This window comes from Eleutherodactylus coqui, chromosome 4 (genome assembly GCF_035609145.1).
Source record: "Eleutherodactylus coqui strain aEleCoq1 chromosome 4, aEleCoq1.hap1, whole genome shotgun sequence".
Lineage (NCBI taxonomy): Eukaryota > Metazoa > Chordata > Amphibia > Anura > Eleutherodactylidae > Eleutherodactylus > Eleutherodactylus coqui.
The window spans coordinates 46,990,851-47,133,931 of record NC_089840.1 but is presented as its reverse complement, the minus strand read 5'-3'; the positions used below and the strand labels follow the sequence as shown (position 1 = coordinate 47,133,931).

Below are 143,081 nucleotides of genomic sequence, written 5' to 3'. Positions count from 1 at the left end.
TAAATACTGCTCATTCAGTGCTTCACATAGGAATGTATGCAAATAAAAAAGATGGAGCAATACCTCTGCAATGCCACCTATTGGATGGCAGCATTCCTTCAAATCAATGTTACTCACCTAGGAGGTGAATGAGGACACTCATAAGGCCATGCATGGTCCTCTGGGTAATATATGCAAATAAGGAAAATGGAACGATACCTCTACAGCGCCACTCCTAGGTGTCTCCACACACCTTCTAGGTGCTCTTCTTAAGGAAAGACGATACAGCTCCCAACCCACGTCACAGGCCAAGCCAGAAACCCACTGCAGACTGCTGAACAACCCTGAACAACCCTGAAACAGCTGTCTGTGTATGGATTCTGAGTTGGTTTTCTATTTCCAATCATTGCTTTAACCCCTTAAGAAAGTTACTATGTATGTTACCATACAATGTGCTGAAAAACTTGAGTTGAGTGAGATGGGGGTGGGGGTGGGGGGTGGGGGGTGGGGGGGAATTCACCATCTTTGAGGGCATGTTGTTTCTACAGTGTACACACTACGATACCAAACTTACCGTATATACCGGCGTATAAGACGACTTTTGAACCCCGAAAAATCTGCTCTGCAGTCGGGGGTCGTCTTATGCGCCGGTAATACAAAAAAAAAAAAAGTGTAAAAAAAAAAAAATTTTATTACTCACCTCCCACGGCGTTCTGTCGCGCTCCGGCAGGATGTCGCTCGCTCCGGCAGGCTGTCGCTCGCTCCTCGTCCCCGCCGCAGCATAGCTTTCTGAATGCGGGGCTTGAAATCCCCGCTTCCAGAAAGCTAATACACACGCCGGCAGCCATGACAGCATTGAATGGCTGTGATTGGCTAAAGCACACGTGGCTTCAGCCAATCACACTATTCAATGACATCATTGAATGGCTGTGATTGGCTGAAGGCGCACGTGTTAGCAATCACACCCATTCAATGATGTCATTGAATAGTGTGATTGGCTGAAGCCACGTGTGCTTTAGCCAATCACAGCCATTCAATGATGTCATGGCTGCCGGCGTGTGTATTAGCTTTCTGGAAGCGGGGATTTCAAGCCCCACATTCAGAAAGCTATGCTGCGCCGGGGACGAGGAGCGAGCGACAGCCTGCCGGAGCGAGCGACATCCCGCCGGAGCGCGACAGAACGCCGTGGGAGGTGAGTAATAAATTTTTTTTTTTTTTCTCCACTGAATACCGGCGTATAAGGTGACAGTTGGGGGGTCGTCTTATACGCCCCGTCGCCTTATACGCCGGTATATACGGTATGTGTTTTTTTATTTTTTTTCAACGTTATACATTTTTTAAAATTATTTTCTGTTGCCATCTTCTACAATAACTTTTTTATTTTTTCCGTCAACAAAGTTGTGCAATGGCTCTTTTTATGCAGGATGTCCTGCGGTTTCTGTTGGTACCATTTTGGAATACATATGACTTTATCGCTTTTTATTACATTTTTTCTTGGAACAGGGTAACAAAAAAAAAAATTAAAAAAACCCACAATTCTGGCATTCTTTTTTTTTTTTTCTGACGACGTTCATGTGTGGGTTAAATAATGCATTACTTTAATAGATCGGACTTTTACGGACGCAGTAATGTCAAATATGTATTTTGCTTTTATTTAGATTTTATTTTGAATATGGCAAAAGGATTTTTATAAAAATTTTAATATTACTTTAAATTTATTTTTTTTAATAATTAGTATAAAATTTTTAAAACTTATTTTTACCCCTTTTTTGGGGGGGGGGCCCAGAGGGAACAAGTACTTGCAATGCTTTGAATGCTCCTGCAAGCCATGCCACAGGCGTACGGGATCCCCAAACATTGGCCAGGGCATTTAAATGCTGCTGTCACAATTTAAAGGGAACAGCTCCGATGAGCGGCGCAGCTTATCGGAGCCGTTGCGGGCAGGTGCTGGCTCTAAGAAACAGCCGGAACCCACATTGTATGGAGCGGGATCGAGGGGACTTGTTATTTGTATAGCGCCAACTTATTCTGCAGCTCTTTCAGGTAATTTTTATAGTACCTAAAGGAAAATGGTTTATGAGAGATCGCTCCTGTCAAACCAATCTGATCAGCTTCTACGAGGTGGTAAATTCTAGACTGGACAGAGTCATTGGATCTTGTGTATCTGGACTTTTCCAAATATATCAGGGAACAGCACAGAGATTTCTTCCATCATCTATTTATACTCAGGACTGTGACTGTAATAAAGGGGCGCTCTCTACATCCAGAGGAAAGAAGGTTTCTACACAAACACAGAAGGGGGTTCTTTACTGTAAGAGCAGTGAGATTATGGAACTCTCTGCCAAGAGTTCAAGAGGAGCCTGGACGCCTTTCTTGAGCACTACAATATTACATTGTCACTAATTACTTAAGAAGTGTTTTTGATCCAGGAAGGAATTTTTTTTCACTTAAATAGGGGAAGTTTGCTTCTACCTCATTTTTGGTCCTCCTATGGATCAACATTGGGGGGATAATAGGCTGAACTGGACCGGGCAAACCTTTTTTCAGCCTAACATAATATGTTGCTATGAGTGTCTGCAGCCAACAGTGAAGCATGGTGGAGATTCCTTGCAAGTTTAGGACTCAATTTCAGTAAATGGAGTTACGGAATTGATGAGGATTAATGGTGTCCTCAATGCAGAGAAATACAGGCAGATTCTTATCCATCATGTAATACCGTGTTTCCCCGAAAATAAGACAGTGTCTTATATTAAGTTTTGTTCAAAAAGGTTTAACTTTTTTACCTGTATAGCTGCCTGGACACTATTTAAATTGACTTCTTTAATTAACTGTTAGCAGGGCTTAATTTTGGAGTAGGGCTTATATTTCAAGCCTCAAAAAGTCTGAAAAATCCTTTTGCATCTTTAAAAATTCTGGAAAATCATGCTATGTCTTATTTTCAGGGAAACAGGGTACAATTAGAGAGGCGTCTGATTGGCTCCATATTTATTCTGCAGCAGGACAACGACCCCAAACATACAGCCAATGTCATTAAGAACGGTCTTCAGCATAAAGAAGAACAAGGAGTCCTGGAAGTGATGATATGGCCCCCACAGAGTCCTGATTTCATCATCATCCAGTCTGTCTGGGATTACATGATGAGACAGAAGAATTTGAGCAAGCTACATCTACAGAAGATCTGTGGTTAGTTGTCCAAGATGTTTGGAACAACCTCCCTGTCGAGTTCCTTCAAAACTGTGTGCACCTAGAAGAACTGATACTGTTTTGAAGGTAAGGGGTGGTCACACCAAATATTGATAGGATTCAGATTTCCCCCCCCTTTTTTTTTTTAAATTCGTTTTATTTATTGATAATATGCAGTTTGTGAGATACACAGTGAAGTAAACTTTACATTACACATGGTGATATAGACAGTAACGGTTGTATATATTGGATTAACATCAATTTAGTTGCTGTGTCTCTCGAACTGTCTGTTCGCATATTGTAACAGTAAACTTTTAAATTTATATAAAAAAACAATAAAATAACATCGGACTCTGCTCTTCCTTTTTCCTTTTGGAGTTAGGGAATTCGGGGTTGTAGCTCTTCCAGGCGCTTGTCAGTGGGGAGGGGGAGGGGATTAACGTGGGGTAGGTTGAAGTTTTAATCGGTGGTCAGGGTAGAGTGAGAGTCTAGCCAGGCTCCCCATACTTTTTGGAATTTGGTCGGGCATCCTCTTTTTTGATATATGATTTTTTCGTATGAGGTTACTGTGTTTACGCACTGGACCCATTGTGGGACCGAGGGGGGTTCTGTTGCCATCCATTTTATGGCTATTTCTTTACGGGCTAGGAATAGTGTCTTTTCGAGAAAGACGCGGGTGTGGTATGGCCACACTTCCCCTTCCAGCAAGCTGAACAGCGCCACCTTGGGGTCTAGTTCCATGGATAGTGGGGGCCGTAGAAGTGAGTTCAGGAGATTTGTCACCTTTGACCAAAACTCCCTGACAAAGTGACATTCCCAGATCAGGTGCCAAAAGTCCGCTCTTGGTTGGCGGCATCTCTGGCATGAGTCTGAGGTAGTGTTACGGATTTTGTGTAATCGGTTGGGGGTAAGGTAGGCTTGGTGAATAATGTACAGCTGTATTAGCTTATTGTTTACAGCTGGTGACACTGACAGGTGGGATTCAGAGATGTCTTGCCATTCCTCAGGTGTGAGGGACGCGATGGCGAGTTTCCATCTGTCGTATGCAGGGGGAGGATTCGGACTTATTTTGGCTGAGAGGAGATGTGTATATAGGGCTGAAATTAGGCCTTTGGGTCCTTGGGATTTGAGGATGCCTATTGTGGGGAACTTAGATATACGGGCTGAGGGGGGGGGGGGGATTGGGAGTTTAGGTCATGTCTCAGTTGAAAAAACCTGAATAGCTGGAGGTGTGGGGCCTGCAGCTTATCGCGCAGTTGCGTAAATGTGGGGAGTGTTCCATCTATATATATATCATTTAGTGTATGTGCCCCTTGGGCGATCCAGTATTGTGGATCTGGAACTGACTGTAGTGCGGTGAGGCCAGGGTTATTCCAGAGGGGAAGTTCCGGCAGCACCCCCTGGTAGTTCTGCAGTGTCTTTGCTTCTTTCCATACATTAAGAGCCAGTTTGTGAAGTGGGGTTAGTTCAGTGGTTTTGGTGTGCTCCGGGAATTCTAGGAAATTCAGGAGATTGTGACCAGTTACTTGTTTTGCCAGTTGTCTGTCTGCTATAGGCAGTTCTTTTCCTAAAACCCAGGCTCTGATGTTTAGCAATTGTCCTGCTAGGTAATAAAGCCGGAGGTCCGGAAGGGCCATTCCAGCTTGTTCTTTAGGTCTTTGTAGGATCGATAGGCTCAGCTTAGAGCGCGAGGAATTCCAAATAAATGTTGTGATTAAGGAGTTTAAAGCCCTGAAAAGGCGTTTGGGGACACTCACTGGCATATGTTGAAATATATATAGGGATTTGGGCTGGATGACCATTTTAATGAGATTTATGCGCCCGGCTACGGATAGTGGTAGTTTAGCCCATCGTTTCAGTTTGAGTTTTATGTTTTCTAGAAGTGGGTTTATGTTGTCTGTTATTGCATTGTTGTGGTCGTATGACATGATCATTCCCAGATATTTGAATTTTGAGACTGGTTTTAATCCATATTTCTCGACGTGGGGGTCGTGTTTTGGGTTGGCCTCTGTATAGAGGATTGTTGATTTGGCCCAGTTGACATATAATCCGGAAAAATGGGAGAATCTGTCTATATGTGTCATGGCTTGGACGAAGGAGGTTGATGGGTTTGATAAGAATAGGATTGTATCGTCTGCGTATAGTCCTAGTTTGCTTTCATGGTCTGCCCATTTGATGCCTGTCACATTGGGGGAGCTTCTCAATCGGATTGCTAATGCCTCGATGGCTATGGCGAACAAGGCCGGGGATAGAGGGCATCCTTGTCGGGTGCCTCTTGTCAGTTGGAATTTCACCGATGGGATACCATTGACTATGACGTTTGCGCTTGGGGACTTATATATGGTTTTGACCCATTGTTGGAAGTTAGGTCCGAATCCAAAGCGGATCAAGTATGCTTCCAGAAAAGCCCATTCCACCGAGTCAAAGGCTTTTGCCATGTCAAGCGATACCAGGGCCCATGGCATGTTGTGTTGTTTGCCTAGTTGGATGGCTGTCTGGACTCTGCGGATGTTTATGGTTGTGGATTTTCCTGGCATAAAGCCCGTCTGATCGGGGTGTATGATGGAAAGGATCACCTGATTCAGTCTGGTGGCCAAAATTTTAGTTAGGATCTTATAGTCTGCATTTACCAGTGATACAGATTCCCCCTTTTGGTCACTTTGCATTTTGTTACTTGACAAAAATAAACTATTAACACTTCTTACTTTGAAGCATTTTTTCTACATATTTTAACATTCCCAACCGGCCAATGGAGGAACAAGTAATGGACACACCTATTATTTATGCACTAGTGTCTAGTTGTACATTTATCACTTAAAGGGGTTGTCCAAATGGCAGGCAATTTTTTTAACAATTGATCTAGGTATTTTAAACTATTGAAGGCAGTACTTACCCGCCCTGTGCCCAGCCATTTAACACTGCAGTCTCAGGGTCCTCCCAGTCTCTGTTTTGGAACAAATACCAGCTAACTTCTACAGCCAATCAGAAGCCACAGCGGTCAGTTGCCATTCTCCTGGCATCGTGGCTCTGAGCAACTGACTGCTATGGCCTCTGATTGGCTGCAGTGGTCAGGTGGTAGCTGTTCCAAAACAAACACTAAGGGCTCATGTCCACGGGCAAAATATGATTTAAGATCCGCAGCGGATCTCCCGCATGCGGATCCGCATCCCATAGGGATGCATTGACCACCCGCGGGTAGATAAATACCCGCGGATCGTCAATAAAAGGGATTTTTAAAAAAATGGAGCATGGAAAAATCTGGACCATGCTCCATTTTCGTGCGGGTCTCCCGCGGGGACGGCTCCCGCGGGCTTCTATTGAAGCCTATGGAAGCCGTCCGGATCCGCGGGAGACCTAAAATAGGAATTTAAAGTATTTACCATCCGTAGCGGACCGGGAAGGTCTCCTCTTCCTCACGGCCGCATCTTCCTTGCTTCGGCTCGGCGGATGTGCCCGGCGCATGCGCGCGGCACGTCGACGACGTGCCGCCGGCGTGAGGAATTCATCCGCCGGCCGAAAAAAAAGATCCGGCCGTGAGGAACAGCTGACCTTCTCCGCCCGCGCCGGATAGGTAAATGCTTTTAAATTCTTATTTTCGGCGCTCATGTCCGCGGGGCAGGAGGGACCCGCTGCAGATTCTACATGTAGAATCTGCAGCGGATCTTATTTTCCCCGTGGACATGAGGCCTTAGAGGACTGCATGCCTGGAGTGTGTGTGTATATATATATATACACTGTGTGTATATATATATATATATATATATATATATATATATAAATAAACTTTAAAAAGTTTTCCCACCAAAAATTATCGCCTACTTACAGACTAGGTGATAAATGTAAGACCACTGGAACCCCATCGTTCCTCAGAATGGTGCACCCAGAGTCCCCCTTAAGGTGGTCAGTCATACACACTGCCACTAGGGTCACGGCTTGCACCTTTTTTGAGACCCTGTGGACCACAGCGATCATAAGCTTGTCACCCTATCTTGCTGATAGGCGATAAATGATTTTAGTGGGACAACAGCTTTAAAGGGAACCCTTAAGTGGTTGCCCATGTACCACTAGGAACACCTACACAGATAGGAGTTAGTCCTCCTGGCCAGTTCCCCTGAGCTTCACCATATGCAATATACATTCAGTCCTACCCATTGTACTTACTAAGGTTTGGCTTGGTAATATTCCTCTGGCGTCACGGTTTTGATCCCACCAAAGTAATCCAACACCCAGATGTTGGTAATATTAAGTTTGGCGAAGAACCAGTCGTGGTCACGAGGCCAACTAGCCATCTCCGGGTGGCGGCTAAACAGTGCCATCTTTGCTGTGTCCGTTTCCGTAGCGTCCACCTTGGCGGAAAATATTGGTTTATTTTATATATAAATTATATCTCATGTACAGAATAGCGATAGGAGCTTCAAAAATGTTCCTCACCTGCTGGATGCCACCAGAGATGATAATGTGAGCGCAGAGTGGACTCTGAGGGTCGTAGTGCTCCTGTCGGCAATATGGAGTCTGCGCCAAAGACATGGTCAGGGATGCGTTGGCGTTCAGCTGATATGGAAGAAGAGGAAGTTGGGAGATTAATAACAGAATCACAATGTAAAGCAAGAGTCATAATGACACAATTGTAATATGGATAATAAACCAACAATCGAATATCAGATATGTATGTAATATATATACATATATAATAAGTGAGGGTGATCAAGGAGTGGAACAGGTTACCATGGGAGGTGGTGAGTTCTCCTTCAATAGAAGTGTTGAAAGGCTGGACAGACATCAGTCTGGGATGATTTAGTGGTCCTGCACTGAGCAGGGGGTTGGACCTGATGACCCTGGAGGTCCCTTCCAACTCTACCATTCTATGATAATGATGTTATGAATTCTGCATTACATACTGGTCATATACACTGAATGGCCACATTATTAGAGACCCGGCCCTTTTATGGGTATCATATCCATACAGGAAAGCTCCAATCGTGACCCTGGAGGGCAGCAGAAAACCACGTGACAAGTTTTCTGTGGATCAGTTTCCATGTGAATCCACATTCGGTGGGAAATCCTGCAATCTGAGCGACTTCCAACAAGGTCAGGTCATCGGTGCTAGACTAGCCGGGGCTTCACTGCCAACTGTGTGGGGTCTTCTTATGTGACTGTGGATAGAGTATACAGAGAATGGCAAGATCGAGGAGACACATCCAGCGGAAGAGGATCCTGTGGATGTAAACGACGTGTCGGCAGAAGCGGTCAGAGGAGGAAATCAAGGATCGTTCCGACAAATAGGCGGTACACAGGCAAGCCAATTACAACCGAGTACAACTCTGGCGCTCCGACTAACGTGTCAGAATGCACAACGCGCTATTTATTAGGACAAATGGGCTATAGCAGCAACCAGTTCCAGCGCCATTGCTGTCTACGAGATACAGAAAAGCAAGAGCGCAAAAATTGGATGACCGAGCATTGGAAACAAATATCGCCTTGTCAGATGGATCCAGATTTCTGTTGCATCGTGCTGATCAGATGGGTGAGAATTTGGCGCAAGCAGCACGAATCAGTAAACCCATGCGGTCTGGTGTAGACAGTTCAGGCTGGTGGAGTAAAGTTGTAGGGGACGTTTCTGAACACAGTGTGGACCCTCTGATACCGGTGGATGGACGCCATGACAAATTGCTGCAGTTCTGAAAGCCAAAGAAGGTCCAACGTATTACTACTGTGTTTCCCTCAAAATAAGACCCTGGCCTAATTAATTTTTGCCCCAAAAGAGGCACAGGATCTTATTTTCAGGGGGTGTCTTATACTCACCTAGCAGTTGCCGCCCCACTCATGGAGTAGTGAATTTAATATATATTGTACGTTCTTGTATATATATAATTTTTTTATTTTTTTTTAAAGTCGCAGTACCAAGTTTTCAACTTACCCGCAATCCAGAGGATAGAATATAACTTGCTTAACACTGGGGAGTCTCAAAACAGAGACCCTGCCAATCTCAAGAGCAGGGGTCCCGTGTCCCCCGTCATCCTCACTGCAGGGTTACTGCCCCCCCTCCCTTCCCCCGCAGCGAGGTGGAGACAATGACGTGCTGGTTGCCAATCATGCTAACGCTCCATTCACTTCCAATGGGACTGTGGAGATACCGGAGTGGGAAGCAAGTTATTTCCTTCAGCCCCATTTTAAAAGAATACAGCGCCGACCGCACATGCCCGTCCAGCGCGCCATTCATCCTGATGTTACTGAGAGGCACCCTATAAGGGACCTCTGTCCCCGTTCTCACAAGCTGCAGCTGTCTCCGTGTCATGTGGAACTAGATTGCTAAACTCGCTGCTTTCTGCCGAGTCATCCGCTGACTCATCAGATAGCAAAATTACAGAAAACATAAAGATACAAGTGCGGACTCAGCAACTGATATGTACAATGTAACGGGGAGCTCCGAGAACCTCCAGACGGCGGGGTCTGGAAACAAAGGACAATTGTAATAATCTAGAAGCGGTAAACTGGAGGATTCTAGAATATTTATACCTGCAGCATTTATTGGTTTCCAGTGCCAATAACTCCAGGAGGCTGACCGTACAGATGACTACATGACTGACTGAGGAGCCGTCCCCAAGAGCTTACAGTCTACAATAGCTGCGGATAGAAGCTGCCTACAGGGTAGTATATTGGCATCAGGGTTATTGGAGGGGTTACTGAAGAGGAAGAGGGGGGGGGGGTCTCGGGCTACTTTAGAAGGTTTCATAGGTGGGAAGGTTCTGATCATACGGGGCAGCGAGCTCTACAGTATGGCGGGTGGGGGTACAGGAGAAATCATGGAGTCGGTTGTGAGGAGCAAACTAACTAGAGGACAGAAGAGAAGGAGATCTTGCGAGGACCGGGGATTACACCCGAGATGTACGGAGGGGCCAGGTTGTGGACGGCAGCAGATGAGTAACGATGGGAGAGATGGATTAGCCGGGTGGCAGAGTTGAGGATGGACTGTAGGGGTGCAGAAGTTAGAGGAGGAGGTTGCAGTAGTCCAGGCGGGAGATGATGAGGGCACGACCAGCAGTTTTGATGACTTGGGGTTGAGGAAAGCTTGTGTCCGAGGGAGGTTTTGAATTGGAGGTGGCGATGGCTTGTATGTACAGACTGAAGGGCAGGGTAGAAACACAGGTTACCCCCAAAGCAGTGGACTGGAGTCAACAGACTTTCATTGACATTTGTATATTTAAATAAGCACAAGAAATAGATCACTGCATGCTTTTCACCAAACGCCCACGGACTGAGGCCTAAAAGGATGTGCAGTTATTGACTTGGCATTTCATGTTCTTCTGCAACATTTAGGGCTCACTCACCCGCTCCCCTGATCCGTCACCCAGTGAAGTCCGAGCGCCGCATGAAAATCGGATGCTCTTCAAATTGCCGTGTGCGTGCTCTCCTATAGAAGTCTATGGCGGAGCGTGCGCATGGCAGTCTGAAAAGACTCAGATTTTTTATGCAGCCTGGGATTGGGAAAGTATATTTTTAAAAAAAAGCAAAAAACCCCATGCATATCGTCCGTGCCCCCCCCCCCCCCCCCCCCGTCTCCCCCTACCAGTGCCACAGCTGAGTTTTTGGTGCTGCTGGGAGGTGACAGTCTCCCTTTACTTAACCCCTCAGCAGTCTATTTAGTGCCAAGGAATGCAGAAGTGTTTGCGTCATCACATTCTGAAATCCACACCTTATTCATTTTTCTAATGCAGTATTCATGTCGGGAGTGCCCAATCCCATCTTCTAAAAGTGATCCTGAATTGCACTGGCCAATGGGAGTAAAAGTCAGCTTTAATAACGTATACGTGTTTTCTATATGGATGTGGCTCAGTGGTTAGCACTCTTGCCTTGCAGTGCTGAGGCCCTAGGTTCAAATCCCAGCAAGGATAACATCTGCATGGACTTTGAAAAACTGCACCCAGATGTTGCCTCTGGTCAGATTTGAAGCTAGAACACCAGCACTGCAAAGCAACAGTGCTAACCACTGAGCCACCACAATTGTCCATTGTCCTCCAGACAAGAAGAACAGCAATAAACACAAAGGGAACATTAAAAAAAAAAAAAATTAAAATTCATCCAGATGTTGTCCTTGGTCAGATATGAACCTACAACTCCAGCAGTGCTAACCACTGAGCCGCCACACTTGTGCTTTTTGCTCCAGAGGAAGAGAAGAACAGGAGGAATAAAACACAAAGTGAACAGAAAAACACCATCCAAATGTTGTCACCGAGCAGATTTGAACCTAGAACTCCAGTAAGGCCTGCAGCACACGGCAGAGACGGATTTTGCATGTGGAATCCTGCAGCGAAATGCGGCTCTGGCAGCCATGACGCCCGCTCCTACCTGCTCTGTCCCCGTCTTTTCTGTACTGCGGATGAACCCAGCGGCTCACCGTCGCACATGCACAGGGCAGATTCCCCCCCCCCCCCCCCTTCATAAATTTTTTACCTTCTGCCATCGCTATGCGACAACGCGGAATCCGCGACCTGTCCGCAATGTTCATTGCAGATGGGCTGCGGGTCAAACGCCTTCCATTGACTTAAATGAAAGCCGTCCCTGCGGAGCCCGCATGGAAATGGAGCATGCTGCGTGTGTAGGAAGCAGCAGATGTCCATAGGAAGTAACGGGCGGTATTTGCTGCAGGTTCGCGGTGCGGACGCTGACCGCGGATGGTGCATCAAATATCTGCAGGAGGCCTAAAGCAAGAGTATACATGACTGAGCCACCATGCTGGTCCATCCTTTTTATTCTTCTGCCTTCACCAGTGGAGAAAAAGAAGTGAAGGGAGGAGGAGAATAATGAGAAGGAGTCGGAGGAGGAAAAGGATATGGAGAACTTTTCCTTCTACAGAGAGGAAGAAGCAGGGGAGAAAGAAGAGGAAGCTTGGTGGCTCAGTGGCTAGCACTATTGACATGTAGGGTCATGGCTGAAGTATGGGCAACATCTGCATGGAGTTTGCATGTTCTCTTGTTCCTCTCCATCTTCTCCTCTGCGAGTGTGGTGGCTCAGTGATTAGCGCTGCTGCCTTGCAGTGCTGGAGTTATCAGTTCATATCTGACCAAGGGGCGACATCAGGATACAGATTTCCAAACTCCACGCAGAGGTTATCCTTCATGAGATCTGAACCTACATAATACCAAATACGAACGAACGGGTTTTTACATTTATTATGTTCACATTTTATAGGAGGTTTTCAGGGAAAAAAGGGATTTCTCTTTTAATTATCCTTTTCATGATCACATACAGAACAACATTAACCCCTTCAAGGCACCCCCCCATTCTTCTTCTTCTTCTCTCCCGACTTGAGACCCAACAAAAAAATGCATAAGTTTTATGACTTGTGAAAGGACAGAACCTGCAAGAAAACACGTCAAAATGAGACATTACTGCAAAAGCTGCAGGAAAACGCGTCAAAATGAGGCATTACTGCAAAAGCTGCCGGTCACTTGGGTTTGTTTTTGTCAGAATTTCCTCATCAGATACACAACCTAAATTTGGGAAGATTCCCTTTAATCCGACCCCATCCCTGTAACCACGACTTTCCTTGCCACGACAATGTGTTAAAAACCAGCATCACCCCCCCCCAACAACAACAAAACCATCACCATGGTAACCGTCCTCTCACCTGCAGGTCCTGCACGGAGATCTCCATGGTGGTCAGGTAGAAGTAGATCACTCCGCTGCTGCGGCCCCGCGGCCCGTCACTTACTGAGAAGACATTAGCGAAAGGCTGTCCCCGGACCGGGTCATGGCTGGAGATGGTGGCCAGAGCGCCCCAGTCACACATGTGGGCCACGTACCGCGCGACCCGAGCTGTCTCATTGCGTGGGGGGATACCAGCCGCGGAGGGTCTGGCTCCCATTAACGGGACCAGAAGGAAAAGGACGGACACCCCCCAACTCACAATCGTACCTCCCCGGCTCATCTTCACAGACTGAAGTACGGAACTAGCTGCACAAGAACTACACCGCCCCGGGGGAGGAGCTTGGATATCAACTCACCAATAGGAAAGACGAAAAATACAGTACAGCCAATCAGAAACCACAGCAGCCAGAGGGCGGATTGATCAGGATGTAAACAACTATGTAAAGTACCGCCTTGTGGGAGGAGTTTACTAGTTTGCTATACCTCCGAGCAGGTGTGGCAGCATCCAATCAGGTTAAAGCAACCAAAACAAGGATAATCTTTATTGCTAACATACTGCAGAACATCTGGCCTTGTTTTCCGTAGCAACCAATCGCAGTGCGGATTTCATTTCTCCACTGCAGTTTAAGAAATTGAAGCTGACCTCTGATTGGTTGTGACAAGAATAGTTTCCCATTAACCCCTTAAAGACCAGCAATGTTTCAAGTTTTCCTTTTCGTCCTTAATTTTCAAGAGTTCTAACTGTTGGGATGGCCATGTGTGGGCTTGTATTCTGGGGGACGAGCTGCATTTCTTTAATAATACTATTTAATGTGCCAGATAGAGTGTTGAAAAGCTTAAAAAAATGGAAAACAGTCCATAATTGCGCCATTGTTTTCTGGGGTTTGTTGTTCCAGTGTTTGCAGCACAGCAAAACGACATGCTTTCTGGCGCCATATTCATAACTTTTCCTGCCGACAGGGCAGTGCGAGGGCTTGTTTTTGGTGGGGAAGCCTGTAGCTTGTACCATGTGATGTACATAACGACTTCCTGATCACTTATTCCGTTTTTTTAAAAACACGGGGTGCCCAAAAACTGCAACACTGATACTATGTAATTTTTTTCCTATGACGTTCACCATGTAGCAGAAACTATTATGTATTTTATTAGTCCAGAGTTTTATGTATTTTTTTATATGCAATTTTTTTTTAAACCTTTCATTTTATATATTTTTAAAAATGTTATTAAACTTATTTTATCACTTTTAGTTAGTCCCTGTAGGATACGTGTGATGACTTCTGGGTTTTCACGCCGGCCGATATACGGCGTCTCTCTCTGCAGGGGGAGGAGGCTGGAAGAGCTGGGAGCAGTGCTCTGAGCTCCCGCCCCCTCTCTGCCTCCTCTCCACCCCCCTGCACTATTTTCAATGAGGAGAGGCGGGATGGGGCGGAGCCAATTCCCGCCACTTAGCCCCACCCCATCCCGCCTCCTCTCATTGCAAATAGTGCACAGGGGTGGAGAGGAGGCAGAGAGGGGGCGGGAGCTCAGAGCACTGCTCCCTGCTCTTCCAGCCTCCTCCCCCTGCAGAGAGGGACGCCGTATATCGGCTGGGCGTGAATACCCGGCTGATATACAGTCGTCTGAATCCAGCCTAACAGATACATAGATTTACATAAGCTCCATATTACAATTTGCAAAACCCAGACCAAATCTGGAACTAAAGTATCCCCTCCTGATATGGCGGTCATCCCATGCTTTAACTGCGTTACTCTGCGTATTTATAGGATGAGATGAGTAAAGGCTGCGGTATATTTTGGACATCTTTGGTGCCTTGGACTTTTCTCCATATGTTGTTACAAGTTGGGGTTGTGTAGAAAGACCACGTTGAGTAGCACAGAGCACCCGCTAGCGGTGCCCCCCGGTAAGTGGTAGAGCCGCTGCCAGGATTTATTTTTTACCAGCCATATTAATGGTCAGTGAAAAACAATTGTCAGCTGAGAACATGGCGGGCAATAACAGCATCAAGGACTTCACTCTCAGCCACCGGCATCTGCGGGGCGGACAGGACATGTAGGACACAGACGACGGAGCGGGGTAGAGGTCAGGGAACACAGCTTTAACTACAGCAATGGCGGCGGCAGACGAAAGCTTCAAAGTGTATATGAGTACTTGTTGTGGGGTTGCTGTCCGACAGAGGTTCAGGATGGAAAGGGCACAAAGAGGGGGCACTATTACTATTGGGACCACTATTGGTGTTGCTATTACTATTGGGGCCACTGTTATTATTGGGGCCACTACTGGAACATTATTACTACTGGGACTACTACGGGTATTACTATCACTATTACTATTGGGGCCACTATTTCTACTGGGACCAGTATTTCTTTTGGGGACCACTACTGGGACACTATTACTACTTGGACCACAACAGGTGTTACAATGGGGGCCACTATTACTATTGGGACTACTACTGGGGCTACTACTGTGACACTATTACTGTTGGGACCACTACGGGTGTCACTATTACTATTGTGGCCACTATTACTACTAGGGTCACCAGGGGGGCTACAATTACTACTGGGGACACTTTTACTATTGGGGCCACTATTGGGGCCACTACTGGGGCCACTATTAGTATTTGGGCCACTAAGGGGGGTACAATTACTAGTTGCAGCCACTAGAACAACAGGGGTAAAAACATTTGTTGTGATAAGCCACGCCCCAAACCACACCCTCTTTTACCTTGGCAGGTAATCTTTTGTGACAAATACCAACCCTAGGTGGAGCAACTCTGCTCTCTTGTCAATCCATTAAGCCCTGCCACTGGCAATTTGTGTTAGAAAGAATAGTGCAGCCGCTCGCGCTATTCTGTTCAGCCAAAGTGCCAGAAATGAACCCAAACCTGCAGAAACTGAGTCCTATTTATCTTAATTTTAATAGTTTCACTAATGGCCCAGATAGGTTCCATCTAGGTCCTTCCTGTCCAGCGCCGCCGTTTTGGGGATTTTAAACACGTGGTTGATTGCAGAGAAAAATCTCTTTAGGTTATTGTGTAAGTCAGTGCTTATAAGCGAGTCTCCTTAAATTGGGCACTGTGATCATCACTGATTGGAGGTGGAGCGGGCCGGAGATCGCTGCAGCCACTCGCCTCCATCACAGGCATTCATAGATGTATAATTGGCTCTTTACATGGCCGATCATGGTTTGATTTTTATGCCTGATTATTCCAGGTACAACATTACTGCACTGCTGATTCGAGGAAAAATATTTGTGCATTCTATGAAATGTCCATTAGGTGTCAGCAACGCTCTGTGTGCAGATTTCTGCCTGTGACTTAGCATTTTTTTGTTCCGTCCTATCAGGAAAAAAAAAAATACTACAAAAAGGGATCCCATAAAATCCCCATTGATTTCAACGGGACTTATTTTGCTTGCTTTCATTCGGTCTGTATCTGTTGTACTTTTTTTTCTTATGAAAAGAACAGTAAAATGCAGGACTTTCTGTCCAAATAAACAGAAAAATGGATGGAATGGAGCTTTCCGTAATTTTACATTGTACTCAATGGTAGACAGACACAAATGGAAACTATTCCGCTTTTATACATTTGAGCTTCGATTTAATGGATCCGTTAAATCACGCTGCACATGCGAGGTTTTAAAATTAGAGCTAAAAAAGGGGGGAAAAATCCACCCATTAAAAGCCGATCATAATGGATAAGAAACGGATGCAAAGGAAGCCAAGTATCTTTTACAGATCTATTCAACGGATCCGTCATACCAAATCTGTTGGCATCAGTCAGGCTCCATTCACACGGGCAGTTCGGTTTTTTGCCGCATTTTACTACAAACATAATAAAAACACACATGGTTTCACCACCCCATGTGAATGGAGCCTCCGGCCGGCTGCACACGGCCAGGTCATATTCCGGATCCCGCAGTGGAGTCCGACCCTGCGCCCGGTAACCCGCGTACCTGTCTTCTTTTCTTCTTATCTGTACTGCAGATAGTCCGGACAGCTCGTCGTTGGATTTGCGCAGTACAGATTTTTTCCACGCTGTCATTATGCGATGATGCGGAATCTGCGAACTGTTGGGAATGTTAATTGCGGACGGGCTGCGGGTCGGATGACTTCCATTGACTTCAAAGTCACAATACTTTGCAAAAGCTTTCAGACCCTTGAATTACTGGCTAACAAACCTGCAGTGGAAGTCTGAGCTATCCACAGATGTGTGAGGGTCTTCCTGACAGCATGTGGGGTCCCAGTTACTCCCGGGGCCGGGAGTGGTCATATATTTAACGGAAACGTCCCAGTATAGGCTGTCCATTGTGTGACAAGCATCTGGTTGTCTCCCTACAGGCAAGGAGCGATATGGAAGAGCAGAATACAGCCAAGGTTCCGCAGAAATACCTGTCCGGGGGAAAGAGAGATCTTCCCAGCATTACACAAGGGCACGTGTGTCGCTGCTTCTTCCAGCACTAAAATACCCGAAGGGGATCCATTTAAGACAAAGCAGCTTAACAATGGAATCATTCATTGGTGGCAATAAAAAAAATGCCACAAGTGAATGAGTGCAATCGGTTAATTAAAATAATTCAGGGTCCTGCAACAAACGCACGGTAAATCAGCGGTAAATTCATCTAACATCAGGCCAAGATACAAATAACGAAAGAATCTACAGCCACAGTTCCAAAAAAGTTGGGACGCGGTGTGAAATGCGCAGTACAGATTTTGGCAATCTTATGTAACCATTCTTGTTGTTGAACAGTCCCTGGGCGTCTTTGCTGGACTTTTTGTTTCATGATGTGCCAAATGTCTCCGTTGGTGAAAGGTTTGTGATCGCGGACCAAAAGAGGACATGCTGTGATTTGTCTTTACTCGACCGATCGGTGCAGGAAAAAACGCTCATCTGAGTACCCCAATGTAAATCAATGGGGTTTATGCTGTCTGTATTATGTCTATAAGGCTTTATTCACACGAGCATCTAGTCGCGACCATACGATGCATTGGATTCCAATGCATTTGTTCAGATGGGCGATTTTCTGGTGGGTATAATCGGCCGGTCGGACAACATAGTGCGCACAGTGCACATTCCGGCTGGCTGCTTTTACGCTGACTGGGAAAGGTAGGTCTGGGCCTATCTTTTGCCGGAATATGGCAACTGATCCCATAGACTCCTTGCCAGCTGGCGGCAAAGGGAGGGGCAGGACATTAGTACACTAGCTCTGCTAAGCTCCTGCCCTCTCCCCTTGCCAGCAGCCGGCTAGGGGCAGAGAGAGAGAGGGAGTTAAGCAGAGCTAAACTCTCCCCCCCAACCTGACTGTATTCGGAGCTGTAGCGTGTAAACGCCGGACCCAGCCGTCCAAATCGGCATTAGGCTGCATGTCCACAGGCGATTGTTCATTGCGTTACCCTCTGTGATAATCCGGCCGCGGGTAACACAATGAATGCTTTCCATACCGTTGCTATGGAAAGTGCAGCCGCGGCATCAACGAGCAGAGAATCATAGCGATTCTCCGCTCGCGGGATCTAAATCGTGGCATGCCGTGATTTGCCACAATTCTTCGCAGTGAGCCTATCTGTCAGATAGGCTCACCGCAGAGAACTGACAGCGGCCGCCTACTCCTCCCCCACAGCGGAATAACGCTGGCGATGTTCCGCAACAACCGTGGACAGGGGGCCTTAAAACGGAAGATGCCGCCCCGACTTGGTTGCAGCTGCCTCTTGCTGATGCGATTTTCGGCTGCGACGTGGGCCCATGTGAAGGAGCCCTAAAAAAATACTGCAGAAAATCAGCAAATATGCAAAAACAGTGGTGCCTTGGGTTAAGAGTTTCATTCGTTCCGTGACAGAGCTCTTAAACCAAAACACTCGTAAGTCAAATCAATTTTCCCCATTGAAATGAATGTAAAAGCCATTAATCCGGTCCAGAGCTCTCCCATTGATTTCAATGGGGATGCCGCTGTCCCATTGAAAGCAATAGGATGCCAGCAACCCCGCAGTGATTTTTCGAGGCAGGGCTTTAAATATAAGCCCTTCCCTGAAAATCATCCCTAGCTGTAGTATAAAATAAAAAAATATACATACTCACCTGTCCGTGCTGCCGGAGCTCAGGCGCGTCTAGCCGCTGCTTGTTCTCCCTGCACTGCTCTGAAGCTTTTCAGTAGGCGGGGATTTAAAATCGCCACCTGCTGAAAGGACTGCGTCTGATTGGCTGAGCGCTTAGACACTCAAAAACAGTAATTGGTCACAGCGCTCAGCCAATCACAGGTAGTGCTCTGCCATTCATTGAATTCAGCAGTGGTGACCCCATTGAAAGCAATGCTGCAATGCAGAAGCAGGCTCGTAACCCAAGTTTTTGCTCTAAAAATAGGGCAAAAATTCGGGAGAGAGCTTGCTCGTAAGTCAAAAAGCTCGCAAGCTGAGACATTTGCAACCCAAGTTATCACTGTACTGAGGAAGGGGATAGGTAAAATAAAAACTGCTCATTGTGTAATAACTATTCATTCATTCGATCAAGCGCTTGTGGGACGAACTGGAGCGACGGGTACGACACCGCCACCCACGCTGATCCTCACCACAGTCTCTTCTCACTGCCTTGCATGAGGAATGGCGAGCTGTTCCTGCCCAGACTTACGGAGAACTTGTAAAAAGTACGCCTCGACGTGCTGCAGCTACAATACAAGCAAAAGGACGGCCGACACGTTACTAAATAGAATAAGGCTGCCTGTCCATGGCCACGACGGAATATAGCTAATGATATTCCGCCGCAGAGGAGGAGGGGGAAGCACTAAAAGGTCTCCGCGATGAGCCTATATTTCCCGCTCATGTGCACATCTGCACTGGGGATTCCACTTTTCTGTTCCATTCAGGGAGCAGGAAAGGGGAATCCGCATGGCTAAACAGCTCCGTCTCTGGATGGAACCAAACAGCACAGGTGGTCCCCATTGACTATAATGGGGTCCGTCTGCTTTCCGCCAGCTGCCCGGCTTTTGGACAGAAGGAAGCTCTCCTTGCGGCACTTTTTCTTCCCGTATATTGACCCGGAGCTGCAACAGTACTCCGACTGGGGGCCCCTACGCAGATGTGACACCGGCTTTACACCAGCATGGTCAATATCACTGTATACAGGAGGCCTATATACATCTCCCTGTATATAGTGATATGGAGCATGCTGGTATAACCTGTCCTGCGCAGTCCACCTCTTTTTAAATTTTGTTTATATTTCCTGAGCGTCGCCCCACAATGGCGTGCATACGCGGTGCCCATACACAATGTAATTACGAATAGGCAGCGTGAATTATGCGCACATAGAGAACAATGGGCACATAATATTCTACAAAATAGAAGACGCTGCATTCGTGTTGCGCTCACGTATTACGCAATTTCTACTTGCAAATGTGAGCAGAACTGCGTATGGCAATGTGTTTGCCTGTGAATACCACGTATCACACACGCATACAGCGCACACGTAATACACGGCAATCATACGCTTGTGTGAGCCCAGCCCAAGGGGCTACAAACAGATTTTCACTTAGTCCAGGAAATGAGCCATGTTTGGAAAGCTTACGCCAAGGGACTAGATCATGTATGTAAATTTGGTTTGCAGCTGTCTACAGCGTGGTTTGGGTATGGGTACGGGTACAGGTGTGGGATAGGGGCCCAAGCTGAACTTTTGTACCCGGGCTCCTGAGTCTTTAGACCTTTACAGGTCTCTCCAGAGATGTTTGATTGGGTTCAGGTCAGGGCTCTGGCTGGGCCACTCGAGGACATTCACCAAGTTATCCCTAAGCTGCTCTTGTGGTGTCTCGGCTGTGTGAAAGGGTCTTTCCATACCCACTGTATCTAAGCCCCATCATATGATACTGGCTGTAATCCTTTTGGCTGTTAGTATGATGCAGCTTCTCGTGTGTTCGTCGCTGCGGTTACTTCCTCACATCTGGTCATTCTTGGGTGAACGTTGAACACAATTATACAAAAACAGGATGTTACTAATCCCACAGAACAAGAGAATGCGCTAAAGCTGTAATACAGGCTATTATGTGCACAGACGGTAACTGGGGAAGTCAAACAGGAAAAAAAATAGGAAAAAGTAGAATTTACCCAAAGATATAAATATTGTGAAGGTGAGATCTGCAGCCTCCGACATCACTGGTATAAAGGCTGGGCTCACAAGACCGTGTTTGCCTGCGGGCCGCGTGCGTCTCTCTCTTTCACGCGAGCATAAATCTAGTACGCAATGACGTGAGCACTTGCTGCGTGCGGCTAATCCTCATACGCTATCTTGGCGGATATGCATGCGCAATACACATCAAGATAAAACGTGCTTTGATTTGCTTGTTGTGCACAAAGACTTTGGACGTGAGACGGCGCACGGTATAGTCAAGATCCACACTGATGGTGCGTCTTTTGTGAAAATGCTGCAGAGTTTGCCACAGTATTTCTGCTAAGTGTAACCATATTCTTCTGCACACGACCGGGTCGGATCCGGCATTCCCAGACTCCAATCTGGCAATCAGAATAATCCCGGGATCACCGACCCTTCTGAAGTAATTAGTGACTATAACATGTAATATTGTTACACTCAAGGAAGACATTCAGGCTACTCTTTTATCCTCTGGCAGAGGGTATCCTGGAATGGGGACCCCATCTATTAGTTCAACATTTCTGAAATAGGACATTTTTCATATGACTACCCTTATATTATGTCTCCATTTACAATCAGAGCTGCAGTCTAACCTATATACTTTATAACCTGACATAACTTGAAGCTCCTGGGCCCCTGTCAAGCAGTGGGTGTGGACACACTGTGGCATTAACCGATTTGACTTTGCGCTACTCCTGAGGGAAGCACCTAGGGCACGGGTGTCAAACACAAGGCCCGCGGGCTGAATCCGGCCCGTTGCCTCATATTATGTGGCCCATGGCGTGCCGACAGCCGCTTACCACTGAAGCGATTACCAGCTAGGGTGCCGCAGCTCCCTGCTGGCAATCGCATTGATCCCGACGCACACTCTGACGTCAGTGTGCAGCCAGAATCCTCCTACTCAGAGTCCCCTGCTCCTTAGTTCCGCAGGAGAGGACTCAAGGAGGAAGCGTTCCAGGCGCACACGCTGATGTCAGAGTGCATCCGGGCTCAGCGTGAGCAGAGGGGGAGCAGCGTTGACAGGAAGGAGGAGGTAAGTATATGGGTTGGGGGAGAACTATTATTACTGAGGGGGGGGTTAATATTACTGAGGGAGAGGGGTTATTACTGAAGGGGGGTTAATATTACTGAGGGGGGAGGGGTTAATATTACTGACTGGGATAATATTATTACTGAGGGGGGTTAATATTACTATGGGGAGAGTTAATATTGCTGGAGGGCTAATATTACTGTGGGGTTATTACTACTGGGGCCACTGTGGGGGTCGCTGTTACTACTGGGGCCACTGTGGGCGTCGCTATTACTACTGGGGCCACTGTGGGGGTCGCTATTACTACTGGGGCCACTGCGGGAGTCGCTATTACTACTGGGGCCACTGTGGGCGTCGCTATTACTACTGGGGCCACTGCGGGAGTCGCTATTACTACTGGGGCCACTGTGGGCGTCGCTATCACTAATTAGACCACTGTGGGGGTTGCTATTACTAATTTGACCACTGTGGGGGTCGCCAATACTAGTTTGACCACTGTCGGGTCACTATTACTAATCTGGCCACTGTGGGGGTCGCTATTACTAATTTGGCCACTATGGGGTGGCTATTACTAATTGGGCCACTGTGGGGGTCGCTATTACTAATTGGCTCGCTATGGGGGTCAATATTATTACTGGGGCCACTATGAGGGTCCCTATTTTTACTGGGGCCACTATGAGAGTCCCTATTTTTACTGGGGCCCCTATGAGAGTCACTATTACTACTGGGACCCTATGAGAGTCACTATTACTACTGGGGCCACTATTACTACTGCGACCACTATAGGGGTCACTATTACTACTGCGACCACTATAGGGGACACTATTACTACTGTGACTACTATAGGGGTCACTATTAGGGCTTGTTCACACGGGCGTAATTGTATTTCGGTCGCACAAATACGCTGCGTATCGAAAAATCGCTTATGCCTGCATATTTGGGCACGCAAAAAAGAACGCAGATGGGCCCACTGAAATGGTACGCAAATATGCAGTGAATACATAGGTTTACTGCGCATTTACCACGTATTCGCGCGGCCCATTCACTTCAATAGCCTATTGGGGTGCGTAGTACGCAACAAAATAGGTCATGCTGTGTGACAATATACATCATGTGAATGAAGTCATTGACATCAATGGCTTCTATTCACTGCATATTATGTACGCAAATACGCTTGTGTGAACGAGCCCTTACTATACTGTCTTACAATCGGCCCTTTGGAGGTCACCATAAGCCTGATGTGGCCCTCGGTGAAAATGAGTTTGACACCCCTGACCTAGCGAATCCCTGGTTTTCACCCTTTAATCCCTTTAATTGGAATCTGGTCTTATCTGCTGGGTCCTCAGGCCATTATCTGAAGAGCAGTCTCTGGACAGTGGCAGCTGATACAGATAGATCTGAAGCAATGTAGCTCAGTATTAGAGAGTCAAGCAGAGACATAGTCGATATTCAGGCTGAGGTCAGGACAGACAAAGTTCTTACGTAACGGTGAGACAGACAAAGGGTCTGGGCAGGCAGCAAACCGTGGACAAAATACAAACCGAGGTCAGGACAGGAGAAGATAGGAAAGCTAGGTAAGAGTCAAACCAGAAGTCAATCACAATGCAATAGCACCTTAGTAAAACGGAACCTATTGCTCAGGAAGCTTCCAGTGAGGGAGGGTGTGTAAAATAACCTAAGGACTATCTGGATTGGCCTAGGGAAAGGAAAGCTGAGTGCACTTAAGAGGCAAGCTGACTGCGCACACACACAAATCCTATGGGCAGCACTGAGAGAATGAGAAACGGTGGAGAAGCAATGGCTACAACTGAAGGAAGGTGGAGAAAGCAGTTGGCCACAACCAGCAGCCATGACAGCCCCAATGCAAAACCTGTAACAGGACCTTCTACAACCATGTGCCATTCATGATACTGGCATCTTCTTAAGTGTCAGTGGGGTCTTTTAACCCCTTTAGGCACTAAGACCCATGTGCCATTGCTACCTCTGTACCCTGTGTAGCTACACCCATGTATTGATCAATCCAAAAAAAAAATTCTTATTACAGATGTTCCCTTTTTTAGAAGAAATTGCTGCAAACCATCTGCAGCTAATCTGGTTTCACTTCCTGGGTACACGGTATGGTGAGTACGCCACAACCTTCACATCAGAAGACACGCCTGATAACATCACACTTCAAAAACGAGAGTTTGCCTTTGTGTAGCTAAATCTGCTGGTTAATTTGTCATACATCACATATACCATCTCGTAGATCACCCAATCATCACACATATCATTAAACACATCATGTAATCATCTCACATATATAATCTAATCATCACAAATACCATACTTATCATCTCACATATAATATGTTATTTCACATATCTACGTTATCACACTTCCTCTTTATTGCACATCATCTATGGCATTTTACATATCCGCATTTTCTCACATATCATCTGTGTCATTACATATATGATTTTATCATTATACATATGAGGCCCCATTCACATCTGCGTTCCGCAGTCCCGGTCTATTTGCATTGTTTAACTCTTTCCCTAGAACAATGAAAATACCGTAACCGCCGGATCCAGCACATGCTGAACCTGAACGGCACCAAGAGGACCCCATTGACTCTAATGGTCTGCCTGGCTTCTGGTATTCTGACCAGCATTTGTCTGGGCGTAATAGCATATCATGCGGCACTATTTCATCCAGGATTTTGTGCCGGATCTATGGCGGAGGCCCTCAACAGAGCCTCTAAAGCAGATGTGAATCGGCCTTCTCCATATTATCACACATGTGGCTGATGAGGGGCAAAAGCCCTGAAACAGCTGTCTGTGTATGGATTGTGGCTTGGTTTTCAATTCCCAGTCAATGTTATAAGGCTTATCTAAAGAGTCTGACATTGAGTTGCAGAAATGCTGTAGGTGGCGCTGCAGAGGTGTTGCTCCATCTTCCTTATTTACATATTTCCCAGAGGAGCATGGATTGACTTGTAAGTTTCCTCACACCTTCTAGGTGTCTCCACACATACCTTGTAGGTGCTCTCCTTAAGGAGAAATGATGCCCTTCCGTCCCACATCATCAGCTATCACTCGTATCATCCATATCATCACACATATCTTCTGTATCATGCAATCTCATATATCATATTGATTTTCACATATAAATCACATCATCCATGTTATAACACGTCATTCATATGCTCACATCTCACGTAAAATATTTCACATACCATCCACATGTTATACACATAACCATGTTGTCTACTCAACATGTATATCATCCTTATCATTACATGTATCGTTCACATACCATCCATATCATCTAATCATCACAAATATCATTCATACTAGCGCTTGGCAATTCGGGTATTATTGTATTATGTCGCCACCGGACGTTAGGGGTGACGACATAATGCAGCACTGTCAAAAAAAAGGTCACGCCCCCAGCTTGTGATTGGCTGGCGGCATGTTTCATCGGCCAGGAGTGTCTGCGGCGGCACCAACTGTCAGTGGCGTACTGGGCGCCAGGGAGCAGAGAGGCGGCAGCGGACGCAACAGAGCAAACATCCAGTGGCTGCCACGCACCACTGAGGCGGCCGACGGGTGAGCGGGGTATCAGCCGACAGGGAGCAGAGAGCAGGCCGCCGCAAGGGAGCAGACAGCCACCAACCAGCATGCACCACTGAGGCGGCGGACGGGAGCTCAGGGGACAGTGAGAGGTGCAGCGTCTGCAGACATTTTTGCTGGCCCTGGAGGCTTAGGGTGAGGGTTAGTTTTCTTTTTAGGCTTAGATTATTAGGTGTAAATGGTGACATGTTACAACGGAAACATGCCAGCATTTACAGCTCATAATGTTAGCCTAGATGCCAAAGTAACCCTCATCCTAAGCCTGCAGGGCTGGCAAAAATCCATCCACACGCTGCTACCACCTTCAAGCCTTGACCCAGTCGGGAGCTGGGGGTGTGAGAAGGGCGTTCCTCCTGTCAAACCCCTAGCTTCCGGTGGCGTCAAGATACAATAATACCAGCAATTCGGACATTAAATTAAAGAAAGGGCTTATTCACACAGGTCTTTGCAATTTTGGTCCATGAAAAACACAGTGTTATCGCCGCGTGTCGCATGCATTGTGATGTTTGTGCACTTTTTTTATGTTTGTATTGCCTTTGTATTCACTGCGTTTTTCACAAGAAGGCCCAATTGACGTCACTCTTTTCCCTACAGTCTCCTGGCAATGAAAAACGCTGTGAATACGCGCGTAACTTCGTATTTGCTGCATTTTTACGCCGTTACATGGACTTTAATGGGAGATTTAGGTCCGTAAATCTAGAACCAAATTGGACATTTTTTAATGCGTGTAAATAAACACAATTGAATACACCAATCAGTAGCGCTCTGTGCTGTCCGTACTACCGGTACGTCCCTAAAAAAAACGGACGTAATACGGACAGAAAATATGCCCGTGTGAACGAGCCCTAGTAAATACACCACGAGTCCAACTACTCTTCTGCAAGAGGTGTAAAGTGGCATCACAATAACCTGTCCACGGATATAGGGCTGTGAACCAACACTTAAGGCTTTCACATGGGCATTTTTACACACACCTACCCAGCGCATTTGTACCGTGAACGAGGCGGTTTTGCGCGCGTATCTGCACATTTTACTGTACTTTTTGCACTGTTTATGCTAATGAGATCCAGGGGTGTTCTTTTACCCGCGGTTTTGCGCAGTTTTTCATGCATCCAGTTGCATATTGCATGCACATTTGCGTACCCCCATAGACTTCTATGGGGCTCTTTGATGCACAAATGTGCACAAAATTGATCATGTACTATTTTTTTGAGCACGTGAGAAAATACAGACAATGAGAAAGAACCCAATAAAATCAATGAGTTCTATCCTCTGCATATTGCGCATAACATTTTTGAATGTGCAAATACGCCCGTGTGAATTGCAATTTTAGGGAGGCTTCACACGCGAAAGCGCAATGTTTTTGCACAGTGAACGTCATGCTATTGCACGCGTATCTGCGCATTATACTCGACATTTTGCAGGGACCGTTCACATCCACACGGGACGCACCTGTGCCGTGATTTAAAAGGCTGTGCAGACCAATTAGTACTAGATGTGTTCGATTACCTAAGAAATTGCGCAACGTATTGTGCAATTACACGGGTATCAGGTACCTTCTATGGTTAGACTTCTATGGGGCCTTTGGTACGCAAATACGCATTAAACAGAGCATGCAACATCTTTTTTTTTTGCGAATTCACACGGACGTATTGGCGCATGCAATATGCCCGTCTGAATAAGCCCTTAGTCTGTAAAAATTACGGGCAGCATGCAGACAGAAAAAAAAACGTGTCAGTGGACCCTGTGGCATTCTTCACATGACCGTATGCACAAAAACGCTTACAGCAGCACCACGTATTTGAAGGAGGTCGGATGAGGTGCATTTGCGAGTGTTACTACACATAAAATTGTACATTTTTGCGCACGTGACTCACCCTTTTCGTGGGTTAAAAGGCTATTTAGCCTAATGAGGGCCAGATGTGTTCTTTTTCCCTATCTAGAGCGGTGTCCCCAGCGGCTGTCCGGAGGTGTCAGTCCGATGACCTGAGCGAATACAACAGACAGTAATCTGCGCAGGATTGAATCTACTTGGGTGACATACTGCATCCCTCAGCTTGAGGCTTCATTCACACGAGCGTATATATGGCGCTTTTTACGGCCGACCAATATATGCGACCATCTGAGACATTGGTTTCCGATGCATTCGTTCACACGGGCGAATATATGCAGTGTAAAAAACGTTGCACAGTAAAAAATGGAACATACGCGACCGAAATACGGCGGCAGTGAATATACGGTGGGTAAAAAGATAGTTCAGGAACTCTCTTGTGCCCGATACACGGTGGCGGTATATATCGGTCAGCGCCCAACGTAGGGTAAAGCTTACAGGTGCCTTTATGTAGGCATCCGGAGGATTTATGCCAAGCGAGGGCTTTCCGAGGTGCGTCGAATTTTTCGCTAAAGACGTTGTACCCGGTTGTGTGAATGGACAAGAGAACGCTAATTAAACACGGGACTTGATCATAGAAAATCGTCTTTATGCAAATTTACGGAGCGGACGAGACAACGCAAAAACACATATGCTTGTGTGAAAGAGTCCTCAAGCAGTAGTTCTCTCTCAACAACCGCTATATATATGCCCAATTACCGGTAATGAAGGGTTCACCACTGGAGCAGCCCGGCAAGCAGCAGGGAATGCGGCGCCAGCAGAGCAGCAGCAGGACAGCGAGGATTCGGATGAGACGGGGAGCGACGCGGAGGTCCCGGTTCCTGGATGCCCGGCTGGTGGAGATACAGCGTCCATGCAGCCCGGTGAGCATAGCTCCATGTATTGTATGTCTGCTGATATGCTTGAGGGTCAGTTGGGTGTTCAGAGTTTGAATGTTGGACAGAGGGCAGTTTTACATGGGGAATTTGGGGGTGAGTTAAGGGAGTTATTGGTAAATGTGAGGGATTTGTTGCAGCGGTGCGATAGAGGGGAAAGGTTTCCATTAGAGTCTCCGGTGGCGGCGTGGGTGACGCAGGGAGTTAGGAGTGATGTGGCGATAGGTGCCGGAACTTCGGGTAATGTACGAGTAGGGGACGTTCAGCGTGCTGGTGTGACAGTGGCTGTGCAAACTGAAAAAGACGGGGAGTCAGTTCGATTAGACGATAGGGCAAAGGGGGAGGTGTACGTCTGTTTCGAGGGCCCCTTGGGGGCCCATTTGAAAAAAGAGGTACGGGAAAAAATATGGAGGGATGAGTACATTGAAATATTTTCATTGTTACCACTAGAAAAGTTCAACCTGGAAAAGGGGAAGCGGACGGAAACTAAGAAAGAGGAGGAGGAAAAGAAGCGTTGGCGGCTCATTCCGTAGATGTTTGCTAATTGGATGCAAGCAGTTGCTATTTTGGCAGGGGTGATAGGCGAAAAGGCGCCGGAGAATTGCTCGGCCCTTTTTTGTTATTTAGATTCGATTGGAGAGGCTTATAGGACGTACGTCGGACAGGCGTGTTTGCGGTATGATGAACAATTTCGTCAACGCAAGGCTGTGCGCCCTAATATTCAGTAGGACCACAAGGATATCGGCTTGTGGTTAAAAGTGATGGCACCGACACGGTATGGGCAGTCCTTTAAAGGGAGCGCTGGGTCTTCCGGCGCAAATGTTGGAGGAAGCTCAGCCGCAGGTAGCGGGACAACATCTATTAGGAAGGCAGGGTTTTGCTGGCAGTTCAATGAAGGCCAGTGTAAGTTCGGAGCAAGTTGTCGATTCAAACACAATTGCTCCGTTTGCAGCACAACGGGTCATGGGGTGTCCAGGTGTTTTAAACGAGGAAAGGGGAAGGCCCCTGATGGAAAAAGGGAGGACACCGGTGAGGGTCAGCGAGATGGTCCCTTATCTAAATAAGTACCCGTTTTTAGAGAAGGGTCACTTATTGTTTTCGGGGTTTTCAGAGGGTTTTAGGATCCTGGCACCGCAGCATCAGGTTCCATTTTTTGTTAAGAATTTACGTTCGGCTTTGCAGTTTCCGGGAGTAGTGAAAGAAAAGTTGGAGAGGGAAGTGTCGCTGGGGCGGATGGCCGTTTTCAGCCCTACCAATCCCTAATTTAGTAATTTTCCCATTGGGCGTAGTTCCGAAGAAATAGCCTGGCAAGTTTCGTTTAATTCACCATTTGTCCTTTCCAAAGGGTGAATCAGTTAATGATGGTATAGCTCCCGAACTGTGTTCAGTTGTCTATAGTCATTTGACGCAGCAGTTAAATAAGTGCAACGGTGTGGAAAAGGGGCACTGTTGGCAAAAACGGATATAGAATCGGCGTTTCGTTTGTTGTCTGTTCACCCTGATAGTATACATTTGTTGAGGTGCGTTTAGGAGGGCCAGTTTTTTGTTGACTGGTGTTTGCCTATGGGGTGTTCCATTTCCTGTACCTATTTTGAACCATTCAGTTCCTTTTTGGTGTGGGTTGTTCAAGATGTGTCCGGTTTGCAGTCGATTCTGCATTACCTGGATGATTTTTTGTGCATCGGGCCTGCAGATACTAACGTTTGTAGTTCGCTCTTGGGTACGGTGCACTGGGTGGCCAAAAAATTTGGCATCCCTTTGGCGCCAGAAAAAACAGAGGGACCGGTTACTTGTTTGAGTTTTCTCGGTAACTTGATTGATACTGTGAGGATGGAGTGCAGGCTGCCCGTGGACAAGCTTGACATATCCACAACACGAGGGTCAGCAGCAAATAAGGCATCCAAAATAGGTTGAACAGGTCATCTGCAGCGCCCACTGTGGTCTAGATCCAAATTAGACCACCAGAGATACAGTGTGAAGAAAGTTGATGTAGGCAGCAGTTGCGGTGCAAATACAAAACGGTTTTTATTCCTCCCAAAATGTGATGTTTCGACTCAGTGAGTCATATTTGACAAAGACTGATTGAGTCGAAACGTCACATTTTGGGAGGAATAAAAACCGTTTTGTATTTGCAACTCAACTGCTGCCGTGGACGAGCTTGAGGCATTGCAGCAGGATTTGGCGAGAGCGTCTTGCTCCCGAAAAATGACCCTGTGGGATCTGCAGTCGTTGTTAGGCAAATTAAATTTTGCTTGTCGGATTATGCCAATGGGGCGGGTTTTTTGTAGAAAAATGGCAGGGGCAACGGCGAGGGTGAAGGCAGGGCATCATTTTATTCGGATCTCGGCTGAGATTCGTGCGGATTTGGCAGTCTGGGCCTCGTTTTTGAACAAATACAGTGGTCACTCCTTGTTTATAGATAAGGCAGTGAATAATTTTGATTGTGAGTTGTTCACTGATGCTTCTGGGTCGGTTAGTTTTGGAGCCTTTTTTAGGGGACAGTGGTGCGCAGGGTATTGGCCGGAGGAATGGAAGATTAGTGGGGCAGTTAAGAACTTAGTTTTATTGGAATTGTTCCCAATCGTGGTGGCAGTGTCAATTTGGGGGGATTGATTCAGGAATAAGAAGGTGCGCTTACACTGCGATAGTATGGGAGTTGTTCAAGCAATCAATGGGGTGACAGCCCGGTCGCCACCAGTGGTGGATTTGCTGCAGCACTTGGTTTTGCGCTGTTTGTCCTTGAATGCGTGGGTAGTGGCAGTTCATGTACTGGAGGTTGACAATAGTGTAGCTGATGCACTTTCTCGTTTGCAGTGGGAGCGTTTTTGGGCATTGATGCCGGAAGCGGAACGAGAGGGTCTGCCTTGCCCACAGGAGTTATGGAACGTGGTCGACGTGTGGCGGAACACTTGATCGTAAATTCGCTGGCCCGGGGGACCTGGAATGTTTACAAGGCAGCTTGGGATCATTGGCAGCAGTAAGAGAGTGCTTTGGGGATTCAATTGTCTGAGAACGAGAAAGAGCTGGCATTGTTGGCGTGGTTAGGTGACATAGCAGCGCAGGGTTGGTCTTTAGCCAGGGTGAATCGCTACATGGCCGGGTTGGCCTTTTGTTTTAAGTCACAGGGGCAACATGATTTGACTAAGACGTTTCGGGTGCGGCAAGCGTTGCCGGGGTTTCGAAAAGGTCAGGTGTTTAGGGATAGGAGACGCCCAATAACATATGGCTTATTGGTAAAGATGGCAGGCGTGCTCGGTGAGATTTGCAGAGATGTTTTTGAGGAGTGTTTGTTTAGGTGCGCCTTTGCGTTTGGGGCATTTAGGTTGGGGGAGTTGGTGGCCCCCAGTAAAAGGGTACAAGGTGGTTTAGCGTCAGAGGATGTTATACTGCTGGATGGCATGGTGGAAAATTGGCTGCGTCGGTCGAAAACGGACCAGGAAGGCAGAGGAAGAAGAGTCTGTTTGGGGCAAGTTCCGGGGGGCGGTTATGTGCCCGGTACGTTGTCTTATGGAGTCCAGGAAGCGCCAAAGGTATGAGGTGGGTCCGTTGTTCAGACATGAGGACGGGTCTTTTTTGTCCCAGTTCCAATTTAAAGCTGTGTTGAAAAAAGTGGTAGCAGCTTAAGGGTTGGTGGGTACGGGATATTCGTCACACTCTTTTAGAATTGGTGCCGCGACAGAGGCGTCAAACCAGGGGTTGCCGGCTGAGGTAGTGCAGGGAATTGGGGGATGGGCTTCAAGGAGGTACTTGAAGATGGTTATTGATTTGTGGTTTTTTCTTTAATTTTCTTGCAGGTCGAGACTATCCAGCTTTGGTTTGGCTATTGGGCCATTCATATGTGTATTGGGGGACGGAGAGGGCTAAATTGCGGCCTACTGGGCGTCAACTAGGATTTAGTAAGGATGTAGCGGTGGTTAGGCATCAGGGGCATGAGGTGGTGCCAGGTACTGCGAGCAGTGGAGGGTTATGTGCGGATGGATCGGAGCCCAGATATTTTGGTGATCCATGTGGGTGGTAATGATTTGGGTAGTCACCCAGTGCGTGAGCTGCGCAGGGATATCCAATAAGATTTTCTTCGAATCCACACTCTTTTCCCAAATCTTATGGTTGTGTGGTCAGAAATCACTTCGAGAAAGAGTTGCCGATATGCACGGTCCATGGAAGGTATAAATAGGGCTAGGGTGAAGCTGAACCGTCACGTGACGGCTTTGTGACCAGAAATGGAGGAGTGAGCGTTAGGCATCTAGAACTGGAGAAAGGTGTGGGGAGCTATTGGGCTGAGGACGGGGTTCACCTGAACGATGTCGGGATTGATCTGTGGGCATTAGGGATTCAGGAGGGCACAGAGAGGGCCTTATCGTTGTTGGGGGCTGCGCAGGCTTAGGGGTAAGCCGTGCTAGCTGTGGCGGGTGGGGGGTCCTTGGAGTCAGTGGAAATTGTGTGGTGGGGAATCCCTCCGTGGTGTTAAATTTTATGTGATCTGGTGCAGGTGACTTGGCTGGTGAGGGGGCGGGAGTAGACTCCCTCCAGCTGTAAGTCTCAATAGTTGTAGCCACCCTTTGGGCGGCTTGTGTTGCCCCTGATCCTGCTTGTCCGGTGGGGGGTAGGTTTCTGTTTATGTTATGTTGCACCAGATTTTTGTGGCTCCAAGGACTCCACCTCGTATGTTGTGCTTTATTTTATGTATCGTTCTTGTCAAATAAATTGGCTGCTGTGGCCATTTTTTCCAAAAGAAGAAGTTGTGTCTTTATTGGAAAGGGGAATTTTGGCTACGGCAGAGGTTATTTTGGCCTCCTCGGGTCAAGTGGTAGTCTCACACTACCAATGCCCTGCGTGGTTTAGGCAGATGAATGTTACATCGGCTATATTGAATGGTCAAAAATGGAGCCTGGAACTGGTCAATCGCAAGGACGGCAAAGAAGAACCGCAGGTATTGACGTGTGGAATTTCTGACATTTCCACATACAGTAGATCCATGTGGAGAAGCAACACTTTTTATCGTGGATCTGTGCAGAAACGCTTTGGAATTCGCCGTTGAATTCACACGTCGCTGATTTGCTGCGGATTGTGTCGTAGATTTTGGTGCCGATCGGCGATTTCTGCTGCAGGTTTAGGCTACCTACACATGAGCAAGTGCAAAAAATTCGATATCGCGATCGCCAACGTGTGTTTTCTGTCAAAAACAAAACTTCTCCCATTACTTCAGTAAAGGGGGAATGCAATTTGGTTACGCCCGGCATGCAATATCTTTTCGTGTCCCATTGAAAACAATGAGCGATGCGTTCCGAGGGACGTGAAAAGTTAGGAAGTGCAACGATTTTTCTCCCTGCATCACTTATCACTCCATTCAAAAGAATGATGTTCCTATTCGAGCGTCTCAAAACAGACAAATCTCAGGCAATTAGAGGCAGAATCTGAAAATTCCGTTGTCAGATTCCGTCACGTGAACCTACCGTAAAAGTACCCCAGCACCACACTGATATGAAAGCTCTCTAAAAGGATATCTGTCTTTGTTGACCATAGCAACCAATCACAGCACAGCTTTCAATTCTTATACTACCGAGGTCATATGAAAGCTGTGCTGTGATTGGTTGCTATTGGGAGTAAGGACAGGGTGGTGCTGGGAAAACACCGTGGTGGTCCAGCAGCGTTTTACCAGTCTGTGTGATGCTGGCAGAGAGCCGGCTGGTGTTCATGGGCAGTGAGTGTACTGCGCTTGATCGTATATCTTACGCTCGCTGTCATTCACAGTTTGACTTTGACTTTTTTTTTTTTTTTTAATCCCCGCTCTGTCTGGAGTGGCTTATGTATCGCTGCCCGTATACAATGTACTAGTAATTATAGTACCAATGTTTCTGGTGGCGCAATGCAGTGCATCCATTATAATCCCCACACATCACACACACAGCTCTCTACTACATGCATTCTGACCCCATACATTACACACACAGCTCTTCTACATGCATGCTGACCTAACACATCACACACAGAGCACATTACACACACAGCTCTACTACATGCCAATATGGATGTACTACAGCTGTGTTTGATTCCCACACATTACACACACAGTTCTACTACATGGTACATGCATTATGATCCCTACACCTCACACACACAGTTCCGCTACATGGTTCATTCATTATGATCCCTACACATCACACACACAGCTCTACTACATCCATCCTGACCCCACACATTACACACACAGCTCCACTACATGCATGCTGGCCCAACATGTCACACACAGAGCACATTACACACAGCTCTACTACATGCCACACACAGCTGTAGTACATCAATCTTGATTCTCACAAATTACACACACAACTCTACTATATGCATGATGACCCAACACATCACATACACTGCACATTACACACACAGCTCTGCTACACTGTACATCCATTTACATCCATCCTGACCCCACACACAGAGCACATTACACACAGCTCTACTACATGCCCCACATAGCTGTAGTACATCAATCTTGATTCCCACACATTACACACACAGCACTACTATATGCATGATGACTAGAGATGAGCGAACACCAAAATGTTCGGGTGTTCGTTATTCGTAACGAACTTCCCGTGATGCTCGAGGGTTCGTTTCGAACAACGAACCCCATTGAAGTCAATGGGCGACCAGAACATTTTTGTATTTTGCCGATGCTCGCTAAGGTTTTCATGTGTGAAAATCTGGGCAATTCAGGAAAGTGATGGGAATGACACAGTGACGGATAGGGCAGGCGAGGGGCTACATGTTGGGCTGCATCCTAAGTTCACAGGTCCCACTATTAAGCCACAATAGCGGCAAGAGTGGGCCCCCCCCCCCTCCCAACAACTTTTACTTCTGAAAAGCGCTCATTAGCATGGCATACCTTTGCTAAGCACCACACTACCTCCAACAAAGCACAATCACTGCCTGCATGACACTCCACTGCCACTTCTCCTGAGTTACATGCTGCCCAACCGCACCCCCTCCCCCCCACAGCGCACACCAAAGTGTCCCTGCGCAGCCTTCAGCTGCCCTCATGCCACACCACGCTCATGTCTATTTAGAATTGCGTCTGCCATGACGAGGGACCGCAGGCATACACTGCAGAGGTTGGCACGGCTAGGCAGCGACCCTCTTTAAAAGTGGCGGAGCGATAGCCCACAATGCTGTACAGAAGCAATGAGAAATAGAATCCTGTGCCACCGCCATCTGGAGCTGCACACGTGGGCATAGCAATGGGGAACCTATGTGCCACACACTATTCATTCTGTCAAGGTGTCTGCATGCCCCAGTCAGACCGGGCTTTTTAATTCATAGACACAGGCAGGTACAACTCCCTATTGTGAAGTCCCTGTCGACCCACAGCATGGGTGGCTCCCTGGAACCCACCGGCGGTACACAAAAATATCCCATTGCATTGCCCAACACAGCTGAGGTAGTAATGTCGTGCGTAATACAGGTGGGCTTCGGCCCACACTGCATGCCCCAGTCAGACTGGGATTCTTTACAAGTGGACACATGTAGGTTTAACTCCCTGTGGACCCACTGCCTGGGTGGGTGCCAGGAAGCCACCGGCGGTACATAGAAATATCCCATTGCATTGCCCAACACAGCTGAGGTAGTAATGTCGTGCGTAATACAGGTGTGCTTCGGCCCACACTGCATGCCCCAGTCAGACTGGGATTCTTTACAAGTGGACACATGTAGGTTTAACTCCCTGTGGACCCACTGCCTGGGTGGGTGCCAGGAAGCCACCGGCGGTACATAGAAATATCCCATTGCATTGCCCAACACAGCTGAGGTAGTAATGTCGTGCGTAATACAGGTGGGCTTCGGCCCACACTGCATGCCCCGGTCAGACGGGTTCTTTAGAAGTGTACAGATGTATTAAAAACTCAGTGTGCACCTACAGCATGGGTGGCTCCCTGGAACCCACCGGCGGTACACAAAAATATCCCATTGCATTGCCCAACACAGCTGAGGTAACGTCAGCTGTAATGCAGGTGGGCTAAAAATTAATTTGATTACACTGTAGGCGAGGGCCCACACAAATTGCTGTATCAACAGTACTAATGTACATCCCAAAAATTGGCCATGGCCAGCCAAGAGGGCAGGTGAAACCCATTAATCGCTTTGGTTAATGTGGCTTAAGTGGTAACTAGGCCTGGAGGCAGCCCAGTGTAACGAAAAATTGGTTCAAGTTAAAGTTCCAATGCTTTTAAGCGCATTGAAACTTATAAAAATTGTTCTGAAAAATTATTTGAGTGAGCCTTGTGGCCCTAAGAAAAATTGCCCGTTCAGCGTGATTACGTGAGGTTTCAGGAGGTGGAGCAGGAGGAGGAGGAGGAGGAATATTAGACACAGATTGATGAAGCAGAAATGTCCCCGTTTTGGATGGTGAGAGAGAACGTAGCTTCCATCCGCGGGTGCAGCCTACGTATTGCTTACGTATCGCTGCTGTCCGCTGGTGGAGAACAGAAGTCTGGGGAAATCCAGCCTTTGTTCATCTTGATGAGTGTTAGCCTGTCGGCACTGTCGGTTGACAAGCGGCTACGCTTATCTGTGATGATTCCCCCAGCCGCACTAAACACCCTCTCCGACAACACGCTAGCCGCAGGACAAGCAAGCACCTCAAGGGCATACAGGGCTAGTTCAGGCCACGTGTCCAGCTTCGACACCCAGTAGTTGTAGGGGGCAGAGGCGTCACCAAGGATGGTCGTGCGATCCGCTACGTACTCCCTCACCATCCTTTTGCAGTGCTCCCGCCGACTCAGCCGTGACTGGGGAGCGGTGACACAGTCTTGGTGGGGAGCCATAAAGCTGGCCAGGCCCTTAAAGACTGTTGCACTGCCTGGGATGTACATGCTGCTCGATCTACGCACATCCCCTGCAACATGGCCCTCGGAACTGCGCCTTCTGCCACTAGCGCTGTCGGCTGGGAATTTTACCATCAGCTTGTCCGCAAGGGTCCTGTGGTATAGCAACACTCTCGAACCCCTTTCCTCTTCGGGAATCAGAGTGGGCAGGTTCTCCTTATACCGTGGATCGAGCAGTGTGTACACCCAGTAATCCGTCGTGGCCAGAATGCGTGCAACGCGAGGGTCACGAGAAAGGCATCCTAACATGAAGTCAGCCATGTGTGCCAGGGTACCTGTACGCAACACATGGCTGTCTTCACTAGGAAGATCACTTTCAGGATCCTCCTCCTCCTCCTCCTCCTCCTCAGGCCATACACGCTGAAAGGATGACAGGCAATCAGCCGGTGTACCGTCAGCAGCGGGCCAAGCTGTCTCTTCCCCCTCCTCCTCATCCTCCTCATGCTCCTCCTCCTCCTCCTGTACGCGCTGAGAAATAGACAGGAGGGTGCCCTGACTATCCAGCGGCATACTGTCTTCCCCCGCCCCCGTTTCCGAGCGCAAAGCAGCTGCCTTTATGGTTTGCAGGGAATTTCTCAAGATGCATAGCAGAGGAATGGTGACGCTAATGATTGTAGCATCGCCGCTCACCACCTGGGTAGACTCCTCAAAATTACCAAGGACATGGCAGATGTCTGCCAACCAGGCCCACTCTTCTGAAAGGAATTGAGGAGGCTGACTCCCACTGCGCCGCCCATGTTGGAGTTGGTATTCGACTATAGCTCTCCGTTGTTCATAGAGCCTGGCCAACATGTGGAGCGTAGAGTTCCACCGTGTGGGCACGTCGCACAGCAGTCGGTGCACTGGCAGCTTAAAGTGATGTTGCAGGGTGCGCAGGGTGGCAGCGTCCGTGTGGGACTTGCGGAAATGTGCGCAGAGCCGGCGCGCCTTTACGAGCAGGTCTGACAAGCGTGGGTAGCTTTTCAGAAACCGCTGAACCACCAAATTAAAGACGTGGGCCAGGCATGGCACGTGCGTGAGGCTGCCAAGCTGCAGAGCCGCCACCAGGTTACGGCCGTTGTCACACACGACCATGCCCGGTTGGAGGCTCAGCGGCGCAAGCCAGCGGTCGGTCTGCTGTGTCAGACCCTGCAGCAGTTCGTGGGCCGTGTGCCTCTTATCGCCTAAGCTGAGTAGTTTCAGCACGGCCTGCTGACGCTTGCCCACCGCTGTGCTGCCACACCGCGCGACACCGACTGCTGGCGACATGCTGCTGCTAACACATCTTGATTGTGAGACAGAGGAGGAGGAGGAGGAGGAGGGTGCTTTAGTGGAGGAAGCATACACCTCCGCAGATACCAGCACCGAGCTGGGGCCCGCAATTCTGGGGGTGGGTAGGACGTGAGCGGTCCCAGGCTCTGACTCTGTCCCAGCCTCCACTAAATTCACCCAATGTGCCGTCAGGGAGATGTAGTGGCCCTGCCCGCCTGTGCTTGTCCACGTGTCCGTAGTTAAGTGGACCGTGGCAGTAACCGCGTTGGTGAGGGCGCGCACAATGTTGCGGGAGACGTGGTCGTGCAGGGCTGGGACGGCACATCGGGAAAAGTAGTGGCGACTGGGAACTGAGTAGCGCGGGGCCGCCGCCTCCATGATACTTTTGAAGGACTCCGTTTCCACAACCCTATACGGCAGCATCTCAAGGCTGATGAATTTTGCGATGCGGACGGTTAACGTTTGAGCGTGCGGGTGCGTGGCGGCGTACTTGCGCTTGCGCTCGAACACTTGCGCAAGCGACGGCTGAACGGTGCGCTGAACTACACTGCTGGATGGGGCCGAGGACAGCGGAGATGAGGGTGTGGGTGCAGGCCATGAGGCGGTAGTGCCTGTGTCCTGAGAGGGGGGTTGCATCTCAGTGGCAGGTTGGGGCACAGGGGGAGAGGCAGGGGTGCAAACCGGAGACGGTGAACGGCCTTTGTCCCACCTTGCGGGGTGCTTGGCCATCATATGTCTGCGCATGGTGGTGGTGGTGAGGCTGTTGGTGTTGGCTCCCCGGCTGAGCTTTGCGCGACAAAGGTTGCACACCACTGTTCGTCGGTCGTCAGGCGTCTCTGTGAAAAACTGCCAGACCTTAGAGCACCTCGGCCTACGCAGGGTGGCATGGCGCGAGGGGGCGCTTTGGGAAACACTTGGTGGATTATTCGGTCTGGCCCTGCCTCTACCCCTGGCCACCGCACTGCCTCTTGCAACCTGCCCTGCTGATGCCCTTGACTCCCCCTCTGAAGACCTGTCCTCCTGAGTAAGCGTTGCACACCAGGTGGGGTCAGTCACCTCATCGTCCTGCTGCTCTTCCTCCGAATCCTCTGTGCGCTGCTCCCTGGGACTTACTGCCCTTACTACTACCTCACTGCAAGACAACTGTGTCTGATCGTCATCGTCCTCCTCACCCACAGAAAGTTGTTGAGACAGTTGGCGGAAGTCCCCAGCCTCTTCCCCCGGACCCCGGGAACTTTCGAATGGTTGGGCATCAGTGACGATAAACTCCTCTGGTGGGAGAGGAACCGCTGCTGCCCAATCTAAGCAGGGGCCCGAGAACAGTTCCTGGGAGTGTTCCCGCTCCTGAGCAGGTGTCATTGTAGTGGACTGAGGAGGCTGGGAGGAAGGAGGAGCAGCAGACAGAGGATTCGGATTGGCAGCAGTGGACGGCGCAGAACTGCGGGTAGACGATAGGTTGCTCGAAGCACTTTCTGCCATCCAGGACAGGACCTGCTCACACTGCTCATTTTCTAATAACCGTCTCCCGCGTGGACCCATTAATTGGGCGATGAATGTGGGGACGCCAGAAACGTGCCTCTCTCCTAATCGCGCAGCAGACAGCTGCGACACACCTGGATCAGGAGCTTGGCCTGTGCCCACACCCTCACTTGGCCCTCCGCGTCCTCGGCCACGTCCACGTCCACGTCCTCTAGGCTTACCCCTACCCCTCAGCATGCTGTATTACCAGTGATTAGATTTCCCAGGCAGGAAATAAATTGGCGCAAGACTGCAGGCCAAATATAATTTTTGCCCTTTTTGGAAAACGAAAGGCCCCACTGCCTCTAGTGAATGAATTATCTAAGTTTAATAACTGTGCTGTGTCCCTGCTTATGTGTCACAGAACGTGAGGGTAGCAGAGTTATTATAACTCTTGGAGAGCAGGTATTTTTTTTCCCAATTAAGGAAAGCAAATGGCGAACCCAGCAGTAAAGCGTAGCTGGGTGCGTATGATTTAGCAATGTTTTTCACGCAGCTCACACGTCTACACAGGCGTAAGGACGGACACAGGCTGGACAAATAGATTTGTTTTCAGTTTTTTCCCACCAACAGGCAGCACTGCGTATATTCAATGAACCTGCGAAGTTTAATAACTGCGCTGTGTCCCTGCTTATGTGTCACAGAACGTGAGGGTAGCAGAGTTATTATAACTCTTGGAGAGCAGGTATTTTTTTTCCCAATTAAGGAAAGCAAATGGCGAACCCAGCAGTAAAGCGTAGCTGGGTGCGTATGATTTAGCAATGTTTTTCACGCAGCTCACACGTCTACACAGGCGTAAGGACGGACACAGGCTGGACAAATAGATTTGTTTTCAGTTTTTTCCCACCAACAGGCAGCACTGCGTATATTCAATGAACCTGCGAAGTTTAATAACTGCGCTGTGTCCCTGCTTATGTGTCACAGAACGTGAGGGTAGCAGAGTTATTATAACTCTTGGAGAGCAGGTATTTTTTTTTCCCAATTAAGGAAAGCAAATGGCGAACCCAGCAGTAAAGCGTAGCTGGCTGCGTATGATTTAGCAATGTTTTTCACGCAGCTCACACGTCTACACAGGCGTAAGGACGGACACAGGCTGGACAAATAGATTTGTTTTCAGTTTTTTCCCACCAACAGGCAGCACTGCGTATATTCAATGAACCTGCGAAGTTTAATAACTGCGCTGTGTCCCTGCTTATGTGTCACAGAACGTGAGGGTAGCAGAGTTATTATAACTCTTGGAGAGCAGGTATTTTTTTTTCCCAATTAAGGAAAGCAAATGGCGAACCCAGCAGTAAAGCGTAGCTGGCTGCGTATGATTTAGCAATGTTTTTCACGCAGCTCACACGTCTACACAGGCGTAAGGACGGACACAGGCTGGACAAATAGATTTGTTTTCAGTTTTTTCCCACCAAAAGGCAGCACTGCGTATATTCTATGAATAATAACTGTGTTGTGGCCCTGCCTATACAATTCTTTCCCTGCAGTATCAATGGAGGGTGCAATGCTCTGCAGAGGCGATTTTGAGAAGCCCAAAAAAAATGCAGCACAGCCAACAGCAGCCTGGACAGTACTGCACACGGATAAATATGGCCCTAGAAAGGACCGTTGAGGTTCTTGAAGGCTACACTCACTCCTAACACTCTCCCTGCCTATGCAGCACTTCTGTCCCTAATGCCAGGTGCAACGGTCTGCAGAGGCGATTTTGAGAAAAAAAAAAAATCCCACTGCTAACAGCAGCCAACACACAGCTATCAGTGGCCCTAATAAGGACCTTTGGGGGGTCTTGAAGCCTACACTAACTACCAATTCTTTCCCTACAGCAGCTCCGGTATAAACAGCACTGTCCCTCATCTAACTCACACCGCATCTGAGGCGAGCCGCGGGAGGGGCCGACTTTTATATTAGGCGAACACCTGATCTCGCCAGCCACTCACAGCAGGGGGGTGGTATAGGGCTTAAACGTTGCAGGGGGAAGTTGTAATGCCTTCCCTGTCTTTCAATTGGCCAGAAAAGCGCGCTAACGTCTCAGGGAAGGAAGTGAAAGTAACCAGAACACCGCATGGTGTTCGTCACGAATAACGAACATCCCGAACACCCTAATATTCGCACGAATATCAAGCTCGGACGAACGCGTTCGCTCATCTCTAATGATGACCCAACACATCACATACACAGCACATTACACACACAGCTCTGCTACACTGTACATCCATCCTAACCCCACACAGCACATGACACACACACAGCTATGCTACATCCTGATTCACACACATCACACACACAGTTCTGCTATTCCACACATCACCAGACTCTTGGATACAGTGATAACCCCATGTCATGTGATTCCTGACTCTGCCCATTCATGACTCCACATCATCACAGGTCCTGGGATTAGCTGCTGTTGGTTTATCCAGTATACAGTAATTTCTACCAAACTGCACAGTGGCTCCTCCCACAGCAGTGACATCACCGCAGGTCTTTCACCCACCGTCTCTCTGTGGTGGTTGTAGGTCAGTGTGTTCTGTCAGGAGTTCTGTCTGACATAATAGCAGTTTAGTTGTATTCTCATTTTGTTATTTTTTTTCTCCCTTTGCAAGAGCCGTAACTGTGTTGTTCTTCTGTCGGTCTCAGACTCTGTGTTTTATATATGTTGTAGGACCTTTGATGACGTCACCAGGGGGTGGAGCATGAGAAACACTCACATACTAACTGACAAGTGGTCATTAGTAGTTTGATTGCGTGAGGACAGGATTGCATATGCTGTCCACAGAGCAGAATGGGTCTCTCACTGCGCGATATGCCACGTGATCTATTTCTCGCATGAACCTACACGCAGTGTTTACGCGCTCATGTGAATAGATCAATGAAAATCCATTTACTTTCATTGACTGCATTCACCACGTATCACGCAGCTGTACACCGCGTGCGTAATACGAGATGAAAACACGGTCGTGTTAACGAGCCCTTATGGACCGTATGCACAATTGCACACACTTCAGCGCAATTTATTTGCGCAGTGAACAACGTTCATTTGCGTATGCATCGGAGCATAGTATTGTACTTTTTGCGTACGCAGGGCCTGTTCACATGCGTGCTCAAAACACCCCACCCTGATTTAAAAGCCTTTTTAGCCCAATAAGGTCCAGATGTGTTCACTTTTTCACGGAATTGCGCATGTACCATGCGCATTCGCGCACCTGGTGCGCAAATACGCAAAAAACTAGAACAGGTCCAATTTTTCTTTTTCTGCACGCATGAAATGCATGTGCTAAATATGGCTATAAGGACGAAAAAAATTTAATCAATGCGTTCGATTCTCTGCGTATTGTGCGGGCAAATTTTGCATGCACAAATATGACCGTTTGAAGGCGCCCTTACACAGCGCACCCCACATCTCCTAGCGTCTTGTGCACGCATTTGCGCACCCTCCAGTAATTTCTATGGGGACCTTTGATGTGCAAAAATAGAGCATGCTGCGGGGGTTTTTTTTGGCGCGACCGTAAAGCACAGGGATAATACGCGCATGTGAGCGAATCCATTGAAATCAATGGGTCCTATTCTCTGCGCATTGTGCGCCTAAACTTTGCGTGTGCAAATATGCCCGTAAATACATCCGTGTGAATCTGGCATGTTGCAGATACACAGACTGGTAATGTATTATATAACAGTACGGTGTGTATAATATCCCAGCATGCTGATGGCAGTTCTAGTGGCGTCGTCACCCCATCCTGCGGTCTATCTATTTACGACTTCACCATTATTTTTTGCGCATCTTGTACAGGTGGAGGATTGGGAGGACAGAAAAAAGCCTAAGACCCAATGTCCACGGGCAGATCGGAGCCCGCAGCGTAATCTGACGCTGCCCGCGGCCGGGGGCGGACATGCGCAGTGGAGTTTTTCTTAATTTTTTTTTTAACTCCTGCTTTCCCGCAGAATTTGCAGCCCATCCGCAATTCAATTGTGGAAGGGCTGTGTGGATAGTACTTCAATGGAAGCCGTCGGTGCGGGATCCGCAGTAAAATGGAGCATGCTGCGTTTTTTGGTGGTTTTTTTCCGGACTAAAAGGTCTGCAAATCAAATCCGCATGCGTTATTTCACGCCCGTGTATCCCTATGTGCGGCTTGATTTGCGGATCACCCGCGCGGATTCCGTAAATCAAATCCGCCCATGGACATTAAGCCGACACAAGTAGTAGTGTTGTCCATGACAACCAGTGACATTGTGGGGGTCCAGATGGATGCGGCACTGGCTACGGGGGGCGCCAGCGCTCCTGCTTCGCAGTGGCCCCCGTGGTGTCCCCATGTATGGGCAGGTCAGCTTCGCTCTCGCCCCTCTCTGCTCCGCTTTGCACTCAGTATCTGTTTGGATTTGTGTCTAAATTTAACCGCTGATTGCTTCCCCTCCCTCCTTCCTCTCCACAGCGGTGCAGGACAGCTCTGGGCAGGGTCCGCTCTGCTATCTGACAGCCTTGGGACACGGCAGTGAAGTGACAGGAGGCGAGAACGGAAATTGCAAGAACTCAACTTCAAAACGCAGCCACTTAGTGACAGCGCAGAAGTGTCTTGGAAGTTTCTCGGCGCAGCAGAGTCCGGGTCCCCTCCTGCGGTAGAGGGAATGGAGGTAAGTTCTTGCACGTTTAGGTAGTTTGCACTTCGTGTCGCGCTGTCACTGGATTTGGCGGAATGCGTGGGGTTGGCTGCGAGCGCCATGCAGCTTTACATTAATGGTTGAGGGCAGGAAAACTCATGTTGGGGTTAAACTGTTCACATTTCACTACGCAGGTTATCCTCCTCTGCAGATGTAGCAGAGCTGAGTGTGTTTGTAATCTCTGTATTACTTGTAAACCGACCTGCAGTTCTTTGTAATATCACAGGTAACACCGTAAAACTGTGAAGGTTGCTTTACTGCATCTACAAACTCGGCTCTTCGACAAGTGTGTAATGCGCCCGTGTATATTACCCCAAGGCAACAGTCAAGTTCATATAGAATATTGCCGGACATTATATCAGTCGCTGCACTGCAAGTGGGACAGATTTTTGGGGGTCCCAGAAGAATGTTACACTGGATATTGCAAACCTAGAACTGATAGGCACGACAATGATACACTGATACTTTGGGTACAAGACAATCACATACCAATGCCTGGGGTACAGGGCAATGACATGCTGCCATTTGGGGTACAGAATGACACTGATGCTTGGGGTACAGAGCATTGGCACACTGACAGTAGGGGTACAGAACAGTAACGTATTGACAAATGGGGTTCAGAACAATAGCACACTAACGCTTAAGATACAACTATAATGACACACTGACACTTGGGATACAGGACAATCACACACCAATGCTTGGGGTACAGAATAATGACACAATGACATCTGGGGTGCAGGATTATGACACACTGACATCTGGGGTACAGGATAATGACACACTGATGCTTGGGGTACAGACTAGTGACATATTGACAAATGGGGTACAGGACAATGACACAATGACATTTGGGGTACAGAATGACACACTGACATTTGGGGTAGAGGGCAGTGGCACTGACACTTGGGGTACAGGATAATGACACAATGACATTTGGGGTACAGAATGACACTGATGCTTGGGGTACAGGGCACTGGCACACTGACAGTAGGGGTACAGAACAATAACACACTAACGCTTAAGGTACAACTATAATGACACACTGACACTTGGGATACAGGACAATCACACACCAATGCTTGGGGTACAGAATAATGACACACTGACATTTGGAGTACAAAATGACACACTGATGCTTGGGGTACAGAATAGTGACATATTGACAAATGGGGTACAGGACAATAGCACACTGACACTTAAGGTAAAGAATAATGACACACTGACACTTGGGGAGCAGAATAATGACACACTGACAGATGGGGTACAAGACAATAATACACTGACACTTAAGGTACTGGATAATGACACTGGGGGTACAGAATGACACACTGATGCTTGGGGTGCAGGATAATGACACACTCACAGATGGGGTACAAGACAATAACACACTGACACTTGGGGTACAAGACAATGACACACTGACACTTGGGGTACAAGACAATGACACACTGACACTTGGGGTACAAGTCAATAACACACTGACACTGGGGGTACAGGATAATGACACACTGACAGATGGGGTACAAGACAATGGCACACTGACACTTGGGGTACAAGACAATGACACACTTACACTTGGGGTACCAGTCAATAACACACTGACACTGGGGGTACAGGATAATGACACACTGACACTGGGGGTACAGGATAATGACACACTGACACTGGGGGTACAGGATAATGACACACTGACACTTGGGGTACAGGATAATGACACACTGACAGATGGGGTACAAGACAATGGCACACTGACACTAGGGGTACAGGATAATGACACACTGACACTGGGGGTACAGGATAATGACACACTGACACTTGGGGTACAAGTCAATAACACTGACACTGGGGGTACAGGATAATGACACACTGACACTGGGGGTACAGGATAATGACACACTGACACTTGGGGTACAAGACAATGGCACACTGACAGATGGGGTACAAGACAATGGCACACTGACAGATGGGGTACAGGATAATGACACACTGACATCTGGGGTACAGGACAATGGCACACTGACAGATGGGGTACAAGACAATGGCACACTGACACTTGGGGTACAGAACAGACACACTGACATCTGGGGTACAGGACAATGACAAATACTGAGCTCACAATGAGGGGTTCAGTCGTGCTGTGACTTATAGTTCTACAACATCTGATGCAATGATGGCCACTTACCTCTGTTGCCCCTCAGCCCTCAGTGTCCGGCCCAGGGACTCATCCACAGATATGGTAAATGATTCAGCTCTCATTTCCTTTCCTTTTTCTTGATGGCCTCATCTCACTCTCAGCGCTACATTTCCCAGCGATACGTGGAGTCTGATAGTCTGTGGAAATCCCCATCCCCATGCGTTTTGCTGAATAATTTTACCCTGTGTCAATGGATGGGAGGGTCACATGACTTTTGTAGTGAGGGTCACATGACTTTAATCTATAGAACCAGGCAGGTAGATCTCAAGCATGTGATTGCCACCTGACTCATTTCTTTGCGCCCAGCGAGGCATGTGACAAATACTGAGCTCTCATGATGAAACTAGGCCGTCGTCAAATATGTATCTTACCGTAAGTTTGGCAATTTCAAGTAAAATTCCAAAAATAAGTAAGTATTGCAATGTTTTCCACTAAGGATGGAGCCAGTGCTGTACATTGCAGAGATCAAACTGGGCCCCTGTTACGGCACCACATTTTTGCAGCCTAGACAGAAGGCGCCTGGGGTTTGTTTCACCTCCACAATTTTTTCCCCTTGTTTGAGTTCTTTTCACTCAATCATGGCTGGATGCCATCTCCTTATTGTCCCCAGGAAAGTCCCATGATCTGCCTCTAGGGTATTTACACCCTAAATAGGATTCATATTGCCTCTGTAGAGTCAATAATCATGTCCTATAGCCACCCCTGTAGGAAATAATGGAACCTTGCATAATGGAGCAGTGAGCTTATAAGGTTACCTCCTTCACAGAAATGCTGTAGAATCGCTATGGAAAGTTTGCAGCATTTACTGTACAAGCTATGTGGAGGGGATTTAAAAAATCTTCACATGATGCGGAAAATTTCTGCAATGAATCTGCAGCGTTTTGTCTATTTATACTGTGGACTTCCCCCCCTTGAAATACCAACCCCATTGAAACCCCATTTTCAGGCACCCTAGCAGGGAATTCGGAGAGTTAATAGAGGGGGTAACGAATTCAAGAGCCGCGTCTCTTGACCAGAGTGGAGAACAGTTATAAAGACTCTTTCTCTCTCTGGAGGACTTGTCCTTCCTTGCATCTCACAGATATCCTATTGATATGAATGAATCCTGCGTAATACTGTATTTCTCCTCTGGGTGCACTGTAGGGAAATTGAGCATTTACTGCCAGGTCTGTCCACAGATTACAGCTGGAAGTCCGGGTAGGAGGACACTTTGTGATCAGCTTATAGTCAAGACCCTTCTAGCAAGTAGGGTTAGTCCAAAGCGGAAAAATCCTTTAACACTAGAACCACCATGGGAGTCATTTTATAACTCCTTCAGCAGTTCAAAAGGCAATGCAGCAAACAAATCTAAATGGTTCTAGTGTTAATATACTCTTTGTAAAATAAAAATCCAGAACCTAGAAGGAGTTTCTGTTTTGCTGTAAAACTCGGCCTACAGTTACATCTCAGGCAGATATACAAATGATTAGAGTTGTGGTGATTAGATGAACAGTGTTCTCACCTGAGGCCCTAAGAGTGGTTCCCCCCATGGCCTATAAAAAGGTTCTCGGAAGCTCCTTGTGTGTAGTGACCTCTTCTTCCGCTTGTGTAGAGCTTTTTGACCACTAGACGCCTCTACAACCTAATCCAAGAGCTTTCATCCAGTTAACAGAGTTTGTGGGGGGAGTATCATTGGAATGCGCAAAGCTGGATGGGTGCATCAATGAATTACCTGCCATCTGGGTCATTGTGAACAGACTGTTAGGGGGTGTTGGGACCAGTGGATGTGTGGGGGCACACAAGGGGACTGGGCTCAGGACGTCCCCTACAAACCACCAGTAGAGAGGCTCGTCCAACAAGCATGAGCAGCTCCAGCTGTTTCATTGTCCTCCATCCAGAGACAGGGGGCGCCAGCTTTAGAGGCCCCTGAGTCTGTCGGAACCACCGCTTGGCTGAAGGACATTTGGTCTTACGGCCGGAACCCATTACGAGTACTCTCTTTGCAGTGGTGTCGTGAGCAAAGAAGTTGTACTGCTATGGAGTGGAACCGGGTTGTCTTCAGTGATAAATCTAGGTTTAGTTTGGGTGCTGACGACGGTTGTGTTCATGTCAGGAGACCTTGTCAGGTGAGCGCCTCAATCCTGCCTTTGCTGTGGAGCGGCACACTTCCCCCTCCTGGTGTGATGGTCTGGGGGGCCATTGTATACGACAGTCGGTCCCCCCTAGTAGTGGTACGAGGGACGATGACAGCTCAGCGATATGTTCAGGACATCCTGCAGCCACATGTGTTCCTCTCATGGCAGCTTCCAGGAGGCTTCCAGCAGGATAATGCTCGGCCGCACACACAATGAGGCTGCACGCACAAGGGGGTCAGAGTAAGCCCCTACAACATTGTCACACTTCCGTGGCTACCCGGTCACCAGACTTATCACCAACACAGCATGTATAGGACCATATGGGACGCCAATAGAGATGAGCGAACGTACTCGTCCGAGCTTGATACTCATTCGAGTATTAGCGTGTTCGAGATGCTCATTACTAGAGGCGAGCACCACGCGATGTTCGAGTTACTTTCACTTTCATCTCTGAGACGTTAGCGAGCTTTTCTGGCCAATAGAAAGACAGGGAAGGCATTACAACTTCCCCCTGCGACGTTCAAGCCCTATACCACCCCCCTGCAGTGAGTGGCTGGCGAGATCAGGTGTCACCCGAGTATATAAATCGGCCCCTCCCGCGACTTGCCACAGATACATTCTGACAGAGATCAGGGAAAGTGCTGCTGATGCCGGAGCTGCTATAGGGAGAGCGTTAGGAGTGATTTTAGGCTTCAAGAACCCCAACGGTCCTTCTTAGGGCCACATCTGACCATGTGCAGTACTGTTGAGGCTGCTTTTTGCAGTGTTGCACATTTTTTTTTGTATATCGGCCGCGCAGAGCATTGCGTCCAGAGCATTGCGTCCTGCAGTAATTTTACATAGTCCACGGCCAGTAGTGGTGGTGAGGCAGGGACAGTGAAAGACATATCCAGTCTATATATGCAGTGGGCTTTTCCAAAAAAATTTGGGAAAAAAAATCTATTTGGGCTGCCTGTGACCATCCTGACTGTACTGCGTCTCTGCTGGGGGTAGTTTTCCTAATTCATACGCAGCCAGCTAAGTGTTACAGCAGGCTTGCGCAAAATTCTTTCCTGCCTCTGCTGTGCGTTCTGTAAGCGAAGTCAGCCTCCAACCACAGGCCAATAAGCGGCACATTTTATTACAGCGTTCTGTTTCTGCACTACTGGTAATACACCATGCTGAGGGGTAGGGGTAGGCCTAGAGGACGTGGACGCGGGCGAGGACGCGGAGGCCCAAGTGAGGGTGTGGGCACAGGCTGAGCTCCTGATCCAGGTGTATCGCAGCCGACTGCTGAGAGGCACGTTTCTGGCGTCCCCACATTCATCTCACAATTAATGGGTCCACGCGGTAGATCTTTATTAGAAAATGAGCAGTGTGAGCAGGTCCTGTCGTGGATGGCAGAAAGTGCATCCAGCAATCTATCGACCACCCAGAATTCTGCGCTGTCCGCTGCTGCAACTCTGAATCCTCTGGCTGCTGCTCCTTCTTCCTCCCAGCCTCCTCACTCCATTACAATGACACATTCTGAGGAGCAGGCAGACTCCCAGGAACTGTTCTTGGGCCCCTGCCCAGAATGGGCAGCAATGGTTCCGAATCCTCTCCCACCGGAGGAGTTTGTCGTGACCGATGCCCAACCTTTGGAAAGTTCCCGGGGTCCGGGGGATGAGGCTGGGGACTTCCGGCAACTGTCTCAATAGCTTTCAGTGGGTGAGGAGGACGATGACGATGAGACACAGTTGTCTATCACTCAGGTAGTAGTAATTGGAGTAAGTCCGAGGGAGGAGCGCACAGAGGATTCGGAGGAAGAGCAGCAGGACGATAAGGTGACTGACCCCACCTGGTTTGCTATGCCTACTGAGGACAGGTCTTCAGAGGGGGAGGCAAGTGCAGCAGCAGGGCAGGTTGGAAGAGGCAGTGCGGTGGCCAGGGGTAGAGGCAGGGCCATACCGAATAATCCACCAACTGTTTCCCAAAGCGCCCCCTCGCGCCATGCCACCCTGCAGAGGCCGAGGTGCTCAAAGGTCTGGCAGTTTTTCACTGAGAGTGCAGACGACCGACGAACAGTGGTGTGCAACCTTTGTCGCGCCAAGATCAGCCGGGGAGCCACCACCACCAGCCTCACCACCACCAGCATGCGCAGACATATGATGGCCAAGCACCCCACAAGGTGGGACGAAGGCCATTCACCGCCTCCGGTTTGCACCGCTGCCTCTCCCCCTGTGCCCCAACCTGCCACTGAGATCCAACTCCCCTCTCAGGACACAGGCACTACCGTCTCCTGGCCTGCACCCACACCCTCAACTCCCCTGACCTCGGCCCCATCCACCAATGTCTCTCAGCGCACCGTCCAGCCGTCGCTAGCGCAAGTGTTGGAGCGCAAGTACGCCGCCACGCACCTGCACGCTCAAGCATTAAACGTGCACATAGCCAAATTTATCAGCCTGGAGATGCTGCCGTATAGGGTTGTGGAAACGGAGGCTTTCAAAGGTATGATGGCGGCGGCGGCCCCGCGCTACTCAGTTCCCAGTCGCCACTACTTTTCCCGATGTGCCGTCCCAGCCCTGCACAACCACGTCTCCCGCAACATTGTACGCGCCCTCACCAACGCGGTTACTGCCAAGGTCCACTTAACAATGGACACGTGGACAAGCACAGGCGGGCAGGGCCACTATATCTCCCTGACGGCACATTGGGTGAATTTAGTGGAGGCTGGGACAGAGTCAGAGCCTGGGACCGCTCACGTCCTACCCACCCCCAGAATTGCGGGCCCCAGCTCGGTGGTGGTATCTGCGGCGGTGTATGCTTCCTCCACTAAACCACCCTCCTCCTCCTCCTATGCAACCTCTGTCTCGCAATCAAGATGTGTCAGCAGCAGCACGTCGCCAGCAGTCGGTGTCGCGCGGCGCGGCAGCACAGCGGTGGGCAAGCGTCAGCAGGCCGTGCTGAAACTACTCAGCTTAGGAGAGAAGAGGCACATAGCCCACGAACTGCTGCAGGGTCTGACAGAGCAGTCCGACCGCTGGCTTGCGCCGCTGAGCCTCCAACCGGGCATGGTCGTGTGTGACAACGGCCGTAACCTGGTGGCGGCTCTGCAGCTCGGCAGCCTCACGCACGTGCCATGCCTGGCCCACGTCTTTAATTTGGTGGTTCAGCGCTTTCTGAAAAGCTACCCACGCTTGTCAGACCTGCTCGGAAAGGTGCGCCGGCTCTGCGCACATTTCCGCAAGTCCCACACGGACGCTGCCACCCTGCGCACCCTGCAACATCGGTTTCATCTGCCAGTGCACCGACTGCTGTGCGACGTGCCCACACGGTGGAATTCTACGCTCCACATGTTGGCCAGGCTCTATGAGCAGCGTAGAGCTATAGTGGAATACCAACTCCAACATGGGCGGCGCAGTGGGAGTCAGCCTCCTCAATTCTTTACAGAAGAGTGGGCCTGGTTGGCAGACATCTGCCAGGTCCTTGGGAACTTTGAGGAGTCTACGCAGATGGTGAGCGGCGATGCTGCAATCATTAGCGTCACCATTCCTCTGCTATGCCTCTTGAGAAGTTCCCTGCAAAGCATAAAGGCAGACGCTTTGCGCTCGGAAACAGAGGTGGGGGAAGACAGTATGTCGCTGGATAGTCAGAGCACCCTCCTGTCTATATCTCAGCGCGTTGAGGAGGAGGAGGAGGAGGAGGAGGGGGAGGAGGATGAGGAGGAGGGGGAAGAGACAGCTTGGCCCACTGCTGAGGGTACCCATGCTGCTTGCCTGTCATCCTTTCAGCGTGTATGGCCTGAGGAGGAGGAGGAGGAGGATCCTGAAAGTGATCTTCCTAGTGAGGACAGCCATGTGTTGCGTACAGGTACCTTGGCACACATGGCTGACTTCATGTTAGGATGCCTTTCTCGTGACCCTCGCGTTACACGCATTCTGGCCACTACGGATTACTGGGTGTACACACTGCTCGACCCACGGTATAAGGAGAACCTTTCCACTCTCATACCCGAAGAGGAAAGGGGTTCGAGAGTGATGCTATACCACAGGACCCTGGCGGACAAACTGATGGTAAAATTCCCATCCGACAGCGCTAGTGGCCGAAGGCGCAGTTCCGAGGGCCAGGTAGCAGGGGAGGCGCGGAGATCAGGCAGCATGTACAGCACAGGCAGGGGAACACTCTCTAAGTCCCTTGACAGCTTTCTGGCTCCCCAGCAAGACTGTGTCACGGCTCCCCAGTCAAGGCTGAGTCGGGGGGAGCACTGTAAAAGGATGGTGAGGGAGTACGTAGCCGATCGCACGACCGTCCTCCGTGATGCCTCTGCCCCCTACAACTACTGGGTTCGAAGCTGGACACGTGGCCTGAACTCGCGCTGTATGCCCTGGAGGTGCTTGCTTGTCCTGCGGCTAGCGTCTTGTCAGAGAGGGTGTTTAGTGCGGCTGGGGGAATCATCACAGATAAACGTACCCGCCTGTCAACCGACAGCGCCGACAGGCTTACACTCATCAAGATGAACAAAGCCTGGATTTCCCCCAGACTTCTCTTCTCCACCAGCGGACAGCAGCAATACCAAAACAATACGTAGGCTGCACCCGCGGATGGAAGCATTGTTCTCTATCACCATCAAAAACGTGGACCTTTTAGCTTCATCAATCTGTGTAAAATATTCATCCTCCTCCTCCTGCTCCTCCTCCTGAAACCTGACGTAATCACGCCGAACGGGCAATTTTTCTTAGGGCCACAAGGCTCAGTCATATAATTTTTGTAAACAATTTTTATACGTTTCAATGCTCATTAAAGCGTTGAAACTTGCACCTGAACCAATTTTTATTTTAACTGGGCTGCCTCCAGGCCTAGTTACAAATTAATCCACATTAACCAAAGCGATTAATGGGTTTCACCTGCCCTCTTGGTTGGGCATGGGCAATTTTTCTGACGTACATTAGTACTGTTGGTACACCAATTTTTTGGGGCCCTCGCCTACAGTGTAATCCAATTAATTTTTTGCCCACCTGCATTAAAGCTGACGTTACATCAGCTGTGCTGGGCACTGCAATGGGATATATTTATGTACCGCCGGTGGGTTCCAGGGAGCCACCTATGCTGTCCGTCCACACGGAGTTGTAACTGCATGTGTCCACTTCTAAAGAACCCCAGTCTGACTGCGGCATGCAGTGTGGGCCGAAGCCCACCTGCGTTAAACATGACATTACCTCAGCTGTGATGGGCAATGCAATGGGATATATTTATGTATCGCCGGTGGCTTCCTGGCACCCACCCATGCTGTCGGTCCACACGGAGTTGTAACTGCATGTGTCCATTTCTAAAGAACCCCAGTCTGACTGGGGCATGCAGTGTGGGCCGAAGCCCACCTGCGTTAAACATGACATTACCTCAGCTGTGCTGGGCACTGCAATGGGATATATTTATGTACCGTCGGTGGGTTCCAGGGAGCCACCCATGCTGTCGGTCCACATGGAGTTGTAACTGCATGTGTCCACTTCTAAAGAACCCCAGTCTGACTGGGGCATGCAGTGTGGGCCGAAGCCCACCTGCATTAAACATGACATTACCTCAGCTGTGATGGGCAGTGCAATGGGATATATTTATGTACCGCCGGTGGGTTCCAGGGAGCCACCCATGCTGTGGGTCCACACGGACTTCACAATAGGTAGTTGTACCTGCCTGTGTCTATGAATTAAAAACCCCGGTCAGGTTGGGGCATGCAGTGTGGGCCGAAGCCCACCTGCATTTAATCTGACGTTAGCTCTGCTGTCCAGGGCACTGCAATGGAATACATTTATGTACAGCCGGTGGGTTCCAGGGAGCCACCCATGCTGTGGGTGGACACGGAATTCCCATTGCGGAGTTGTACCTGCCTGTGACTATTTATAAAAAACCGCGGTCTGACTGGGGCATGCAGACACCTTGACAGAATGAATAGTGTGTGGCACATAGGTTCCCCATTGCTATGCCCACGTGTGCAGCTCCTGATGGCGGTGGCACAGGATTATATTTCTCATTGCTTCTGTACAGCATTGTGGGCTATCGCCCCGCCCCTTTTAAAGAGGGTCGCTGCCTAGCCGTGCTAACCCTCTGCAGTGTGTGCCTGCGGTTCCTCCTCATGGCAGACGCACTTGTAAATAGACATGAGGGTGGTGTGGCATGAGGGCAGCTGAAGGCTGCGCAGGGACACTTTGGTGTGCGCTGTGGACACTGGGTCATGCGGGGGGGGGGTTGGGCAGCATGTAACCCAGGAGAAGTGGCAACGGAGTGTCATGCAGGCAGTGATTGTGCTTTGTTGGAGGTAGTGTGGTGCTTAGCTAAGGTATGCCTTGCTAATGAGGGCTTTTCAGAAGTAAAAATTGTTGGGAGGGGGGGCACTCTTGCCGCTATTGTGGCTTAATAGTGGGACCTGGGAACTTGAGATGCAGCCCAACATGTAGCCCCTCGCCTGCCCTATCCGTTGCTGTGTCGTTCCCATCACTTTCTTGAATTGCCCCGATTTTCAGAAATGGAAACCTTAGCGAGCATCGGCGATATACAAAAATGCTCGGGTCGCCCATTGACTTCAATGGGGTTCGTTACTCGAAACGCACCCTCGAGCATCGCGAAAATTTCATCCCGAGTAACGAGCACCCGAGCATTTTGGTGCTCGCTCATCTCTAGACGCCAACTTTCATCAGCTTAAGAGTCTGCACGATCCAAAGGCTCAGTTACAGCCAATATGGAATGATATGCCGCAGGATATTATACAGAACCTCTATACCTCCATGCCTGCCCATATCATATCTTGTATCCAAGCTAGAAGCGTTACAACAGGGTACTAGAGCCTCCATGCCCGTCCGTATCACATCTTCTATCCAAGCTAGAGGTGGTACAACAGGGTACTAGAGCCTCCATGCCTGTCCATATCACATCCTGCATCCAAGCAAAAGGTGGCCTAAAAGGGTACTAGAGCCTCCATGCCTGTCTGTATCACATTTTGTATCCAAGCTAGAGGCGGTACAACAGGGTACTAGAGCCTCCATGCCTGCCTGTATCACATCTTGTATCCAAGCTAGAGGCGGTACAACAGGGTACTAGAGCCTCCATGCCCACCTGTATCACATTTTGTATCCAAGCTAAAGGTGGTACAACAGGATACTAGAGCCTCCATGCCCGCTTGTATCATATCTTGTATCCAAGCTAGAGGCAGTACAACAGGGTACTAGAGCCTCCCTTCTCGCAAAATGCACCACGCTCGCAGGTCTGCAAGTACAATATCAGTGCAAGTTTCTCATGTAATTGCACCTTATACAGTGCAAACTCAATTTTCTGATACAGAGCCAAATCCTTTGTATAGACTTAAGAGTCACATGATAAAATTCTGTCTTCCTGTAGCTCCCACAGAAGTATGAAGGTCTTTTTTTACATGGGCCAGTTTTTAGGCCTAAAAGCTCCTCCAAATGCTCAGTTGCCCGGCATTCAGGCCATGTAAAAGAACCAACAATCAGCCGATAAAAAAGAGAATGCTCATTCATCGACTGATTGTTCAGTTTCAGCAAAAAATACTCGCTGATCATTCATTCCCATAAGCCCCATATGACAGAAAATGAATCGAGCGCCGATCAACAAGCTTGTCAATTGGCGCTCATTACATTGGACCAAGAACTCGGCTCATGTAAAAGGAACCTTATGGCCCGATAATCGGGTCCGAACTGTCATTCGCCTGACAATTGGGCCGTGGAAACGAACCAACAAACGCCCAAGGAACAAGTGAACTAAGCGTATAAAAATGCTAACTGATCAGCTGTGTATCGCCCCATGTGAATCCGGACAAGTACAGCCAGCCTATGTGGAAGAATGATTGGAATTGCGATCATTCGTCCCCCTTGGTCCGTGTGAGGGAAAATGACAGAGCATCAATTGACATGTATTTCACTTGGCGCTCGTTAGATTGGGCCAGGAACTCTGCCAGTCTAAAATGACCTTTCAACACTGGCTTACAGGGTTTAAAGCCTCTTGTGTAGATAAGATTGTTCCTCTTCATTGACATCAAGCAGAGATCTTGAAAATGATCGGATAAGAAAAGACAATCTATGATACAATGATTAAAGGGGGTTTATCAACTCTGGCTGCTGAATAAGGTGACAAAATAATAAAATAGTCACATGTCCTACATACTGGCATCACTGCGGCGTAAACAGAGTGGTTGGTGACTATGGGCATATTGGCGCTGGTGTGGAAGCATGGTATCTAGATACAAGGCCAAAGAGCTTTAAAGGGGTTGTGGCAAGTTATAAAGTTATCCCCTATCCACAGGATGGGCAGTAACCCCTCAGGATCAGTGGGGGTCTCAGCAGTTGGACCCTCACTGATCATAAAGTTGTCCCCTCAATGTCCCATCATTGTTTTCCCCACTATTCAAGGGGTTATACCAGAATTTCAAGTTATTCCTTATCCACATCCACATAGGGAATAACTTGCTGGTGGGGTTTCACTCAGCGATCTCAGCAATGGTGTCCCGTATCCCCCGTCTTCCTCAATGTGGGGTTACTGCACCGCCCGCAGAAAGGAAAAGACTGAATCTTGTGCTGGTTGCACTAATGCTCCATTTGCTTTTAGTTGGACTGCCAAGATACCCAAACGGCACCCACTGGGGTATTTCTATCAGCTCTATTGAAATGAATGGAGAGATGTCCGCACATGCTGAGCCAGCCCTCCATTCATAGTGACGTCACTATGAGAAGTGGCCCCCACTTGAGATCGAGACAACCCCCGATCAGCAAGTTACCCCCTATAATGTGGATAGAGGATAACTTGCAATTCTGGTACAACCCCTCTAACTATGCCCTTATAATTTTATATCACAGAATATCATTCTGTCACTTTGATGGCACTTTTTGTTACACAGATCACTATTTTGTGACACATAAGTTTGTAACATTTGGGTTTCTTTGGACTCCATTCAGCAATTTTGTGTTTACAGCAACCATTTTTGTACCATAAACCTGCATCCTTCATGTTGTATTTGCACTGCCGATATTCTCGCGTGAGTTTTGTGTGTTGCAAGACCCTCAAAATCCGCATAAAAGTAGACCATATTGCTTCAATGGGTCTATGTACAGTGATGCTGTGAGACGGAAAAATCAAGGTATGTCCTATTTTCTTGTGAGTCTTGCACAAGAATAGAACATGCAGATGTGCCGTCATCTCCCACACATCGCAGATGTCCGTGTTCTGTGCGGGCTCAACTCGCTATCGGCCATGTAAATACGGCCTTACTGACCGCCCTGCAGGATACAACCGACTGGGGCTAAAGCATCAATAGAGATGAAGCAGCTGAAGCTCTTTGTACTGACGACTGATATGTAATATCAGGACCCTGTAGTCATTTTACAGGAGACTCCGGTCTTAGCACTTCGCCCAGAATAGCAGAACAACGGAACAGTTCAGCTTTAACCTTGGAACCATTCCTAGAATCTCGTCCAGACTGGCATAAATGCCCGTGGACACAAGTCGTGGCATCAGCCAACTATGCCCGTACCTGTCCGTACACGTGAAATACATGGACTATATGGAGCTGTCATTGTATGCATCCATCCACTCATATGTGCGACTGCATACAGTCTATAGGAGTCTGGTTGGAATGGTGCAGTAGTTTGTGGTCCATATGTATATTAGGGCTCGTTCACATCAGCGTTTCTGCTTTCCATTGATTTCAGTTTTGCGCAGTTCGGTTCTGTATCATCTTTGTAATGGAAAAAATAGTAACGACTGCAGTTTTTATTTTCTGCAAGAAAAAAGGAAAGCAAACAGGACAATTAATGTGTTTTTTTTAACATTCTAGTTAATGGATGAAATGAAACCAAAGTGATGGAAATGATCTACGTTTTTTTACGGCTCTGTCTACCGGATCCATAAAAAAAATGGAAACTACAGTTTCCATTTTAATTCTGTTGTGCTATCGATATAAGTTAAAAAAAACGGATCCTTCAAAACAGATAAAAGGAAGCTGATGTGAACAAGCGCTTACTTTTGGAAGCGTAAGAGTGTGGTTAGACAACGGAATTCTCCATGGAATTTCCTGCGTCGAATTCCGCCTCTAAAAACCACATCAGAATTCTGCCATAATGTTTGGCGTGGATCTGCATGCGGATGTTGCTCTGTCAATGCGCAAAATCAGCATGCGGAATTCTGATGTGGAAACGAGCGTTTCTGCTTCCAGAAGTGACATGTCACTTCTAAGTGCTGTCCACGGTTGAATAGTTTTGTATTCCGAACCTTTAGCACCTCGTTCACGTTGGCTAGATTTTAAAGGATTCTATAAATGCGGTTTACTGCGACGCGCACTATACGAACGCATTATTCACACTACAGTATTTCTGTCTAACCATCTAAGCAGAACTTTTCATATGAACACTATAATGAATTGCAATAGTGCTTACGTGGTGGGGAACAGGGGGGAGCTCTCTCTACCCCCCCCATCCCCTCTGCAACCCCCCGGTCACCCTCGGCGCCCCCTGAATCTTTTCGTCCGAGTAGTCAGTTACTCGGAAAAAGCGGTGCTCGAGTGCAAAAACACCCGAACCGAGTACGTTCGCTCATCTCTACTCTTAACCCTTTCCAATCCACTGTCTAAAGACATTCTGATTGAAGGCTGCACAGTTTCCGATGTCGGAAGACGTCCGGCAGGGTATTCTTACTGTATAGTCGCTCTGTTGTCGGGGGCCTTTCCAGCATGTCCAATACTGCAGTACTGGCTCTAGCTAGTAGGTGGCGCCATTGTATAATGGCAGAAAGAGAAAACCGCCTAGGAAACCCTGAATCCAAAATTGGATTGCAAAGGGTTAAAGGTCCCTCTGTCACATAAGAAGACCCCAGTATTACAAAGAGCACACTGTAGGTGGGGGCCCTGGTACAGATTTAGCATTGGGGTGCAGGAGATACAAGTACCCCTCTGCTCCTGGACAGGTGCTGTTAGTGGACGCAGGTCTTTCATACAGAACTTTAAATTTAAGGTGGGGCCTTGAATTCGCAGTCCAGCGGGTCTCATTGCTGGGTGTGATTACACATGCTGACATCATGTCTTCCATCCTCATCACGGGCCGGAGAGAATGGCTCTAGTGTAGCGATGAGATCATCCTCCCGGGTTATGTAATCATCTGGGTGGAGGATGTATTCTGTCCCATAGAGACCAGGACTCTGTGAACATGGATACATGGCACTGGCCGAGAACACAAACCACTTATAAAACACACTGAAACTTTTTTCCTATGGAACAACTGAAGTCTTTAAACTCTTGAGTCGTCCATTTCTGGAAAGTTGTTAAAACTTCTATTCAGCTGTTACTTATTTATATCAGGTTCTGGGAAAGCTGGTCCAATATGGCCTTCATTACCTGCCTGTTGCCAAATTGGTCTATGTCCCTGAAAAGGCAGATTTACCTAATTTTGCATCCTCTGCTCACGTCTTGCTGCCGATCTGCCATTCTGAAGCCTAGGAAAGCTGGGTGACAACGCCTGTGGTAATATAGTTGTGTTCATATTACAATTGGAAACAAGAAGCTCCGGGGCACCAATGCAAAATCTGTAACAGGGCGCCAAATGTAGTACTGGTCGCATCATATGGGGCCGAGGGAAGTCATGGGATTTTCCTGTGTGAGTTATGCCCAATTCCAACTTGCACGGGAAAAAGAACATTAGGCTGTATTGGTGAGTGCTGTTTTGGTCAGTAAAATACTGATTTCTGTGAGGATTTTAGTGCAGTTTTTTATGTGTTTGCGATGCGTTTTTCGCAATAATTTCTATGGGTGCGTAAAGAAATGTATCGCAATCACATGCCATGCTTTTTGCATGCGAGCTTGATGATCACAGGATCAGGAGAGCAGATGAGTATAACAAAATACATCACCTTGCTCCTCTAACTGCACCATAACTTTGTTTTTGGTGCTCCTGGGTGGTGACAGGTTCCCTTTGAATGGAACATTAAAAAAAATACAGCTCTTCTTGCAATGGGGTTAATGGTAGAACTACTACTCCCAGCATGCCCGGAGGTCTGCAACTACTGGGGGTATACTGGAAAGTATAGTTCTATTAAAACGGAGGATAAATGCATTTGCATGACAGAAATGTAATTCCCAGCATGCCTTGACTGTTGCAGTCCCAGGGGATTCTGGGAGTTGTAATGATATAACTGTCATGTATGTTAAAGAATCTGCTTGTTAACATTTAAAAAAAATCAGTTCCTTTTTAACATGCAGACTCCAACAGATCAGTCCCAGTTCCCAAGCAGCCAGAGAGTTCTGCTGCGATGGAGCAATTGGGCTGGCTGCTTCAGACAGTGGAGGAGGCATGAGAGAGTCAGAACCCGTCAGGAGGGTGGCATAGGAAGACTGCAGGGGGATGGAGCAGCAGGACCAGTCAGGAGGGTCACATAGGAGGACTCACGCTGCAGGGGGGTGGAGCAGCAGGACCGGTCAGGAGGGGCACATAGGGGGACTGCAGGGGGATAGAGCAGCAGGACCGGTCAGGAGGGTCACATAAGTGGATTAACGCTGCAGGGGGATGGAGCAGCAGGACCGGTCAGGAGGGTCACATAGGAGGACTCACGCTGCAGGGGGGTGGAGCAGCAGGACCGGTCAGGAGGGGCACATAGGGGAACTGCAGGGGGATAGAGCAGCAGGACCGGTCAGGAGGGTCACATAGGTGGATTCACGCTGCAGGGGGATGGAGCAGCAGGACCGGTCAGGAGGGTCAAATAGGAGGACTCACACTGCAGGGGGGTGGAGCAGCAGGACTGGTCGGGAGGGTCACATAGGAGGACTCACACTGCAGGCGGGTGGAGCAGCAGGACCAGTCAGGAGGGGCACATAGGAGGACTCACACTGCAGGGGGATGGAGCAGCAGGACCGCTCAGGAGGGGCACATAGGAGGACTCACACTGCGGGGGGATGGAGCAGCAGGACCAGTCAGGAGGGTCACATAGGAGGACTCACACTGCAGGGGGGTGGAGCAGCAGGACTGGTCGGGAGGGTCACATAGGAGGACTCACACTGTGGGGGTATCGAGCAGCAGGTCCAGTCAGGAGGGTCACATAGGAGGACTCACACTGCAGGAGGATGGAGCAGCAGGACCAGTCTGGAGAGTCACATAGGAGGGCTCGCACTGCAGGGGGGTGGAGCAGCAGGACAAGTCAGGAGGGTTACATGGGAGGACTCGCACTGCAGGGGGGTGGAGCAGCAGGACAAGTCAGGAGGGTTACATGGGAGGACTCACACTGCAGGGGGATGGAGCAGCAGGACCAGTCAGGAGGGTCACATGGGAGGAATCACACTGCAGGGGGGTGGAGCAGCAGGACTAGTCAAAAGGGTCACATAGGAGGACTCACACTGCAGGGGGGTGGAGCAGCAGGACCAGTCAGGAGGGTCAAATAGGAGGACTCACACTGCAGGGGAATGGAGCAGCAGGACCAGTCAGGAGGGTCACATAGGAGGACTCACAGTGCAGAGGGGTGGAGCAGCAGGACCAGTCAGGAGGGTCAAATAGGAGGACTCACACTGCAGGGGGGTGGAGCAGCAGGACCGGTCAGGAGGGTCAAATAGGAGGATTCACACTGTGGGGGGATGGAGCAGCAGGACCAGTCAGGAGGGTCACATAGGAGGACTCACACTAATTTAGGTTACCACCACCAGCCGAGTGACAGTCCTCACTGTGATGTGCGCAGCCCCGCTTACACTCAGCAGCAGGAGGACTCACACAGTCAGACAGAACCTGCTAGAGCCGAGATCATAGCCCTGTCCTCCACGATAGAGTGGCTTATTTCCCCACAGTACATTGTGGGCAGAGACCGGGGGAGGAGCTCCTCCCCTGGTCTCTGCCCACGCTGTACCATGGGGAGATGAGCAGTTCTATAGTGGAAAGCAGAGCAATGTTCTTTGATGCAGCCGGTACTGTCTGACTAAGTCCTCCTATGGGGAGGGGGACTGTAAGGGGAGGTCACTATTACTGTGGGGGACACTATTATTACTAGGGCCACTATGGGGATCACTATTTATGAGAGTCACTATTACTACCTGGGCCACTGTGGGTATCACGAATACTAGGGCCATTGTGGTGGCCAAAAAAGCCTCATATAATATTCAAATAATATCACCATGCAATACCTACATAATACCGGTAGTGCCATATGGTGAACACATAACAGTTCTATACAGAGTTCAAATAACTACTTAAAAGGGGTTGTATGGGACTTTTTTGTTTTTCTATTGATGATCAGAGGGGGTGCAGCGCTGGGTTTTCCTGCCAATCAGCTAATTACCAGCACTGCTGTCACTATGGAAAGTGCAGGAAGAAGATTGCACTGGCTATAGTTCAAATAACAGTACTTAAAGGGGTTGTAAATGACTTTTTACATTTTTTTCTATAGATGACCTGCCCTCAGCACAGGTTATCAATAGATGATTGGAGGGGGTCTGCTGTTGGAGATACCTGCCGATGAGCTGATTACCACTGATTGGAAAGTGCAGGAAGCAGATCGAGCGGCCTATAGCGCAGTGGCCTGGGTTGGTATTGCAGTCTCAGCTTCGACTAAATGCAATACAATACCATCCCAGGCCACTGCGCTATGATCAGCACAATCTGCTTCCTGTGCAGTTCGTCGTGATAGCGACGCTGGGAATTAGTTGATCCACGGGGATCCTGAGCAGTGGACAGGTCATTAAAATTAAAAAAGTCCTGGACAACCACTTTAAATGATATCGTCAGGCAATGGCTACAAAATAGTGCAGTATTATACAGTGTCATCAAGTAGCCAAATAATACTACTCTATAGTAACTATATAATAGTGCCATATAGGGAACACATTATAGTAGTATATAGTGCTAAATAATGCCATATAGTCCCCAAATAATACTTTTACACAGTGGCTAATTAACCCTTTGCAATCCAATTTTGGATTCGGGGTTTCCTGGGGGTCTTTCTCTTTCTGCCATTATACAGTGGTGCCACCTGCTTCCTAGAGCCAGTACTGCGGTATGGCACATGCTGGAGAGGCGCCCGATAACAGAGCTGCCAGTAATATACAGTACGAATACCCTGCCGGACGTCTTCTGACATCGGAGGTGTACAACCTTCAATCAGAATGTCTTTAGACGTCAGACAGTGGATTGGAAAGGGTTAAAGCCAGAGAAGGAAGTTCAGTGCAAGAAGCACGGGTAGTCATGGTGTTGTTTCTCCTTAGTGCCATGTTGTTATATTTCCCCAGGGAGGGGTGTCGACTAGAGATGAGCGAACGTACTCGTTTCGAGTAATTACTCGATCGAGCACCGCGATTTTGGAGTACTTCAGTACTCGGGTGAAAAGATTCGGGGGGCGCCGGGGGGCGGGAGGAGGCGTGGCGGCGCGGGGGTAGCAGCGGGGAACAGGGGGGAGCCCTCTCTCTCTACATCTCCCCCCCCCACTCCCCGCTGCAACCCCCCACTCACCCACGGCGCCCCCCGAATCTTTTCGCCCGAGTATGGAAGTACTCGAAAATCGCGGTACTCTGGTGAAAAAGGGGCGTGGCCGAGTACGCTCGCTCATCTCTAGTGTCGACCTAACCTCACGGACAGTACACCCCGCCTTCTGCATATACAGGGGCAGAATAAAGATGTGTATATTTATATATAATGTATCCGATGTGACTTTGCAGACTTCGTTGCATTCCACCACTACACAAAGGCAAATCCATGACTTGGCACTATGTGGCCATATGACAGCCAACCACCAGCTATTAATATACTGTGGAGATATGATCCCTGCTTATCTGCTGTAATATCTGCTGTGCTTTATATAACCTATAAAACATCTTCATAAAACCAGCCTTTTTACTGCAGCTAATACCAACTTATTTTCTAAGCATTAAGAACGGATCTCTGTTAATTCCCGGGAGGTGTTTATAGCCCCGTAAATTAGGTCAATTATTATTATTATTATACCCCGTGAGCATCGATGGGGGGACTGTGGGAAAATAAGAAACAGATAGCAGATTCTTACTGACTATGACCGTATACGGCGAGCCATACAGGATAACGGGGTCATCCAGCTCTGTCATTCTCATTTCCTGCATTTTGGTAACCCCATAACATTGTCATCTACATTCCAGAACACTGAAACTGCAACGCCAAGAAGGAAAAGTCATAGGAGTGCGGAAATCACAGGATCGATAGACATGTTAATGATACGCAAATGGGAAAAAAAATATTGAAAACATTTCAACCTAATGAGTATCAAGAATGAGCACCAGGCATAGATAGAAACACATATACACGCCTTAGCATGCTATCTGTCTGAAGAATGTTCTGCCCTGCTGAATGCATTTGGCCATGCAAATCATTATGATGTGCTGCTGGCAGCTCCTTTTGGAATTACCGACCAATGACGTCTCAGATGGGCTCGATAGGTGACAAATCTGGAGACGCTGCAGGCCACGGTAGCATATTTAGGCCACGCAGGCAGCTCACCGTCACACAAGCAAAGTATGGCCTAATGTTGTCATGTTGAAAAACAACTTCTGGGACACTTCGGAGTAATGGCCATACCACTGGTTCCAAGACCAACTCAACATAACGATGGGTGTTGGTGTACCTGGAATGAAGACTAGAGGGGTCTGGCTACTGTACACCAACACATGCCATAATCCCTGTTGTAGGACCATTCCTTTGTGAAGGCCTCTTCATAGAGTTGTCTATGTGATCTTCAACCAATCTTCTGTTATTATTGTGTTTGAGACAAAAGCGGGGTCATTGCTGAAGAGGATAGATCTCCATTCCAGCCTCCATTGCTGTCTTGTTCTGCACCCTGATAGCCTTTAGTGTGAGGTCAGTGGAACACTTGTCATTGGGCGTTTGGCTCGTAGCCCAAGGTCATGCAAGCACCTTCTGATGGTTTGTGTAGACAGTGTTCGACGCCCTAGGCTTGGCATGTGACGTCCAATTTCACTCACGGTACAGAATGGATCGCTATGCGCCATTCTTCTGTCTTTGCAGAGGTTCATCTCTGTGCACCTCTTGCTATAATTTGAGTTTGTCATTGTTCTCCAAACCTCTGGGACACGCTACGTTAAACAGTGCTGACATTTCGGCCTAGCGTTTTGCTGGAATCATAACCCAGCTTTCATTTCGAGGATTGTGTCTCTCTCAGTTTGCAACAAGTGGTGATAACTGGCACATCAATGATCGGGAGACATCACACAATCCTACCACAAGACTTTACGCAATTTTTGAAGTTTCATGAGGCTAAAAAGACTTGCTTTTAAAGCGCCTCCCACATGCCCTGATTTGGAGTGAAGTGCTTGAAAATGTGATCATTTACATATCTTAGGGACACCTTTTACTTCCTTGATTTGCATAACCTTACAGCTTGTCCTTCTTGGCGTTGCAAGTTCAATGTTGAAGAGTTTATAACCAGAGCCTGTTTGCGAGGTGTAAGTCGTGGCAGTGCAATTTTGAGGAGTGTCCACCTGTGATATTTATGGCCCCACATAGAAGTGCACTGACTAACTTTTGCAGCAAGCCAATAGGTTACAAAGCGTGGTGTTATCCTGGTGTCGTCCCGTTCAGTTGCTTCCAAATAATTCCAGTCCCACCTTGACTTACCAATGTCACATGGTGTCTTCTTATATGGCAGAGGCGTTTTTGTGGCCCCATCAAGCACCGGGGCCTGGGTGTGACTGCTGCCTCTATAGCTATGTCCTTGGAGAATTAACACCATTAATATCCTGTTTATGTATCTTTTACGCTAACACTTTATAAGTGGATTGGAGAGGACAGAGCTTCATAGCGCACATTTTGTGAGAACTAGAAACCTGGACAAGCATATGGAGGGAGGGGACACTTTTTTGAGCCAACTTTTTTAGACTCTCATAATGTAACATCTGGAAGCTTCCATTCTTTTCACAAGATGTGCTTTCAGGTTTTAGAGAGAACTGCAGGGATGTATTTCTGCCCTAAAAGACAACTCCAGAGATCAGTCTCAGACATTGGGGGCATTTTCTACTTCTCACAATCCAAATCATCCCTAAAAAAATCATTGTTGAGGTCCCATGGAATGGTTGCTCCGTGGTTCTGAAGACACAGCATTGCATCTGCTTGGGATCTTTATTAGTGATGAGCGAGCATACTCGCTAAGGGCAATTGCTTGAGCGAGCATTGCCCTTAGCGAGTACCTGCCCGCTCGAGAGAAAAGGTTCAGGTGCCAGCGGCGGGCAGGGAGCTCCGGGGGAGAGCAGGGAGGAACAGAGGGGAGATCTCTCTCTCCCCCCCGCTCCCTCCTGCTGACTGCCGCAACTCACCGCTCCCCTGCGCCGGCACCCGCACCTTTTCTCTCGAGCGGGCAAGTACTCGCTAAGGGCAATGCTCGCTCAAGCAATTGCCCTTAGCGAGTATGCTCGCTCATCTCTAGTCTTTATCTTGCGTGGAATACATTTTTCTCAATCAAACATCCAATAAAACATCCAAGATACCACAAACAAATCACCAAAACTAGATGTTCTGTATCTCCAAATCTTCATCAGTCTTCCACAAGACTGAACTAATGGTGAACCTGCTTTCTGACTCCAAGAGTTATATTGCTTCAGTGGTCTACACACTGGTTTTGTTACTTCCAAAGGCAACAGATTTTGGGCACACTGAGGCTGGATTCACACGGGCGACTTTTCCAAGCGTGTTTTGGGCGTAACGAGCTGCGAAATAGAATCTATTGTTTTCAATGATGCTGTGAGATGCGAAAAAACGCAGCATATCCTATTTTTCTGTGAGATTGCAGAAGACTTGGCCATTATTTGCTAAAGCGTAGTTAAAAAAAAAATCACATTGCACTTTCATATAAGTGCGAGTTTCATCTGATTGTGATGCAATTCACACATATGGAAATCGCGTGTTTAGCATCGTGATGCGATGTTGTCATAAATCGCATCACATTCGCATAGAAAATCACATTTAGAAAAGTGCAACATCGGTCCGTGTATTATAGTAGTTATATTCTTGTACATAGGAGCCGCTTCTTCAACTCTATCTCATCAGACCTGATAAAACTTGGGCTAAGAAACCTTGACTTTCGTGAACCATCCTTTGTCTCCTGAAGTCTAAGGAGGGTGGTAGGGAGGGCTACCAGATATATAGCGCTTTGAAAAGGCTTCAATACTACAAAGAGTGGTAGATTGGTGTAGAAATGACTCCATAAAACAGTGGGTTGCTATTGAACACACCTTTACCCCAACTCCCCTACACCTTTTTACTTGGGTGTCTACTCCTCTTCAGTCCACATTACGAACACACCCAATGATAGGACCTACTCTCTCCCTATGCAGGAGACTGTTCCCCAAAGAAACTTTATCACCCTCTCCCTCACCTGCCTTTCCAATATTGGGGAACCCGCAATTTCTTATTGGGCTGTCTTCTGGATCTTTGCACATATGGTGCCTCGTTGGAAAATACCATGTGGTACATTTCTTATTGGGCTCTGAATGGATGTTCAAGGCAGATCTGATGGACCCTGTCCCCTGGACTTTAGGAGAACCATACAAGTAGCACATTTTTTGGGATACCTTCCTTCAGCAAGAGGCTTTTGTAGACCACTTTCAATATTTGGTACTTGACAAGGGCGCCTGTGTGCACAGAAGAGCGTTGTATGAATCTCTTCTTTATGGAATAAAATCTTTACTTCCAATATCATCTTGTCTGGGACCGTGTCTAGAAGCAGAAGTTGTCAGCAACACTCACTTAAACCCAACATGGGTAGGGCTAACGAGATGCAAAGCCAGAAGACAATTGTGTAATAAATCAACACTTGTGGCAGCATGTAGAGGTGCAAATAAATTCCAAATCTTTATTCTTCCATAGTCTAAAATGCCACGTTTCGACCTCTGTTCAGTTCTTCATCAAGCATAAAGCTACACCCATAGTGCCCACAGTATGTATAACAAATATAGAAACAACTTCCCCAAATCACATTAAAATGACATCAGCTGAAGTCAATGCAGACCTTTATGCGTACATACCAGACTAACATACCCCGTAATAGCATGGTGTGTTTTCCCCGTCCACACGTCCCGGCGCCATGATCTCACTACGCCAACAGACAGCATCCTGTATAATCTATTGCGCATACGCCACTATCCATGTAAGCTCCCTATATTTCATATTAGAATCACATACACATCATAGGCTTAAATTGTGTGGGACCCTGTGACCTCTGCTGAGCTTCCAAGACGTTAGGGTTTATTTCTCGGTTTAACCTCTTCCTCCCAATGTCAGTCCCTCACTTTCCTCTATAAGGATCCTCTTGGAACGCGGTTGATATATTTTTCTCCTCACTACATTCGCTCTCAATATTTGAGAGAACATGTCTAGGACAGGGTCCCATTCAGCACTCACTATCACTGATATATGACCTGCTGATTTCTTAGCTTCAGGACTACAAACTCTTCTATTTGATCAAATGGGAACGAGAGCTTGCTCGCACCTCTCCACAGCCCAGGTTTGAGTTGACACATAAATCTTCCATCGCAAGTAGATATCATGAAGCAAGCTTTAGGCTACTATCAAGATGGTAAATGGTATCCTACAAGTTACACAAAATCCATCCTTCCTCGTCCCAGTTGTGCTAGTGCTACGGCTCAGAGGTAGGTACATTTTTTGGGAATGTCCATTAATAGGCAATTACTGGAAGATGGTACACGCCATTATCAGGAAGATACTACACCGTGCACACATCAGAATGTCCGACATTATACTTATTCCATCTCTCTGACCTACCTCTAGGCACACACCACAAATCCATACACGTTATTAATGTGGCACGTATCCCTGCACTCTGGAAGTTGTCTTCTCCTCCTTCACTGGCTTAATGGATACATAAGGTGGAGGAGATCCAATGGATGGAGGAACTCACAGCCTTCCTACAGGATAGGCATGACTTAAGGTACTAAACTTAGTCCTTCTGGGTTAGCTTCCAGAGTGCACCAGTTCCGATTAGGATCTCTGATAGGGAAAGGAGGAGTCGATGCTGAGAGATGAGGACCGGGGTGGGCCATGTGGACGCTCCTCATATGGAAGAGGTGATCAGACACGACCTTGGTCTACCCCCTTCCTTTTTTTGGGTTTGTTTATTTGTATTCTTTTCCTTTTCTCTTTTTCAAATTCAGTCTCTTATAGGACTGTCTTTCACCTTTCTTTCTTCTTTCTACCCTTTTCTAAGTGTTCACTATGTATGGTTTGTTCATATCACACAGGTTAGCCCTTAAGGCATACCTAGAGTAAACGACAAACCTGACGCTTTAACCACGGACGATAATCAGGGGCTACGCAGAGTACTAGACCTCTGCTCTCGTCTAGGTCAAAGTTTGTCAGGTCTTGAATCAAAGTATGTGTTTTAATGTTGTCTCCCCATGCGGGATTTTTTTTTGTTACGTACTTGAAAAAAGTTTAAATAAAGAATTAAAACAAACAAAAAGAAGAACGGTTCCTGTATCATTGAGATTATCATCAGCTGTGTCTGGAATTGCTCTTTTATGGCCCTTATAATGTATACACATGTTCTTTAGTTGTTTTTACTAGTTTGCCTATGATACATGATGTTTAGGGGGAGATATAGTTTTTTTCCGGTTTGCACATTTCCTTATCCGTATTGCAGTAAATGGGTGAGCTCTGAAAGCAGCTGGTTGGCGTGCGGTCAGGAACTTGTGAAATCAAGCGTTCTTCTTGCATCATTACATATAGTCACTTGTGGTAGTCAGAACACCTGGTTGACAGAAGAGGACCATAGGCCACAAACTTGTACAGACATACTTTATACCATCAACTGCTATAGCATACCTTATTTTAATACAAAGTGAATGGCTGAGAATACAGATGTAGACGTTGCAAAATGAAGGTGATTGTTGCGCAAAATCAGTTTTGTGAGCTACATCATCAATTGTGATACATAATACATTTTAAAGGGAAGCTGTCATGTCCCCGCAGCAGCGTAGACTAAGTTATGGTGCTGTGGGGATGTGACCGATTCCCTTTAAGCAGGACAAACAAGTTTCCTGTGGTTGAGTTGAATGGGAGGTTCACAGAGCTTGGCAATGGTGATATTGCAGCATATACTTGGAACTAAAACCTCTTGTTGCTGACAAAATCAATATTGTGGCTGAAAATGTCATATTTAAGCACACAAAATATATTTTACGCAAGTGAAATGCTTAATTTATCATTTGTAGTAGAAAAAAAACTAAAGGACTGGAGTAACACATTGACTGCTGGATAAAACTAAACACAGAGTTTGTTTGCGTTCTGTGTCTATAGAGACCCATATTGGCTGAACAGAGTTTGAAGAACCAATCACATTGTGGAGGCAGGATTTATGAATTGGCTGAGCTGCGACACTGATTGGCCAATTCATAAATCCCGCCTCCACAGCGTGATTGGGTCTTCAAACTCTGCTCAGCCAATCAAAGCAGAGGTGGATGAAACAATCACAGCTCTCACATTACCTCATCAAGCACTGCATTGATTGGCTGAGTAGCACTGGATGAACTAATTAGAGCCATCGCTTCCTGGAGGCAGGATTTTTGAATCCCGCATCCAGGAAGTGATCTTCTGTGGGTGAACAAGGACTACAGGATGCCTGGCGGAGTTCCGGATAGCAGCAGGAGGACCCGAACCAGCCTGCTAGGTAAGTATTCCATGTTTTTTTCAGGGAATGCAGCCAGGGCTTATTTTAGGGGTATGGCTTAACCTTCTCATGTTAAAATTGTGCAAATTTTTCACTGGCAAGCAATTGTGATTTTTCACAAGACATTTTTTTGGCAAACTGTTTTTGTGGGGTGGTTTGCCATTGCCTTTCCCAGTCATCTTTTACCCCCCAGCAAGCTGGGTACTTCGAAGGATGGAGGTCTGAGTCAACCTTGAGCTGGCTTCGGGTCATGAGCGAGAGCATAAGACTGCATTTGTGCTGCCCTAACACTCTGCGCCACACGGTGTTCGCAACTACTATAATACTGTCCCCTATGTATAAGAATATAACCACTATAATACTGCCCCTATGTACAAGAATATAACTACTATAATACTGCCTCCTATGTACAAGTATATAGCTACAATAATACTGCCCCCTATGTACAAGAATATACCTACTATAATACTACCCCCTATGTGCAAGAATATAACTACTATAATACTGTCCTCTGTGTACAAGAATATAACTACTATAATACTGCCTCCTATATACAAGTATATAACTACTATAATACTGTCCCCTATATACAAGAATATAACTACTATAATACTACCCCCTATGTACAAGAATATAACTACTATAATACTGCCCCCTATTCACAAGAATATAACTACTATAATACTGCCTCCTATGTACAAGAATATAACTACTATAATACTGCCCCCGATTCACAAGAATATAACTACTATAATACTGTCCCCTATGTACAAGAATATAACTACTATAATACTGCCCTCTATGTACAAGAATACAACTACTATAATACTGCCCTTTATGTACAAGAATATAACTACTATAATACTGCCCCCTATGTACAAGAATACAACTACTATAATACTGCCCTTATGTACAAGAATATAACTACTATAATACTGCCCCCTATGTACAAGAATATAATTACTATAATACTGCCTCCTATGTACAAGAATATAACTACTATAATACTGCCCCCTATGTACCATAATATAACTACTATAATACTGCCTCCTATGTACAAGAATATAACTACTATAATACTGTCCTCTGTGTACAAGAATATAACTACTATAATACTGCCCCCTATGTACAAGTATATAACTACTATAATACTGTCCCCTATATACAAGAATATAACTACTATAATACTACCCCCTATGTACAAAAATATAACTACTATAATACTGCCCCCTATGTACAAGAATATAACTACTATTATACTGCCCCTATTCACAAGAATATAACTACTATAATACTGCTCCCTATGTACAAGAATATAACTACTATAATACTGCCTCCTATGTATAAGAATATAACTACTATAATACTGCCCTCTATGTACAAGAATATAACTACTATAATACTGCCCCCTATGTACAAGAATATAACTACTATAAGACTGTCCCCTATGTACAAGAATATAACTACTATAATACTTCCTCCTATGTACAAGAATATAACTACTATAATACTGCCACCTATGTACAAGAATACAACTACTATAATACTGCCCTTATGTACAAGAATATAACTACTATAATACTGCCCCCTATGTACAAGAATATAATTACTATAATACTGCCCTTATGTACAAGAATATAACTACTATAATACTGCCCCCTATGTACAAGAATATAATTACTATAATACTGCCTCCTATGTACAAGAATATAACTACTATAATACTGCCCCCTATGTACAAGAATATAATTACTATAATACTGCCTCCTATGTACAAGAATATAACTACTAAAATACTGTGCCCTATGTACAAGAATATAACTACTATAATACTGCCTCCTATGTGCAAGAATATAACTACTAGAATACTGCCCCCTATGTCCAAGAATATAACTACTATTATACTGCTCTCTATGTACAAGAATATAACTACTATAATACTGCCCCCCTATGTACAAGAATATAACTACTATAATACTGCCCCCTATGTACAAGAATATAACTGCTATAATACTGTCTCCTATGTACAACAATATAACTACTATAATACTGCCCGCTATGTACAAGAATATAACTACTATAATACTGCTCCCTATGTGCAAGAATATAACTACTATAATACTGCCTCCTATGTACAAGAATATAACTACTATAATACTGCTCCCTATGTACAAGAATATAACTACTATAATACTGCTCCTATGTACAAGAATATAACTACTATAATACTACCTCCTATGTACAAGAATATAACTACTATAATACTGCCCCCTATTTACAAGAATATAACTACTATAATACTGCCCCCTATGTACAAGAATATAACTACTATAACACTGCTCCCTATGTACAAGAATATAACTACTGTAATAGTGCCCCCATGTACAAGAATATAACTACTATAATACTGCCCCCTATGTACAAGAATATAATTACTATAATACTGCCTCCTATGTACAAGAATATAACTACTATAATACTGCCCCCTATGTACAAGAATATAAATACTATAATACTGCCCCCTATGTACAAGAATATAACTTCAATAATACTGCCCCCTATGTACAAGAATATAACTACTGTAATAGTGCCCCCATGTACAAGAATATAACTACTATAATACTGCCCCCTATGTACAAGAATATAACTACTGTAATACTGCTCCCTATGTACAAGAATATAACTACTATAATACTGCCCCCTATGTACAAAAATATAACTGCTATAATGCTGCCTCCTATGTACAAGAATATAACTACTATAATACTGCCCCTATGTACAAGAATATAACTACTATAATACTGCCCCCTATGTACAAAAATATAACTGCTATAATGCTGCCTCCTATGTACAAGAATATAACTACTATAATACTGTCTCCTATGTACAAGAATATAACTACTATAATACTGCCTCCTATGTACAAGAATATAACTACTATAATACTGCCCCCTATGTACAAGAATATAACTACCATAATACTGCTCCCTATGTACAAGAATATAGCTACTATAATACTGCCTCCTATGTACAAGAATATAACTACTATAATACTGATCCTATGTAAGAAGTCAGGGATTGATCTGAATGTCTGATATATATATAGTGAATACCATGACTGTATATGGGGGTTGTCACTTAGTGTAAGTTACTGGCAGTTGTGCTCAGTGTTATGAAGCAATGGTTTATTGTGTGGAGATGTCTGTTCTATGACATCTCCCAGCTGCAGACATAAAGCAGACAGGGCCATGAGCATCTTATCCGCTTTCTAACAGACACATTCTTGCTCTGTTTACTTGCAGGATGTGGACTGTTCTATTCTGTGTCATGCAGCGTTCACTTCAGGCCCGACACTACAAGCATAAGGCAAATATCGCCTGCAATTTCATGTAATAGTATGTCAGGAGCCCGGGGTATTATGTAATGGGGATCACATGTAACAGTCTTAACATTACCATGACTGAGCAATTAGCATGAATCCTACTGTATATACAGCAGCAATACTGCTGCAGCTGTCTGAGATTGCCCCATCCTGGCAGTTAGGGCCGCCTGCACACGGGTGGATTTGCATTATGGAATTCGGAGCAGGCGTCCGCCTCCATACTCTCCAGCAAATACTACCCATAACACGCTATTAAAAATCGCTTATTCCTCTACACAAGCGGAAATCAATTGTGATTTTCCGCTCACGGAGGAAAAATCGCAGCATGTTCTACTATTGCGTAGATTCCAGGCGGACGACTTCCATTGAAGTCAATGGAAGCCGTGCGATCCGCGAAACTTCCACAATGACATTGCGGAAAGACTGCGGATTACGCGTCATCGCTAGATGATGACGCATGCGGAATCCGACCCGCCCGTGCGCAGCTGGCCTAAGTGTCCCCTTTAACTACCGATAGTAACACAGGTTGCGCACGTTCAGCATCTGAGACCCTTTCCTGACCGAATACATCTCACAGCTGAGGGTTTGTTGCAATTGTATTCATTCTAGCACAACTAAACTGCCTGGAAAACAAAACTGATACATTTTATGTGTTTTGATACATTTTATCAAGCCTCTATTTGTTTGCTAATATGTTTTTACAGAAGGGAATTCTATGCATTTTAGAACTGCGTTCAACATCATTGCAGTGGATGATGCGGTGTGTTAAAAAGCGCTGCATCGCACTGAAATAGAACAAACAGCATTTGTTTAGCGCGGCATTAGAAAAGTTGCACTAAAAGTCTCTTCGGAGAAACCCCATTGAAATCAATGGAGGCTCAGGCCAGACTCACGCGAATGGGTCGGATTCCGCATGCTGATTTCCACAGTGAAAGACCTGCGGTCCTTTGCAGAAAGTAATTGCAAATGATCGCGGAAGCTGACGGATGCGAGCGTTTTTGCACGCAGATGTACCCTATGCGCAGTGTATTGTCCGCACGGAAAAATGATCTCCCTCTCACCTTCAGCCGGGATTTCTGGCTTTTCCTTTGACGTTGCAAGCGTTTCCGCCGTCTCTACACAATGTTAATTGCGTATGAGCAACGGAACACTCGCATCCATTGACTTCAATGGTGGCTATCTGTGCGGAATATGTGTAAAATAGAGCATGCCGCGATTTTTCTTCCCTTCGTGGAATATGCGAATCGTACCCTCGAGTGTAAATGAAAAATCAAAAATATATGCCTTTCAATGCCTACATTTTACAGTAGATATTCTGCACAGACTGCAATTGCGGATTCCGCAATTAAAATCCGTTCATGTGAGACCCCCCTGAGAGTAGCCTAAGGGTATATTCACACGGATATTTACTTTTAGTCCTGAAAAATCACATCGATTTTTTTTCATACAATTTTTATATGATTTTTATGCGTTTTTGCAATTTTTCTGTGCAATTTTCATTTGTTTTGCCTCTGATTTTTACATATATATATATATATATATAAACAATGCATTCTCCACACTTCCCTTTACCCTTTCCAATCCAATTTGTATCCAGGTTTTCCTAGGGGGCTTGCTCTTTTTCTGCCGTTATACAATGGCGCTATATGCTGGCTACTAAAGCCAGTACTGCATGAGGTGACACGTTGGATAGGCTCCGACAGCAGAGAAGCTGGCAATATACAGTAAAAGAACCCCGACGGACGTCTTCCAACATTGGAGCTGTACAGCCTTAAATCATAATGTCTTCAGAGGTCAGACAGTGGATTGGAAAGGGTTAAGGTTACAGATAAAAAAATAGATCGCAATTGCATCAAATGAGTGTAATCCAATTTTTTATACGCACCTATAGACTTAGGGCTTATTCAGATGACCGTATATAGGCCGCGTATTCACACTGGCCGATATACGGCGTCATTCTCTGCAGAGGGAGGAGGCTGGAAGAGCTGGGAACAGTGCTCTGAGCTCCCGCCCCCTCTCCGCCTCCTCTCCGCCCCTTGGCACTATTTGCAATAGGAGAGAGCGGGATGGGGGTGGGGCCAACTCCCGAGACTTAGCTCTGCCCCCGCCCATTGCAAATAGTGCCGAGGGGCAGAGAGGAGGCAGCGAGGGGGCGGGAGCTCAGTGCACTGCTCCCGGCTCTTCCAGCCTCCTCCCCCTGCAGAGAGGGATGCCGTAAATATGTTCGTCTGAATAAGCCCTTAAACAGGTGATTTTAGTACTTGTCAACCCGCAATTTTTAATGCAATTTTCACATGCGTGAAACCGATGCACGAAAAATCGCATGTTGTTTCTATAGTAAATAAGGAAAATCACATCACAGTTGCATTAAACCCGCGTTTACACGTGAGTGCAATGCAATATTTGTTTTGGCTCCCATAGGGAATATTGGTCAATTCTTGAACAGAGTCGGCCAAGAATAGGACATGTCTAGAGATGAGCGAGCGTACTCGGAAAAGCACTACTCGCTCGAGTAATTTGCTTTATCCGAGTATCGCTGTGCTCGTCCCTGAAGATTCGGGTGCCGCTGCGGCTGACAGGTGAGTCGCAGCGGGGAGCAGGGGAGAGCGGGCGGGAGAGAGGGAGAGAAAGATCTCCCCTCCGTTCCTCCCCGCTCTCCCCTGCAGCTCCCTGCTCCGTGCCGGCACCCGAATCTTCAGGGACGAGCACAGCGATACTCGGATAAAGCAAATTACTCGAGCGAGTAGTGCTTTTCCGAGTACGCTCGCTCATCTCTAGACATGTTGCATCTCTTGCATCTTGCGGCATCACTGTGAGAGATAAATCACCCATGTACATTAACCCATTAAATATAATTCTTTTCATGTGCAATTCCTGTAAATCTCGCATTGCATAGATATCGTGCATGGAAATTGCCCATGTGAATGCACCTTACAGCCTGAGTGACATGCCTGGTACACAAGCAGTGGCAGAAGCACTATTACATTACTTCCCCCATCCTCTCTATGTGTCAGGCACGCAGATTTAACATTCAATGTCACTGAAGTTGATGTAGAAGGAAGATCTAACTACAGGATGCCACCTGTTAAATTCTAAATCCAGCTTCAACTGGGCCAAACACGCATGGCCCAAAGTCATATGTTGGACAGATTGTCCCCCCTAGGAGTCATTCCAGCAGCAGGAACCAGAGTCCGATGCTAAAGTTCTATAAAGTTGATTCTAGTGTTTCGTAAGACCTTGGATCACATGTGGTTTATCTAATTTCCATGTTGAACGAGAATGTTTACCACTGCAGATGAGGGGAAACCCAATAATGAACAATTCCTGTTGAAGAAAATTTTTAAGGCGTGTCAACCTTAAAGGGGTAGTCACATTTTAAACTATCGCTGGCCTTTCCTTAGGATAGGCCATCAATAGTAGATCGGTGGAGGTGTGCTATCAGGACCTCTGCAGATAAGTTGTTCACCAGGCGTTGTGCTCATGCACTTAGCTTATTTCTGCAGGAAACAGACAGCTCTGTTCTCACTGCAGTGGCCAAGCTTGGTATTACAGCAAAGGGGAAATTTATTAAAGGGGTTGTCCCGAGGCAGCAAGTGGGTCTATACACTTCTGTATGGCCATAATAATGCACTTTGTAATATACATTGTGCATTAATTATGAGCCATACAGAAGTTATAAAAAGTTTTTTACTTACCTGCTCCGTTGCTAGCGTCCTCGTCTCCATGGTGCCGACTAATTTTTGGCCTCCGATGGCCAAATTAGCCGCGCTTGCGCAGTCCGGGTCTTCAGCAGTCTTCTATGGAGCCGCTCGTGCCAGAGAGCGGCTCCGTGTAGCTCCGCCCCGTCACGTGCCGATTCCAGCCAATCAGGAGGCTGGAATCGGCAGTGGACCGCACAGAAGAGCTGCGGTCCACGAAGACAGAGGATCCCGGCGGCCATCTTCAGCGGTAAGTATTGAAGTCACCGGAGCGCGGGGATTAAGGTAAGCGCTCCGGTAAACTTTCTTTACTTCCCTGCATCGGGGTTGTCTCGCGCCGAACGGGGGGGGGGGTTGAAAAAAAAAAAAACCCGTTTCGGCGCGGGACAACCCCTTTAAGTCTGACATATCTGAAACCGGACTTAGTACAATTAACCCTGGCATGCTGTGCATTTAATACATAAGGAGGCGCATCCTTGGCTCCTCCGTGCACCTTCAGAGAAATGTACGCCAGGTCCGACATTTCTAATACAATTTGCGCCAGCTTTTGATGTAAATTATACATAAATCTGTCAGTCCGTATGGCAACGCCTCTTCCTGACCAGCTCCGCTTATTCTTAAAAAACTAAATTTGTGGGCCTGGCACACAAAGGAGAAAAGACGCAAATTTTTGTGCAAATATCTGCTTGCGCAAAAAATGTGTAACTTTTTAAAACCAGAAACTGATGTAAAACATTTTATGAATATCACCCAAGCGCTGTGGAATAATTTGGTGCTATACAAATAAAGATTATTATTAAATTCCCACTTACTGCAGTGGGAACTTTGCCAGTAATACCAAGCCTGGCCACTGCAGTGAGAACAGAGCTGTCTGCCTCCTGCAGAAACCAGCTCAATTTGCAAAGACACTGGTCTGGCGAAGACCTAATCGTTGGGGTTCCCAGGTGGCAGACACCAGCTGATCTGCCATTGATGACCTATCCTGTTGATAGGCTATTAATAGTTTACAACTGGACAACCCCTTTAAAGAATGACACGCTCAGGCACCATACGAGTAAGGAGGTATAATGGGGCCAATAGTGAATGTGGATGCATTGTGGGTCCCGTGTCCTCCGTCCTCCTCACTATGGGGTTACTGCACCCCCTGCTGTGAGGCAGCGACTGAATGGAGCGCTGGTCACACCAATGCACTAGGGTTCTATTAACTGGCTCTGCTCGGCCAGAGCTCCCTTCAGGATGACGTCACTGCGGGGGAAGAAGCGACCCCCGTAGTGGCAAGCAAAACAGGACTTGGGGGGTTCCATTCTCGAGATCTGCGGGAGTTTCAGCGGTGAGACCCTTACTGATCAGCAAGTTATCCCCTATACTGTGGATAGGTGATAACCTGCAAATTTGGTACAGGCCCTTTAAGTACAAAAAGTGATTGACTGTGACCTTTTCAGAGGTTTTTCCACCCTGGCGGCGGCACCTGCTCAGTACAGACTGTTCACAATACGGAAGATCTGAGCCTCCTTCTATTTTAAGATCACCTTTGAACAAAAGTAACCCATAAACTCATCCCTGAGCATCGATGCTTCAGCCATGCCTTGTATGTGATAATGGGTTCACTTCCCGCCCCTGCTCCAGATGTTTCCTGTTACGGTCCGGGCTATGAAGGGGGCTGGCACAACTAATCCTGATGAGGGTGCAATATGTATGTCGCTGAGGCTCATTAACCATGATTGGGATGTCGTATACTGGGTGTCAGGTATGAAGGATTAACACTGGAACTAGAACCCACGACTCATATCTCCAGTGCAGGCTACAACATGAAAGCTGAACTCTGATTGGCTGCTATTAGTTGATACGTGGCGCTCGCTGAGCTAAGCTCATTGGCTACCAGGTGTCCTTATTTACAGGCAGTCAAAATGCAAGACTGGTTGTTACTGTCTATGGTTGGACTTGGAGATGAGAGCGAGAGCAAATATTTCAAGTACCTTTACTTTCAGAAGTGCTGTGCCCCCATAACAGTGCAAGATACAGTGCCTCCATAACACTACAAGCCGTAGAACCTCCATAGCAACGACAATTGCAGTGCCCCTATAACAATGCCAGCTTTAGTGCCCCATAACAGTTCAAGCTACAGCGACCTCATAACAATGCCAGCTACAGTTCCCCCATAACAGTGCAACCCACAGTGCCCTCTAATAGTGCAAGGCACAGTGCCACCATAACCGTACAAGCTCTATACCAATGACAACCACAATGCCCCCATAACAATGTCAGCTTTAATGCCCCCATAACAGTTGAAGCTCCAGTGCTCCTATAGTGATACAAGACACAATCTCAAGCTCCAGTGCCCCCATAACAATGCAAACACAGTTCCTCCATAAAAGTGCCAGTCACAGTGCCCTAAAACAGTTCCAACTACAGATCTCTCATACCAGCCATAGTACATCCATAACATTGCCAACATAACCCCCATAATTGTGATAACAGCAGGTCCTGTATATCAGTGCGATCCGCAGTGTCCCCATGGCAATGCCAGCCTTGGTGTCCCTTTAGCAGTGCAGTTCCTTTTGGAGGAGTTCTTGCTCTACCCATGATCAGCACAGAAATAAATGTCCCCATAACAGTAGGCCCCCATTATTGACCCCCCCCCCCATAACACAGCCAGCCACTCCGTCTTCCTCACAAGGTCAGAATCAGTGCCCAATAATGTCAGCCATAGATCTTCCATAACAGTACAAGACACATTGCCCCATAATAGTACCAGCCACGTAGCCCCCATAACAGTGATAACAACAGGATCCCCTTAACAGTGCAATCCCCAATGACAATGGTAGCCTCAGTGCCCCCACAGCAGTGCACTCACTCTTGGAGGAAGCTCTTTATATGTGAGTGATCTGCCAGGAAATAACAAATATTTGAGCGTGTCTCCATAAGGCTTTCCTCACACAGACGTTTTTTTACCGCAATTAGCGCGGTGCTAATTTACCGCAATCACGGTATAACGCTCCCATTGTTTTCAATGGAGCCTCTCAGACAGCGGCTCGATCACAGCGCTTTCCGGCGCTGCAATTTCCGAGTGGCATCTGTTCTATATTTGACGTTTAGCGACCCTCATCCATACTGAGGTATGCTAAACTCCGCCGTCGGCCGCAGCTGCCGCAGCGCTTTCTGGAACGCCTGTGTGAGAGAGGCCTAAGAGTAGGCCCACATCAGTGACACTCCCCATTATACAACCAGCCACTTTGCACTTTGTCCTCATAATGTCAGACTTGGTGTCACCATAACAATGTCAGCCACAGTTCATCCATAACATTGCCAACCACATTGCCCCGTAAGGGTCCCTGCGCACTCGCAAACTTTCTAAAAACCCCTGGATGCAAGACATTTTCATCCCATTGCTTTCAATGGGTCAGCGCCGGCCCCATTTAAAACATAGGGAGAACATCGCGATCTCCTGATGCTGCTGTGACAGCTGCGGCAGGCAATTCCTTCATCCCCACGGGGAGTCCCCTCATCATTGAACACTGTGACAGCAGCGGCAGAGTGTTTAGTGATGAGGGGACTCCCCAAGGGGATGAAGGAATCCCCTGCTGTTGCTGTCACAGCAGCGGCAGGAGATCGCGATATTCTCCCTATGTTTTCAATGGGGCCAGCGCTGCTGCTGCCACCAGCCCCATTGCGAACAAGGTGAAACCCCTGGATGAAGGATTGGTGATATTCTCCCATTGAAGACAATGAGCAATACTGCAGAAAGATAAGACCTGCTGCGGTTATTTTTTCACGCAGCATCGCAGGCGTGAAAACATTGCAAATGAGAATGAAACCTTTAAAATTATTATTTTCATAATCATGCGTTTTCATTCACTTTCACTGCACTCACTGATTTTCTACCCTAAGGCCTTTTTCACACGGGCTAAAAAATCATGCGATGGGAAACAGGCCTAAAAGTGCTAGCCAACATAACCCCCATAACAGTGATAAGAACTGGACCCCTATAACTGTACAATCCATAGTATCCCCATGACAATGCCAGGCTCAGCTTCCTAGAGGGGCTTAAACACGACTGTGATCTCTTCAGGTGGCACGGTTAACCCTTTCCAATCCACTGTCTGACGTCTAAAGACATTCTGATTGAATGCTGTACAGCTTCCGATGTTGGAAGACGTCCAGCAGGGTATTCTTACTGTATCTTACTGGCCGCTTTGTTGTCGGGGGCCTCTCCAGCATATCCAATACCGCAGTACTGGCTCAAGCCTGCAGGTGGCGCCATTGTATAATGGCGGAAAGAGAAAACTCCCTAGGAAACCCTGAATCCAAAATTGGATTGCAAAGGGTTAAATCACTGATTTTTAATAGTTTGGTTTTGACTAGCGTGACTCTCATATTACTACGCGCAAGAAAATATAGGCCTTGACCTATCCTTCTTGCACGTAGTTTTACTGTGTGCAAGAAAAGATCGGGCAGGACATATATCCCTATTTTTTTATCACGTGTGCAAAAAAAAAAAGAATCTTGTTCAGGCGCAAATATGCTCCATAGCGGCAAGCGTATTTGCGCCTTCGCTCATCTGTTTAAGCCCTTAGGGACATTGATTTCAGTGGTTTTGTTTCCATTAGTGGAATTCTCGCCCGTTAATGGTACATACGAGAAAAATAAGGCAGGACCCGTCTTCCCCCTTTTTTTTAAACTTATGCGGAGTTTAAAAGGTAAAAAAAAAAAGATTTTTACCCCATTCATGGTCAACTACCCTCCGAAATCAGTGGTTTAATTTTTCCCGTATTTTCTCCCATAGGGGTGGAGAAAAACACGTTTGTGTATTTTTGGCCTGTGGCAGGTTTCAGACGGCTGTATGCGCACCTACACGCGCTGCTATGGAGCGTAGTCAGGCATGAATAGATTTTTTTCCCCCTTCTCGAGCCATTTAAAGTCCACACCATAGCACAGGGGTGTGAAAAAAACGTGGGAAGATAGTAATATTTTTTCTCACCGGTAACATTAATGGGCAAGAATCCGCTAGTGAAAACGAAACCATTGAAATCAATTAAAATCAGTGGTTTTGGCCCGAGATCACACCTGCCAGCTTCTGTTTTTCACGCCAATGCAAGGAAGATGAAGGGAATGCCGTGGCCGTGGCAGAGGATCGCAAGGTTCTCCCATTGTTTTCAATGAAGCCAGCGCTGCTGCCACCAGCCCCGTTGAGAACAATGGCGCTGTACTGCGAGATCTCGCAGCTCGATAGGACATGCTGCGATTTGTTTCCTGCATCGCATCGTATCACGGTGCTATGCAGGAAAACATCACTCACCATTCAAATCAATGGGGTTCATATTTGGGCGAGATTTGTGTGCCTCGCAACGCACAAATCTCGCGCGATTTTCTCGCCAGTGTGAAGGCAGCCTTAGTCCATTCAAAAGACTGGAGTTTATATTTGTACGTCTCACAACGCACAAAACGCGCACAAGATTCTCGCCTGTGTGAATGTAGCTTTTGACCGGCTTCATACGGGCGTATTTACACATGTATTTATACACACAGAATGTGAACGTGCGATACGCAGAAAACAGAACCCAATGATTTCAATGGGTTCATTCGCATGCGCATATTTATTCCTGTGCATTTCAGCCATAAAAAATCCAGCACATTCTATTTTTCTGCAGATTTGTGCACCAAAAGTCCCCATAGAATTTAATGGGGGATGCGCAAATGCTCACAAACTTTGCTAGGAAATGCGTGAAAATTGTGTAATAGCACAGGAAAAAGAACACATGGAATTCATTAGACTAATTAGCCTTTTCAATCAGTATTTTTTTGCTTTGCGCAAATGCACATGCCTTGCGTGCTGAAAAAGTACAGTAAAATACGCCAATGCGTGCGCAAAAAAAGCAACACTCCAAAGAGGTCTAATGCAAAATCTGTACCAGGGCTCCCAACTATTAGGGGTCATTTATAGTGCTGATCTCGTTATATGGTGCAAATGGACCTTCTGCACCACCTTATAGTTACACCCCTGTAGATAAGAACCTGACATATGGAAATGGCTAGTTAAGCGACCATTAAAGTGTCTCCAGACCACAGCTTCCACCTGCCATAGGAATTCTAATAATTGGCAGCACCACATACTACTGGGGCGCTGTCACCCGCATTCATGGCATTCCCTCTCTAGCACGCTCCCTCCGCCCCATCTGAATACAGTTACTGTCTCTTTAAAAGCGCCAAGCATTGCTAACAGCAGGGGGGATTCAGCGAAGCACTCTGGGAATGTCATTCCCTATAAGACACCATGTGACATCTTATTAGACAGATCCTCTGTGCTGCTACCACTCACAGCGGTTACCAGGGTCTCATTCATTCCTCTAAGAAGGGGCTCAGCTTGCAAGGATCAATGTCTTGCATTGGCCAGTCTGTGACCACGACTAGCCACGCTCCAGCTACCCTTGTACAGGAGCTGGGGGCGCTGTGCCATGCTCCGTGGGACTGTGACACCTAGCCGGGATCCCCCTCCTTGGGTATTCGCTCTCCCATGATAGAGATTCTGACAGATGACCCGTATTGACCAGCTGTTGGTCACATGACGTTCTTCGCAGTAATCTTCAGGGGACCTGCAGATATTTGTCCCTCGCCTCATACCCAATCGGACTCCTGGGGGAATCTCGTGAGTTGCTGGGATATGGGAAAGCTGGGTCTGTGGATGATGGGTAGATCTGTGATCGGATGTGTAGGTGATGGATCAGGACGGTTGTTGTTGTGAATAGCGCAGATGTAGCAGAGCTGAATTTGTCATTGAACTGTTCATTATTTAATATGCATTGGGAAAACCGAAGCTATGGACACAAATGACATACTCAGCTCTGCTACATCGCTGTCTTTTATTATTGCTTATGAGAGAGATGATGTGAACATGATTAGGCTATTCTCTGCACAGGGGCGTAGACTAGATAATGCAGAGGTAGCAGTTGCATTTGGGCTCTCGTGCTGGTGGGGGCCACTGGACCACATAAGGTGAGTGCAGATGTGGGGTCCTGTTATAGATTTTGCACTGGGACCCAGGGGCTTCACGATAAATTTCTGTCTCTACATAGTATGCCAGCAGCCAGGTAGGAGACGAGCGCACGACGCTGGTACTTTTCCTTTTTTTTACTGTATTGGGTTTTTCACATCTTTTACGGATGGATGAGAATTGATTGCAAATTATATTATATCCGTATATTTAGGGTTTTTGTAACAGATACATTATACTTATATACCTAAAGCTGGACATGGACTTTAGAAATCTGCTGCTGGATATATGATGTTGTTCAATACCCTTAGGGCTCATTCACAGGAGCATATGCGTTTTTACGTTCTTGCGGCCGCGCCATAAATTTGCATTAATGGATGATTTTCCGTGATCATGGCCAGAGATAATTAGCGTAAATGAAATTTTTAGCGAAAAAATACGTCGCACCCCGGAAAACCCTCACTGCATAAATCCTTCAAATGCCTAAATTGAGGCACCTGTAAGCTGTTCGCAGTGTTGGACGCTGCTAAACTGCCTCCCCTCCCTTTTTTTCCTCAGCTCAGATAGGAGTCTATGGGAGCTGCCACCGTATATCAGTCAAAAGATAGTTCCAGAACTATATTTTTACCCACCGTATATTCGCCGCCGCCATATTTCAGTTGCGTATGTTTCATTTTTTACAGCGTGACATTTTTACACAATGTATATTCGCCCGTGTGAACGAATGCATTGGAAACCAAAGCCTCAGGTGGTCGCGTATATCGGTCGGCCGTAAAACGCGCCATATATACGCTCGTGTGAATGAAGCCTTAGGTTGGGGCATTCTTGCATTTTTCCACTGCAATGGGAATAGCGCAAAAACATCACGTCTGATTATACCCCTGTACATGGAAATATCACCTGATACCTGAAATATAACTGTAGGTACCCTTTAAGTGATTCTTTAAGGCCTCTCTCACACAGGTGTTGTGGTTAGCGACGCAATTTAAATCATGGTGCTTTGCCGCGACTTTACTTTTGCTGCCGCTCATTGATGAGGTGCGCTAAACATTCAAAATAGAACGGGCTCCACTCGAAAATCACGGCGCTGTCTGAGAGGCTCCATTGAAAGCCAGTGCCGCTCTGGTTTCAGGATAACATTCTGTCCCATGACAGAGGGGGTGTGGAGTATATTACTTGTACATCTTTGCCATCCTCCTGATTTGCTGGTTTCAGGTCCCATTTTCGGCTATCCAAGATGGCCAACGCAATCTTCAGACTACCTAATCCCCATAGTGCAAGGGTAGTACTTTTTACCAATGCACAATACCTCCTCTCTGATTGGCCAGTGCCGCTCATATGATCAGCATTGGCCACTCAGAAAGCAGTGCACAGTGTGCATTAGCTAGATAGGAAATTGGAATGGTCATCTTGGGGGGGGCAAAAACTGGGTCCAAACTTGCCAGATCAGATGGATGGATGGCAGAGAAGAACAAGTGCAGGTAATACACCACCAACTCCTCTGGTCCCAGAACATAATTGTGTCCTGAAACTAGAGAATCACTTTAACTGCTGGTTCCTCGGTTGTAGGGAGTCAGACTAATGTCATCTAAGCATCATGTAGTAGATACAGTTGCACCCACTACTTCCACTTAAGTATCATACAAATACCCAAACTTCTCTGTTTAGCAAAAGTAGGTGGCGTTACATGCTTATGGGTGGAGTAAACACAGATCTGGGACATGGTCTGTGTTTTTCTAGTCTCTTTTTGGTAGCTCTTAAAAGGGCACTAACTTCACAGACAACTTATGCTCATCTAATGGCCTGTTTATGTTTCATCAAACTTTTAATAGACTTTCCGTAATTGTTATTGTTTTACCACTGTAAATCAAGGCTGAAGTGCAGACTCTCTGCAATCCACTGCCTGTTGTTAGGTATTGAGCTTCTGTAGTTACTGGGACATTGTTTTTTAGCTGTGGCAGAGGGGCTATCTTCACAGGCTGCTCCTTGCACTCACAGGCTGACAGATCTACAGACACTGTGTAAACAATCTCTACATTATCTGCCTCTTCTGCTCTTACAGGATGTGTGTGTGTTTTACTTTGAGTTTACTAATCATTTGGCCAGAATATTTCTGAATATCAAATTCCTACAAATTCCTCAGTATTGTGTCATCTTTGCAACATCCCACGATGCATTGCAACACAGTCAATTCACAATATTTCATAACAACGTAACTGCCATTCATCCTGTGGTATCCAACAGTTGCTCTGAGTATCTCATTCAGTAAAGGAGGAATGGTCAGCATGTACATGGCATCTGCTCCTAAATGCCCCTCCCTTCCCGCTGGTAGATGGTCAGTTATAGACCTACACCAAAATAGAAAGGCCCTATTTTGATATGAGACTCCCAAAAATACGTTTGTTAAAAGTCCAATTACTCAAGGGAGGTCAAACAAATGGCACCTCCCATAATCACTATATATGGAAGCTATTTGCGGAGGCTCTCCGCTCTGTTTGGCAGAGGGGTCTTGAACAGGAAAGGCAGAGTATGAAAGGACTGTCATTGCCAGGAAACATTCACAGAGCCCCTCATTAAAGTAAGAGTAAAAATTTTTTCACTTCTGGTGGGTAACTGGGACCCCTCTGAGGACAACAAAAACACTGCATGTCAAGAGCCTCTTCTGAGACCTCCATAATATATCAGTATTGCTCTAGCCATAGACCATAATGGAGGAACACTGACAGGGCCCAAGTGGTGTTGCACTGGAGACAGATTCCTGTGTTGCATTTCAGAAGCATTTATCTTATGTACAATACCATGGGACTCAGTGAAGACGGCCATCAAGAAGTGGATTAGATTTAGCACAACAGTGAGATTAACAGGAACTGGACTCCCTCAAATATTGATGAAAAGACCAGAAGAAAATTGGTGCCGGAGGCTGCAAAGAGGCCGACAGCAACAGTAAAGGAGCTGCAGGAGTTTCTGGCAAGTACCAAATATCAGTCCATTTTGGCACAAAACCTTAAGGCCTCTGCTAAAAAGCTGAAGATGAAGAGGAATTTCACCTTTCAGCACACCGACCCAAAGCAGACCTCCAAATCCCCAAAAGAATGGTTTGCCAGAAGAATATCGAAGTTTTGGATTGGCCCGGCCAGAGCCCAAGCCTGAATCCCATTGAAAATCTGTGGGTGACCTGCAAGGGAGCTACACACGAGATGCCCTCGCAATCTGACAGATTTGAAGCACTTTTGCAAGGAAGAGTGGGCAAAGATAGCCAAGTCAAGATGTGCCATGCTGATATACAGTTTCATTGGATATGGGCGGCGGGTATATACGTGTCATCGCCAAGCGATGGCGTGGGAAATATAAACAGAAAAAAACAAACAGGTGTACCGTGCATACTGCGGTCACGCGCAGTACAATTTTGCTGCCATATGCGGTAGTACGCAGGGTCACGGCCGCATTCACAGCTGTGAAAACGCTGTAAAATGCTGTGGGACCTCCCGCAGCGCTTCATGCTTACGGCCATCTGCCCCAGACCTAAAGGGTAACATTGAAGGTGAAAAAACATCTGAAATGATTCATTTTTGTTGTATTTTTAAGGGCTTATTCCCACGAGCCTATATGAGCCGGTGTTTTCACGGTCGGCCAATCTACGCTTCCATCTAAGCAGTCCCCCCCTTCCCTCCCACTCACAGGTTCTCTGCTTCTCTCCTCCCCTCCGAGTAGTTTGCAATGGGTGTGGGCAGGACGGGGGCCGAGCTAAGCTCCCACCGCCTCCCCGCCCTTTGTCCATAGCCAGCAATGGAAGTGTGCGGGACAGAGCAGAGCTTAGCTCCTCCCATTGCAAACGCCGGACCGGTGGAGAGAGGCAGAAAGCTGGTGGGGGGGGGGGGGGGGGGGACTGCTTAGATGGAAGTGTATATCGGCCGGGCATGAAAACCTGACCGATATACGCTCATGTAAATAAGCCCTTAGCATGTGAGAAATATGGCATTATAACAGGTGTGTGTAGACTTTTTATATCCATTGTACCTATTTTTTCTCACTCAGGGGACACTGCTCTTTGTTCCAGGGGTTAATCCTGGTTCATTCGTGCCATCTTGACAAATTGGCAGTCAAAACTGTTTTGCAGACACCTTCATGGCTCTTTCACATCGACATTATTTTAACACAAAGTGAGACGCACTAACAAATCGCGACTAACTCTGCCAAAAATCACATAAACAAAGAATCATCCATTCACATGGCTGGCTGCGGTGAAATAATGCCGGAGCCCCAAAATCCCTCGATTGGCAGAAGTACTTTAATCACTTTTAAATGCCTCAACTAGAGGTACCTGTCAGTGTTTAGCAGCACTTGCCGCGACTAAACACCCTCCCTCTCCCTGTTTCGGACGGCTCCCATAGTAGACTATAGAGTCTCCTGTGTTGGTTCGTCAAAAGATCGGACAAGACGTATCTTTTAGTGGGACAAGAAATTTTGATGCTTATGTTCTAGCTTTTGTGGTACGATTTTTTTTTTTTAGGCTCGTCAAAAAATCGTTTGTCTGAGGGAATCTATAGGAAACCATTGGTTCTAATGAACACGATTTTTTGACGCGCCTACTTCTCGTCAAAATAACGCCCATGTGAAAAAGAAGCCTTAAGGTGCTATTAAATGAGCACTAGCGGTCTCCTCCACCGATAGCTGACGGCTGAAGTTAGAAGTCCAGATGCAGCTTGGAATTAAAGGGGCAATTAAAAGTTAGAATTAACTTTTTAAAATCAGGCAAAAAGGCTTGCTCGAGTAACTGCTTTATCCGAGCGTGCTCGCTCATCTCTAGTACTTACCCAACCTCCGCCCCAGCGATCCAGGACTGCAGCTCTTCGATCCTTCAGTCTCTGTTGACAAAGGAAGCCAGGTGACTGCTGAATGCCAATCAGAGGCTGCAGCGTCACCGCTCGTTTTCCTGGCATCAGCGCTTATATCTTGCCCGCCAGAAGTTCGGCACAGTAACACTGCGGCCCCTGATTCGCAGGCAGCGGCTACTTGATTTCCACTGTTGACACACCATAGGAATCGTGGGGCTGTAGCACCTGATCGCTGGGGCTGAGGACGGGTAATTGCTCTTCATTTTATTGCTTGAACCCTTTTGACTCCGAGTTTAAAAAGTTAGTTCTTACCAGACAACCCCTTTAATGGTAAACTGTGCTAGTGGCAACTGCTGTAATAGCGCTCATATTATATATTCGCAAGGGATATATTTTCTGTAGTGGAAAATCCAGAGCAAATCCTCAGAGTCCGCAGCTTCAAAAACTGCAGCTCATGGTGTGGATTTACAACGGACTTCGCTCTTTGCTGTGGATTTCACCCTCTGCAAACAATTGACATGCTGCAGATTTGGAATCCGAACTATATAACAACCCAACACGGACGTTTTCTGCACAATGTGGACAAAGTCTGTTAAATGTCATCCACGTGGCTTCTACTGTAAATGCGGTGGATTTTCCTTGCGGGGAAATCCACAGCATTTACACCCCATGTGACCATATCCTTATCAGAGAGTGATCTGAGCCCTTGATGGTCATAGAAACTTTCTGACGTTTGCCACTGGGTGGTCAATCTGAACTTCAGACTATCCCTGGCTCGCTTCATGGATGGTGCAGCCCTAAGCCCCATCTGTTTCATGACACACATGACATGGAGTCTCTTTTTTTTCTGCAATTTGCTGGTGGGAGGATTAAAAAAAAAAAATACAAGGTTCAGCAGAACTAGCGGAAACGTGAACATTTCCTGCCTGAAGACATTGTATCACACGTGCACCTTCCCGCGCTGACCGTACATTGTCTCTGATCACTGACAGATTTGTATCTCCGCTGCATTGTGGGACTATTTTGGCACTATGGAGACCTCTGGCACATAGACGTCTGATCCGCGCAACTTCCTGATTATTTTGTTTTACAAGTCTTGCAAGGAAACATTTGGCAGCCTACAAGACTCTCTCAACTGAAGCAATGACCGCACAAGGCGATTATGCAACATCCTACAACCACAAGACCCATCACCCATCCCCAGAAACCCAGTGCTCATGATAGTTACCAGTTAATTTTAGGAAATTACCAAACTAACTCCCCGTATGGGTAGCTTACGGGGCGTCTCATTAAAACAACCCCTCTTTAGAGTGAAGCTGACCCAGTAAGAACAGAAGCTCCAGCGATCATAGTAACATAGTTCGTAAGGCCGAATGAAGACAATGTCCATCTAGTCCAGCCTGTCTATCCTGCTGTGTTGTTGATCCAGAGCAAGGCAAGAAACCCCAAGAGCAAAAGCCAATTAGCCCTTTTGGGGGAAAAATTCCTTCCCGACTCCCTAATGGCAATCAGACTGTTCCCTGGATCAACCCCTAATAGTTCCTACCTGCCTGTAAACCCAGATTAACAAATAACCTTAGATTTATAGCCTATAATATCCTTCCTCTCCAGAAAGACATCAAGTCCCCTTTTAAACTCCTCTATTTGCCATCACCACTTCCTCAGGCAGAGAGTTCCACAGTCTAACTGCTCTTACAGTAAAGAACCCCTTTAGGGAAGATGTGGCTAGCCATAGAGTTGCTGCATGGGAAATTTGGTATTACATACAGTCCTTCTGGTGTGGATATACCATATGAGCAATCTGTACAGAGAGGATTTGTCTTCATGAGACAACCCAGGGGTGTAGCTGGGGAAGGAGGATCAGGTGGGGCATGTGCCCTGGACGCAATTAGGATGGGGGCAGAGGAGGTGTCAGCCTAACCAAGATAGAAGTTAGCTGATTGCTATATAGACCATGCCATACACACAGAGCCTCTATAAGTAGCAACCACCTAGCAGATGTGTTCTGGAGGCCACTGGTGGAGCACTATTACTATTGGAGTCCACAAGGGGATTGCTATTACTACTGTGGGCCACAAGAGAAGAACTGTTACTATTGGCGGCCACATGGAGCACTATTATTACTACTGGGGACTACAAAGGGAACAATATTATTACTGGGGGCCACAAAGGGGAGAAGGCACCAAACTGAATCTTTGCCCGGGATGCAGGAACACCTAGCTACATCTCTGAGACAACCCGTTTAATAAACAGAGATCTAAACAAGCTACTATAGCATAGAAAGGTAATCTGCTGTCTATATAGCCACATGTAGTCAAGTGGTAGTCACTTGAACAGGAAATCAAGTGCAGAATAAATTAGAGGGGGAGAAGGAAGATGTGAAACAAAGATTGATTCTTCATTAGGATGTGATACTGACTGCAGGTTAGACTTTAATATGAAAACCTCAGGCTCACTTGTCATTTCCTCTTTACATACATTCGTGGTGACAGTTCTTTTGTCTTTCATCTACTGATCTGGAAATCTTAAAGACCAGCATCCACAATAACATAGTTCAAAGTCTAATTTAATCTGATGGTTCAGAATTCAGAAATGGTCAAGGTCCAAACACAGGAGAAGACATCATAGAAGGATCATGGACAATTACCCTGCTAAGAATTTCCAGGGGAGGGAATCTGCATCCCAAGATGTAACTAGGTCACTATTATGTGTGGCCTGTGTATAAGAAGGGCAAGAGAGAGACACATGATGTCTTCACTATATTGCCGCAGTTCTTGCACTTTGCACAGAATTGTCTACCCCCTCCGATCATTTATTGAAGACTTGTCAGGCATCAATAGAAAAAGTTACCAAAGTTTTGGAATACCCTTTTTAAAGCAAATGATGTGACTGTGGTTTGTAGACATCAATGACTTTTCTGAGCAACTATCTGAATGATAGTTGCTCTGTGTAAGGCCGGGCTCACAAGAACGGGTTGGATTTCGTGAGCGGATATCCGCAGCAGAAGACCTGCTTCTGATCCTGGAAGCGAATTGCGTATGGTCACATGCGGTTTTCCACGCAGATGTACATTTAAGGACAGCATATCGTCCGTGCAGAAGACCGAACGTAAGCAGGGAATGAAGTCAGAAAGTTGCGAAAACCCCTGTATGGAAACATCCTTCTATCGCTCATGTGACCGCCTAGGCGACATTCTCTTGTACTATCGTGGTGAGAGCTGGTCTGAGAGCCTTCAGAACAGGATACTGATCTCTGGGCTCGGCTGGTTTTATACTACTTTTTTTGGAAGTAGTATAAACCACTTTAAAAAAAAACTTTCTTATAGAAGAGGAGCCTAGAAAAATCAGCGGAGGTTGCAGACAGCAGTCTGGATGGTGTGTTGCTCCCCAGACTCTGTCCTGCATTGTCTGCCCACAAATCTACAATTCCTACCTGCAAGTGTGAGCAAAGCAACAGAAGTCAATGCATTTCAATGCACGTGTATTACTGCGTATCATACGCATAGACAGCGATTGCGAAATCTGCTATTCAAATTTGTTCGTGTGAGACCAGGCCTAAAGGTACCTTTACTTGTGTCTTCACCTTTTCCAGGGCAATCCCTATGTTGCCATAATCACTGACTTTTACTGATCTAATGAGAATACTCTGTTAGGCCGTGTTCGCATCGCCATTCCAAAGGTCTATGGCAGTTGTCGCTCTTGACGGCAAGAATAATGCAGCATATAGCAATATGTTTGCTGTCAAAATGACAAAATTTTAACATTCTGTGTCAATGGGGTGTTGCTTGCAGTATTGTGGCTTCTATTGTGATTGGAAGCTATTACACAAATCTGAGCAGAACCTTACATTTGTACAATCAGTAATAGCCAACTAAGGTAACTGTAAGGCAACTGGCTGCAGCAGGAGCCCTCCCCCCCCCCCCCCCCCCCCCCAACGTCCCCCATTGCTCTATCTATAATATGTCACCAGGCACATTAATCCCTGCCCCTAAGAAAAGTCCCACCCACTCAGACCGCCAAAAACTAAAGGAATCCGTGAAGACCTGTATAATTTGTTAAACAGCATAAAAATGATACAGAGTGACTGGCAGTGGGGGCATATTTTCTTTCTACTTTTGTCGTCTCTTGTAGGTGAACTGTCCCTTTAATAGGAGTCTCTTCCTTCTAGGCGGTATAAACCAAGTCTCATCATGGAGGGACAAGATAGAAATGGGGACATGTAATGAAATCAGTTCCTAAACAGATTATTCACACACTGCTGTCTTCAGTGAGCCTGAGTCCCTAGCTGCTCTTAGACGATTACTGAGTGATCAGCCACTGGAGGGCTTAATGAGTAAACCCTTAAATCTCCGATCACCGTCATTATAGACTTATACATGATAGGACATTGCCAGACTTGCTTAAAAACCTAAGTGAAGAAATCTCTGAGAAAGCCTTATTAATACAATTACTTAAAGGGGCTGTGATCTAATAACAACCCTTTATCATGTACTCTAATAGACAGAAGGAGTCCTCATATGGGCAGAGCAAGAGACCTGCAAATAAAGAGTGGCCGTCATGCTGGTAGAACAGGGCCACGGGCGCCATATATTACGTGGTCCGCCATTCATTTCAATGTATAATGTGTAAAACAAACATTGTGAAACATTTCTTCAGGACTGAATAAAACTTCTCCCAACAATATAGGCTGTTACTTTTGGGTTTCAGAACCCGGACCAGAATGCTGCCATCCAATAGGTGGCGCTGTAGAGGTATTGTTCTGTCGTCCTTATTTGCATAAATTACCCAGAGGAGCATGCATGGCCTTATAAGTCTTCTCATTCGGCTCTCAGGTGTCATCTCACGCCCCTTTTGGCTGCTCTCCTTGGAAAGAGACGATGCCATCCCTAACGCACTCACCCCCTAGGTGTCTCCACACACTTTTTAGGTGCTCTCCTTAAGGAGAGACGACACCCCTCTTGATCAATATCATCAGACCAACACCATTTAAAAACAGATGATGACTTGATGAGACAACCCCTTTAAAGGGTAACTCCGGTCATAAAATAATTAGCTTTTTTTCCTTGGTTTATTACTTTTGACATTACTGTCTATCCCTTGCAAACAGGAAGATGTTACAATACCTCGACAACACCACCTATGAGAAAGCAGCATTCCTGCAAGTCAATGTCAGACATTTTAACAAACCTTGTAACAATGACTGAGAATATAAGCCAAAGTCTTCTCCAAAAGGAAATGATATCCTTGCACAGACTGACTGTTTCAGGGTTTTGCCCCTCATCAGTGTACAGCAGGTTTCTGGCTTGGCAAATGAGAGGCCTATGATGTGGGTCAGAACGGGTAAAGTTGCTCCAGAGGGAGAGCACCTAGTAGGTGTGAGGAGACTTTATAAGGTCATGCATGCTCCTCTGGGAAGTTTATGCAAATAGGAAGATGGAACAATGCCTCTACAGTGCCACCTATTAGAAGGCAGCATTCCTGCAAGTCAATCCCTTGTAACTTTTCGATATTGCTGTTGTAGATTGATACCTTTTAATGGCTAATAAAGAGAAATGATGTTAAACAGCAAGCTTTCGAGACGACTTAGGTCTCTTCATCAGACATTGTAAATTTTCATGATTCATCCATGAGATCTATCATTGCCACATATGAACTGTACTGGAACATCTATTATGAGTGACAACCACATAACATTGAGATAGTCATAGCCCATCACAGTTACTAGCATCATGTAACGTCCTGATATAAAAGTATATTTCAAGGGGTTTTCCAGCAGTAAACTAAGCCATCAAGAGTTGATCAGCAGAGGTTCCCCGTTCGAGACCCCCCCCCCCCCAATCAGCTGATTGAAGTGATAACGGTGCTCGAGTCAGCACTGCTGTCACTTCAGTCCATACATTGTATAATGGCTATGTGTGGTATATCATCTCAGTCCAAATTTTTTGGGAAATGTGACTAATTAACGTCACTGGTCTGAGAAGAGGCCGCAAAGCTTACTTGAGTGCCCCTTGCCTCTTCAATCAGCTGATCAGCAGGGTTCTCGAGCAGCAGACACCCACCAATCAACAATTAATGACCTACCCTAAGGATAGGTCCTCAATGGTTTAGTGCTGGAAAACCCATTTAAAGAGAAATTTCCCAAAATGTTCTGATTGATTATGGCTTCTTTTACAAATCGGTACAGATTTTGCTATATGTTTAGGTTTATCCAAAACCAATTTCCTATTACCTGAACAGTGTGGAACTAGTGCACCTTGGGGCCTCCAGAGGAGATTACTCTGAGGGCTTACACAGACGGACGTGTTTAAGCACACTTTTACGCACGTGAAACTCTCATGAGCGTGTTTCTAACATGCAGGAGAAAGCTGCCATAGAAGTCTATGGCAGGTTAAAAAAATTAAGGGCAAGGGGGGACCCCGTGAATAACCCTTGTTCATCCGCAAATATACTCAGTTGCGGCAAGTTTATTTAAGCATACGTTCATCTGTTAAAGCCCTGAGGGCCACCCTGTATTCATGCAGAGTATATGGCAGTCATCAGTGTATGGACACATCATGGAGTCTAATAAGTTATTTTTGAGCCAACCCAAAAGAAAAAGATGCAAGTGATTGCCTGAAAATCAGCTATAAACGGGGTCACTTTCTAGTGGACTTTATAGGGCTTAAAGAGACGAACGTGTTTGCGCACGTAAAAAATCACACCCGCAAAGCGCACCCATTGATTTCAATGGGTTCGTTCACATACGATGTTATTTCGGCTTCTAACGTGTCCACAGAGGTATAAATCCTCCACAGTGCCACCTAATGAAAGGCAGCATTCCTTCGAGTCAAAGTGGGACTTTTTATACAAGTCTTGTTACAATGACTGGGAATCAAAAGCAAAGCCAGACTCCATGTACATACAGCTGTTTCCGGGTTATTGCCCATCATCAGTGTACAGTAGGAGTCTGGCTTTTGCTAGTGAGAGGCCTGGGACAGGGGTCAGAAACGCTCTTTTCTCCTTAGGGAGAGCAACTATATACTATAAACTAAGTGAGGAGACTCAAATGGCCATTTGAGTCTCCTCACTTAGTTTATAGTATATAGTATATAGTTACCCAGAGGAGCGTGCGTGGCCATTTGAGTCTCCTCACTTAGTTTATAGTATATAGTTGCTCTCCCTAAGGAGAAAAGAGCGTTTCTGACCCCTGTCCCAGGCCTCTCACTAGCAAAAGCCAGACTCCTACTGTACACTGATGATGGGCAATAACCCAGAAACAGCTGTATGTACATGGAGTCTGGCTTTGCTTTTGATTCCCAGTCATTGTAACAAGACTTGTATAAAAAGTCCCACTTTGACTCGAAGGAATGCTGCCTTTCATTAGGTGGCACTGTGGAGGATTTATTCCCTCTCCCTTATTTGCATATTACCCAGAGGAGCGTGCGTGGCCATTTGAGTCTCCTCACTTAGTTTATAGTATATAGTTGCTCTCCCTAAGGAGAAAAGAGCGTTTCTGACCACAGAGGTATATGAACCTGCAGAGCGTATGAAGCAAATGCGCGCTGGGAATGCAGACATGGTCTTATGGTATGAGAACCCAGGCTCATCAAGGGTACCCTGCAGCCACCATTAGCTGAGCTTAGGCTGCTTTCACACCTGCGTTAGGGTCAGTTCAGGGTTTCTGTATCTCTGCTCCGTTCTTGGAGGAGGGAAACTGAAATAAAAACAAAAAAAAGAATCATTGTTTTCCCGATTGATTTCAAGAAAATGGAAAAAAATAGAAGCCCGATGGAATGGAAGTAAATGGAAGCCTTTCCGTTTGCTTTCCGTTTTTTTGAAACCCCATTGAAATCACTTGAGAAAGAAACTGATCAGTTTTTTTTCAGTGATATTTCAGTTTCTCCCCTCCAAAAACAAAACAAAGAGATGGAAACCCTGAACTGACCCTAACGCAGGTGTGAGAGCAGCCTTACTGCAGGCTCACTACTATATTCCACATTACAGCTTGAAGCTGTGTCAGAGGAGGAGTATAGGCTGACGAGTGGGTGCAGATGGCTCCCCTAAATAATGTTACTTAGGTCATTTTGCAGAAGCTTGAAGATTATAGTATCTGCCCAGTAACAAAGGCTCTTTAAGGCATCTGTGTGCAGAGCAGTAAGCACTGAGTGTACAGATAAATACACCAGGACTATGTAATTCCCGTTACGTAATGACTTTTGTCAGATCATCAAAGTCCGAGTGTTCCATAACCCAGAGATTATTCCCATATCTGACGCAACATGATAAGTTTCAAAGCAGAGGGAGGAAAGCGAGTCTGGCACCAGCTCAGCCGGAGGGATAGTTGGGAGCCAAATGAGGTCTTGTGTCATACAATGTGTGAGTTCTGCCCAAGCCAAGCTGTGTGCTAATACTGCAGTTCACAGCCCATAATATATCATGTGTCTATTAAATATTCTGTCATATTTTATAACTGCATCAATACTATTATACTAGTTATATCCTTGTACATCGGGGGCAGTATTATAGTAGTTATATTCTTGTACATAGGGGGCAGTATTATAGTAGTTATATTCTTGTACATAGGAGGCAGTATTATAGTAGTTATATTCTTGTACATAGGGGGCAGTATTATAGTAGTTATATTCTTGTACATAGGGGTAGTATTATAGTAGTTATATTCTTGTACATAGGAGGCAGTATTATAGTAGTTATATTCTTGTACATAGGGGGCAGTATTATAGTAGTTATATTCTTGTACATAGGGGTAGTATTATAGTAGTTATATTCTTGTACATAGGGGGCAGTATTATAGTAGTTATATTCTTGTACATAGGAGCAGAATTATAGTAGTTATATTCTTGTACGTAGGGGCAGTATTATAGTAGTTATATTCTTGTACATAGGGGGCAGTATTATAGTAGTTATATTCTTGTACGTAGCGGCAGTATTATAGTAGTTATATTCTTGTACATAGGGGGCAGTATTATGGTAGTTATATTCTTGTACAAAGGAGCAGTATTATAGTAGTTATATTCTTGTACATAGGAGGCAGTATTATAGTAGTTATATTCTTGTACATAGGGGGCAGTATTATAATAGTTATATTCTTGTATATAGGGGCAGTATTACAGTAGTTATATTCGTGTACGTAGGGGCAGTATTATAGGAGTTATATTCTTGTACATAGGGGCAGTATTACAGTAGTTATATTCTTGTACATAGGGGGCAGTATTATAGTAGTTATATTCCTTTACATAGGGGGGCAATATTATAGTAGTTCTATTCTTGTACATAGGGGCAGCATTATAGTAGTTCTATTCTTGTACATAGGGGCAGTATTATAGTAGTTATATTCTTGTACATAGGGGGCAGTATTATAGTAGTTATATTCTGGTACATAGGGGCAGTGTTATACTAGTCATATTCTTGTACATAGGAGGCAGTATTATAGTAGTTCTGTTCTTGTACATAGGGGACAGTATTATAGCAGTTATATTCTTGTACATATGAGGTAGTATTAGAGTAGTTATATTCTTGTATATAGGGGGCAGTAATAAAGTGGTTATATTCTTGCGTATGGAGGGCAGTATTATAGTAGTTATATTCTTGTACATAGGGGGCAGTATTATAGTAGTTATATTCTCATACATACGGGGCAGTATTATAGTAGTTAAATTCTTGTACATAGGGGGGCAGTATTATAGTAGTTATATTCTTGTACATAGGAGGCTGTATTACAGTAGTTATATTCTTGTACATAGTAGGCAGTATTATAGTAGTTATATTCTTGTACATAGGAGGCTGTATTATAGTAGTTATATTCTTGTACATAAGAGGCAGTATTATAGTAGTTATATTCTTGTACATAGGGGGCAGTATTACAGTAGTTATATTCCTGTACATAGGGGGCAGTATTATAGTAGTTATATTCTTGTACATAGGAGGCTGTATTATAGTAGTTATATTCTTGTACATAAGAGGCAGTATTATAGTCGTTATATTCTTGTACATAGGGGCAGTATTATAGTAGTTATATTCTTGTACATAGGAGGCAGTATTATAGTGGTTATATTCTTGTACATAGGGGGCAGTATTATAGTAGTTATATTCTTGTACATAGGAGGCAGTATTATAGTAGTTATATTCTTGTACATAAGAGGCGGTATTATAGTAGTTAAATTCTTGTATATAGAACGCAATATTATAGTGGTTATATTCTTGTACATAGGGGTAGCATTATAGTAATTATATTCTTGTACATAGGGGGCAGTATTATAGTAGTTATATTCTTGTACATAGAAGGCAGTATTATAGTAGTTATATTCTTGTACATTAGGAGCAGTAGTATATTAGTTATATTCTTGTACATAGGAGACAGTATTATAGCAGTTATATTCTTGTACATATGTGGCAGTATTATAGTAGTTATATTCTTGTACATAGGGGCAGTATTATAGTAGTTATATTCTTGTACATAGGGGCAGTATTATAGTAGTTATATTCTTGTGCATATGAGGTTTTATTAGAGTAGTTATACTGTACATAGGGGGCAGTATTATAGTAGTTATATTCCTGTACATAGGAGGCAGTATTATAGTAGTTATATTCTTGTACATAGGGGTCAGCATTATAGTAGTTATATTCTTGTATATAGGGGGCAGTATTATAGTAGTTATATTCTTGCACATAGAAGGCAGTATTATAGTAGTTATATTCTTGTGCATATGAGGTTTTATTAGAGTAGTTATACTGTACATAGGGGGCAGTATTATAGTAGTTATATTCCTGTACATAGGAGGCAGTATTATAGTAGTTATATACTTGTACATAGGGGTCAGCATTATAGTAGTTATATTCTTGTATATAGGGGGCAGTATTATAGTAGTTATATTCTTGTACGTAGGGGCAGTATTATAGTAGTTATATTCTTGTACATAGGAGGCAGTATTATAGCAGTTATATTCTTGTACATAGGGGGCAGTATTATAGTAGTTATATTCTTGTACATAGGAGGCAGTATTATAGTAGTTATATTCTTGTACATAGGGGCAGTATTATAGTAGTTATATTCGTGTACATAGGGGGCAGTATTAGAGTAGTTATACTGTACATAGGAGGCAGTATTATAGTCGTTATATTCCTTTACATAGGGGGGCAATATTATAGTAGTTCTATTCTTGTACATAGGGGCAGCATTATAGTAGTTATATTCTTGTACATAGGGGGCAGTATTACAGTAGTTATATTCTTATACATAGGGGGCAGTATTATAGTAGTGATATTCTTGTACATAGAGGGCAATATTATAGTAGTTATATTCAGGTACATAGGGGCAGTGTTGTACTAGTTATATTCTTGTACATAGGAGGCAGTACTATAGTAGTTATATACCTTTACATAGGGGGGCAATATTATAGTAGTTCTATTCTTGTCCATAGGGGCAGCATTATAGTAGTTCTATTCTTGTACATAGGGGCAGTATTATAGTAGTTATATTCTTGTACATAGAGGGCAGTATTATAGTAGTTATATTCTGGTACATAGGGGCAGTGTTATACTAGTCATATTCTTGTACATAGGAGGCAGTATTATAGTCGGTCTGTTCTTGTACATAGGGGACAGTATTATAGCAGTTATATTATTGTACATATGAGGTAGTATTAGAGTAGTTATATTCTTGCATATAGGGGGAAGTAATAAAGTGGTTATATTCTTGCATATGGAGGGCAGTATTATAGTAGTTATATTCTCATACATAGGGGGCAGTATTATAGTAGTTATATTCTTGTACATAGGAGGCAGTATTATAGTAGTTATATTCCTGTACATAGGAGGCAGTATTATAGTAGTTATATTCTTGAACATAGGAGGTAGTATTATAGTTGTTATATTCTTGTACATAGGGGGCAGTATTATAGTAGTTATATTCTTGTACATAGGGGGCAGTATTACAGTAGTTATACTCTTATACATAGGAGGCAGTATTATAATAGTTATATTCTTGTACATAGGAGGCAGTATTATAGGAGTTATATTCTTGTACATTAGAAGCAGTATTATACCGTTTTACCTCCAAAATAAGACACTGTCTTATATTATTTTTTGCCCCAAAAGAGGCACAGTGTCTTATTTTCAGGGGAGGGGCCTTATACTCACCTGGTCCGCGGCATCCTAATGGTCCCCAGCGGTGCTGCAGCAAACTTCAGAGTCCTCCCCGTCTGCCATTTCAGCTATACTGTTAAAGGGGCTTTGTATACCCCGGCTCCAGTAAAGCGAGCACTGTGATAGGCTAATGGAGCGCCAGCAGCCAATCACAGCCACTCAGTGAATGACATCATGTTGATAATGATTATAATGATCGTTCAAAATTTGTTCAAACTGTTGAAAATGAGCAATAATCTTTACATGTAAATGCGGCATTGTACACGTTTCATTTGATTTTAAGGTTAATTTAAAATCCATCATTCAGCCACTGAAAAATAAAGCAAACACATTTATCTTTTCAAAAGACCACATGCTGTTCTCTTCAGGGCATGTTTATACTAGCTTGGAGAGAACAATGCAATCTGCCAGCAGCTTCTAGGAGAACAATGGAATGTTTTGGCAGCTATTTGCACAGCTGGGAGTGTGTTTAAACACAGGCTAGGCTATGCAAACAACTTGTACAGGCCCTTTTACATGCAAATGAGATGATAAAGTGTTAATGGCCTTAAACACTTTACGCAAATACGGTAGATCATTAAATCTTTCAATCTTTCGGTGGTTTGAAAGATTATCTTCCCGTGTAAAAGGGCCTGTATGCAGCTACCTACTCCACATAGCCCTTGTTCTACCCCTGCAATCAATTTTTTTAAATATCCCAAGGCATTTAGTTTTAGTATTCCATTGAAGTCACTATTTTCTGTGACCAGAGTTGCTTTTTACATTTCAGACCTCCAGGCAGTCTCATGGCTCCTTCACATGATGATGTTTTATGTCTGAGAACGTCTTGTGTTGTAAAATTCACTGCACTACATTTTAAGTTGCTGTTGTCACAAATAAGAACCACTTGGAGTATTTCCCACGAGAAGCTATTCTTACCCCCATTAAATAAAAAATAGCAGGAGATAAGTCTTTCAGCGTCTGTTTCCTTGTTGGGATAAAGTCAAAACGGAATCTCCTGTAAGCGGAAATAACAGACTCTTGAACGCCTCTTAAACACTCCTGCCGCACATAGAAGACAGACAAAAACAGTGAAGGGTTAAAAGACTTATCAGATGTACACTAAAAACTGTCTGGTAGATATAATACAGGGTCCCGGCTCTGGAGGAATATTCCTTACCAAAGGAGTGTCCGGAATTAGAATAAAGAGTCTGCTCTTTTTTTCAAGAAACAGCACCCCTGCTGTCAATGGGCTGTGTCCGGTATTGCAGCTCGTACCCATTCAAGTGACTTGGACTGAGTTACAGATGCAGTCCATCGACAGGAGTGGCCCTGTTTCTGTAAAAAGGAGCATATCCTTTAATTTAATTCTTGACCACCCCTTTTAGAATCAGCAAATGTTAAAGGGGTTGTCCCGCGCCGAAACGGGTTTTTTTTTTTTTTCAACCCCCCCCCCCCCCGTTCGGCGCGAGACAACCCCGATGCAGGGACCTAAAGAAAGCTTACCGGAGCGCTTACCTTAATCCCCGCGCTCCGGTGACTTCTATACTTACCGGTGAAGATGGCCGCCGGGATCCTCTTCCTCCGTGGACCGCAGCTCTTCTGTGCGGTCCATTGCCGATTCCAGCCTCCTGATTGGCTGGAATCGGCACGTGACGGGGCGGAGCTACACGGAGCCCCATAGAGAACAGGAGAAGACCTGGACTGCGCAAGCGCGTCTAATTTGGCCATTAGGCCATTTTAGACGGCGAAAATTAGACGGCAACCATGGAGACGAGGATGCCAGCAACGGAGCAGGTAAGTATAAAACTTTTTATAACTTCTGTATGGCTCATAATTAATGCACAATGTACATTACAAAGTGCATTAATATGGCCATACAGAAGTGTATAGACCCACTTGCTGCCGCGGGACAACCCCTTTAAATACATGAAGCATGGAGTACAAGGTTGGCACTTAGTGGCATCACATCCAAACTTGACCTGTGCTCTTTATTATGCCATGAGTTAGCCTTAAGTTGTCAAAAGTTGAACTTGGTCGCTCCAATATTTTAATGTGAGTAACATCATATGACTGAGGCACAACTTTCCTGTGCAACAGATGCAGGACATATTAGATGAAAGTCACCCGAAATTGCAAAACTCACAGCAGTCTAAACACATTCCAGTGTGAGTGTATAAAATCCTCACAGAGCATTGCCTAGACTGGAAGTAATTGTAACAAATCCTCAGCTAGAGAAACCAAGTAATCTTGTAGATATGATACCTCTTAATGGCTAACAAAAATACATGATGTTAAAGCGAGCTTTCGAACCTCTCATCATGCCTGAGGGCTCAGTCACACGGGCGCATCCGGGCGCCGACGCACTCGTGTAACTGCACAAAGAAGACAGCCGCACTACAGGTGCAGACGACTCTCCGCACCGCCAGAAGAAAGAACATATGACCGGCAATGGAGCCGGTCATGTGTTCTTTCTTCCAGCGGTGCGGAGAGTCGTCGGCACCTGCAGTGCGGCCGTCCTTTCCTGCAGTAAAACAGGCACATCGGCGCCCGGATGCGCCTCTATGAATGAGCCATGAGGAAGGACTCTGAGAAGTTGGAAAGCTCGCTATAACATCATGTATTTTTGTTAGTTATTAAAAGGTATTATATCCACAAGATTACTTGGTTTCTCTTGCAGCGAACATTCACATTCAACTCTACTGGCTAACACCGTACTAAACCTTTTTCATTAAATCCTCAGCTGTGAGATGTATTTGGTCTGTACAGGTTTTCAAGCTCTGTTTTAAACAATAATGTTCCCATTCACTGACAGCAAGCAGAGATTCTAAAAATGGTGAGAAACTAGGACAGAAAGTGTATTCTAATGGTCATTAATATTGTTTCTCTTCTTTTTTTTAAAGGGGAAATCAGCAGAAAGTGCCACCGCCGAAGAGTCAGCGCCACCATCTGTTGCCAAGCTCGCCGGCTTATTCGGTGACACCTTGAACAGTCCAAGAAAAGAGGTGAATACAAGGCGTGGGATACGTTCCCTGTGAGATGACTATTGTGATATGAAGCTGGCCATAGATACATTCTGTGTAGACTGAACCCAAGTTTGGTGGGAACCACAAAGGTTATATTCGCACGGCCAAGAACGAGTTGCGCCTGAGACGGACACCATGTCTATGTGATGAGCGGGACATGGCAGCTTACATGCCCCATTCTCTTGTAAGACTTGCATGAAAATAGAACATGCAGAGATTTTTCAAACTCAGACCACTGGCAATTGTGAGGGGTCTCAGTATATGTATCTCCACTGATCAGACTGCTTATAACATGTCTAATAGGTTTAGTATCATCTGTATTGGACCTCATTAGTGACTGTTGTGTCTCTTCTTTCTAAGGTTCCAGCATATAAACCGACCAGAAGGAAACCGCCATGCTCACTGCCATTGCCTAAGCTCGAGGTCAATAATAATGGGGATGAGGTGAGTTCATCTCAGTGAAAGAGAAGATAGTCTTGTTTGGAACCCATGAAATCATCAGTCAACAGTCATAAGCCAACATTACTAGTCATCTTAACCCTTTCCAATTCACTGTCTGACGTCTTAAGACATTATGATTTAAGGCTGTACAGCTCGGATGTTGGAAGAAGTCCGTCGGGGTTCTCTTACTGTATATTGCCAGTCTCTCTGCTGTCGGAGCCTATCCAACGTGTCACCTCATGCAGTACTAGCTTTAGCCAGCAGATAGCGCCGTTGCATAATGGCAGAAAAAGAGTAAGACCCCCTAGGAAAACCAGGATAGTAATTAGATTGGAAAGGGTTAAAGGAGTTTTTTCAGGGACTACACTATTGATCAAGTATCCTCAGGACAGGTCATCAATAGTTGATCGGCAGGGGTCTGTAGCCCAAGTGTCATCATTTAAATGTACTGTACCCGAGGTGTTATTGTGTTATTAACCCGTACCCCAAAGGTCAGCGTGTCTTTCTTCTGTACTCGAAGTGTTGCCGTGTGATTGGTCTGTACCCAATCATGATTTCTGCTAATAATGGACACCACAATGCTGTGATCTGTCACAAAGCAGTCACCCCTGAAACCTAACAGACCCCATTGAACTTTTTGGTATAATACATGTTAACATTCACTTTTGTCCTGTTGATTAGTATTAAAGGGAACATGTTCTCTTGAATCTGCTGTCCAAACTGCAGGCATGATGTTATAGAGCCGGAGGAGCTGAGCAGACTGATGTATAGTTCTATGGGGAAAGATTCAGTATAACTTGTATTTTATTCATTTATATCTCTGCTCATTCTCCGATGAACAGTCCAATGGGAGGTCCTGTCAGTGATGGACAGCTACCTCGGTGATTGACAGTCATACACAGATAGCTGTCAGTCACTAATAGCTCCGCCCATTGGACCGTTCTGCTCAGAATGCGCAGAGGAATAAATTACAATTTATACTGAATCTTTCCCCATAACTCCACATATCAGTCCGCTCAGCGCCTCCTGCTCTATAACATCATGCCTGTGGTTTGGACAGCAGCTTCAAGATGACAGACTCCCCATAAGACAGAGATTGGTTCTAAAAAACTTCTTCCTACTCTTGTCTTCTTATAGAAACTATCTCCCCCACAGTCACAGGTGCCTAAAATCAAGGTGAAGAGTTCCCCTCTTATTGAGAAACTTCAGGTAAATGACATTTCAGCACAGTGATTACGGTAATTCTGTATAGTAAAGAACCATACTGGTATATCCTGACTATCTCCTGTATATAATTATATATGTACAGCTGGTATAAATTATACATGTCCTGTATATACGGTAGTGATACCGTGCTGGTATAACCTGGGCATCTTCTGTATATAATTATATATGTATAGTAGGGTGGCTCATGGAGATGAGCTATACAGCCAGACACCTTCCCAATTTGTTACATCTGCTAATATTAAAGTTCGAGTAAAGTCTTATCTTTAAATTGCAACTGCAAGATGGAGCTCAAAGCTGACGTATATTATGAGAAGCGGCGCTAAGATTTCCGATTACATGGGCTACGGCATTAGTATTAACATTTTGCTTTTGCAAAAGAACCGCTATACTTTAAAACATTAAGTATTGACAATCTGACAATCCACACATTTGTGCTGTTCCTACAAAAATACCTCGAAGTATAAGAAAACAGTCAACATTCCGACACAAATCCTTGTCAGCCGGCGCTTAAGGACCGGACAGGAGGCTTCTTGGTAACCTGTGATGGAACAGCCTTCTGATTTGCTTCCACGACTTGAAGCAACCGTTGTTTTTCTTCTTCGTCATTAGTAAAGAGTCTGAAAATTCATAGTCTTTGACCGCAACCTTGTCGCAGATGTAAGAACCTGAAACTGCCCCCAAAAAAGGAAAACAAAATATAGGGTATCTTGCTTTGCAGTTGAAAGTTGAGCTTTTTAGGCCACCCTAATGTACAGCTGGTATAAGTTATACATCTCCTGTGTATAGTGATATGGAACATGCCAGTATAACCTAGGTATCTCCTGTATATAATTATATATGTACAGCTGGTATAAGTTATACATCTCCTGTATAAAGTGATATAGAGGATGCTGGTATAACCTGGGTATCTCCTGTATATAATTATATATGTACAGCTGGTATAAGTTATACATCTCCTGTATAAAGTGATATAGAGGATGCTGGTATAACCTGGGTATCTCCTGTATATAATTATATATGCACAGCCTATATAAGTTACATGTCTGAACTTGCTGGGGGTAATAAATAAATTACCTGAAAGCGCTGCGGAATAAGTTAGTGCTATACAAATAATAATAAATCCCTTTTCCATCTCCTGTATATAGTGATATAGATCATGCTAGTATAACATGGGTATCTCCTGTATATAATCATATATGTGCAGCTGGTAAACATTATACATCTCCTGTGTATAGTGATATGGAACATGCCGGTATACCCTGGGTATCTTCTGTATATAATTATATAGATATAGCTGGAATAAGTTATACATCTCCTATATATGGTGATACGGGCCATGCAGGTATAACCTGGGCATATTTGGTATATAATTATATATGTACACCGAGTATACATTATACGTTGTCTTTTGATACAGTGATATGCACCTCATTAGGACATGTCAATATCCTGCTTGCTGTGTGGTTTGCTTCAGATATCTCTGTACTCTGCAGCATAAGCTCACTAGGAATTTCATTTGGTTCCAGGCTAATTTGGCCTTTGCTCCTGCATCACTTCTCCCAGGACCATCCCCAAAGAGCCCTGGATTAAAAACCATGGCCTCACCATGGAGCACTCCTCCATCAACACCCAGCAGCCCCATTGTCCAACAACCACATTCCAGCAACATAGAAGAATCACCAGTGAGTTTTGAACAACCACCAGATGGCGCTCATCTCCAAGGCCACAAGGTAAACTTTTGTACATTGATTGTAAGGGACATTTCACAGCGTTGCAGAATATTCCGTCCCGTTTGAAAGAAGAAATCTGACATTATCATCCACATAAAGTCTGGGCTACATAAGTATCTATATTATTGCTACAACATGATGGGAAAGAACCAAAGCCATGGTGGTCCAAAGGTCTCCTGTCTAGCCATCCAAGCCAATACTTCTGATACACTGTAACAAAGCCAACAGCCGTGTGAGCAGGATAAGGTCTAGACGTGTTTCTATCAGATTTTCAGTTAGTGTCAAGCAAGCAGAGATAGTGAGGAATTAAAACACCAATATTATCTTCTGCACTGAGGTATTCATTTACTTTAAATAGGTTTTCCCCCCTGGGTATATTTATAAGAGCAGCTATAGCGCAAGAATATGCCACAAGTATATGGATGGCGGTCTGATGGCTGCACCCCCTCTTTATGCTAAAAGGAAGGGGCCTTAGTACATGATGTTGTCCTCTGCTCTACTCAAAGAACATCAACCTATTACAGACTATGTGTTGCAGGTGTGTTAACGAAAGTTGGGGTGGTTTATAGTGTTCAACATCTCCACCCCATTCACTCCTGAGTCTTTGCTTACATCGCTTTCAGTGTGCCTACTGGCAGCTCCTATTGATATTGGAAAGCAATGTGCAGTGAGCTCCCCCTAGTGGTAGGGGTAAGTAGCCACAAATATATCAGCACGCCGTTCTGGACTTCTATAAAGTGAAATACCAGTAAGTTCACAACCGCATCCATGGCCCCGCTTGATTTGCATTATTCGTCTCCATTCTCAAAACTGAACAGTGCATATACCGAAAACTCTTAATCCAGCAAGTGCCAGATCCAAGTTGCATGGACAGACCCCAATGACTATATGGGGTCTGTCCAGTTTCCGGCATGCTAGCCAAAGTTTTCCTGAATGAAATAGCTCAGCTTGCTGCTTAATTTCGTCTGGGATTTTCAGCCAGATCTGTGCCAGAAGCACCAAATGGAGCAATAAATGCAGATGTCAATGCAGCCTAAGGCCTCATGTCCACTAGGAAATTCCCCATGCAGAATCCCGCAGCGGGACCCTCCTTTCCCGCAGACATGAGGCCTGAAAAAAGATTTAACTCACCTGTCCAGACGCTGCGGGTTCCCATCCGTCACGTCCAGATCTTCTTTCCCTCTGCCCAGCGGATGCGCTCGGCACGCCGGCAGCGTGCCGCGCGCATGCGCCGTGCTTTTCTTTCTTTTTGAACTCCCACGCTCCTGTGCCGGAGAGCAGAAATTCAGCTGTGGGTGTACCGCGGGACCAGACGGCTTCCATAGGCTTCTATGGAAGCCTGCGGGAGTCGTCCGCACGAGAGACCCGCTGAAAATGGAGCATGCTGCGTTTTTTCTCCCGCACGTGAGAAAACGCAAATCCAATAAAATGCCATCCGCGGGTGCAAATTTCAATTTAATTGACTGTGTATGGCCAATGATTCCCTATGGGCAAAATTGAATGCAGAATCCGCAATTCAATTTTGCTAGTGGACATGAGGCCTAAGGGCCCTTTTACACAGGACGATATCATTCAGATTCCCGCTCGATCATGAGGAGTATCGCTGGGATGACTGTTGTAAAAAAGCATCAAAAAATAATATAATAACCCTTCATATATTTACTGCATGCAAGGTGTACGGGCAACAACTCGCTTGTTACAATGGAAGAGCCCTAAAAAAGTTTCCCCCAACAATTAACAATTGTGCGCCCACCAAAATGAATATGCTTATTCAAAAATTAGATTGCCTCCAACAAATATGTGCCCCCCTGACAAGTATGCCGTTGTGTCCCTGAAAAGTATGTCATTGTCTGCCCTGACAAGTATGTGGCTGCCCGCATGATAAATATGTGCTCTTCTTAAAATCATGTGCCCACCCTGAAAATTCCAGTTCCACAAACAAAAGCAAGAAATATTACTTCCGGATTCTGAAAAAATCTTTACAAAAAATATTGTACACAAGGAAATATTTCAACGGTGACTAATTTATAAATAATTGTATAAAAACTAGTGCATGCAAAGAGACAATAAAAAGCCTAAGGCCTCCTGCACATGGGCGGAAATTCAGCGGCGGGATTTCCCGCAGAATTTCTGCGCATGCCCGCTGCCATAGGATTGCATTAGATTATGCAGTCCTATGCAGACAGCTGTGATTTGACCACGTGAAAACTCGCGCGGTAAACAAATTGTGCCATGCCCTAATTCTCTGTGAGCCTCACAGAGGCCCGCACAGTAACGTCATGGCTGACGTGCCAGCTCTGCTCTGCGCATGTGCCAGCTGGACGGCAGCCGGCACATAGCAGACCGGAGGAGGGGAGCTCTGGGTCACTGTAGGGGCACGGCTCGCATCCCGCTGTGGGAATACCGACCCAGCCGCAGCTGACCATGAAAATGAACCAAGGGGCTACCAGACGTGTGTCTAAAGCAACAGTTCAGTGAACCCTACAGCATACGGGGCTCCAAAGCAGGCGGATGGTCACCGCACCGATGCTAACAAAGGTGCATCAGAAGATAAGGCTTCAATTTGCACAACGGTATCAGAATTGGACCACCGCCGATTGGCAAAGGGTCGCCTTCACCAACAGATGGACGTTGGCATCAGAGAACAAACACCGTACAACCATTGCTGAAAGAACACAAGCTGGTGGCGGCAGCGTTATGGTCAGAGGACGTCTTTCATGGCATTCTATGAGCCGCTCATCTAAGTGAAAAGCAGTCTGAACCAATTTGGTTATAAATCCATCCTTGCGGGTCACGTACATCCATACATGCTGCTTGTCTTCCCTGGGGCAGATGGGATCTTCCACTAAGACAATGGGACATGTCACACGGCTATAAGGGCCTGACAGTGGTTGGAAGAGCACGACCAAGACTTCCAAGTACTCCTCTGGCCCCTAATCCGCCAGACTAGAACCCAATAGACCATCGATTGTCTTGTTCACTCTCTGGATCTTCCACTAAGACAATGGAACATGTCTCACAGCTATAAGTGTCCAGCAATGGTTGGAAGAGCACGACCAGGACTTCCAAGTACTCCTCTGGACCCTAATCCCCCAGACTAGAACCCAATAGACCATCGATTGTCTTGTTCACTCTCTGGATCTTGCACTAAGACAATGGAACATGTCTCACAGCTATAAGTGTCCAACAGTGGTTGCAAGAGCACGACCAGGACTTCCAAGTACTCCTCTGGCCCCTAATCCGCCAGACTTGAACCCAATAGACCATCAATTGTCATGTTAGCTCTCTGGATCCTCCCCACGTACCCTCCAGCAAGTGTGGGATGCCCTGCAGTCAGCATGACTCCACATACCTGAGACCACCTACCTGCCCCTTACCGAGTCACCCCCAGCCCGGCTAGCTGCTGTCCATGCAGCACACGGCGGTTACTCTGGATATTAGCTGGTGGTCATAACAATGGGACTTGACTCTGTATATAATGCATATAAATCTAATAAGATAAATAAGACTGCTTATAAGAATTCTACACATAATAACCCTACCTTCTTCTCTCTAGATCCGCACAAGAGGTTCCATAAAGAGGAGACCTCCCAGTCGAAAGTTTAGAAAATCCCAGTCCGACATGGACTTTGACATTGAAACAATGAACACAATAGCTAAAGAGAATGGAGATAAGTCAGACGAGGGCGACGCTGCTCTGAGGGACAAGCAAGACGGAGATGCAACATCGGAGGCAAAAAATTCACCATCTGAAGACAAGACATCGGAGAACCAAAAAAGTAACCAGGAAGACCCTGCCAAACAGGAGGAAGCAGGAGGGGAGGCCAACGCCGAGCATAAAGAGTGCAAACAGGGGGAGAAACCCAACAAAGAAGAGGGGAAATCGGGTACGAGTGAGACGGAGACGCCGGCGACAGAACAAGAGCCGCTGAACGCAGAAAAGAAGAGTGAAGATCCAGGAGAAGAGCAAGATAAGGAAGACAGCAATGAACAAAATAAGTCTGATGGGGATGTAAGTGAACAATAGATGCAGCGTGCCGGTTAGCGGACGGTAAAATGGGGAAAAGCTTTTCTAATATCTTCCTTCTGTGCTGAGATAAGACCGCTAACAATTACAGGCCGAAAGCCTGAGGCTGCACTACTGATAAGAACATGTCCTCCTTTCTGTCCGGCGTAGTGTTGTCTTGGAGACCATGGGTAGATCCTGATTACCAAATGCATCAATATCTACATCTTTCTTAAGGCCGAATTCACAAGACAGTATGCGTATTTGCGGCACATTCTTACGCTTTGGAGGTTGCATTTTTGAACGCGCTACTGCGGCTTTTGCGTATGCGAATCATGCACATTTGCACATTCAATAGAAAACCCACAGCCAAGGTCCTGTACATTGAAATGGCTAATTAGCCTAATTAGTTACATACACTCCATTTTCCTGCGCCAATGTGCAGGAAAATAGAACATGCTGCATATTGTTTTGCGCAACAGAACTGCACACGCAAATACGTGCATGTGAACGAACCCAATGAAATCAATGGGTTATATTATCTGCGTATTGTGTGCAAATACATCTGTGTGAATAAGCCCTAACAGTTTTGTGTCACTATCTGTGTACATTGATACGACTGGTGATTTGGATCCACATATGATAACACTGCGCCCGACACCAATCAGAAGGGGATATGTTGTCATTAGAATCGCTCAGTAGTGGAGCCTAGAAGTCTGTAATAAAGTTCAAAATCACAAAACAATACACTCATAAGATGTTTATTTTCAAAATGCTCCATTCTCCAGATCTTGCAGATATTGATTCTTCTGTCCTCTGGTTGTTTACTGTTTGTTGCCAGGGAAACAGACCACCTCTTCTATGGAAAATATAGCGGAGGAGGACTGCGCTTATGCACTTCTTTCATCTAAATCTGGTGGCCGACATCTCAGCAGTGCGTGCGCACGAGCTTTTGGCCCAGACACCAGCAACCATTATGCTCTGCTATTTCTTTCCGTAGAAGAGGCATTCTGTTTCCCTGGCAACAAGCAGTAAACAACCAGAGGGCAGAGGAATCAATATCTACAGTGTCTGGAGAATGGAGCATTTTGGTACTAAACATTTTGAGGGTGAGTACATTGTTTTGTAATTTCAAAGTCATTGATATAGAATTCTCGAGATGGGAATACCCCTTTAACATCAAAGGGCATTCTACCATCCTTCATTTTCCTGTGGAGTCTCTGCATTGAAAGTTAGCACTTTCTAGAGGACAGCAGTTGGCCACTATTTTCCCAATAGCTGAACTTTCCTTTTAAGTGCCCTTTTACATGGAATGATTATCATTAGAGATGAGCGAGCATGCTCGGATAAGCCAGTTACTCGAGCAAGCCTCGCTCTTCTCGAGTAACTGCATTCTTGTCCAAGCGTGCTCGGGAGGGGGGGCGGCGGGCGGCAGGGTGTAGCTCTTGGACAAGAATTAGAGATGAGCGAGCGTACTCGCTAGGCAAATTACTCGAGCAAGTATTGCCTTTTTCGAGTACATGCCCGCTTGTCTCAAAAGATTCGGGTGCCGGCGGGGGTGAGCGGTGAGTTGCGGGAGTGAGCAGGGGGGAGCGGGGGGGAGAGAGAGAGGTCTCCCCCCGTTCCTCCCCGCCGCTCTCCGCCCCCCGCCAGCACCCTAATCTTTTGAGACGAGCGGGCATGTACTCGAAAAAGGAACTACTTGCTCGAGTAGTTTGCGTTAGCGAGTACGCTCGCTCATCTCTAACAAGAATGCAATTACTCGAGAAGAGTGAGGCTCGCTCAAGTAACTGGCTTATCCGAGCATGCTCACTCATCTCTAATTATCATTCAAAAAAATCATTGGATCATGCAAATTTGAGTGACAATCGTTCAGTGTCAACATGGCCAATGATTGAACAACGAACAAGAATTTGTTTACTTCTTGTTCGTCGTTCCCTTTATGCAAGCAGAAAGATAATTGTTTGCTCATTTGCATGTCACTGCGTATAAACAGCGATCATTTAGTCGTTCTCATTCACTGGTACAGCCTGCGTGAATGCGGATGATTTATCGCTCCGTGTAAAAGCAGCCTAAGCAATCCTTTCACCCTGGATCCTCCCTCCAACAGCTTATCCCCAGGGATCTTGCAAATGGGATCTTCTATACTTCGTGATCTGCTGATATGGCAGGGTAAATGCTAATTTTCCTGCTCTGTTCGGGTGCCTTTACATGACCCAACAGTCACCCAAGTAATAATTGGGCCATGCAACCTGGGACCTGATAGGGCAAGTAAGTCACAATTGCTCAATTGTCATAGTTGCTTGGTTTCAGCTCACCTAAAGAACAAGTGACTGTTGGCCCATTTAAAGAGGCAGTCATTAACGTGTGAACAATTGCATGTGTGCTGGGAATAGAGGTGGGTGGCCAGAAGATATATCTGGCCCACTCCTCCATTCAGTGAGTGATGATCACTGGGATGACAGTCGCCCCATGTAAAAGTACCCTTACTTGCCATGTTTTACACTGCAGATTTGCTTCTTCTGATGGACTTATGATTATCCAAAGTAGTCAATCAAAAGTTCAACAGAAAACTGGCACTCTCGGAAAGAGGTACAGAGAGGCTAGAAGTGGACTGGTAAAGCTAACGCTCTAAACCTTGGAGACCACTGTGCCACCTGGTGCAGGAGATAGAAGGTCTAGAGCAGTGATGGCGAACCTTTTAGAGCCCGAGTGCCCAAATTGCAACTCAAAACCCACCTATTCACTACAAAGTGCCAAAACGTCAGGGGGCGGGGCTTACCACGAAGTATGATTTTACCCCCGTCATTCTAAAAAAGGACAGGGCCGCTTCAAAATAGACAGCGTGCAGATTTGGACTGCTTTTTAGATGCGGAAATACTGCAGAATGTACTCAGCGGAAAATTTCTGTGGAAAATTCTGCAGCATTCTGTATCCAAAAAGCAGTCAAAATCTGCACCCGGTCTATTTTGAAACAGCCCTGCCCATTTCTGCCACATGTAAACATACCCCAGTGGTAATAGTGACACCCCACAGTGGCCCCCAGCATACTAGTGACACCCCACAGCAACCCCCCGCGTACTAGTGACACCCCACAGCGCCCCCCCCCCCTCCCGTGTACCAGTGACACCCCACAGCGGCCCCCCGCGTACCAGTGACACCCCCCCCAGCGGCCCCCCGCGTACCAGTGACACTCCCCCAGCGGCCCCACAGTCTGTGCTGCAGCCACTCCGTGTCCTGCTCTCCAGCTGCTGCTGCCGCCACTCCCTCCAGCCTCCGCTAGCAGTGGCTGTGCTCATGCCACCAGCTCTCCGTCTCCTGCTGCCGGCGGCGCTCCCTCCAGCGTCCCTGCTGCTGCCGCTGATCTCTCTGCCCTGGTCCGCCGTCCCCTCTGCTCTATCTGCTGCCGACACTTCCTCTACTAAGGCCACACGCCCCCAGCCTATCAGAAGCTGGGGGCGTTACAACATAGAAAACCCCTGTATTATGTCGCCACCCCTAATTTCTGGTGGCGACATAATACAAGAATACCGGGGAGCTGCGGCTCCTCTAGGTATTAACTAGTAGTGACCGGCCGATGGCGTCACGTGCCAGCAGGGAGGGCTCTGTGTGCCGCCTCTGGCACGCGTGCCATAGGTTCACCACCACTGGTCTAGAGTAATGGTCCTTTTACACTGGCCAAATTCTTGGTCCGATGTAACAAACGCTTGTTTCCTTTTCTTTTACATGGGCTGAGAATCAGCTTACGGTGACGAGCGATCGCCAAAATGATCATTCGCCCCCATAGACCAGCTGTTCATCTTTCTGTTCTCATAAATGAGCTGATCAGCCAATAAACAATCATTTGCTCGTGGCCAGATTGTCAAACCCAATAATCGGCCCGTGTAAAAGGGCCATAAGGCAACCTAATAGGGCACTTAAACATAATGGGGTGGGAGAGTCTTCCTATAGGGATTTCAGTCTACTAACCAGAGCCAGCTAGCCCATGGACATCATGTAATACTTCATTTGTCCTGCAGCACCGCTGGGTCCTACCCACGATTAGCTCGTCAGTTGGGGACCTACAACGTTATATCTATGTCATGTGTAATTGTGCAAAATCTCCATGAACATTTTCCTCTTCCAGGATAAACCTGAAAAGTGAAGCAAAATGACCAACAGAAAATGACAGACCTTGACCAAGGGACTGGGGCAGCTGCCATGTTTGTGCGCAGAAGATCCAGAGATCTGATCCTGGATGGCCTCCTTCCTCGCAGGAGCGCGGCCGGCATCAGTGCGACCTGGAGAATCCCTACAGATATATAAGAACCATAACAATCTTGTCAATGTGCAGGGTATAGATCTGATATGTATATCATTGTATAGGACGGGGGTCTACAACCTGTGACTCTACAGCTGTTGTGAAACTAGCAGTCCCAGTAGGTCCTGACCGCTGGAGGCTGGGAGTTGTAGTTTTCTATTTTTAAGCAGTGTTAGAATCTATATTATTATATTTATGGCGTCGTTGTTGTTTATAGATATTTTACATATAAATGATACCATGTGCCTCATTGGAGTGTTCATTCAGAGCTCCCTTATCAAAAAAAAGCCCTTGTCCCTTTAATAAAAAAATTCCTATTTTTGAGGAAAGCTGGATGACTACCATTATGGCCACCATTTATGATCCTTCCAGGGCTTGCCGTCCAGTTTTCCCAGATATATCCTCCTATAAGTCAACTAAATACAGTTCTGGACTATTGGAGAGCTGCATGACGGCCAACATGCCCTTTGCAACTGTCACCCAACTTTGCAAGATATGAGGCTACGCAGCAATATTTTTGAGACGTAAGGGGGTTATCCGGGACGTATTGTATTTTTTCTACAAGACAGGTTATCGATAGATGATTGGCAGGGATTTGCTGCTCGGGATCCCTGTCGATCGGCTGATCAGTGCAACTGTCACTGCAGGCAGCACAGGAAGCAGATCACGTTGACCATAGCGGACAGCCCAATGGGAGCTGCGCCTACAATACCCACCCAAGCCACTACTTTATGGTCAGCACCATCTGCTTTCTACACTGTCCGTAGTGACAGCGGCATCGGGAATCAGTTGTTTGGTGGGGATCCCGAATGACAAACCCCCTCCGATCATCTATTGACGACCTTTCCTGACCCCAGGTCATTAACAGACAATATACAAAAAATACCCAACAACTCTTTTAAAGTTGCAAGTCACGTGTGATTTTTCTTCCTATATGAAATTGCAGAAATCTGAGGTTTTCAAAAACATCAGGTGTCATTTATATTATCACCTACAGGGAAAAATATTTTATTGCAATAGACGACTATAAAGAGTAGGATCAGACATGGCGGATACTTTTGGCCGCATCTGCTATCGGGTGGAGAACTCAGACACCCCCATACACATTAGATAGTCATTTGGCCCATTGGTCGATAAAACCATCCAGCTTCTCGCATTCCAATAATGCGCCCCTCTCAGACTCAAGGCCGTTCATCTGATCACACCACAACTGTTATCATTTATATATCTGCCTGAGATGGAACTTCATGCCGAGTTTTGCAGCAAATCGACAACTTCTTGTAGGCGCTGGAAGAGTGTATATGAGCTGTATAAAAATGTGTTGTTTTAGGAACGCTTCACTTTTAGCTCTACAGACAGCAAATCCAGCATCTCTCTAAAATATCAGGGTCACTTTTTATGGTTTTAGTTCAAATATCCCTTGTGTATCTCAGGAAAAGATTTACTGCTAATTGGAAACGATCCACAAGTTGCAGTTGATTGATCTTCTCAAGGCTTTATTTGTTTCACTTAATTTCCTGGTTCAGGAACACTACCTTTTCTCCTTAGGGAGAGCACCTAGAAGGAGAGACTTGTAAAGCCATTCATGCTCCTCTGGGTAATATGGAAATAAGGGAGATTCTGACTTGGCTTTCAATTCCCAGTCATTGTTACAAGGCTTGTATAAAGAGTCTAACATTGACTTGTAAGAATGCTGCCTGACTTGTAAGGTTGGCACTGCAGAGGTATTGTTCTATCTCCCTTATTTACTTAAATTCCTCACACTACCTTTTCATTAACTCATGAATAACCAATGATAATTAAAGGAGATGTCCCGAGGCAGCAAGTGGGTCTATACACTTCTGTATGGCCATAATAATGCACTTTGTAATGTACATTGTGCATTAATTATGAGCCATACAGAAGTTATAAAAAGTTTTTTACTTACCTGCTCCGTTGCTAGCGTCCTCGTTCCCATGGAGCCGACTAATTTTTGGCCTCCGATGGCCAAATTAGCCGCGCTTGCGCAGTCCGGGTCTTCTGCAGTCTTCTATGGAGCCTTTCGTGCAGGATGCCGGCTCCGTGTAGCTCCGCCCCGTCACGTGCCGATTCCAGCCAATCAGGAGGCTGGAATCGGCAGTGGACCGCACAGAAGAGCTGCGGTCCACGAAGGTAGAAGATCCCGGCGGCCATCTTCAGCGGTAAGTATTGAAGTCACCGGACCGCCGGGATTCAGGTAAGCGCTGTGCGGGTGGTTTTTTTAACCCCTGCATCGGGGTTGTCTCGCGCCGAACGGGGGGGGGGTTTAAAAAAAAAAAAACCCGTTTCGGCGCGGGACATCTCCTTTAACAGATCAAAATCCAAATATCCTGATTTGCATATGAATACCTATTATACTGTATCTGCTGGGTACTGATAGGTTAGGGACTGGGGCTGCTGGGCAAGGGCAAACTCAGGGAACCTGTCACTTCCCAAAAGCACCATTAACTGCGTTACGGAGGTGTTGAGGACCCAGCTGATGCATTTTTATACCCATCCGCTCTCCCAATCCCACACTGTCACCCGCTCTCCCAACCCCGCACTGTCACCCGCTCTCCCAACCCCGCACTGTCACCCGCTCTCCCAACCCCGCACTGTCACCCGCTCTACCAATCCCGCACCGTCACCCGCTCCACCAATCCCGCACTGTCACCCGCACCGTCACCCGCTCCACCAATCCCGCACCGTCACCCGCTCCACCAATCCCGCACCGTCACCCGCTCTACCAATCACGCTCTGTCACCGCTCTACCAACCCCTGTCTGTCACTCGCTCTACCAACCCCGCTCTGTCACTCGCTCTACCAACCCCGCTCTGTCACCGCTCTACCAACCCCGCTCTGTCACCGCTCTACCAACCCCGCTCTGTCACCGCTCTACCAACCCCTGTCTGTCACCGCTCTACCAACCCCTGTCTGTCACCGCTCTACCAACCCCGCTCTGTCACCGCTCTACCAACCCCGCTCTGTCACCGCTCTACCAACCCCTGTCTGTCACTCGCTCTACCAACCTCGCACTGTCACCGCTCTACCAACCTCGCACTGTCAACCCCGCTGTGCTACACTGTTTCTATAGTGCCATAGAAGTTAATGGGAGTTACTTAACTGGTGTAGAACAGTGAGTTAGTCTGTTTCTGAAGCTCCCGCGTTAAGGACACAGAACAGCTAGCTGTGCCATACTGTTTATGTAACTCTGATCGATGTCTATGAGACTTATGGCAACAGCGCAGCAAAGCAAGCCTGGCCACCGAATACAGACAGGCTGGGGTCAGTGGAGGCCACAACGAAGACTTTTATAACATACCCTTGGGAATATTTCATAAAAATTGAGATGGGATTACCCTTTTAAATTCACCCCTGACAGGCATATATGGGTGTTAATGAGCCAGAGCAGCATCTCTTTCACATTAGGACATCATTATACACTAAACTCACTAAAAACAAACACATCCTAAGAGCATTAGAGCTGTCAACAGTGGTAATCTGCTTGTTGATGGTTTCCAGTTAGTAATATATTTTTAAAGTAAAAAAGTGTAATGAGGATATATTACAAAGATGCTCAATTTTCCATTTGCCGACTATAGAGACAATGTGGAGCTATACATTCTATGATGACATATCTAGGGGCAGTCGCCATGCTGATGGTCTTCTTTGTTGTTCAATTATGTCTCAGGTAAACCAACATACGCCATTTATTTATTTTTAGAAGAAAATCTATGACTGGGGTGAACCGACAACTTTACCTCCCTCTATGTATCACTTGCTGTATATAGTATTATTAAGAGCGTCCCTATTCCAAGGGGCCCCGTAGTTCTGCATGAGATGAGATTGGTCCGCTGCTGCCCTTTGACCAGTGGTAGAAGTGTATGACCAGTGCGGCTCCCGCTGATGTCAATGGTGTGATCTGATGACACGTACGGCTGTATATTAACGTGTACAAATTGTGGTCATGTGACTTAAGGAATTCTACATATGTTGGGAATTCACGGTGCTGGAATTTGTATAATCTGACTATTGCAACGCCAACTTTACCTGCAGTACACATTTGGGGGAAACTGCTGAGCCCCTATGCCTCGCACATAATGTAATATACTATATACTGTAGTCGCCAATTAACCCTTTCCAATTCACTGTCTGACCTCTTCAGACATTCTTATTGAAGGCTGTACAACTCTGATGTCGGAAGACGTCCGGCTGTGCATTCTTACTGTATATTACTGGCCGCTCTGTTGTCGGGGACCTCTCCAGCATGTCCCATACCGCAGTACTGGCTCTAGCCAGCAGATGGCGCCATTGTATAATGGCAGAAAGAGGAAAAACCCCTAGGAAACCCTGAATCCAAAATTGGATTGCAAAGGGTTAATAGTTTAGTTGCCATTTTCTTACAGAGAAAGCAACCCTTTTGTGATCGCAGTCACGAATAAATGTACTATACCTACGCGTTTAGTTGCTAAGGACCTGCTGCCTGACAACCTATCATATACAAGGCTGTGGTTGTTAAGCGCCGTCTCCATGGCTTCTGACTGTCCTGTATTGAGGGGGATTGTCCCGCCAAATGAACCTCAAATGGGGCAGGAGTTATGCAAATGCACCCCAAAGTGATTTAGTGGGCGCATCGGGACATACAAATATCCCAGAAAGGGGTATTTAGATGTTACCTGGTATGTCATGCCACGCTCCATCTCAGCCTGCATTATTTAGGCCTTATTTTCTGATTTTTGAGCCGCTTAATGTCTGTGCGCCATCTGTATGCATCGTGTGTGTCCGTTTTTTTTAGGTCCATGTGGCATCTGGCTTTTTTATCACGTGAAAAAAAACTTGAGGCTTAATTTTTTTCTAGATTTTCTTAGACTATTAGCAGTGAAAAAAGGAGTGAAAACGGATATCTTACATGTGCACATTTTTTGTTGCGCACCCCTTGACTTAAAAAGTCGCCGTCAACCAAGAATTTGGACCCTAATGGGACATACTGCAATTTTGTCACAGTCTACGTAAAAAAAAATCCTGTCAATATAATATTGCCTCCAGTACAGACAGTGTGTGGACACGAAAACTGCTCGTGTGAATGAGCCTGTAGGGCATATGCAATATTGGTCCATGAAAAATGTACCGTTTTCAACGCGTATGTTTGTGTGTTTTTGGTGCATATTTGTTGCAGGTTGATTGCTTTTTTCTAGTGCACAAGAAAGCCCCTCCCAAAAAAATCAGGGGTTTTTTTGCACTGTCTCCTAGCAAAACGCATAAAAAATATAGTGTATAGGTAATGTAACATTTGCTTTTGCTACGTTTTTTATGCTTCCATAGACTTTCATGGCTATTTGCGTCCTTGAGTGCGGACCAAAATAGGACATGAAATACGCTTGCAATATACGTCCCTTTAATTTGTAAGGAGAAACCATGTCCCAGTCATGATGACGCGTTTTTTTTCCCAATGTGTATTTAAAATACATGTCATGTAAACAAAAAAAAAAGTGGCACTTCTGTTCAATGGGACTTCAAAATATGCACGAAAATTCTTGTCAAATGCAAAAAGCGTACCTAAAAACAGAGAGTCTTTGTTTACTCAGCGCAAAAACACGCTACGGAGAGTATTAGCGCATGAACCAGGGTTTTTTTGGGTTTTTTTTTCGGACTACTTAAACTCCACGCTATAGCGCGCGGCTTTGGAAAAAAAAGCGGGAAGTAAGGCTGTGCCCTGTCTTTCTCGCGCGTAGTATTAATACGCGAGAATCCCGATAGTGAAAACGAAACCATTGAAATCAATGGTTTCGTTTCATCCCGTTATTCGGCCATGATTTTCACGGCTGCATAACGGGATTAAAACACGCCCATCTGTTTAAGCCCTTGGGTGTTTCTTTTTCAGCTTGTCAGATACGATGTGTGAACATGCCCTACAGGATATGAATAAATATTGACAATAAGGACGCCTGTGTGAATGAGTAATTAGGCCGGCTTTACACGGAAGTAGATGTGCGTGCATTTGTGCGCAATATGCATTAAATCGAACTCATTGATTTCAATAGGTTCGTTCACGTCCGCGTATCTTGCGTGTACATTTCAGCCACGAAAAAAAAAAATAGAACATGTTCTATCTCCCTGCGTATTTGTGCACGAAAGGTCCCTATAGAAGTCAATGAGGCGCGCACAAATGTGTGCGCAAAATGCAAGGAGATGGGTGAAGCGAGGCTTAATTGCACTGGGGAAAAAAACCAGATCTGGAACTAATAGCCATTTCAATCGGTACGTTTGTTTGCCGCGTGCAAATGAACATATCACGCAGGCAGAAAATGTACAGTAAGATACACTGATAAGTGTGCTAAAAGGCCTCGTTCATAGCGCAAAAATATTGCGCTAAGGCGCGCAACAATGCTTAGGCCTGTGTGAAGTTGGACTTAATCAAGAATGTTTACAGTCTTTTATCACAAAATGGCCGCCACCTCACCCATGTCCCCCTTATGTGTGCCCAGATCATTTTGGCTCCATCTTATGACCTCATAATAGGGGGTTACAAAAACGCCAAAGGATCCTTTTCTGTCGTCCGGTTGGTAGCTTTCTTTTACCTGTTTTATGTGAATAAGTAGGATACAAAAAATTAACCAGCGCTCCAGTGTTTTGGAAGGCAACAAGCAAAAGGTATAACAATGTATCTGTTGTGCTATATACGACACTTACTTCACAGGGGTGCTTATTGAAAAGCACCCCTGGGTCCAGGAAAGCAGGTAGAATTCAAAACGATGTGATCAAATCTTTATTTGCGACGCATTTCGGCTGAGCTGTCAGCCTTTCTCAAGCATGATGCTTGAGAAAGGCTGACAGCTCAGCCGAAACGCGTCGCAAATAAAGATTTCATCACATCGTTTTGAATTCTACCTGCTTTCCTGGACCCAGGAGTGCCTTCCAAAACACTGGAGCGCTGGTTAATTTTTTGTATCCTGCTTATTTGCTTTGTCTATCCCGTGGTGCATTTTTTCGCCTCTGGGAATAACCATGACGCTCTCTTCGAGATGTCTCTTATGACCAGTGTAAAGAAGCTTCCTCCATACTGTGGGTTGATACGCCATTCCGGACCTTGACGTACCGGAGCCCATTACACGGGCCCGGCGTCACGGGGTGAGTCTTCTCTACACAGCTCTCTATATCAGATATATAATACCACACTGTCTATCCATTTCTTGGAGCGCTACCCATTTTTTCCTTTCTTTACCTGTTTTATGTGCATTTTCTCTGTTGCTGCCTCTTAAATTTTGACATTAGCAGTTATTATCCTGGAATGAAATGCGAGGAAGACAATTTGCCACGTGTGGCTCTGTGTACAGCGTGTCCCCGATTGTAAATTATAAATAAATACATATTCTTTATAAGATCCGGCCTCGTCTGTCATTTATTACTACTAGCAGGCTTCCAGGAAGACTAGGCCTCAGTGGAAGCTTATAACATCACTACTAGTGGGCTTCCAGTACAACTAGGCCTCAGTGGAAGGTTATAACATACTCCGATCAGCTATAACATTACTACTAGTGGGCTTCCAGGAAGATTAAGCCTCAGTGGATGCCATAACATACTCCGATCAGCTATAACATTACTACTAGTAGGCTTCCAGGAAGACTGGGCCTCAGTGGATGCCATAACATACTCCGATCAGCTATAACATTACTACTAGTGGGCTTCCAGGAAGATTAAGCCTCAATGGATGCCATAACATACTCCGATCAGCTATAACACTACTACTAGTAGGCTTCCAGGAAGACTAGACCTCAGTGGATGCCATAACATACTCCAATCAGCTATAACATTACTACTAGTGGGCTTCCAGGAAGACTAGGCCTCAGTGGATGCTATAACATACTCCGATCAGCTATAACATTACTACTAGTGGGCTTCCAGGAAGACTAGGCCTCAATGGATGCCATAACATAGTCCGATCAGCTATAACATTACTACTAGTGGGCTTCCAGGAAGACTAGGCCTCAGTGGATGCTATAACATACTCCGATCAGCTATAACATTACTACTAATGGGCTTCCAGGAAGACTAGGCCTCAGTGGATGCCATAACATACTCCGATCAGCTATAACATTACTACTAGTAGGCTTCCAGGAAGACTAGGCCTGAGTGGATGCCATAACATACTCCGATCAGCTATAACATTACTACTAGTAGGCTTCCAGTACGACTAGGCCTCAGTGGATGCTATAACATACTCCGATCAGCTATAACATTACTACTAGTGGGCTTCCAGGAAAACTAGGCCTCAGTGGATGCTATAACATACTCCGATCAGCTATAACATTACTACTAGTGGGCTTCCAGGAAGACTAGGCCTCAGTGGATGCCATAACATACTCCGATCAGCTATAACATTACTACTAGTGGGCTTCCAGGAAAACTAGGCCTCAGTGGATGCTATAACATACTCCGATCAGCTATAACATTACTACTAGTGGGCTTCCAGGAAGACTAGGCCTCAGTGGAAGCTTATAACATTCTCTGATCAGCTATAACATTACTACTAGTAGGCTTCCAGGAAGACTAGGCCTCAGTGGATGCCATAACATACTCCGATGAGCTATAACATTACTACTAGTGGGCTTCCAGGAAGACTAGGCCTCAGTGGATGCTATAACATACTCCGATCAGCTATAACATTACTACTAGTAGGCTTCCAGGAAGACTAGGCCTCAGTGGATGCCATAACATACTCCGATCAGCTATAACATTACTACTAGTAGGCTTCCAGGAAGACTAGGCCTCAGTGGATGCCATAACATACTCCGATCAGCTATAACATTACTACTAGTAGGCTTCCAGGAAGACTAGGCCTCAGTGGATGCCATAACATACTCCGATCAGCTATAACATTACTACTAGTAGGCTTCCAGGAAGACTAGGCCTCAGTGGATGCCATTACATACTCCGATCAGCTATAACATTACTACTAGTAGGCTTCCAGGAAGACTAGGCCTCAGTGGATGCCATAACATACTCCGATCAGCTATAACATTACTACTAGTAGGCTTCCAGGAAGACTAGGCCTCAGTGGATGCCATTACATACTCCGATCAGCTATAACATTACTACTAGTAGGCTTCCAGGAAGACTAGGCCTTAGTGGATGCCATAACATACTCCGATCAGCTATAACATTACTACTAGTAGGCTTCCAGGAAGACTAGGCCTCAGTGGATGCCATTACATACTCCGATCAGCTATAACATTACTACTAGTAGGCTTCCAGGAAGACTAGGCCTCAATGGATGCCATAACATAGTCCGATCAGCTATAACATTACTACTAGTGGGCTTCCAGGAAGACTAGGCCTTAGTGGATGCCATAACATACTTCGATCAGCTATAACATTACTACTAGTAGGCTTCCAGGAAGACTAGGCCTCAGTGGATGCTATAACATGCTGCGATCAGCTATAACATTACTACTAGTGGGCTTCCAGGAAGACTAGGCCTCAATGGATGCCATAACATACTCCGATCAGCTATAACATTACTACTAGTAGGCTTCCAGGAAGACTAGGCCTCAATGGATGCCATAACATACTCCGATCAGCTATAACATTAAACCCACCAGTCTAATATTGTGTAGCTTCCCACTGTATTTTAACCATTCGAGGCACGGACTCCACAAGACCTCCCAGCGTGTCATGTGATGCAAGACGTTAGCAGCAAATGAGTCCTGTGAAGACGGTGCTAGATGAGCGTATACTGGCCACATTTATGTGTCCAAGTATCTCCTGACCCGAGCTCTGAGAGCCATTAGGGAATACCGCTGCTATGATGGAGGGTACTAGGTCTGGACAATGATTTATCTTTTATTGCCAAAGGACATAAGTTTCCATCCTGGCTGGGTAGTAATTAACATAACTGGATGTAAACTTATGTCCTGTGCATGGCATACTTAAGAAGTTAAGCCTGCACCATCCTGCAGCAGGAGCCGGTTGTGACTGACTGACAGACAGCCTCCTGTTGCAACAGCAAGAATTGGTGAGAACTCAGATCCCCGCTGTTAACCCCTTACATGCTGCAATCAATGTAGATTGCAGCATGTAAAGGGTTCACAGAGGGAGAGCGCTGCCTCTGTGATGTCCTTACCCCTCCACTATGTAATTAAGGTACAGTAGGTAGATGGGCTGCAATGGCAACTATACACGAGGCGGTGGCATCCATGGCCTGTGATCACGATTGTAAGCGATAATACATTGCAGTACAGAAGTACTGCAATTATAGCTTTTCTGGTTCAAGTTCCCTACTGGAACATAAAAAATGTAAAGAAAAAAGTAAAAATAGTAGAAAAAAAAGTAAGATAAAAAACCTATTTGCACACTTTTCCATCACTGTATATATAAATAAAAAATACTAAAAATAAAAACCACATATTTGGTATCATCATATCATCATATCCTTAATGACTTGCACAATAAATTGAACACACTATTTATCCTGCACAGCAAAAACAACAAAAGGAGAGAAAAAAGGAGCCAAAATGCTTATTTTGTTCAATTCATCTTCCAAAAAAACACAATAGAAGTGATCAAAAAAGCAGCATGTCCTTCAATAAGGTACCGATAAAAACTACAGCTCGTCACGCAAAAAAACAAGCCTTCAAAGAGCTCAGTCGACGGAAACATCAAAAACTTATGGGACTTTAAATGCAGCAATGCAAAAAACATAATTTCTCAAAAAAAGGTTTTTATTGTGCAAAAGTGGTAAGACCTAAATAATATATAATTTTGGTATCACCGTCATCATACCAATTCGCAGAAAAAAAAACTGATCATGTCATTTATGCTCTGTGAGGAACACATAAAAAGAAGCCCAAAGAACAATGGCAGAATTCGCCGGATTCCACATGTGGGAGCCCGGAGCGGAATCCGTCGCTGATCGCAGCCGGCGGCCCTGCGTACCTGATTTATTGCTGATGACCGCGGCAGCTCGCTCTTGGTCATGCGCTGTACAGGGGTTTTTTTAAATCTTTTTTTTTATGTGAGCGGACATACGAATGTTCTATTCTTTGAATGGATGTGGAATAACGTGGATCATCCGCGCTGGTGACGATTGCGGATTCCACAATTCAAAACCGGTTGTGTGCCACCAGCCTAAGGCCTGATGTCCACTCGAAAAATACAATCCGCGCAGAATCTGCCGCAGATTCGCTTTAGGGCTCCTTCCCACGGACAGATTTCCGCTGCGTAATACGCGTAGCACAGCAGAAGATAGCGTGAAACTGCTTTCCCACCCACCACCAGCCGCGTCATATGACGCGGCCGGCGCATCATGTGACTCTTTGGGCGTGTCATATGACGCAGCCGGCGCGTCACGTGCTCTATTGCGCATGCGCGTCGAAGCGGCATGCAGGACGGAGGACGCCGGATCCGGAGGTGAGTATTGGAGTCTCTGGGGGGCGCCGTGACGGGCTCCGCCGTGGAATTCCGCGGCGGAGCCCGTCACGGCCGTGGGAAGCCGGCCTTAAATGGTATTTTTTATGCATGCAGATATCCGCACACATTGCTATCCATGTGATAGCAATGTTGTTGATCCGCGCAGAATCCGCAGCAGAATGGAGCATGCCACGTTTTTTCTCCCGCGCGTGAAAAACGCAAGTCTTTTAAAATGCCATCCGCGGGTGCAAAAATCTATTTAATGGACCGCGGATGGCCAATGATTCCCTATGAGCAAAATCCGCTGCTGGAATCCGCAATTCCATTTAGCTAGTGGACATGAGGCCTAAGGGTTTAAGTAGTTGGTACCTGCCACCTGAATGCCAGGTTCCTAGTAGAACATTAGCCAGTGCATCAGCTGATGGGCTCTTTACAAGAGATTGCTCTGATACATTAAAAGGGTATTCTGAGCATTTAACCCCTAGTAGTATCCATGACCTATCCTCAGGAAAGGTTATCAATAGTTGATTGGAGGGGGTCTGCAACTTGGGACCCCTGGCGATCAGCTGTTCTCAGCCCGCAAACTCACTGCAGTGGGCGCTTGAAGTCCGCATTGGGGTCTGAGCCAGAAGGTACAACAGAAGGTATAGCATCCATTGATTTCAATGGGAGCCAAGCCTTCTATTACGCTTCCGTCTCCAATCATAATGCGGATGGAGCTGTCAACATCCAACCGCCGGCAGTGAGGGCGGGGCTGAGATCAGCTGGCCGCTGGGGGTCCCAAGTAGCGGACCCTCGACGATCAACTAATGATGACCTATATTATTCTGGTACAAGCCCTTTAAGATATGAAAGCTGCACTGCGATTGGTTGCTATAGATCGTAAATTGCTTTGGAAACCTTGACAAGGTTTCCATAGCAACAGTGCCCTTTGTTACATCACTAGTGGAATTTTCTGCAACCTGTGATGTAATGACACAACTGGCTCATTAGTGTGGCACCGTGCAAGCACCTTCGCTGGCATTGGCACAACTCTGGCTGGTAACAGGGCACTGTGGGCTGTGTGGGTGAAGCATGCCACTGGCATGGGGAAAACTGCTGCTGGCACTGGAGGCAATCTAGTTGGAAACAAGGTAGATATCACTAGTGGATGATTGAGGGAACTGTGACTGGCATGAGGGGCACCATGACTAGATGGGAGCCCTGAAGCTGGCAGTAGGATATTGTGGTTGGTATATGGGGCATTGCAAGTGGTACCAAGGGCACTCTGGCTGGCTGGGTATTGTGTTTGCTTGGCAGCAACGTGAGGGCACTGTAGCTGACAATGGATGGCGCAGAGGGTGATGTGTGGCTGGCACAGTCTAGATCTGCTTTCTTGCAGTTCAGCATCACCACCACTAGGAGGAGTGCTTCAGCATGATTTCTCTATCACTCCATATAAAATACAGTAACTACAAATGAATTAATCAGAGCCCCTGCAGCCTGGCCGGGAGACCCCCTACATCGCACATCTTTCTGGGGGATTCATCTGCGCTCTTTGACTGGCTTTGGTCGCCTTCCCTCCATCTTCCTACACCCGTCGGCACAAGACCGGGATGAGACCCGCAGCGTCTCGGTGCGCCCCGACTGTAGAGACCGTCCGTCCTTGTCGGCCGGGGGAACGGCTTCGCACGAATTCGCGCCCAGTTACTAAAAATTAAGGGGAAGAAGCGAAATCGTCGGTGAGCCGAGAAATAGCAACATGGCGATAGGAGGAGGAAGTGAGCGGATCGGGATGTGACGAGTTAAAGTGCTGAAGACGGAGATCAGACATAGCGAGTGGCTCGTTGGTCTAGGGGTATGATTCTCGCTTCGGGTGCGAGAGGTCCCGGGTTCAAATCCCGGACGAGCCCAATTTTTTTTCTTGCTTTACAATGCAGTAGAATTAGTGTGAACGATCCGCCCAGTCCGTCTTCTCCGCCTCATTCAAGCTTGACATAAAAGCAAAATGTAAATGTGTAAATAGCTGCGAAAATCGTGTGTGAATTAAATCATTACACATTCATTCATGTAATTTATTCGTCTGCTTTAAAAATTTGATTGAACGCTTAAGTGCCTTTTAATTAGATATCCCCTTCTAAAGAAAAAAAATTGGGCTCGTCCGGGATTTGAACCCGGGACCTCTCGCACCCTAAGCGAGAATCATACCCCTAGACCAACGAGCCTTTGGATGTATATTCAGCAGGAAAGAAACTCTGAAAAGTTGGCTCTGCTAAGAATATAACAGTTCCATTGAAAAAAAATTCCATCATGTTAGTTTTAAATAAAGTTCTAGAACTCCGCTTGCCCTCAGTGAATAGAATCCTTGTTCCTTTATGTGCATATATTGGGAAATTACCCTTATCATGTTCCACTGATATAGGTATATTTTTCCTACAGTAAGTAGCTCCTGTGCCAATCCCCATGCCCACATGAAAAGCCACAGTGTCCCCTACCAAGCACAGGGCACCCTGTTACAGCACAGCTACAGCCACTGTAATAACTGTATGCCACATACAGTATACTAGTGCTATATACAGTACAGTTCAAAAGTATTCACCCCCTGCCAGATATCTCAGATTATTGTATTTTTGTTTACAAAAAAGCAAGGGAACCCGACATATTATATATGTAATAATCAGGGACATCTGGAAGGGGGCAAATACATTTCCATATCACTATATTATCTTGATGAGATGTGATTCATTCTTGTGATCTATGTCATACGCACATTACACATATCACAATGTCATCATAGAGGTCGTATACTGTACAATTGTTACAGCACTGGTCACATACGACTGTTATACTATAGGACATATTGTACAACGATCAAAGTACCAGTCACATATTACATGATTGCTATAGTATAAATCACATATACAATTGTTATAGATAGGTCACATTATATTTAACTGTCATAGTACAAATCGTATACTACACAAGTGTAATAGTACAGATTATATAATACAGGTAACATACTATACGATTATTACAGTACAGGTCACATATGCAACTTTCATAGTGCATGTCACATATTATATGATTGCTATAGTATAAGTCACATATACAATTGCTATAGACAGGTCACATTATATTTAACTATCATAGTACAGGTCATATATTCTACAACTGTCACAGTATAGATCACATACGATATGACTGTCAAAGTACAGATCATATACTATACAATTGTTACAGTACAGGTCACATACTAACTGTCATTAAAGGTTACATACTGTTAAATTGACATACTACAGGTCACATACTATACAATTGTTACAGTACAGGTCAAATACTATATAACTGTCAAAGTACCAGTCATATTACATGATTGCTATAGTATAGGTCATATACCATGCAATAGTACAAGTCACATATACAATCGTTATAGTCAGGTCTCATTATATTTAACTATCATAGTACAGATCCTATACTACACAAGTGTAATAATACAGATTATATGGTACAAGTCACAAAATATATGATTATTACAGTGCTGGTCACACATAAAATTGTCATAGTACAGATCATATATTGTACAACTGTCTTAGTATAGATCACATACTATACAATTGTTACAGTATAGGTTACATAATATATGACTGTTACTGTGCAGGTCACATATTACATGATTGCTATAGTATAGGTCATGTTCCAGGCGATAGTACAAGTCACATATACAATCATTATAGTCAGGTCTCATATTTAACTATCGTAGTACAGATCCTATACTACACAAGTGTAATAATACATATTATATAGTACAAGTCTCAAAATATATGATTATTACAGTGCTGGTCACACATACAACTGTCACAGTACAGATCACATATTGTACAACTGTCTTAGTATAGATCACATACTATACTATTGTTACAGTACAGGTTACATAATATATGACTGTTACTGTGCAGGTCACATATTACATGATTGCTACAGTACAGGTCATGTTCCATGCGATAGTACAAGTCACATATACAATTGTTATAGACAGATTACATTATACTTAACTATCATAGTACAAATCCTATACTACACAAGTGTAATAGTACAGATTATAAAGAACAGGTCACATAATATACTATTATTACAGTGCAGATCACATATCCAACTGTCATAGTGCATGTCACATATTGTACTATTGTCCTAGTACAGGTCACATACTATATGATGGCCACAGTACAGGTCAAACGATTATACTACTGTAAAAGTACCGGTCACATATTAGATGATTGCTATATATATAGGTCATATACCATGCAATAGTATAAATCACATATACAATTCTCATAGACAGGTCACAGTATATTTAAGTATCATAATACAGGGCCCATACTCTACAACTGTAATAGTACAGATTGCATAGTGAAGATAACATACTATATTGATTATCATAGTACCGGTCACATATTGGTCAACTGTCACAGTACAGGCCACATACTATACAAATATTACAGTACAGATTACATATTTTACAACTGTCACAGTACAAATCTCATATTGTACAACTGTCACGTACAGGTGACATACTATACAATTATTACAGTACAGGTCACATACATCTGTCACAGAACAGGTCGCATACTATACAATTATTACAGTACAGGTCACATACATCTGTCACAGTACAGGTCGCATACTATACAATTATTACAGTACAGGTCACATACATCTGTCACAGTACAGGTCACATACTATACAATTATTACAGTACAGGTCACATATATCTGTCACGGTACAGGTCACATACTATACAATTATTACAGTACAGGTCACATATATCTGTCACGGTACAGGTCACATACTATACAATTATTACAGAGTATAGGTCACATACTGTACAATTATTACAGTACAGATTACATATTTTACAACTGTCACAGTACAGGTCACATATTGTACCACTGTCACATACAGGTCGCATACTATACAATTATTACAGCACAGGTCACATATACATCTGTCACAGTACAGGTCGCATACTATACAATTATTACAGTACAGGTCACATACATCTGTCACAGCGCAGGTCACATAGTACACAATTATTACAGTACAGGTCACATACATCTGTCACAGTACAGGTCGCATACTATACAATTATTATAGTACAGGTCACATACATCTGTCACAGTACAGGTCACATACTATACAATTATTACAGTACAGGTCACATATATCTGTCACGGTACAGGTCACATACTATACAATTATTACAGCACAGGTCACATACATCTGTCACAGTACAGGTCACATACTATACAATTATGACAGTACAGGTCACATACATCTGTCACAGCGCAGGTCACATAGTACACAATTATTACAGTACAGGTCACATACATCTGTCACAGTACAGGTCGCATACTATACAATTATTATAGTACAGGTCACATACATCTGTCACAGTACAGGTCACATACTATACAATTATTACAGTACAGGTCACATATATCTGTCACGGTACAGGTCACATACTATACAATTATTACAGTACAGGTCACATATATCTGTCACGGTACAGGTCACATACTATACAATTATTACAGTACAGGTCACATACATCTGTCACAGCACAGGTCGCATACTATACAATTATTACAGTACAGGTCAGATATACATCTGTCACAGTACAGGTCACATACTATACTATTATACAGTACAGGTCACATACTATACAATTATTACAGTACAGGTCACATACATCTGTCACAGCACAGGTCGCATACTATACAATTATTACAGTACAGGTCAGATATACATCTGTCACAGTACAGGTCACATACTATACTATTATTACAGTACAGGTCACATACATCTGTCACAGCACAGGTCGCATACTATACAATTATTACAGTACAGGTCACATACATCTGTCACAGCGCAGGTCACATAGTACACAATTATTACAGTACAGGTCACATACTATACAATTATTACAGTACAGATTACATATTTTACAACTGTCACAGTACAGGTCACATATTGTACCACTGTCACATACAGGTCACGTACTATACAATTATTACAGTACAGGTCACATACATCTGTCACAGTACAGGTCAGATATACATCTGTCACAGCACAGGTCGCATACTATACAATTATTACAGCACAGGTCACATATACATCTGTCACAGTACAGGTCACATACTATACTATTATTACAGTACAGGTCACATACTATACAAATATTACAGTACAGATTACATATTTTACAACTGTCACAGTACAGATCACATATTGTACAACTATCTTAGTGTAGGTCACATACTATACGGCTGTTAAAGAACAGATCATATACGACTGTCCCAGTTCAAGTCACATACCATGCTATTGTCACAGCGCAGGTCACATACGATACAATTGTCACAGTACAGTTTGTAACATAAATGACATAGAACAGGACAATAACCTACGCAACCATACAGCATGCCAACGGATTTGTTTGACATGCATACATTGGCGCCAGGGCTATATGTTCTCCACCTGCCAGCAATAAGGCGTGTTTATTATCACAGCTTCCAACGGCTCTGAATTTCTGAAGTATCAGCCTATAATACCATATATGAAGGTTTGGGTGGGGGAGGGGTCAGTTGTTTATGAGATTTCTTTGTATTCCCCATGTAATAATTGGCAGGGAAATAACTGATGTTCTACCAGAGCGGCAGCTGTGCCGGACAATCCAGCGCGCTACAAGCGCTCATTCATTCGCCGTGGATAACAGTCAAGTGAAAGGCTTTGGTCTTCAAAGGCGAAACTGAAATTTTGGCATCTCTTACTTTTGAACACTGAGAGCCCCAGTACATAAGGCAGCCGCGGACCCAACACCACAAAGCCTCTCCTGTGATACAGAGCCCAACAGCTGTCCACTCTCATTCACCCACACTAGTATACAGGCATAGGCGTGAAGATACACCCAGACTGCTCTTCCTTAAAGGGCCAGCGCACCTATGTGTCTTCTATCACTGGATCCATCATGAGCTGTTTTTTAAACACAAAGACATTTTTTCTTTAAATACAAGTGTGAATGAGCCCAAGCCCCCGCACACGCCAGTGTAGTTTGGGCCATGTGCTGACCATGCTAATCCACGTCCCCCGCAGGAAAAGTACGCAGCATGCTCTATTTTTGTGCACATTTGATAACCCAAGGCTCCATAGAAGTCTATAGGGGTGCGCACCCTGTTTGCATGAAATCACGCATTGATCGGCGCAATTTCGAGGGGAAGATCGAGTAGACCTGGAACTAAGCTGGCTGCCCCGCCTACTAATTAGGCTGCCACGTCTGTTCAAAGATGGCGTGGGTGTGTCCCGCGCCAATGTGAACAGCTCCGGCAGCGGAAAAAACACAATAAAGAGCGTTGATCTGCTCACGAGAGGTCATGATAGCGCTCACGCAATAACGTCACGCTCTCGCGAGTGTTAAAAGGTACAGGGGCCCTCAGGGAGCGTTTCCCACAGCACTGTGAGATTCCATCCGGGGGTTCCGTCAGTGCTGTAACGGAACCATTTACTGTCACTAGTGAAACAGACATCACCTGACAAGGGTTCCCTTAGTGGCCGTTATATTTGGGGTTCTACACTACTCCCTACTCCAAATATAACGGACACTAACGAAACTCTTGTCAAACCATCAATGTGATGTCCGATTTCACTAGTGTTATTTTTTGTTGCTATGGTAACTAACTTTACTTTGGGCCCAATGTCCACGGGCGGATTTTAATGATAAAGTCTGCGCGAGTCTCCGGCGCGGGAGATCTGCACCTGTAGCCGCCCATAAGGATGCATTAGCACCCGCAAAACAATTAAAAGCATGCTGATGTGATCTTTTTTTTTCGCACGCGGACCGAAATCGCAGCAGGCTACATTTTTCAGCGGATCCCGCGTGACGGGAGCTGTCGATCCGTGGCACAGCCACAGCTGTCCGTGGGAAACCAGGAGATTTTTTTTTTAAATTGCACTGCGTCCCGCACGTCTGGACGCAAGAAAGAACGGCACAGAGGAGACCCGCGCTGTAAAGGTAAGTATATTCCTCTCTCCATGTCCACGGATGGATTCTGCTACGGGATCCGTGCGTGCAAGCGAGGGCCTTTTGTGTGACTCTCTCACAGCGCAACACGTTCTACACAGCAATATGAATTGCTTACGTTATGAGGATATTTTATTTGCTGGATCCGTTCTGAGATACACAAAACTGGGCTCGTCCGGGATTTGAACCCGGGACCTCTCGCACCCTAAGCGAGAATCATACCCCTAGACCAACGAGCCAATGTGTTGCATTCCAACGTAACCTATTTCTAAATACCTAATACGCCTAACTGCCCCCCTCTCCACCGCTGCGCTGCACCTCTCCCGCACCTTATGAACACTCTGTCATAACATCACCTAATAATTCACACGTCCGGCTCTGAACCAATCAACTGCTGCTTTGTTCCAAGCCAGCCAATCAGACGTAGTTTCCTACAAGCGCGATAGACAGAGCTCCGGGACAATTATATTCTTCCTTTATATCCCAGCACTTTTTCTATTGGTTGCCTCTGTTCTCATAGGCCTGGTCAGTTGGGGAGCGCGGTTACCGTGGCAACGGTGCAGCATGTGGCGTAATGTATGTACACAGTGACTTCACTAGCAGAATAGTGAGTGCAGCTCTGGAGTATAATGCAGGATGTAACTCAGGATCAGTACAGGGCAAGTAATGTAATGTATGTACACAGTGACTCCACCAGCAGAATAGTGAGTGCAGCTCTGGAGTATAATACAAGATGCAACTCAGGATCAGTACAGGATAAGTAATGCAATGTATGTACACAGTGACTCCACCAGCAGAATAGTGAGTGCAGCTCTGGAGTATAATGCAGGATGTAACTCAGGATCAGTACAGGATAAGCAATATAATGCATGTACACAGTGACTCCTCCAGCAGAATAGTGAGTGCAGCTCTGGAGTATAATACAAGATGTAACTAAGGATCAGTACAGGATAAGTAATGTAATGTATGTACACAGTGACTCCACCAGCAGAATAGTGAGTGCAGCTCTGAAGTATAATACATGATATAACTCAGGATCAGTACCGGATAAGTAATGTAATGTATGTACACAGTGACTCCTCCAGCAGAATAGTGAGTGCAGCTCTGGAGTATAATACAGGATGTAACTCAGGATCAGTACCGGATAAGTAATGTAATGTATGCACACAGTGACTCCACAGCAGAATAGTGAGTACAGCTCTGGAGTATAATACAGGATGTAACTCAGGATCAGTACAGGATAAGTAATGCAATGTATGTGCACAGTGACTCCACCAGCAGAATAGTGAGTGCGGCTCTGGAGTATAATACAAGATGTAACTCAGGATCAGTACAGGATAAGCAATATAATGTATGTACACAGTGATTCAACCAGCAGAATAGTGAGTGCAGCTCTGAAGTATAATACATGATATAACTCAGGATCAGTACAGGGTAAGTAATGTAATGTATGTACACAGTGATTCAACCAGCAGAATAGTGAGTGCAGCTCTGAAGTATAATACATGATATAACTCAGGATCAGTACAGGATAACTAATGTAATGTATGTACACAGTGTCTCGTTTTTTCATGTAGAATTATCGCAGTGTGCAAAATGAAAAGCAGTATTCAAAGGTGGACATGTCCTTTAAGGCCAATTTTATTATACACTCATACAAGAGAGAGGAATAATATACTCTTTTATGGCTTAAACAGATGGTCGTGATTTTGTCCCGGTTTGGGGCTGTAAAACTCATGGACACAAATTGGGATGAAACAAAACCATTGATTTCCATGGATTCCAGCGTGTTAATACTATGTGCGAAAAGAGATCGGACTAGCCCTACCTTTCTCGCCAGTAGTTTCTCTGCAGGACTTATCTTCCTGCTTTTATTTTCAAACTTGCGCGCAACAGCATAGAGTTTGAATAGTAAAAAAAAAATCCCTGGTTTATGTAATACACCCCGCAGCAGCGAGCGTATTTGCGAATGCGCCAATATTTTTTGGCCCTTAAAAATAGTTTGTTTAGGTATAAAAACAAGTCCCCATTGTCCTGGCGGGTTTGTTGCTTTGTATTAGACAGTGATGATTTGGTGGCGCTGAAACCAGTGGTGTTGTGTTGATATCCATAACCTCTGCTCTGTACTCTCTATAGTCGAGGTCTTTTGCTGCACATAACTGGAATGAAGAGAAACAGAAGGAACATTTTCAAGGCTGTTTAGAGGTCACATATTTGAGACATGACAAACTTGTTTAATCTCTCCACTGTATTCACCACAGCTTCCATCGAGGGCAGGATTTCTTTATTGCATCCTTTAGAAGCACTAGGAATGTTCCTATGACATATGATAATCATATAATTCAAATTTCTGGCCACAAATCTATTGAATGTGTGTGCCAAAGAGTGCTGGCCATTCCAATGAGCAGGCAAGGTCCACTAGGACAGGAAATCTTCTCGATTAGCGATTCTACACTCAGGCTTGGGATTCATCATGATCATGTATAAACTCTATAAGTGACTCTGACGACTTCCGAAAGGTTCTTCATGGGCTCAATTATCATGTCACAACTTGGGCCCACCATAGGATCTTCTTAGAAGTCTGACAATCTTGGTCTCAACACTGTTATGGGGTCTAGACGAGAAAGCCACCTAAATGTTGCTACCTGGGTCAATGCATGATGGAGGAACATCATGGCGTACCAAAGGGAATGGTTTCGTTTGGAAGCTCCCAAAGCAGGAGGAGGAGGTTTCTGATGGTCTTTCTATAAAGCCTTTCCTCCTCAATGGGAGTGTAGCTATGGAGGGTGTGGAAGTAGCAGTCACACCCGGGTCATGGTGCCCTTGCTGTCACATCCTAAACATTTCTGCTACATAGCTTCAAAGCGAACATCCAATTTCCACAGATAAATGCTCCACTATCTCCCAAATAGACATGATGTGAAACCACCCTAATTTACACTTTAGACTGTTGAGGGTTTACTATAATTGTATCTAGCAGGGGCCTAACTACCCTGTTTCCCCTAAAATAAGACGCGTCCTATATTAATTTTTGCTCCCAAATATGCGCTACGTCTTATTTTCAGGGGGTGTCTTATTTCACCGCGGCAAATCCGTCTGTGGCCGCTAATCCCTCAATTGGCCAGCTTTGTGGACGAAATTTCTCAGAAATCTCGTCCACATGGGACAGAAAATCTGTCACGGCAAAGCTGGGAGAAGCCGGTGTTGGGGTGCGGATTCACCAGCCACAGAAACGGAAAAGCGTGCAGCCAGGTCGCTTCAAAACAAGCGGCTGAGTGCCCTGGGTTTTGAAGCAGCGCTTTCCCGGCGGAAATCTCGCTGTTTATCGCTGTGGCCAAACTGCGAGATTTCCGCTGGAAATACGCTCTGTGAGAACCCAGCCTTAAGAATCACACACAGGTTGCCTGACTCACACACAGAGCCATAGAAAAATAAGGGCTGTAAAGTAACGTACCTGTCTGCAGACAGAAGGTCCTGTACCACTTGTAAGCAGGGATGGTATTGCAGCTTCCGGCCACCAGGGGGAGCTCATCACAGCAGACATGTACAGCAGGAACAGAACGTACAGTATGGACTTTTCCAGCCAGCAAGGGGAGCTCACAATAGCACACTCGTACAGCACAGCAGCGACAGGATAACAGCAGACTGTCTGCAGATCTACCTATACATCTGGAGGTAGGAGACAACGGGGATGGCAGCAGGGGACAGGCCTCTTGACATGCCTGCACACTTTACTATGCCTTACTATCGGGGGGTGCCTTATATTTGGGACTTCTGCAAATTTCAGGGGGTGCCTTATTTTCGGGGAAACACGGTAGTAACCATAGGTTTCTATAGCAAGACTTAATAGAGTGATTTCACAGTACTGGGATAATGCTCACAGTAATCTCACAATGGTGGCATAATGTGCACAGTGATGGTCAGAATAGGTCATCAATAGTTGATCATCGGGGGTCCACCGCTAGGAATCCTCCACAATCATCTGATTGTTCGGCTCACTGTCTCTGCAGCAGTACAAATGTCATCATAAGTGGTCATCGCTAGAAGTGTTACAGCTGGCTTCACTTCTATTGAAGTGTATGGGAGTGTTACCCCCTATTACTTTTCCGGCTCCTCATTACGGACATCCAGGATACCCCTTTAAGGACAACATTGTGAAGAGTGGGCAACTAGTGAGGGTGTCTTCAGAAGATGGTCTTATTCCAAACTACAGTCAATGACAGTAGTAGATACAGAGATTATAGATAGGCCTTCTCCATTGACACTGCTGTGTTAGGAAACAAGAGGTGCAGGGTGGGGCGCAGGAATTCATCATGCCCTCGTCCCTTAGGATAAAGAAACCAGCGATAATAGGTGGGTGCTCATTGCCCCCTTACCTCCATGCAGGGACGTAATTAGGAGCCTGTAATGCGGAATCTGTAACATGACCCTCTATCTACCATGTGCCATTTATAATACTGGTGTCTTGGTATGTAACAGGGGGGACCTTTGGGCCCCCTAAAGCTCCTAGACCTGTTAGCGACTGCTACCTCTGCACCGCCTATAGTTACGTCCCTGCCTCCATGTATGCTTCTACCTGGATCTATAAAATATAATAAACCTGCAGATTAAAACATCTGCCCGCCCCACCCACCCCATGGTGCTCCTGATATGTAACTGGGAAATATAATTAACTGTTCCCCTCCCCCACCAATCTTCACTTTTATTTAGTGGATTTTGTTCCCAGAGAACAAAAGTGTTTTCTTCCTATTCCATGCCATGTATAATCTGGCTCATCTCCCACTCTGATTGCAACATTGTATCCGATAATCCTTCCTGCATGAACCAACCGGGACTTCGGGCTACATGGGAAGAGCGAGTCATATTATTATGGAACGTGTTCCAGCCTGCGCTGGTTTTGACTTTGCTCCATGTTCCTCCAAAGGAAAAGAAACTTTATTTCCAAAGAGGTGAAGCCATACTGACAGACAAATGTGTTTTTAAAAATAAGGTATTTGCCCCCCCAACGTTAGTGTATGAGAAGGTAACCACACCCAGCATTGTACTCTTAGTATTTTTTAAAGGAGGCTTTATATTTTAAAGGAGCTTTGGAAATACCAATGACGACCTATTCTCAAGATAGGTCATCAATAGTTGATCATCTGGGGTCTGTTGATAGAGACCCCAGCTAATTGGGGGCCTGCTGTGCCGATTCTGGTGTAGTGGCCGGCGCTTGTAACTGCAGGCACAGCTCTCATAGACTTTAATGAAAGCTGCACCTGCAGTTACAAGCGTTGGCCACTACACAGAGGATGGAGCAGCAGCTTCCGCTGTGACTGCTGTCTATTGTGGAGCTGATAGCCGGCGCCTGATCAGTTGATCAACTAGGGTCGTCAGCAGCAGTCCCCAGCCGATCAATTATTTATGAACTATCCTGAAGAAAAGTCATCAATGGTATTTTTCTGGAAAACCCCTTTAAAGCTACGAGTCCGGCTTCTGTCATCCCCGGCGGTCTATGGCAATAGCTGGCATAATAGCTGACAGCCCAAATTTCCCCATTTATGGTATATCCTGTGCAGCTGACATCAGTATACATGATGGGAATATCCTTCTAGGCTATATATATTCATGATACTGGAATATCCTTGTTTAAGAATAATTATGTAGATATTTTTTATTTTTTTACCTAATGAAATTACTTTTAGCATGAGATATTTTATATACAAGACTAAAAAAATATATATAATAAAAAATACAGAAAGATAGAAAAAAAAAACAGGGCTCGTCCGGGATTTGAACCCGGGACCTCTCGCACCCTAAGCGAGAATCATACCCCTAGACCAACGAGCCAATGTGCTGAGCTGCTTCCACTGTTTATCTTCTGGCTCTATATGGAGCACAGCATGATATGTTATTATTGCAGCATCTTCCATTCCTGTGGCCCCTCATCACAGCCACCCCTGACAAGTCCCTAGGGGCCCACATAATCCGCTCTCCGACTAGTTCCTTGCTTTAATAACAGCCAATCATCAGGGCCCCTCCTTCCAGCCAATCAGAATAAGCTCTTGTTTTCTTAGCACCGATAGACATTACTGAGAGCCAATAGGATCCGTTCATGCAAAAAAAAGGGCGGAGTTTCGACGTAAGAGTCTTGCTGGTTGGAAGCTGGTGGACCTGTGAAGCGTTTGTTCTGCGGTATTGGTGCAGATTGTTTCTGCTGATGGCTGCAGTGCAGTGTACGGTTGGGGGGTGGGGGGGGCGCATATTAGCCTATTACTCCCCACTTCTACACGAGCCAACCTAAACAA

At 45.9% G+C, this 143,081-nt stretch overlaps 2 protein-coding genes and 4 non-coding genes across 9 annotated transcripts in view; 2 read left to right on the top strand and 4 right to left on the bottom strand.

Annotated features, from left to right (window-relative positions):
- The window catches only part of CREG1 (cellular repressor of E1A stimulated genes 1), an 18,687-nt gene extending 5,561 nt beyond the window's left edge, over positions 1 to 13,126 (bottom strand). The window contains exons 1-3 of one of the 3 annotated variants that reach the window (XM_066599372.1): positions 12,791 to 13,122; positions 7,594 to 7,713; positions 7,324 to 7,508 (exon numbers count right to left, since the gene is read on the bottom strand). In XM_066599372.1, the coding sequence (XP_066455469.1) occupies positions 7,324 to 7,508; positions 7,594 to 7,713; positions 12,791 to 13,090 (605 nt within the window). In that variant the 5' untranslated portion in view covers positions 13,091 to 13,122. Of the gene's footprint in view, positions 1 to 7,322; positions 7,509 to 7,593; positions 7,714 to 12,790 lie in introns of those variants that run through there. The other 2 variants (XM_066599371.1, XM_066599373.1) reach the window with 2 other exon arrangements.
- Positions 13,127 to 44,421: 31,295 nt separating this feature from the next.
- On the top strand, positions 44,422 to 124,107 carry RCSD1 (RCSD domain containing 1). Of its 2 annotated transcripts, none has more exons than XM_066599369.1 (7): positions 44,422 to 44,607; positions 105,515 to 105,616; positions 105,998 to 106,081; positions 107,216 to 107,287; positions 108,832 to 109,035; positions 112,592 to 113,047; positions 117,168 to 124,107. In XM_066599369.1, the coding sequence occupies exons 1-7, from the start codon at positions 44,602 to 44,604 to the stop codon at positions 117,183 to 117,185; spliced, it is 942 nt and encodes a 313-aa protein (XP_066455466.1). In that variant the 5' UTR covers positions 44,422 to 44,601; the 3' UTR covers positions 117,186 to 124,107. The 2 variants fall into 2 exon arrangements, with proteins under 2 accessions (XP_066455466.1, XP_066455465.1); XM_066599368.1 differs by lacking the exon at positions 44,422 to 44,607 and adding an exon at positions 85,172 to 85,312.
- Positions 124,108 to 130,564: 6,457 nt separating this feature from the next.
- Positions 130,565 to 130,636, top strand: TRNAP-CGG (transfer RNA proline (anticodon CGG)). The gene has a single exon. It is a non-coding gene; the product is annotated as a tRNA-Pro (tRNA).
- A 240-nt stretch (positions 130,637 to 130,876) lies between these two features.
- On the bottom strand, positions 130,877 to 130,948 carry TRNAP-AGG (transfer RNA proline (anticodon AGG)). The gene has a single exon. It is a non-coding gene; the product is annotated as a tRNA-Pro (tRNA).
- Positions 130,949 to 136,961: 6,013 nt separating this feature from the next.
- On the bottom strand, positions 136,962 to 137,033 carry TRNAP-AGG (transfer RNA proline (anticodon AGG)). Its single transcript has one exon. It is a non-coding gene; the product is annotated as a tRNA-Pro (tRNA).
- Positions 137,034 to 142,551: 5,518 nt separating this feature from the next.
- On the bottom strand, positions 142,552 to 142,623 carry TRNAP-AGG (transfer RNA proline (anticodon AGG)). The gene has a single exon. It is a non-coding gene; the product is annotated as a tRNA-Pro (tRNA).
- Between the last annotated feature and the right edge of the window lie 458 nt (positions 142,624 to 143,081).

What these genes read in the sequence shown, in the direction of transcription:
- RCSD1 (XM_066599368.1), top strand. Translation starts at nt 85,229, where the DNA reads ATGACGTTCTTCGCAGTAATCTTCAGGGGACCTGCAGATATTTGTCCC. An exon ending in TCAATAATAATGGGGATGAG is followed by an intron (nt 106,082 to 107,215) that starts GTGAGTTCATCT and finishes GTCTTCTTATAG; the next exon opens with AAACTATCTCCCCCACAGTC. An exon ending in CTCTTATTGAGAAACTTCAG is followed by an intron (nt 107,288 to 108,831) that starts GTAAATGACATT and finishes ATTTGGTTCCAG; the next exon opens with GCTAATTTGGCCTTTGCTCC.